The sequence below is a fragment of the Triticum urartu genome, chromosome 3, assembly GCF_003073215.2.
Source record: "Triticum urartu cultivar G1812 chromosome 3, Tu2.1, whole genome shotgun sequence".
In the NCBI taxonomy this organism is placed as follows: domain Eukaryota; kingdom Viridiplantae; phylum Streptophyta; class Magnoliopsida; order Poales; family Poaceae; genus Triticum; species Triticum urartu.
The window spans coordinates 114,120,458-114,264,636 of NC_053024.1; the positions used below are offsets into that span (position 1 = coordinate 114,120,458).

Below are 144,179 nucleotides of genomic sequence, written 5' to 3' on the forward strand. Positions count from 1 at the left end.
CGGTTGTTGTGACAACTGTACGTCTGGTTAGGAAGGCTGAGATTCAACTCAGAAGACCGCGTCTTCACCTTATTCCCCTTGAGCTAAGAACTCACAGTCCTCGCCCAATCTCTCTGGTAAGTCTTCAAGGGAGACTTCCAAACCTTCACAGACTTCGTTCACTGGCAATCCACAATGACTCTTGGATGCTCAGAACGCGACGCCTAACCGCTGGAGGATTCACAGTCCTCAAGTGTAACAAGTCTTCAGGTCACGCAGACAGAAAGACTTCAGTGATGCCTAACACTCTTTGACTCTGGATGTTTAAGGCTTTGTCCTCGTAAGGATTTCTCTCTCAAATGCTTCGGAGGTGGGTTGCTCTCAAACGACAAAAGCCGTGCACTAACTCTGAGCAGCCACGAATTTATGGTGTAGGGGGTGGGCTATTTATAGCCAGGAGGCAACCTGACCTGATTTATCTGAAATGACTCTGGGTCACCAAGGAACTGACACGTGTTCAACGATCAGATTTCAAACACACGCGGCAGCTTGACTTGGGTTACAAGTAAAGCTGACTCATCCAGCTCTGGATAAGATTTCCTCTCATTGTCTTCGCTCAAAAATATATGATTAGGTTGAGCATCACTTCAGTCACTCTGACTTTGTTCACTTGCACCCCACATAACAGTGCGGTGGTTCCTATGACTCAACAAAGAAGAAAAAGAAACTACGAAACAACTATGTCTTCACACTCCATAGTCTTTACGTGAATGTCTTCTCGAGTCATAATCTTCATTGTGAATATCTTCACAGACCACCATTGTCTTCAATGTCTTCACACATTTTTAGGGGTCATCTCTGGTAGGTAAACTGAATCAATGAGGGACTACTACCTGTGTTATCCTGCAATTCTCACAAACACATTAGTCCCTCAACCAAGTTTGTCGTCAATACTCCAAAACCAATTAGGGATGGCACTAGATGCACTTATAGGATGAAGTTTTTGTAGCTCTGATGAGACAAAAAATAAGACATGTATAGCATGTTCTTACATAATAATTGGCGCGTATAAAATGTTTACATGCAAACGGAGCTACAAAAATATAGTTAGTACATGTACCACAGTATAGCTTATGTACCATCCAAATCAAATGTTAAATGGATTCCATCAGCAATAGCAACAATCTGAAGGAGAAAGGAATTTATCAAATACTAACAAAATGGCCCGTGCATTGCAACAGTAGGAAAAAAATCATAATCTCCAATGGCCATGACCATATTTTTCTATATCATCGAGATACACTATCACTCTCATTTTCATTAAATCAAGAACTATTTTTGAAAAGCATGAACATTTTTTAAACTCGTGAACATATCTGAATTCATGAACATTTATACAGATTTTTGAACATTTTTATAAAATGATGAACATTTTTTCAATTCCTGAACAATATATACTATTTGCAAACATTTTTAGAAAATTGAGAACATTCTTAAAAACATTTTTTCTTGAATAGGCGAACATTTTTAGAATTGACAAACATTTTTTGGAAATTGGTGGAACCATTTTTGAAATTCATGAACATTTTTAAAATATAACAATTTTTTGAAATGCATAATCATTTTTTGAATCCGAAGGTATTTTATGAATTAATAAACTATTTTATAAGTCATGAATAGTTTTGAATTTGTAGGATATTTTTCAATTCATGAACATTTTACATGAACTTTTTAAAAATCATGAATTTTTATTTCCCAAGTATTTGTTTTCAAAATTGAAAATATTTTTTGAATATGCTAATATTTTATGAATACACAAACATTTATGAATTATTAAACATTTTAGTTCAAAATTCTTATTTTTTTATTTTCAATTTTTTTGATGTCCCAAATTATATAAGGAAGAAAAATGAAGGCAGAAAAGAAAACCGGAAAGTAAAAAACTGGCCGCCGAGACATGGGCTGGCCCAGTAGGCGTGCTGTCTCTTTTCCCAGCGTGCAGAGCGCAGTTCCTACTGTATGGGCCGGCCCAGGCGAGGATTCCCCTGTGGAAAATATTTTTTTTATAGATGTACCACAGTATATCATTTTTTTATAGATGTACCACAGTATATAATTTTTTTTATGGATGTACCACAGTATAGCTTACGTACCATCCAAATCAAATGTTAAATGGATTCCATCAGCAATAGCAACAACCTGAAGGAGGAAGGAATTTATCAAATATGTAATCATACAAAAGTGGGGACATATGTACTCGTTGACGACGCACTGCTTGTCCTAAATTCTGATTCAAGAGGCTGTTAAAACAGCATTTCATACAAAAATAAAATAAAATTTGCAAGTACACATATGTTCGGTAGAGTGCTATCTCTTTTCGAGTAAAAAAGTGCCATTCTGTCCTTTTTTGAGTGGATGTTGGCGTTATAGAAGGCTTTAACAACAGATTACTATAAACTTCTTCATAGTGGTTGGAATAAAGTTGTACTCCCTTCGTTTCTAAATATTTGTCTTTCCAGAGATTTTAACAAGTGATTACATATGAAGCAAAATGAATGAATCTACATTCTAAAATATGTCTATATACATCCGTATGTGGTAGTACGTTTGAAATCTCTAAAAAGACAAATATTTAGGAACGGAGGAAGTAGATACTTTAGCAAGATATAGCCATACTGAATGTAGCACAATAGTTTGGCTACACAGAGGGTCTCCATGTATTGTAAAAATCTTGCCTCTAGATTGTAATTCTGCACCTTTGAAATAAAACTCTCATTTACCTGGCAAAAAAACCCCGCAAAGCCGAGTTCCAAATTTAATGCTCATGTAATATAAGGCTATAATTGCATATTACTGTAAACAACAATTGTTGGTGTACTAGCTGGGAGGCCTCTCACCATGTCGACTCCCAGCTTGGTGGGCTGGACTGAGGACCCCTTGTAGGTTCCGACCTGGGTCATATTGGGCGGCCCATGGCATATAATTAGAAGATCGAGAATACTTGACGTATACTCCGAGACGCTGGATTCGTGGAGGATTTATTTCTCCATACGTAGCCGCCTAGGCTCTTGTAACCCTATGACACCCGATACCTGTATAAAGTGATGGGTTTGGCTCGTATAAAACATAAGAAATATCTTGGTAGATACATGTATTTTATACTCATTACAACACAATAAATACGAGCAGGACGTGGGGTATTATCTCGTCAGAGAGCCCGTACCTGAGTAAAATCATGTGTCCTTGTTACCATCATTCCTAAACGCCTACCTTAGGATGACTTACCTCGAGATCTACTGGTTTAGGTTCCGTCAGTGATGGCCCATACAGTTCCTGCTGGGTGATCGCCACAAACCGATGGGAGTCAAGACAATACTCATATCGGCGCCGACATAGTCTTAGTGCCAAGCCAGAGGTTCATCTTGAATGGCGTCGCCCTCATTGCCAACTTAGCTAGCCACCTTGGTCAGGTCGAGTCCTTCGCACCGGGTCGGACCGGCAACATGGAGTACACCACAGATTACTGCGGAGAGCCGATCTTCACGAACTTGGTGTCACGCCAAGTCAAGGAGGAGCACGAATCGTTTCCCGCAAACCCGATGTCAGATCAAGTTCAGGATGAGTGTGAGAATCCTCTTCCGGGATCGATCTTAGATTGTATCTGGAGGTCGCTTACCCTGGTCTTGGTTTCAGATCATGCTCAGGAGAAATGTGTGGAATCTTTTCTGAGATTGATGTCAGATCGGGCGTCAAAAGCCGCTCTCCCTGTCTCTGGCATCAAACTAGACTCAGGAGAAGTGTGAGAAACTTCTTATGAACATATGTTAGATTGGTCCCAGAAGCTTGCTACATCAGACGACCCGATTTCGATGTACGACCGGATCTAGGAGTCCCAAGAAAAAGTGGATTTTTCGACCCACCCACCACCCATCCTTATACACATTTATATTTATGTAAATGATACAAGACTTTTGTCATATCGCTAAATTTAATGAAAAACTTTAATCGCCTATTCACATTTTTTTATGTTTAAAATTACATAATTGTGTCCATTCCATTTTTTCGTTTTAATACCATATTTCTACTAAGCAAACGAAGTTATTCAATTTACCTATTATCATGTGCATATATGACTAATAGTTCCCGCAACAATGCGCGGGGTATCATCCAGTTAGTAAGATAAGTTGATTACGTATAAATATTATATAAAAAGGTTTTCATATATCACTAGAAAAAATGTTAGTGCACTTTACCTAAAAATCAAAGAAAAATATTAGAGAAATAAAGGTGAAAAAACCGCCTTACTTGGGCCAACCCATCAGATACGCGTGTCAGGCATCCGCCCGTACGCTTGTAGCGGGCTCTATATAGACCAGTGTGTTCAGTTGTTCGCACACATCCAACATATGGCTTGAAGGCTCGACAGTCTTGGTGCGTTCTCACAGTGACTGATTCACTTTGTGCCCGGTTGCTCAAGACCATCTACTATCCAAATGTTGATATTCTAAAGGCAGAATTAGGACCACATCCATCCCAAGTGTGGAGGTCGATTATAGAAGGCAGAGATGTACTCTTACATGGCATTGTTAGACGCATTGGAGATGGCTTGACTACTCGAATCTGTTGCATTTTGCGTCAAATAGGCTGGCAAAGCACATGCGCAACTTCGACTGGGCCAGCGCGTCAGTTCACAATGCGATGTAAAAATTCATAGGAAGCGTGACCCTAAAAGGAATCGAATTCCTGACCAATTGCTTGTGAACTCGTGCCGCTAACCAGTTGAGCAAAAGAGTGTAATTGCATTAAGATCAACGTTAAAATCTAAAAATTAAATACAACGGGTGGTCTGCACACTTTTTAAAGATTTTCTGAACATTGGAAACTGTAAACAATTTTCTAAAAGGCAAATAATGTTCAAAAAACCAGAAGATTTTCTAAACAATGGGAACAAAACTTTGAAAATTTGAACTTTTTTAAAAAGGATGATTTTTTTAAATTCCCATATATATTTCAAAATGCAAACATTTTTTCAATTTGTGAATAAAATTTGAAAAGGGGTCACTTTTTGAAATTATGAACAATTTTTTTTAAAAAGTGAATATTTTTTGAAACATTGACATTTAAAATTTACGATTTTTTTTACAAATTCGAACATTTTTGGGTAATCTCAAACATTTCTTGACAAGAAAGGAACAAAATTGAAAATGAGATTTTGTTTTCAAAATTACGAGTATTTTTTTTGGAAACACAGCCATTTTTTAAAAACCATGAACAATATCGAAAAGGTGAACTGTTTTCAAAATTATAAATATTTTTAAAAAACATGATTTTTTAATTGTGAACAAATCTTCAACACCTGAACATTTTATAAACTTGTTATTCTCTTTTGAAAACTGGAACTTTTTTTTCAAATCCCTGAACTTTTTTTAATTTGTGGACTACATTTTAAAATGCAAATATTTTTTGAAATTTGTAAACATATTTTGAAGACGGGTACATCTTCTAAAATTCCTGAATAACCTTTTGAATTTATTAACAAAATTATGGAGATGATTTTTTTTTGAAAATTCTATACCTTTTTAAATTTTCAAAGATCTTTCAAAAGTAGCAAACAATTTTTGAAATTCTATTTTCAAAAATTCGAAACAAAATTTAAATACAGGAATATTTTTTTGAAAAAATTACAAATTCCAAGTACAATCATTTTTAAATTTTCCGAACATTTGTTGAAAAATAAAAATAAACTTGAAAAAATTAAAAGGAAAAAAGAAAAAAGAAACAGAAGAAGGAAAGAAAACAAAAAAGGCAAGATAAAGTAATAAGAAAAAAATGAAAGAAAAGAAGATAAAAAACAGGAAAAAGAAAAAAGAAAAACGAAATAGAAATGAAGAAAAAACCGGTTCAGGAACAATATAGAAGGTTCCCAAAACCAAACAAAACCGGCTGAAACGTCCTAGAAGGTTCCGAGAACCGGAAACGCTGAAAAGTTTAATGGTGGGCCCACCCTGAAAGCTTAGCTCGATCCCCTGTGCACAGTAGCACCGACAAAGTTTCTAAAAGAAAAGTAGCACCGATAATTTGCAGCGACGAGTGGCAAATAGGGTTTTTCCCGTTCATCTCTCCGTTTGAGAATTTGCCTTGTGTTCGAACTCGCCCAACACTGTCACGTGCATCGTCGCAGCGGTAGCAGTGGCTGGACCATTGGGCACCGCGCGATCTGAGGACCCGTTGCAGTGGGTTCGATTAGGCTAACCACTTGTCTGAGCGCGGCTGCCATCTCTGCTCTGTCTCCTTGGAGACCTCACTAATATTTGTCCTTTGTCAGATTGCACGATCCCTTGCTTCCGCATGCTCATCATCTCCTTTGCAGTGACAGCGATGTGTTGATAGACGAGGATGGACCATGGCACGTCACTTTGCATGTGTATCCGTGGGCCTGCACTGTGATCTGCTTCGGCGAGTGCCGATCATGACCTTGTGCTTGAACCAATTCAAAGGTTCTGCTCTGCCCGGTATTACCGTGTGAACGAGTGTCTCGGCTTAGCAAACCCAGCTCTTCTCGTGTAGGAATAGTGATGATCAGTGCTACACTACTTCACGGACCATCCATTGGCAAGTCTGAGCAGCCGTACGCGCTTGGATTAGCTATCGTGCATCTGTCGTTCAACAAAAAATCGTCCATCAAGCAGTTCTGAATAGCGATTGTCTTTTTTTTCACGGGGAAATAGTGAGAGCAACTCCAACGGCATTGACCCAAACGGACGATGATTTCGTCCGCTTTTTGTTCGTTTGGGTCAGCCAGACGAATACGGATGTGCGCTTCCGCATTTGGGTCAGCGCCTGCGCCCAACGCTAGCCTAGACCCATTTTTGACGGTGAAAAAAAACGCATGCATATTAAAAAAGAGAAACAATATTAATTAAATATTAAAGCCGGCCACGAAGACTAGCGAGAGTCCACGCGTCCATATTTGCATTTAAAAAAAATAAAAACAGCCTAAACTACGAGGCGACGCGCTGCCCTAGGCGTCCTCGTCGTCGTCCTCAGGGTCCGTGAGGTTGATGAGCGTCGGCGCCAACCCGGCCCAGACGAACGCCGTGTTCCAGAGCGCCATCATGTCGGGCAGTGCCGGCGCAGGCAGTGCCGGCGCGGGGGGTTGTGCGGCCGCCTGTGCAGCCGTGGCCTGGCGTGCCTCCTCCTCAGCCTCGCGCTGCTCCTTCTCGAGGTCGCGCTCAAGCATCTCGAGGCACTCGCCGTCGCGGCGCTCCTCGGCCACCCTGATCTTGCGCCAGTGCTCGAGGTACGCCTGCTCCTGCGCTGGCGTTGCTCGCATCCAGACCGGCGGCGCGCGTACCCACTCGCGCACTACTCCCGTCCAGGAGTAGCGCTCGATGGGGGACGACTCGGGCTACGGCTCCGGCTTGATGGGCGGCGGCGGGGCCACCAGCGGCACCATGCTGTCGCCCGCCGCGGAGAGGATAAGGGCCTGCGCCATTGCCGCCTCGTACCGAGCCTCCTCCGCCGCCTCCGCCTTGCGCCGCTCGTTCTCCTCGCTCTCCCGGAAGACGACTGCAAGTGCCGCCTGGTAGGCGTCCTCCGCCGTCCGGTCCTCCTCGCGGACGACGAGCGCCGATGGCGGTGACCTCCGGTCGATCTCGCGCACGCCCCGTCGCCTCGCCTCCTCGTGCTCGAAGGCGAACCACCTCGCCCAGTTGGGCGAGTCGGTTGCGTAGGCGGCCTCGCAGCGCTGCTCCGGTGTCAGCAGCGCCCGCCAGCGCCGCACCTCCTCCGCGTGAGCACGAGCCGACCGCGGCGCCGCCGGCACTGGGATCCTATCTGGATCCAGATGCTAGTCGTGCGGCAGCGTCACGTCGGGATATGGCAGAGGCTGGCGGTGCTGCCAGTGCCACTCCGCCTGGTGCACTGGCACGTTGATGCGCTGCCTCTGCCGGCGAGGCACCGGCGGAGACGGAGGCGGGAGGAACTCTGAGGGGAAAGGGGTGGCGGGGGACTTGCCCTTGGCCTTGCTGCCGCTGGCGCCGGAGAAGAGGCTCATCTCGCTGTGGTTGTGGTGGCTAGGGTTTGCCGGCAAGGAGGGAGCAAAGGATGGTAGATGTGGAACGGTGAGTTTGGATGAGGGCGGCCCTGCCGCACGGTCGGCTTAAAAAAGGACGAGCGTCGTCGTTGACGCGTGGGCCTGTCGTCATAAATTAAGCTGACCGCGTGGGCAGTGGGTAGTTGGACGACTGCCATGTGGGGACGCGGCGGACAGCGGGAAGGCGCGCGAAGCGTCCGTTCGGCGTCCGCGCCGACGCATTTGGGGCGCAATTTTGGGCCGCAAATGCGTCGGCGCGGACGCGACGTGGACGTGATTTGGGTTTGGGTCAGCGCGTTGGGCTGCCACTTTTGTCCGCGCCGACCCAAACGGACGCAGGCGGACGAAATGGGTCGGCCCTTTAGAGTTGCTCTGATTGTCTTTAGCTTAGTCAACCCGGTTCTTCTCGGAATAAGTGATTGTAGTAAGGAGTATATGTCTTTATGCTAAAGAGATTTTTTTAAGAAAAGGAGGTTGAATTCCCCTTCTTTGCGCTAAAAGATGGAAAATGATTAAAATCATCACAGACAACGACACATGCATCTGTCACCTCCTTGGCCATCGGATCTGATTTAGGCCCAGTTCTTTTGGTCGATTCTCCCAGAATCTTGAGAATCGACCCTCCACCCAGACTCTCCCAGAATCACCTTCATGGCCAACGCATGCTTCGTCACCTCCTAGGCGGCCACCAAGCATCGCACGGAGGCAGAGGCCAGCCTGAAGACGGTGGAAGATGAACATGCCGAGGATGCACAACGACTCCAGCTGCGGGAGGACGATCTCAAAGCCCGCGAGGCGAAGCTTGTGACCCGCGAGTCGGACCTGGCGGTAGTGGCGACCGACCAGGGCACGGAGCAAGAGTGCCTGGAGGCGTTGAAGCGCCAAGTGACCGACGACCAGGAGGCCCATGCGAAGCACGTCTCTGAAACCAACGCTCAGCTGGACGCCAAGGAGAAGAAGCTCCAGGCGGATGCTGACGCGAAGGCGGCAGCGGATCGCGACGCCCTCTAATCTCTTGAGCTCGGGGCCTACAAGGCCCTAAGTTCCATATGTTGGGAGAGGCTTGAGGCTCCCCTTGTAGCTTGCGACGCCAGCTACGCCGAGTTCTCCACCAAACTCGTGCGGCAGCTTGAGGATGGGGCCTAGAAGGTGGACGTCATCCTGGAGGAGGAGTGTCATGATGACCCACAAGTATAGGGGATCAATCAGTCCTTTCTATAAGTAAGAGTGTCGAACCCAACGAGGAGCAGAAGAAAATGACAAGTGGTTTTCAGCAAGGTAATTTCTGCAAGCACTGAAATTGTTGGTAGCAAGTAGTTTGATAATACGATAATTTGTAACGGGCAAGTAACGGTGACGGTAAATAAAGTACAGCAAGGTAGCCCAATCCTTTTTGTAGCAAAGGACAGGTTGGAATGGTCTCTTATAATAAGCAAAACGTTCTTGAGGGCACACGGGAGTTTCATCTAGTCACTTTCATCATGTTGGTATGATCGGCGTTTGCTACTTTGATAATTTGATATGTGGGTGGACCAGTGCTTGCGTGCTGTTCTTACTTGAACAAGCTTCCCACTTATGATTAACCCCTCGCAAGCATCCGAAACTATGAAAGAAGTATTAAGATAAAATCTAGTCATAGCATTAAACATATGGATCCAAATCAACCCTTATGAAATAGCGCATAAACTAGGGTTTAAACTTCTGTCACTCTAGCAACACATCATCTAATAACTACTCCACAATGCATTCCCTTAGGCCCAAAGATGGTGAAGTGTCATGTAGTCGATGTTCACATAACACCACAAAGGGAATCACAACATACATATCATCAAAATATCGAACACATATCAAATTCACATGATTACTTGCAACATGACTTCTCCCGTGGCCTCAAGAACAAAGGTAACTACTCACAAATAATATTCATGCTCGAGATCAGAGGGATATTAAATAGCATAATGGATCTGAACATATGATCTTTCACCAAATAAACCATATAGCATCAACTACAAGATGTAATCAACACTACTAGTCAACCACAGGTACCAATCTGAGGTTCCGGTACAAAGATTGAACACAAGAGGTGAACTAGAGTTTGAGATGAGATGGTGTTGTTGAAGATGTTGATGAAGATTGGCCTCCAAAAGATGAGAGGTTGTTGGTGATGACGATAGCTTTGATTTCCCCCTCCGGGAGGGAAGTTCCCCCGGCGGAATCGTTCTGCTGGAGGGCAAAAGTGCTCCCGCCCAAGTCCCGCCTCAAGATGGGCACCTATAGGGTACACAAACATGGGTGTATGTTTCCCTTGACTTGTGCACCAACAACAGGCCTTCGGTCTGGCAAAGTGTAGGATCGAAAGTATGTCTAGAGGGGGGTGATTAGACTATTTGACCAAATAAAAACTTATCCTTTTCCCAATTTTAGTTCTTGGCAGATTTTAGCAACTTTGGACAAGTCAAGCAATCTTAACACAATTCAAGCAAGCATGCAAAGAGTATATGAGCAGCGGAAAGTAAAGCATGCAACTTGCAAGAATGTAAAGGGAAGGGTTTGGAGGATTAAAACGCAATAGGAGACACAGATGTTTTTGTCGTGGTTCCGATAGGTGGTGCTATATATCGTACATCCACGTTGATGGAGACTTCAACCCACGAAGGGTAATGGCTGCGCGAGTCCACGGAGGGCTCCACCCACGAAGGGTCCACGAAGAAGCAACCTTGTCTATCCCACCATGGTCATCGCCCACGAAGGACTTGCCTCACTAACGTAGATCTTCACGAAGTAGGCGATCTCCTTGCCCTTACAAACTCCTTGGTTCAACTCCACAACCTTGTCGGAGGCTCCCAAGTGACACCTAGCCAATCTAGGAGACACCACTCTCCAAGAAGTAACAAATGGTGTGTTGATGATGAACTCCTTACTCTTGTGCTTCAAATGATAGTCTCCCCAACACTCAACTCTCTCTCACAGGATATGGATTTGGTGGAAAGAAGATTTGAGTGGAAAGCAACTTGGGGAAGGCTAGATATCAAGATTCATATGGTAAGAATGGAATATCTTGGCCTCAACACAAGTGTAGGTGGTTCTCTCTCAGAAAAAGTAAGTTGGAAGTGTAGGTTTGTTCTGATGGCTCTCTTCACGAATGAAGAGGTGGTGGAGGGGTATATATAGCCTCCACACAAAATCTAAAGGTTACACACAACTTACCAATCTCGGTGGGACCGAATTGATAAACTTGGTTGGACCGATTCATCAAAGCTAGTGACAGTTAGGAATTTCGGTGGGACCGACATGTAACTCCGTAGGACTGATATGGTTAGGGTTAGGGCATAACGTAATCTCGGTGAGACCGATTACACAAACTCGGTGAGACCGATTTTGGTAATAAGCTAACCAGAGAGTTGGTCAGGTAAACTCGGTGGGACCGATCGCTCATTTCGGTGAGACCGAAACGTTACGAATGGGAAACAGAGAGTTTACATTGCAATCTCGGTGGGACTGATCGCTCATCTCGGTCAGACCAAAATGTTATGAAGGGAAACAGAGAGATTACAATCCCATCTCTGTGAGACCAAGATCCCTATCAATGAGACCGATTTTGCCTAGGGTTTGTGGCAGTGGCTATGACATTGAACTCGGTGGCGCCGGATAGAAAGAATCGGTGGGGCCGAGTTTGACTTTTGGTTTAGGTCATATGTGGATGTGAGAAAGTAGTTGAGGGCTTTGGAGCATATCACTAAGCATTTTGAGCAAGAGCCTCATTAAGCAACACCTCATCCCTCCTTGATAGTATTGGCTTTTCCTATAGACTCAATGTGATCTTGGATCACTAAAATAGAAAATGAAGAGTCTTGAGCTTTGAGCTTGAGCCAATCCTTTTGTCCTTACCATTTTGAGGGGTCCACTTTTCTCATCCATACCATGCCAATCATTGAGCTTTCCTGAGATATTAATCTTGAAATAGCATTAGCTCAATGAGCTATATGTTGTTAGGAATTACCAAAACCACCTAGGGATAGTTGCACTTTCAATCTCCCCCTTTTTGGTAATCGATGACAACATATATGTCAAAGCTTCGACAAATGATAATAAGAGTGAAAAACATTGTCGCTTTGAGAAGTATGTGAAAAGCAAGAGCTCCCCCTAAATTTGTGCATAGTTTAAGATTTGCTTTGGATTGCAAATGCACAATGAGTTAGGAACATGGGTTACTCTTCCACATCACATACATCTTGGTGGAGCGCTCAAAATGATAATAATGAAATACATGCACTCATCACCAAGCAAAGTGAATGATCATATATGGGGATATAAAAGGATAATGTCATCCAACAAGCATTAAGGTAGCATATGATCAAACACATGATCATACAAGTATCACACAAAAGCATAAAGTATCGCAAACAAGCAAATAAACAAAGTTTAACCACCAAACAATAAGAGATAATAAAAAGCAACACTCTCTCTCGAAGCCTATGATCTATACATTCCCCCCCCTTTGGCAACAAGTTACCAAAAAGTTTATAAAAATGCATAGTGCTAGATCAACTCTCAGGCTTGGTCTTCAGGTGGTGGTGTAGATAACACGCCAAGGACGAAGGCATCAGTTGATGCAGATGGAGCTGGTGGAGTGGGTGCTGGAGCTGGTGGCACTAAGGCTATAGCTGGTGCAGATGAAGTTGCTCTGGTGTCTGTGACATGCACTGCAACAGATCTCTATCCTCTGGGCACTCTAGCAAAAGCATTAGTGGTAGACTTGCCCTTCTTCTCCTGCACTTCATCCTGAAGTTGCTCAACAACTGACTGGGTCTCAGTGACCTTCACATCTAAGTCATAGAACTTCTGCTCCATGATCCTCTCCAAGCTCTCCTGGTTTTGAGTCAGGGTGGCCAATCCCTTCTCAATCCTCAGAGTGGAGGCAATCAAGTAGCCAAGCTGATCTTGCTTGCTCTTCAGAAGATACTGAGATGCCTTATCAATGGTTGGCATCTTTGCAGCCTTTTCAGCCCTTGCCTTCTCCCTCTTTGCTTGTGCTTGCACAGAAGATGGTTCATTTTTATCCATCACCACAGTGTTGTCCTCAAAGTCTGGGTAGATGTGCATGTGTTCTTTGTCCAAGAGATATGTGCCAGTGCCCATCTTGGAGTTGATTAGCTCCTGGATCTGTGAGGCACACCCACAACTTCTCTTCTGTTCTGCAGCTGTTCTCTTTATGGTTTCCACAATTAGGCTCATGACTTTAAGCTTTTGAGGCACATCAAATATGTGAAGCAGGTTAATTGCATGGCCTCTGATCATCTTGTGATCACTTGACTTTGGCAAGAGAGTGTGCCTGAGGATCCAGTTGATTGTTGGCAAACCTGACAGAAGGTAATGTACTGATCCAAACTTGTGTGTCTCAAGAGCAGCATCTGGGATCTCTTTGTACATATGTGCCATGGTGTTGTGATCCTTCTTCTTCTTGGCATAGACATCCAAGTCATCTTCACTCTCCTCAAGAGCATTGATCAATTTTGCCCATTCTTCAACCGTTGACTGGTACCTAGTACCTTCAGACATCCAGACAATCCTTCCATCTGGGTAGAAATGAGCTGTGGAGTAGAACTGCATAATGAGCTCATCATTCCACTTTGTGAGCTTCTAAGCCACAAACTCATCAACTCCACATGCCTTGAAGCTGTCATATACACCAGGGAAGTGATCTTCATTTTCCTCAATGAATTTCCAATCAACCCATCTCATGTCACACACTATGGGCTTCTTATCAAGTAAAATAGTCTCATAGAAGTCTCGTTGTTCCTTTGTATGGAACCTGTAGTCCACAACAGTCCTTCTCCTGGTGGCATATAGATCAGACTCTCTCCATAGCCTCAATCCTAAATCCTTCCTGATTTTCATGTTCTCTGCAACTGGGTGAGCATCATTGTGATCTGGAATTCTGGGCTTCAACTTCCTCAAAATGACAGAATCATCTTCTTCAGCAGCTCGAGGCACTAGGGCCTTGTTCTTCTCCTCAGCAGGGATGTTCCTGGTGCTCCTCTTGGGTTTTGGCTTTGGAGCTGGAGCAGCAGTTTTAGGCTTAGATGGAGCAGCCCCTGCCCTTATAGCATCTCCCATAAGCTTTTGAGATTTGGGTGCTGGTGCTGCATCCTCTTCCTCTTCCTCTTCTTCAGAATCTTTCATTATTAAAGATCTACCAAGCACTCTGGCAGTGGTCTTCTTGACCCTTTCCTTCCTTTTCTTTTCTGCCACAACCTGTTCTTTGGGTGCAGATCCCAAAGTCTCTTGAGTGGATGTTCTGGCTTTTGACATGGGAACTCTCTTGGCAGGAACCTTTTGCTTCATTCCTGGCTTAGTGGCAGCAGCTGTGCCATATTCCTTTTTCAGGACTTTCCTCTTTGAGGTGGCCTCATCCTCAATAGCCACATAGTCCTCATCCTCAGAATCTAAGGTTTTCTTCTTTCTGGTCCTGATGGCTGCCTTAGGCAAGTTGCTGGGTGCATTCCTGCTTCCTTCATCAAAGATGTTAGAGGGACTAGTGCCCTCACTCATGTTAACTTGCTCCTCAGACTTATTCTGACTGTCACTCTGATCTGACATGATGCAAACACTAACAGCAGACCCTGTGAATAGATTATAGATGAGGTAGATTTGATAAGCATCACAAAGACAGAGGTTTTTGCAAAAGAATGAGTTAAAAACTTAGTTTTAGTTTTCCATAGAAAGCATTTCGGATCTACCTATTTGTAAACTCGGTGATACCGAAGCAAATTTTGGAACCTAAACTAGTGAACTCGGTCAGACCGAGCCACAGTTCGGTGGCACCGAGACTGCTAGGGTTTCACAAAGTATTGAACTCGGTCACACCGATTTGCAATTCTCGATCAGACCGAGAATCACATGTGCAATGGCCTTAGCCAAATCGGTGGAACCGATTTCAACAACTCGGTTGGTCCAAGATGATTTTGGCGGAAACCTAACCCTAAATTTTCAATCCACGACTAAACTATGAAGTGATTTCGTTGGATAGAGTGATCTCAATCGTGGCAAGATACATGGCAAAACAATGTGCTAAGAATCGGAGGGGGAATAGCACAACGATCAAGTCCATACCCTAAGTGCGGCGATGGACTTGCTACGGCGGCAACAGCGGAGACGATTCCCGTTGACGGCGGCGGAGACCAGCAACGGGAGGCAGCTGGCGATGAGGAGGACGATCCGGAGACCCAGGGAGGCAGAGCAGGCTGAGCGCGGGAGAAGGGGTTCGGAAATTTTTCCAAATTTTGGGACGCGGATATATATAGCCTGACTCTGTCGGTATGACCGAGTGTAACAACTCGGTGGCACCGAGATTCATAACTACAAGCAGTTACTGAAACTCGGTGTGACCAAAAAGTTCAAATCGGTTGCACGGAGATTAAAAACCTAGATCGACTTGGTGATCTTGGTATGACCGAAATGGATGAATCGGTCAGACCGAAACGCACAAAGAAGTTTTGGAAGTTTAAGTCTATGACGAATCGGGGACTCCGAGTGCTCCTCACACAGAGTGGTTCGAATCTGACTTGATCAAACTTTGTGATGTAGCATGAATAGAGTTTGAGACGAGAAAAGCATAGATAGCTAGAGAAGGTTCTTAGGCATTCTTGTCCATCCACTTGGCAAAAGAAAAAGGAACCAAACAATCAAAACAACAAGTGGATGTCCTCGTATGAGTAAATTATGCAACCAACATGCTCACACAATAAAATGGCAAATGAAATATGTGGCAAAGCATGCACAACCAATTCTAGCATCTACCAAGCAATTGGCGATGACTAGGTCATCTATATACGAGTATATTGACTTAGGAGTCAAATGAGAACATTTGATCATAGGTCATACTCATCGTTTAAGCACAAGTGGGGTTACCACTTTTACATAAAGTGTTGTTGTGTTCACACCATTAGAGTTGCTTTAGCTCAATTTTAGAGTAAAGCTCCCCCTAGATGTGAGATCCCCCTAAGAGGGATGAACTAACCTTGGGTTTTGTCGATGATGACTTCATGTAGGTGTTGAAGATGTGTATGCTCAATATTGATGTAGATCATTTGGAGCAATCCTTTGGAGTGAGTTGCACTTTCAATACCTACACGGGTTAGTCCCACAAGGAACAAACAAGGATATCCATAGACATAGAGTGATGCACACACAAGATGATGTCTATGAAAGCATTAGGTTACCTTGTCCCTTGTCTTACTAACAAGAGGGTTTGTGACTCCTTGAACTAGTGCAAGATGTGGAAGTTGATTGCACTTGTTCTTGCCAAAATGATAAGAGTGAGGTATGTTGGCGGAGTCACCCTCAAGAACTCTCTAGTTCTTATTCTTCGGGATCCACATCATCTTGATGGGAATCCTTGTAGTTGTAGTCGTACTTGATGAACTAGAACTTGATGTAGTCTTGGGAACCCACTTGACCAAGGCCTTGGGTGCTTCTTCAAAAGCATCAATTTCCTCTTGAAGCTTATCCTTGCCTTTTTGCTTGTGTTCTTGTGGTGGAAGATCATCTTGAGCTTGTGTCCCTTTGAAGGAAGTAGGATCATACTTCTCTAGTTGAGGAACAAACTTCGTCTTGGGGTATTGATCTTCTTCCCAGTCAACTCCATTGGCATTGAACTTTCGTTCAAAACCAACACCTTGGTTCTTCCAGTGCCTTCCTTGCTTGCGTACAATTTCCTTGAATTGCTTACTCCCGGAAAGACTCTTGTAAACACCTTTCTCTATAATTCAATAAGCTATTTTCTTGCTCAAGTGTAACTTGGCTAAGAGAATCATTAGTGGAATCAAGAGAACTACTAGAAGCAACAACATTAGATTTAGCATGATTATTGTTACTACTAGAGGAAGAATCTTTCTTGTTCTTGTTACTAGACTTGACTTGAGGCATGTAAGTGGATAAGAGTAAACACTTGGCAATGTAAGAAGAATTTTCCTTGCGAAGATCATCATTGATTTCCTTTAAGAACTCATGCTCTTGCTCAAGGTTGAGCTTTTCAAAACGTAATTTCTCATGAGTCCTTAAAAGTTCTCGATGATCTCCTAAGATAGTTTCATGAGCTAACTTAAGAGTGTTTAGTTCTTTAGTTAGAAACTCAATCTTCTCCTTATCATTGTCATTCATTTTATCTTGATTAGCATGATTAATTGACGTTTCATCATAGTATTCATCACTAGAGTTATCAACAAGTAAATCATCATCACCTAACAAGTCATCTTCATCACTATTGAAATCAACATACTCGGGGTGTGATACCTTTGGGCCTTTAGCCATGAAGCATCTTCCAAGTCCTTCATTTGGTGAATCAAATATGTCGTAGGAGTTGGTTGACACAAGTGCTAGACTGGCAACACCTTCATCTTGAGTATATTCAGAGTCGGAGTGATAGCTTCTCTTGGAGTGATTGTCAGAGTCGGAGCCGGATACCCATTCACCAACATGAGCTTGATGTCTTCGTTTTGTGTAGCTCCTTGATGACTTGTCCTTCCTTTCCGAATCTTTGCTTCTCCGGGATGTCCTTCGTTCATAACGATCATCTCCACTCCTTCTCTCTCTTGATGGTGATTCTTCTCTTCTACTTATTTTTTTTGGAGAATATTCTCTTCTTTTGTAGGATGTCGTACACTCATTGGAATAGTGTCTGGGTCTTCCACAATTGTAGCAATTTCTCTCTCGACTAGAAGATCTTTTGTCATTGTAGGACCTTGACTTGGAACTTCTCTCTTTGCTTCTACTCTTGTAGAACTTGTTGAAGTTCTTCACCATTAGGCTCAATTCTTCATTGAAGGTTTGTTTCTCACTTGATGATGTGGGAGCTTAACATGAGGCTTTGCAAGCACCACTTGACTTGTTATGGAGCTCCTCCTTATCCTTGAGTGACATCTCATGAGAAACAATTCTTCCAATGACTTCTGTTGGCTTGAGATCTTTGTAATTGGGCATCATTTGGATCAATGTGCATACGGTATCATATTTTCCGTCCAAAGCTCTTAGGATCTTCTTGATGATGAATTTGTCAGTCATCTCTTCACTTCCTAAGCCGGCGATCTCATTTGTGATAAGAGAAGCCTAGAGTACATTTCAGCGACACCTTCACCATCCTTCATTTTGAACTTGTCAAGCTGACTTTGAAGCACATCCAACTTGGATTCCTTGACGGAGTCGGTACCTTCGTGCATATCAATCAAAGTATCCCAAATTTCCTTTGCATTCTCAAGACGGCTGATTTTGTTGAATTCTTCGGGGCACAATCCGTTGAAGAGGATATCACAAGCTTGATCATTGTATTGTAGCATCTTCAACTCTTCTGCGGTAGCTTCACGGTTCGGTTCTCTCCCATCAAAGAATTCACCTTGCAAGCCAATACACACAATAGCCCATACGGCGGGGTTATGTCCAAGAATATGCATTTTCATATTATGCTTCCAACTAGCAAAATTAGTACCATTAAAGTCAGGACCTCTACGGTGGTAATTTCCCTCGCTAGACGCCATACTCTCCTACGTTGTGAAACCAAGGCTATGACTTCCAAAAGCTATGAAAATCAAGGCAAATGGAAAACAAAGCTTTGATACCACTTGTAGGATCGAAAGTATGTCTAGAGGGCGGGGGGGTGATTAGACTACTTGACCAAATAAAAACTTATCCTTTTCCCAATTTTAGTTCTTGGCAGATTTTAGCAACTTTGGACAAGTCAATAAATCTTAACACAATTCAAGCAAGCATGCAAAGTGTATATGAGCAGCGGAAAGTAAAGCATGCAACTTGCAAGAATGTAAAGGGGAGGGTTTGGAGGATTCAAACGCAATAGGAGACACGGATGTTTTTGTCATGGTTCCGATAGGTGGTGCTATCGTACATCCACATTGATGGAGACTTCAACCCACGAAGGGTAATGGCTGCGCGAGTCCACGGAGGGCTCCACCCACGAAGGGTCCACGAAGAAGCAACCTTGTCTATCCCACCATGGCCGTCGCCCACGAAGGACTTGCCTCACTAACGGTAGATCTTCACGAAGTAGGCGATCTCCTTGCCCTTACAAACTCCTTGGTTCAACTACACAATCTTGTCGGAGGCTCCCAAGTGACACCTAGACAATCTAGGAGACACCACTCTCCAAGAAGTAACAAATGGTGTGTTGATGATGAACTCCTTGCTCTTGTGCTTCAAATGATAGTCTCCCCAACACTCAACTCTCTCTCATAGGATATGGATTTGGTGGAAAGAAGATTTGAGTGGAAAGCAACTTGGGGAAGACTAGAGATCAAGATTCATATGGTAAGAATGGAATATCTTGGCCTCAACACAAGTGTAGGTGGTTCACTCTCAGAAAAAGTAAGTTGGAAGTGTAGGTTTGTTCTGATGGCTATCTCCATGAATGAAGAGGTGGTGGAGGGGTATTGTCGGTGTCAAAACCGGAGGATCTCGGGTAGGGGGTCCCGAACTGTGCGTCTAAGGCGGATGGTAACAGGAGGCAGGGGACACAATGTTTTACCCAGGTTCGGGCCCTCTTGATGGAGGTAAAACCCTACATCCTGCTTGATTAATGTTGATGATATGGGTAGTACAAGAGTAGATCTACCACGAGACCAGAGAGGCTAAACCCTAGAAGCTAGCCTATGGTATGATTGTATGTTGTCCTACCGACTAAAACCCTCTGGTTTATATAGACACCGGAGAGGGTTAGGGTTACACAAGGTCGGTTACAAAGGAGGAGATATCCATATCCGTATTGCCTAGCTTGCCTTCCACGCCAAGTAGAGTCCCATCCGGACACGAGACGAAGTCTTCAATCTTGTATCTTCATAGTCCAACAGTCCGGCCAAAGGATATAATCCGGTGTCCAGAGACCCCCTAATCCAGGACTCCCTCAGTAGCCCCTGAACCAGGCTTCAATGACGATGAGTCCAGCGCGCAGTATTGTCTTCGGCATTGCAAGGCGGGTTCCTTCTCCGAATACATCATAGAAGAATTTGAATACAAGGATAGTGTCTGACCTTGCAAAATAAGTTCCACATACCACTGTAGAGAGAATAATATTTTCACAAATATAATTTGCTGACTTGTTTTGGCAACACGACATTATGCCATGGCCCAGTGATTATTCGAACCGTTTCCTTTAACTAGCCCCGCACATAACGCGAGGCAGTTTTTTGACACGTCTTGTCAAAGCAAAGGTCGTGTCCCCTTATCATGGGATTCTCATCAATACGGGCATGGGTAACCCAACCGCGCCATCGATTACGGCACTTGGGGGGTAAGCGAGTTTTACTAGGCTAGTGGGGACGCTTAGTTTCGTCCGCCCATATAAAGGGATAAGGATTCACATTTTCATCCACGTCTTCTTCCCCCTTTGCTCATCCGTTTTCGCACACTCGAGCTCTAGCGCCCAAGTCCGCACTTCCCACGTCAACCTTCTCCAACCATGTCCGGAGCGGGAGGCAGGTGGATGGTCTCCTCCGTCACGGAGGTAGACATCAAGAAGCTGCGCGGAGCCGGATACTTAGCCGCGAATATCGCGCATCGGCTGCCCGCCGTGGGGCAGATCGTCCCTACCCCAGAACCTCACGAGAGGGTAGTTTTCCTCCACCACTTCCTCCGCGGACTGGGGTTTCCCCTCCATCCATTCGTCCGTGGTCTCATGTTCTAATATGGGCTGGACTTTCATGATCTGGCCCCGAACTTTGTCCTCAACATTTCGGCATTCATCGTCGTGTGTGAGGCTTTCCTCCACATCCGACCCCACTTCGGCTTGTGGTTGAAGACCTTCAATATCAAGCCGAAGGTGGTACGAGGCCAACAAGCAGAATGCGGCAGAGCCATGGTGGGCAAGATGCCCAACGTTATATGGCTTGAAGGCTCCTTCGTGGAGACAATAAAGGGATGGCAATCGGCATGGTTCTACATCACCGAGCCGCGCGACACCAAATGGGCGGCAGCCCCTGAGTTTCGATCCGGATTCCCTACACGGCTCACTTCCTAGAAAGAGAAGGGCTTGTCGTGGGATTCATCGGTGGAGCTGGATGGACTCCAGAAATGTATCTGGAGTATGGCAAGCAAGAAGCTCAAGCTTGTCAACATAGTCCAGGTTATGCTCATCCGCCAGATCCTGCCGTGTCAACAACGGGATTTTAACTTGTGGGAGTTCGACCCGGCCCGGCACCAGACTCTGAGCGAGCTCTTTGATACGACACACAAGGACGTCTGGAAGGTGCTGTTTAAGGGCGCCGAGGTCCCTCCTTCTCTCGCTGAGGACCGCGGACTAAGCGCAAAGCGCCTAGCGCGTTCGGTGAGTTCAATACATCCCGTAGGACATTTATTTCCCCTAGCTTAGTTGTATGCGGGGTCTAATCTCCATGCCTTTGGCAGGACTAGGTGGAGACGTCGGGGCAGATTAACTGTCCGGCTCCTTTGCCCGAAGACACTGCGGGCGCTCTCCTGACGGAGATGCTCACTCCGGCTCCTTACAAGGTGCCGGAGAAGACCAAGAAGGCCAAGGGAACCCGAAAGTGTTCTCGGCGCCAGGTGTTATCGGACCCATCGTCCGATAACTCTGCGGCACACTCCTCTCCCGAAGACGACGAGGAAGAAGAAGATGCTCCCCCTCCAGGCGGGGGAGACAAGAAAAGGAAGGCCATCCCAACTGGGGGGGGGGGGGCGAAGGGTCCAAGAAGGGGAGAACTCTTCTTCCGGACTACTCTACCACCGCCGCCGACGGCGAAGACGAGTGGCTGCCCAGGGCCAAGCCCCTGGGGAAGTCGTAAGTATTCGGATACCAGAGTAAGTCATAGTATTCCTTTGCCGCACTACTTTGCCTAACGCCGAAATATGATTATGCAGGCCACGCCGAGCCCGTATCGATGTATCATCGGACGGCTCCATGGGCTCGTCAGACATGGATATCGATCCGGTTCCGACCGCCACCTCCCCCTATCCTGCGGACGACGCCGAGGTGCTGTCTCACGAGGCACCGGGTCGAGGGGAGACAGTCCCGGAGGTGCCTCAAGGCGGCCTCCCGGACTCCGAGAGTCGAGGGGACAAGGCCCCTGAGAGCTCTGAGTTCGGCCCTCAGCCGGACACCGCGCCGGAACCTCCAGTGGTTCCGGGCTCGGGGCAGGCGGCCTCCTTCTAAGAGGGGCAAGACGCCTGTGCCGGTGACCTCTGTCCATCCAGAGGTGCCAGACAATCTGCTGGAGCGCTCCGCAGCGCTTCCATCGACGAGGAGCATCGTACTATTATGAGTGCGGTGGTCCAGAAGGTTCAGTCCGCCAAGAGCGGATTGGCTGAAGCCTATGCTAGCCTTCTAACAGGCTTTGAGGTAAGTGTTTTAAAATGTAGGAAAAATATTACCGCATAGACAGTAGCCCCTGATGCTTTGTTCGGTGTTCACAAAGAAAAGCCGAACAGAGGATCAAATAATATCGCAGGAGTCTAATATAAGTATGTCAATATGCGTATGCAGGCCTCGCTGCTGGCGTCCGCCGCACTGACTACGGAGGTCGCCGTACTGAAGCAGGACCTCGAGGGGTCCAAGAAAGAGCTCGGCCTTGCCAAGAGGCAGCTCGAGGAGAACAAGGGTAAGTAATGCCCTGTCTATAGATATGTATATATATAAAAGAAGACGTGATTGCAAAATGACAGGATCATCGTATATTTGCCAGGGGCCACGACCGAGGTGGCCACCCTGAAGCAAGCGCTAACCAAGGCTGAAGATAAAGCGGCCAAGGAGCGTACCGAGCGGGAAAAGCAAGAGGCTCGGGTGGGCGAGGTGCAGCAAGAGCTCCAGGCTCTCGTGACGAAGCACGAGGCGTTGGAGCTTGACTCGAAGACGCGAGAGTCTGAGCTTGCCGCGGCCCTTGAGAGCGCAAAAAGTGCCAGGGCTGAAGCCCAAAAGGCCCTCCAGGAGATTGATGCGATGAAGAAAATAGCAGCGGGTAAGGCATTCTATATGCAAAGCAAGCATGTAAAAGTAAATTACCGATTGATTACCCAAATTCGGAGCTCCCCAGGAGCATTCGCAGATTTGCCCCGCAGCGTGTCGGACACCGCACAGTTTTACCAGGCCGAGGAAGGGAGCTCAACAAAGAAGCTGTTCTGGTCTCAGTATACTGGGACCGAACAACCGATGCCTCTGAGCGACCAGCTAAAGTAGCTGGTCGAGTTGCACAAGGCGGCCGAACAGGCCATGAAGGGCCTTATAGTCTGGCTATGGCCTGGCGATGCCCTTTCGAACAGCTACTTCGGCCTGGTGAGGCGGCTTGTGGATGCCTGCCCACGGCTGGAGGTCGTCAAGCGGTCCGTCTGCATCAAAGGTGCATGCCGGGCTTTTGCCCGTGTGAAGGTGCAGTGGGCCAAGCTAGACACTATGAAGCTGATCAAGGAAGGCCACCGCAGGGCAAGGAGCATCGCACCCCCGAAATTTATTATGAGGGTGTCCTGAAGGGTGCCCGTTTAGCGGACGAATGTTCCAAGGATGTAATATTTGAGTAAACTTGCTCGTGTGATCCTGTATGATGAAAACTTGTTTCATATGCGCTATGCAACGCTTGTGTGAATTTAAAATATTACCTTCTGTTTGGCTGTTTATCCAATCTGAGAGATGGCTAGTCCTCGGCTTCTGCCCCCATGCCACGAGTGCTAGGGTGTTCGGGATAAACCTGAGCACTCTTGTTCCCATGTTTGGGTCCTTCGAGGGAGGTGCTCAGCACAACGAACAAGGCAACCAGACTAATAATGCTTTATCACTCTCACTTAGCCATAGAACTCTATAATTTTAAATTTCGGCGAAGCCCCTGGTATTTGGAAGGCCGAATTCGGGGCACGATACACGCCTTTAAGTCGGACAGGGCCGGCCCCTCGCCCTAAGCGGCATAAGTCTTTAGGGACTCGAAAACCTCGCCGAACAGCGACCAGTCTCTCGCCTTATCATGATAGTCAGTTTTAGCTTTCACTACTGAGGTGCTAAGCCCGGCAGAACCGGGGCACAATCGCAGTAGTTCTCCTAGCACTACCTTAGCCGATAGAGCGGAACGTAAGGTACCAAAACATAGGAGCCGGGCGAACCCAACATTTGACCAAAGACATGATTCAGAGCTGATGCATATAATGCTATAAGTTCGGGGTGCCGCACTTGTGAAAGTGTTCGGACTTTTCACACCATATTGTGGGGTACGTAAGCCCCTGGTGTATTGGCCGTACCAAAGTGTACGGTTGCAAGGTGTCGTTAATGAACACACATATATATAACAAGAATGCAATAATAGACGTGATGTTTATGCATTGTTTATTCAAAAAGGTGCGTTAAAGCAGAGTGATACAGATAGTACGATAAGCAAAGAGTGGGACTATGTCCCTTCCAAGGGCAAGCTGAGGAATAGTATTAAATCAAATATTTCGCTCGTTATTGTAATCCACCTGGGAATTCCGTGGTGTGACGTAGCTTTTTGCCTCCTTGGTTGCTGCATCATGTGTTCGGCAATAGTGCTGCCGGACAGGGTTTCCAGAGATTAAGGTCCTGAAAAAAGAGAAAAATAACCAAACGGGAAGCCCCTAGTGTGATTTAAGCCGCGTCTTGGGGCGTGCCGCAGTGTGCCCCCCTCCCCACCTGTGCCCATGGTATTTTTAATGCGTAATTATGTACGCGTGGCACGAACTTCGCTGTTTGGCTGGGACCGGGGTGGGGGCCGCATTGCTACACGAGCTCAGATCGTGCCAGGCGGTCTATTTGCCGATTGCTCCGAGCGCGCTTGAAGGTGTCCGGGTCTTGAAACGCCGAACTGGTGGATTGCCTTGAGAGGCTGTTTTGCGCTTCTGCTGCGAGGGCCACAGTGTGCTCCTCTGTTCGGAGAGAGCGCTCTGTGTTTCCATTGACTGTAATAACCCTGCGAGGTCCTGGCATCTTGAGCTTGAGGTATGCATAATGCGGTACCGCATTGAATCTCGCAAATGCGGTTCGCCCGAGCAGTGCATGATAACCACTGCGGAACGGGACTATATCGAAGATTAACTCTTCGCTTCGGAAGTTATCCGGGGATCCGAAGACCACTTCCAGTGTAATTGAGCCTGTGCAATGGGCCTCTAGGCCTGGAATGACGCCCTTAAAGGTCGTTTTTGTGGGTTTGATCCTTGAGGGGTCTATACCCATTTTGCGCACTGTGTCCTGATAAAGCAGGTTCAGGCTGCTGCCGCCATCCATAAGGACTCGAGTGAGGTGAAATCCGTTAATGATTGGGTCTAGAACCAGTGCGGCGAATCCGCCATGACGGATACTAGTGGGATGGTCCCTGCGATCGAAAGTGATCAGATAGGAGGACCACGGGTTGAACTTTGGGGCGACTGGCTCCAACGCATATACGTCCCTGAGCGCACGCTTCCGCTCCCTCTTGGGGATGTGGGTTGCGTATATCTTGTTCACCGTCCGCACTTGTGGGGGAAACCTCTTCTGTCCTCCGATGTGTGGCTGCCGGGGCTCCTCCTCGTCATCGCTATGTGGCCCCTTGTCCTTGTTTTCGGTAATTAACTTGCCGGCCTGCTTGAACACCCAACAATCCCTGTTGGTGTGATTGGCTGGCTTTTCTGGGGTGTCGTGTATTTGACACGAGCGATCGAGTATATGGTCCAAGCTGGACGGTCCCGGCGTACTTTGTTTGAATGGATTTTTCCGCTGACCGGGTTTAGAGCCTTTGAATCCGGCATTGACTGCCGTATCCTTGTTATTATCTATGTTAATGCGCCGCTTATGTTTGTTGCGACGTGACCTGCTATTGCCGTCCTTGGTATCCGAAGTACCATGGTTCTTTGATATGTTATTACTACGAGCCAGCCAGCTGTCTTCTCCCACACAAAAGCGGGTCATGAGTGTCGTCAGGGCTGCCATAGATTTCGGCTTTTCCTGACCAAGGTTTCGGGCTAGCCATTCGTCTCGGATGTTGTGTTTGAAAGCCGCTAGGGCCTCTGCATCCGGACAATCAACAATTTGATTTTTCTTTGTTAGGAACCGAGTCCAGAATTGCCTGGCTGATTCTTTTGGCTACTGAATTATGTGGCTCAAGTCGTTGGCATCTGGTGACCGCACATAAGTGCCCTGAAAGTTGTCAAGGAATGCGGCTTCCAGATCTTCCCAACAGCTGATGGACTCGGCTGGCAAGCTGTTAAGCCAATGCCGCGCTGGTCCCTTGAGCTTTAGTGGGAGGTATTTGATGGCATGTAAGTCGTCACCGCGGGCCATGTGGATGTGGAGGAGGAAATCCTCGATCCATACTGCGGGATCTATTGTGCCGTCGTATGATTCAATATTTACAGGTTTGAAACCTTCTGGGATTTGATGATCCATTACTTCGTCTGTGAAGCATAAGGGGTGTGGGGCGCCTCTGTATTGGGCTATATCGCGACGCAGCTTAAATGGGTCTTGCCCGCTGTGTTCGGCCCGGCCGGATTTGCTTTTACTGTATCCGGCGTGACGTTTATCGTCTCGCAGAGTGGCGCGCCGTCGTGATCCGTAGATCAATCTTGCATGCTTTGCTTTGTCCTCCAATATGTCTCGCAGGCCTGGCGTATCTCCCCATGCCTTTTTATTTGAATGGCGTCAGGGTGGAGGCTGAGTTTTTGGCTGGAATGCCTCTCTATCGCGGCCACGAGGTGGCCGATCAACCGTATCATACGCTTCTTCCTCCAGTCGAGGTAGCAACCTGCACTTTGGGTAACTCTTGGAGGGGCGCTTGAGTTTATATTCCTCGGCCGCGAGGACTTCAGTCTATCTGTCAGCTAGCAGATCCTGATCAGCTTGAAGCTGCTGCTGCTTTTTCTTAAGGCTATTTGCCGTGGCTATAAGCCGGCGTTTGAAGCGCTCTTGTTCGACAGGATCCTCTGGCACAACGAATTCGTCGTCGCCGAGGCTTGCCTCGTCTTCGGAGGGGGGCATGTAATTATCATCCTCCTCTTCTCCATCCGCCGCTCTCTCAGGAGGGCTGGCTCCTCCATCCTCCTGCTCTAAATCTTGCTGGAGGGGATTGTTGTTGTCTTCGACACTATCCGGAGTATTATTATCTCATGTGCCGGTATCACCACTTTTTCTTTGGCGGGACTTAGAGCGGCGCCGCTGACGTCGGTGCTTGGGTTGCTTCTTGGAGGGGTCATCCTCCGCTATCTCGTCGCCATTGCCTTCTTTGGGTGTATCCACCATGTATATATCATATGATGAGGTGGCTGTCCAGTGCCCTGTGGGTGGTGGTTGCTCTTCGCCTCCCGCATCGTCGTCCATACCGTCGATGTCTTCGGAGTCGAAGTCGAGCATGTCAGTTAAGTCATCGACAGTGCCTACTAAGTGGGTGGTGGGTGGGCGTCGAATTTCTTCGTCGTCCGCATCCCAGTCCCGCCAGACATAGTTCGGCCAGGATCCTCCTGACAAGGAGAGAGACCTTAATGAGTTCAGTATGTCGCCAAAGGGCGAGTGCTGAAAAATATCCGTGGAGGTAAACTCCATGATCGGCGCCCAATCGGATTCGATAGGAATGGGCGCAGGCGGTTCGGAGTCCGTGGCCGGAGAAGGATCCGGTAGTTTAACAACACGGCTCTCGTGCAAGGTAAGGTCGATGTTTGGCTCGATCGCCGCTGAGGGTAAGGCCTCTGTGGCGGTGTCCATCCACCCGTCCGCGGAAGGAGCACCTGGCTCCGAATTGAGGGTCGGAGCGGCTGCCTGTGCGATCTCTTGAACACTATCCGATGGTAGCGCTAAACCGCACTCATCGTGACCGCGTGACGCACAAAGAAGAGGCTCGAATCCGTCGAAGATCAAGTCTCCATGGATATCGGCCATGTAGTTTAAGCTTCCAAACCTGACCTGGTGGCCAAGGGCGTAATTTTCAATCTGCTCCAGATGGCCAAGCGAATTGGCCCGCAGTGCAAAGCCGCAGAATACGAAGATCTGTCTGGGGAGAAAAGTCTCACCCTGGACTGCATCGCCATCGATGATAGTAGGAGCCATCAAGCCTAATGGCGACGACATAGAGGAACTCTCAATGAAAGCACCAATGTTGGTGTCAAAACCGGCGGATCTCGGGTAGGGGGTCCCGAACTGTGCGTCTAAGGCGTATGGTAACAGGAGGCAGGGGACACAATGTTTTACCCAGGTTTGGGCCCTCTTGATGGAGGTAAAACCCTACGTCCTGCTTGATTAATATTGATGATATGGGTAGTACAATAATAGATCTACCACGAGATCAGAGAGGCTAAACCCTAGAAGCTAGCCTATGGTATGATTGTATGTTGTCCTACGGACTAAAACCCTCCGGTTTATATAGACACCGGAGAGGGTTAGGATTACACAACGTCGGTTACAAAGGAGGAGATATCCATATCCGTATTGCCTAGCTTGCCTTCCATGCCAAGTAGAGTCCCATCCGGACACGAGACGAAGTCTTCAATCTTGTATCTTCATAGTCCAACAATCCGGCCAAAGGATATAATCCGGCTGTCCGGAGACCCCCTAATCCAAGACTCCCTCAGGTATATATAGCCTCCACACAAAATCTAACCGTTACACACAACTTGCCAATCTCGGCGGGACCGAATTGATAAACTCGGTCGGACCGATTCAGCAAAGCTAGTGACCGTTAGGAATTTCAGTGGGACCGACATGTAACTCGGTAGGACCGATATGGTTAGGGTTAGGGCATAACGTAATCTCGGTGAGACCGATTACACAAACTCGGTGAGACCGATTTTGGTAATAAGCTAACCAGAGAGTTGGTCAGGTAAACTCGGTGGGACCGATCGCTCATTTCGGTGAGACCGAAACGTTACGAAGGGGAAACAAAGAGTTTACATTGCAATCTCAGTGGGACCGATCGCTCATCTCGGTAAGACCGAAATGTTACGAAGGGAAATAGAGAGATTACAATCCCATCTTAGTGAGACCGATTTGCCTAGGGTTTGTGGCAGTGGCTATGACATTTGAACTCGGTGGCGCCGGATAGAAAGAATCGGTGGGGCCGAGTTTGACTTTTGGTTTAGGTCATATGTGGATGTGAGAAAGTAGTTGAGGGCTTTGGAGCATATCACTAAGCATTTTGAGCAAGAGCCTCATTAAGCAACACCTCATCCCTCCTTGATAGTATTGGCTTTTCCTATAGACTCAATGTGATCTTGGATCACTAAAATAGAAAATGTAGAGTCTTGAGCTTTGAGCTTGAGCCAATCCTTTTGTCCTTAGGATTTTGAGGGGTCCACTTTTCTCATCCAGCCATGCCAATCATTGAGCTTTCCGAGATATTAATCTTGAAATAGCATTAGCTCAATGAGCTATATGTTGTTAGGAATTACCAAAACCACCTAGGGATAGTTGCACTTTCACAAAGTCTCAACATCCAAGACAAGGCCAAGCCGAAGAAATAGCTCTTTGAGGAGTCAAAGGGCGGATCAAGAAGACCAAGACCAAGCTAAGTGAACAAGATACCACTAAGGATAAACCTCCTTTGTCGGGCAGGCGAGCCTGGAGAGGTCAAGGCTACCCCAAGGACAAAACGCAAGACTACCCCGACAAGCTTGTCGGGAACACCGAGGGCGAGTTACCCCGCCAAGGCTCCACCTCACAGCAATGCAAGTCACCTATCAATGCGGTGTCGAGCCCCCAAGTGGTTAAGTTGCTACTATTTGGCGCGTGGCAGCCATTTTCGAAGGAAATCACCTCCAAATGACACCCGTACGAAGACGTGTCACGCAAGCAGGTGAGAAGGTGGCGGAGCGGCACAGCAAGGCTTGCCGAGCTACTCCACGATGTGACACTAAGTGGTGCATTTAATGCACCTTGTCCTATCTGCAGAGTTAGGTATGATAGCATTGTTTGCTATCTAATCAGTATGTAATGACTGATTTGCCATTGTGATGACCCCTTGACCTATAAAAGGAGGGCTCTGGCTACCTTAGAATGGATCCGGACCTTTGTACACTCATACGTGCGTAGCTGCTCTAGTCCCGAGGAAACCTTGCCGGGCAAGAGCGCTGCATCTTCACCACGGTCCCCTCATCAATCCACCAAAGCAAGAGTAGGGTTTTACGCCTCGCGGGAGCTCGAACCTGGGTAAAAACTGCTTGTGTGATCGCTGTCGTGCTGCTCTACACTCTCCGCTCTTTGTGCAATGTGCTCTTCCCCCCTGCTGAACCACAAGGGGCCGATGGCCCCATAGGTGGCCGTGTTTTCCCATGACATCTTTGGCGCACCAAGTAGGGGGAAGCGCTTGCATGAACCCGAGAGTGTAAGCAGTGCATCATTTTCATCATCACTTTCTTCATCGATAGCTACACAACAGTTCGAGAGGGAAGCGACATCACTCCTTCAATCATCCCGCCGGGTCTCCGTCACCCAAATCCACCATGGCTGCAGTGGCGGTGGAAGCACTGGATCACGACAGCGCGTCGGCACTGAGCTGCTCAAGTGATGTGGCCGCCAGGCGACCCTTGGACAAGAAGAGGGGTGAGGAGATTAGGTACATGGTTTTTTTCACCACCTCCACCTGGCAACGATCGAGCCACGTCGGGTTAAAGCGTCACCAACATCGATGAGCCCGCGCTTCACTCAGTTCAGCATTTGCCCTGCTAAGGGCAAATCCTGAGTAGATCATTGGTGCAAATCTGTTGGTCGAGGCCCCGGCAAGCGTGCCCTGGCGAGGCCGTCTGCGCCATTGTGACTTTTTTGCCAGCCGCCTTGAGATCGTTCCAAGTGTGAGGAGAAGAAAAGAAGAAATCGGCTTTACCTGGCTCCGTCTTCTCCGCCACCCATGAGAAATCTGTGATCCCTTCCAGCCCTTGCCGGGGATCCCAAAAGCACTACACGAGGCGCAGTTCCCCGGAGGCGTGCGGACGCAATGAGCGGCTGCAGTCGGAGAGGAGAGGGAGCACTGCAAACAGCTAAGTCCATGTGTTCGTTGTTTCTTTATTTCTAGAATCTACATTTGCTTATCCATTGGATACCAAGGAGTTTGTCTGAATAAATATTTCGTGTGACGACACCTTGTTGATTTCGTCTGTGTCCTAGCTCTGTTCTGAGCCCGCTCGCAGAGTAGGTGGCTGCGTCGAAAACTGCTGAGGAAAAACCTGCCGGGACGTATCCTCGCCAAAATGAACGCTAAGGGCCCGACCCTTACGACAATTGCAGCAATATGATACCGGCAGGCAACCAAAATACGCAAAGAGACTAATCATACAAACGCCAACGGGTGAACGCAAGAGGGATAAACATGCACTTGAAATTAAGTAAAGACATCAGTTCTACACGAACATAAGCAGTACGGAACCTGAACGCAAAGCATGCATAATGTTTTTGTTACAGGGCATCCAAAACAACAAGAATTATTCAAGGCCGTGCTTGGCGAGCTCGAGAGGCCCTGGGGACGGCAAGGACCTTCTTGGCAAAGGGGGTAGTGATGGCAGCTGGAACTACGTCGGTATTTCCCCGGAGAGGGAGGGATGATGAGCATAGCGGCGGTAGGTATTTCCCTCAGTTATGAAACCAAGGTTATCGAACCAGTAGGAGAACCAAGCAACACAACATAAACAGCCCCTGCACACAAATAATAACAACTCGCAACCTGACGTGTTAAAGGGGTTGTCAATCCCTTTCGAGTAACAACGCCAGAAATTGGTGCGTGACGGTAAAAAGGTTGTAATAGATTGGATAAATAGATCGCAAATAAAATAAAGTGCAGCAAAGTATTTTTGTATTTTTGGTTTAATAGATCTGAAAATAAAAGCAAGGAAAAAGTAGATCGCAAAAGCAAATATATGAGAAATAAGACCTGGGGGCCGTAGGTTTCACTAGTGGCTTCTCTCAAGAAAAATTGCAAACGGTGGGTAAACAAATTACTGTTGGGCAATTGATAGAACTTCAAATAATTATGACGATATCCAGGCAATGATCATTACATAGGCATCACGTCCAAGATTAGTAGACCGACTCCTGCCTGCATCTACAACTATTACTCCACACATTGACCGCTATCCAGCGTGCATCTAGTGCATTAAGTTCATGGAAAAACGGAGTAATGCAATAAGAACGATGAAATGATGTAGACAAGATCTGTTTATCTATATGGAGGTAGATATAGATCTCGTCTTTTTATCCTTAGTAGCAACGATACATACGTGTCGATTCCCTTTCTGTCACTGGGATCAAGCACCATAAGATCGAACCCAATACCGGGCACCTCTTCCCATTGCAAGATAAATAGATCGAGTTGGCCAGACAAAACCCAAATATCGGAGAAGAAATACGAGGCTATAAGAGATCATGCATAAAAGAGATCAAAGAAACTTAAATACTTCCATGGATATAAAAACATAGATCTGATCATAAACTCGAAGTTCATCGATCCCAACAAACACACCGCAAAAGAGTTACATCATATGGATCTCCAAGAGGCCATTGTATTGAGAATCAAGAGAGAGAGATGAAGCCATCTAGCTACTAACTACGGACCCGAAAGTCTGCAAAGAACTACTCACACATCATTGGAGAGGCACCAATGGAAGTGGTGAACCCCTCCGTGATGGTGTCTAGATTGGATTTGGTGTTTCTGGACTCTGCGGCGGTTGGATGAATATTTCGTCGACTCCCCTAGGGTTCTGAGATTTTTGGGCTATTTATAGAGCAAAGAGGCGGTCCGGGGGGTACCCGAGGTGGGCACAACGTGCAACCAGGGCCCATCTGCTTCCTTTTGGCCCATAAAAAATCATCGTAAAGTTTCATGCCATTTGGACTCCGTTTGATATTGATTTCCTGCGATGTAAAAACAGGAACTGGCATTCGGCACTATGCCAATAGGTTAGTACCAAAAAGTGATATAAAATGACTACAAAATGATTATAAAACATCCAAGATTGATAATAAAACAGCATGGAACAATCAAAAATTATAGATACATTGGAGACGTACCAGCATCCCCAAGCTTAACTCCTACTCGTCCTCGAGTAGGTAAGTGATGAAAAACAGAATTTTTGATGTGGAGTGTTTTTTTTATGTGGAGTGTTGTTCATCAAGTCATATCATATTCTTTTCTTTATAGCATGGACATTTGGACTTTTATGTGATTCAAAGCAATAGTCTAGTTTTGACATAATAATTTAGATACTCAAGCATATCAACAAGCAACCATGTCTTTCAAAATATCAGTGCTAAAATAAGTTATCCCTAGCCCATCATGCTCAAACATTGATCCATTCACGAAACATACTCGAATATTAATACACCCAATACTTGAGCATGATCATATTGCCTCCTAGTTGGTGCTTTTATGAGAGAAGATGGAGACTCAAATTTCAAAATAAAAATTGCATAAAGTAAAAGATAGACCCCTTCACAGAGGGAAGTAGGAATTTGTAGAGGTGCCAGAGCTCAAAGCGAAAAAATTGAGATAAAAACATTTTGGGAGGTGTATCCATCCCACCAACGAAAACGACTTAGAGTTCCCAATACTTTCCATGCATAGATATATCATAGGAGTTTCCCAAACAGAAAATAAAGTTTATTCCTTTTTCCACCATAACTTTCACTTTCCATGGCTAACCGCATCCACGGGTGCCCTCCATACCAACACTTTCCAATGAATTTATTATTTGACAACATAAAGTAAATTCATTTCTTTTTGCATTTCGGAACTGGGTGGCGGTGTCCTGGACTAGGGGGTACTCACCACGTCATCTCCCGATCTGTTAGATTGGGCCGAGGACCCCCATGGCCGTATACTCATGGGCCAGTTCGGACAGCTGCCACATACAAGGAAGATTCCACAAGACTTGGCGATCAAGACAAGGACTCCTCCCCACCGGCGTATTCGGCTAGGACTCTTGTTATCCTAGGCCTCTGGTGCATTATATAAACCGAGGCCAGGCTAGTCGATAGATCATATACAACATACAATCATACCATAGGCTAGCTTCTAGGGTTTATCCTCTCCGATCTCGTGGTAGATCAACTCTTGTAATACCCATATCATCAAGAATAAATTGAGCAGGACGTAGGGTTTTACCTCCATCAAGAGGGCCCGAACCTGGGTAAAACATCGTGTCCCCTACCTCCTGTTACCATCCGCCTTAGACGCACAGTTCGGGGCCCCCTACCCGAGATCCGCCGATTTTGACACCGACACTGGGCATCCCTAATACCTTTGCCTTATTCTCGTGCAATGACAAGTGAATAAACACTCGTGTTGAGAATAACACATCTAGCATGGAAAATATTAGCCACCCATCACCGCTCTGCGAGCGAAACAAACACACAAAAGAGAAGTTTATTTTGAAAATTAGAGATGGCACATGCAATTTTGCTTAGAACGGCAAAAGAATACCGCATATAGGTAGATATAGTGGACTCATTTGGCAAAACTGGTTTAAAGGATTTTGGATGAACAAGTAGAGGTCATACTTAGTGCAAAATGAAGGCTAGCAAAGATTGGGAAGCGACCAACCAAGAAAAAAATAATCTCATAAGCAAGCATTAAGCATAATTAACACCGAATAATTCACCACAAGTAGGATATAATTTTCATTGCATGACTATTGACTTTCATACTTGCATAGGGAATCACAAACCTTAACACCCATATTCTTACTAGAGCACAATTACTCATCAACATAACTCACATATCACATCATCATATCTCAAAACTATTACTAAGAATCAAGTTTATTTTTTCCAATGATCTACATGACATTTTCTTTTACTTTATCCTTCTTGGATATCTATCACTTTGGAACTAATTTTCATGTGTTGCTTTTCATAAGCTCAAACAAATATAAGTGAAGATCATGAGCATAACAAATTTTCTTTCTCTCAAAATAATTTAAGTGAAGCAAGAGAGAATTTCTTCAAAATTTTACTAACTCTCAAATAAATCTAAGTGAAGCAAGAGAGCATTTCTTCAAAAATACTAAGCACACCATGCTAAAAAAGATATAAGTGAAGCACTAGAGCAAGTCCTAGCTCATAAAAGATTTAAGTGAAGCATAGAGAGCAATTCTAACAAGTCATGACTTAATTTTGGCTCTCTCAAATATGTGTGTCCAGCAAGGATTGATAACTTAAATCACAAAATAAAACAAGCAAAGAAACGTATCATACAAGACGCTCCAAGCAAAACACATATCATGTGACGAATAAAAATATATTCTCGAGTAAAATACCGATAGTTGTTGGAAGAAAGCGGGGATGCCACTCGGGGGCATCCCCAAGCTTAGTTGGTTGCTCATTCTTGGATAATAGCTTGGGATGCCGGGGCATCCCCAATATTCGGCTCTTACATCCTTCCTTCATCCATCGTAAGATAACCCAAAACTTGAAAACTTCAATCACACAAAACTCAACAAAGCCTTCATGAGATCCGTTAGTATAATAATAATAAATCACTACTATAAGTGCTGTATCAAACCAATTCATATTTTTTGTATTATATCTACTATATTCCAACTTTTATATGGCAAAAACTCATCAAAGAAAACCATAGAGCCATCAAAATAAGCATACAACACAAAGAAAACATAATCTGTCAAAACAGAACAGTCTGTAGCAATTTGACTATTTCGAATACTTCTATAACTCCAAAAACTCTGAAAAGTTAGGACGACCTGAGAAATTTGTATATTGATCTATTTCAATTGGAATGGCTATTTTATCATTCTCTGGTAAAAAAATGAAAATTAATTTCGTGAGCGTAAAAGTTTCTGTTTTTTCAGCAAGATCAAACAACTATTACCCAAGAAGATCCTAAAGGTTTACTTGGCGCAAACACTAAATAAAACAAAAAAAACACAATCATAATAGTAGCATAATTGTGTTAACACTCAAAAACAGGAAGCAAAAAAGCAAAAAATAAATTTATGCATTGGGTTGCCTCCCAACAAGCGCTATAGTTTTACGCCCTTAGCTAGGTATATGATTTCAACGATGCTCACACGGAAGATAATAATTGAAAAACAAATAGAGAATCATGAAATATATGAAAAACACATTTCTAACATACTTCCTATGCAATAGGAATTTTATACGCAAACAAATTATCAAGACAAGAAACATCTAACATATGCAAAGAGGAGGAATAAACCATTGACGATCTCAACATAACGAGAGGAAATTTAGTAACATGAAAATTTCCACAACCATATTTTCCTCTCTCATAATAATTACATGTATGATCATACTCAAATTCAACAATATAGCTATCATATAAAAAATTCTCTTCATGGTCCACATGCATGCAAAGTTGACACTCTTCCAAAATAGTGGGATTATCATCAAATAAAGTCACGACCTCTCGAAACCCACTTTTATCAAAAATTTCATAAGATTGAACACTCTCCAAATATGTGGGATTATTTTTACCTAGACTTGACACTCTTCTGAACCCACTTTCAATATTGTTGCAAACATATTCATCATGAGGCTTAAATAAACCATCAAGATCATACGAATCATCATCACCCCAATCATGATCATTGAAATAAGTAGCGGACATAACAAAACAAGCATCCCCAAGCTTGGGGTTTTGCATATCATTGACATTAACAGAGTTTATAATAATATTATTGCAATCATACTTTTGATTCAAGGAGCTATCGTGAACCACTTTATAAATTTCTTCTTTTAACACTTCGTCACAATTTTCAGATTCACGAATCTCAAGCAAAACTTCATAAAGGTAATCTAGTGAACTCAATTCACTAGAAATTGGTTCATGATAATTGGATCTTTTAAAAAGATTGTCAAGTGGATGAGGATTCATATCAATAGATTTTTAGCAAGCGAAGATGCAAGCAAATAGAAGGCACATGGCAACACAAGCAAATAAGAGATCTGACGAGAAAAAGGCGAACGAAAAAGAAGGCAAATAAAACGACATTTTTTGTGAAGTGGGGGAGAGGAAAACGAGAGGAAATGGCGAATAATGTAAATTGCGAGGAGAAGAGATTTGTGATTAGGAACCTGGTTATGTTGAAGATCCTCCCCGGCAACGGCGCCAGAAATTCTCCTTGATGGCAGCTGGAACTACGTCGGTATTTCCCCGGAGAGGGAGGGATGATGCAGCACAGCGGCGGTAGGTATTTCCCTCAGTTATGAAACCAAGGCTATCGAACCAGTAAGAGAACCAAGGAACACAACATAAACAGCCCCTGCACACAAATAACAACACCTCGCAACCCGACGTGTTAAAGGGGTTGTCAATCCCTTTCGGGTAACGGCGCCAGACATTGGTGCATGACCGTAAAAAGGTTGTAATAGATTGGATAAATAGATCACAAAAAAATAAAGTGTAGCAAAGTATTTTTTTGTATTTTTGGTTTAATAGATCTGAAAATAAAAGCAAGGAAAAAGTAGATATGAGAAATAAGACCCGGGGGCCGTAGGTTTCACTAGTGGCTTCTCTCAAGAAAAATAACAAACGGTGGGTAAACAAATTACTGTTGGGCAAATGATAGAACTTCAAATAATTATGACGATATCCAGGTAATGATCATTACATAGGCATCACGTCCAAGATTAGTAGACCGACTCCTGCCTGCATCTAGTACTATTACTCCACACATCGACCGCTATCCATCATCCATCTAGTGTATTAAGTTCATGAAAAAACGAAGTAATGCAATAAGAACGATGACATGATGTAGACAAGATCCGTTTATCTATATGGCGGTAGATATAGATCTCGTCTTTTTATCCTTAGTAGCAACAATGCATATGTGTCGGTTCCCTTTCTGTCACTAGGATCAAGCACCGTAAGATCGAACCCACTACCAGGCACCTCTTCCCATTGCAAGATAAATAGATCGAGTTGGCCAGACAAAACCCAAATATAGGAGAAGAAATACGAGGCTATAAGAGATCATGCATAAAAGAGATCAAAGAAACTCAAATACTTTCATGGATATAAAAACATAGATCTCATCATAAACTCGAAGTTCATCAATCCCAACAAACACACCGCAAAAGAGTTACATCATATGGATCTCCAAGAGACCATTGTATTGAGGATCAAGAGAGAGAGAGAGATGAAGCCATCTAGCTACTAACTACGGACCCGAAGGTCTATAAAGAACTACTCACGCATCATCGGAGAGGCACCAATGGAAGTGGTGAACCCCTCCGTGATGGTGTCTAGATTGGATCTGGTGTTTCTGGACTCTACAGTGGCTGGATGAATATTTCGCGGACTCCCCTAGTTTTCTGGGATTTTGGGGTATTTATAGAGGAAAGAGGCGGTCGGGGGGGGGGGGCGGGTACTCTAGATGGGCATAACCCACCAGGGCGCGCGGCGCGCCAGGGCCTCCTGGCGCGCCCTGGTGAGTTGTCCCCTCCTCGGGACTCCCCCAAGTGCAACCAGGGCCCATCTGCTTCCTTTTGGCCCATAAAAAATCATCGTAAAGTTTCATGCCATTTGGACTCCGTTTGCTATTGATTTCCTGTGATGGAAAAACATGGAAAAAACAGGAATTGGCACTAGGCACTATGTCAATAGGTTAGTACCAAAAAATGGTATAAAATGACTATAAAATGATTATAAAACATCCAAGATTGATAATAAAATAGCATGGAACAATAAAAAATTATAGATATGCTAGAGACGTATCAGGTAGCCTTCTCGGCGACAGAAACATCGGCGTCCCTAGGTAGCTTCCTGAAGCCGTTGTCAAGGTCGAGGTCTGGATGGCGGTAGGCGAAGTTGCTTAGGACCATGAAGAGGGCGTTGCGGGCAAGCTGTCGGGATTCACTTGTGAAGCGATCACCCCTTCCTCCTTCATGGATCTTCAGCTTTTCGATCAAGTCGTTGAAGAAGAGCCCCAGCTTGACGCTTGGGACTTCATGCTCGCCGACCGAGAAGATTGGCCCCTCCATGCCCATCGCCGCAACCAAGGCAATGGGGCGCTCGACAATGTCGACCAAGCTCTTGATCCAAAGGTTGACCTACTCGGATTGGTTCGCCAGTTTGTCCTCCGCGTCCTTCCGATGGGTCCTCGCTTTCTCCAAGTCCTTCATCAGCTGCTTCTCATGGACCCACTGGATTCGATCGAGCTCTCCAGGGTGCCAATCCTGGCCTTAAAATCATCTATGGAGCAGTTGGCAGTCTCAAGGTCTTGGCTCTTGGAGGAGAGCTTGGATTGCACCTCTTTCAGAAGGGTCTCTGCTTTCTGTGCCTCCTCCTTGAGAGCCGTGGTTTCCTTGGTGCTCCCGGCAAGCTCCTCCATCAACTTGGCCACCTGATGATCAAGATCATTTTTGGCACTGGATGTAGTGGCAAGGTCGTCGGCCACTTTCTTCATCTGAGCAGGAGAATCACTAGAGAGCGCGTCGAGGGCCACCTTGTGCTTGTCCTCCAGCTCCTTGGTGCGTTGCCGGACTAGGCCCTCCAATTCTTTGTCCTTGCTACAGAGGGAGGCCACGAGGTTCTCCTCCCGTGAGGAGACATCTTTCTCTCTGGCATTCAGAAGCGTTGTGCACTCCGCCAGGCGGGCCTGCCGGGCAATGACATCCTCCTTTGCCATGGAGATCGTCTCCTGCTGCCGCAATAGAACTTGGAATTGCTTGCCGTGCCATTCGCGCAGCTCGCTACCCTTGCCCCTTAGCTTCTGGTCCACTTGGTTGGCAGAATTGCGCTGCTCCTTAAGCGCCTGCCATTTCTGGCTGTGCCGGCTCCGCATCTCTTTATACCTGCCGCCACGGACTCCAGGAAGGACAAGTCCATGGAGACAGCGATGGTTTCGTCTACCTCTTCAACCCCTAGTACAGCAAGGCGAAGATGCGCTGGATTTCTTCATCGAGATCTACGCTCGTCGCCGCTGATGAACCGGGGGCTCCAAGTCCAGGCTGCGCAAGGATCAACACCAGTTGGCTCGAAGCTAGCCGCAGGATCCCCGCCAAGATGCCAAAAGAGGGAAGGTGGTTTATGGTTTGGAGGGGGGGTTTCTCTTCAATCAGCACCCTTGATCCTGGCGTGCTGCCGAGGGTTTTCTCTGTTTCCTTCCAGAGCTCCTGAATGCCACCGGCATCATGTTCCTGCTCCTTTGCGGCATCAATCTTGGCAGCCTCTTCTGCAACATCTTTCCCTATGTTGGCCACCTCTTCCGGTAGCTTAGGCTCTTCAATCAGAGGGGCTGCAATCGAAGACAACAAGCAATGATAAAGATACAGAAGCATTGGTAGGCCAAAGACATGGAGCAAAATGATAAGAGCAACAAAACACAAGAGAGCAAATGAGTTACCCGGAGATGACTGTCATAGGGGAGCCTCGATTTCCTTGGCAACGTCGTTGCCGGGCCATGGCCACCGTCCCCTTCCCCGGCAACCATGGTATTGTCTTGGGCGGAACCTTCCGTGGAAGACTTTGCCGGGAATTCCTCAGCTCGATCGGCAAGCGGAGTGGGTCCCTCCTGGAAGGACTCGCCTTGAGAGACCTCCCCTCCTCCCCTGCCCGAGGAGGTGGGGAACTCTCCTGCATCACCTTTGGCAGGAGGAACTAGTCATGTGCTTTCGAGCTGGGGGCTGTGCTGGGGGCTTGGCGTCAGATCGATTGTGCTGCTTCTCGCCAAACCCGCACCCTCCATGGACTTCGGCAGTTTCGCCTGCTTGGGCCGTTTGACCCGATGGATGAGGGTCTCCTCCTCCTCTTCCCTACCGAAGGTGGCAAACAAGATCGATCAGCAAATCGGGGAACATTCAGGAACCACAACAAGGAAAGAAGAAACCTTTTCCTTACTCTTCGTCAATAAGCATGGAGCTCAACTCGAACTCCATGGGTGGTGAAGGTCCTCTACTCCTCTTCAGGGTCGGGGGAACCGGACTTCCCGGCAACTTCAAGCCCTGCTGAGATGCAGGGGGCTCCGATGAGGACGAACTATGCGAGGAGCTCGAGTCAGAGGAGATGGAGTCGACTCCCGTGGCTGCTAGACGCTTGGCGGGAGAGGTCTTAGCCCCGGAAAGGCGAGAAGACTGCCGATGCACCATGTCCGGCTTGCTACCCTTGGAGGTAGTCTTCTTTACCTTCTTGGCGGCAGGCGCAGAAGCAGGAACCAATGCTCCCCGGCTAGCTGCCTGCCTACGAGGGCATTGATCCATGATTGGCTCAGGGGCTTGAGGGCCTGCCGTGAGCCACTCCTCCTGGGCTACTCCGCCTCCTCAGCTTTATCCTCTTACTCGGCCTCTGCTGTCGCAGCATATAAGGCTTCAATCCCGGCGGGCTCGTCCCCGATAGGATCGCCCCCGGAAGAATCATCCCGGCAACCTCCTCTGAGGCGTGCGCCTTTCTCCTACCGTGAGAGGAGCCTTCATCCTCAGCCTTCTCCTCGTCCTTCACTTTCCCGGCCTTTGCCTTTTTGGCGGCCTAGAATGCCTTGTCCTCCTCGACCCGCCTCTTGATGAACGCCTCATCCACCTTGGAGGTGCGCTTGAACATATTGGTTTCCACCCTGGTAGCCCTTTCCACTAGGCTAGAGGCCCACGCAAGCTCTTCGTTAAGCTCTAGTAACTGCCAGTAACCCAAAAATCCATGAGCGTTGCAATTTGGCATCCATTTCAAAATTTGATCCTGGGCGGAGTTGATGTTCAGTGGGATGACGCTTGCCGGCAACTTGAACGACCCAAGGCTGCCAAACAGTTGTTCGCACAACCAAGCATGGCCGTAGACTGATAGATTGTTGGTCAGACCAGGGTACAACCTCATCTTATACGCATCATCTCCGTACTACCAGGCAAACCTTTCCCTCTTCTACAGTGGCGCAATTCGTCATCGGAGGAAGTCAGCCCTCACATGCCCAATGGTCAGCCCGACAGCCTTTAGACGGGCAATCTTGTTTATTGTCGGGCGGAGCCTATCATCGGTAAGGCCAAACTCCCTCCATTCTTTGTCGTGCACAGTGCACTCCGTCTGTGCCTGGCAGAAATCTGGGGCCTCATCGTCATGGATCTAGCACCAATCCGCCCTCCACTCCTCTCATCTGCCGCACTGCTGACCAAAGAGATAATCCCAATTTTCCCTTGCCACCCGAGGCATCCAACTTATATTTCCGGAGCAGTGAGCTTTGTTCGCCACCCGTGGAATGAAGTAGTGCCTGAACAGGTCTACATTGGGGGAAACTCCAACAAAATTCTCGCACAAGTGGGCGAAAATCGCCATGCACGCCATTGCATTCAGCGTGAAGTCCAGGAGGTGGAATCCATAGATCACCATCATCGCTTCGAACAAATCCGAAAAGGAGGGACAGAGGTCGCAGATGAACTATGCACAAAAGAATTGGTACGAATCCGGCGGATCCTTTTTTCCCTCCACCAGGACCTTGTTGCGCCATGCGCCATGCCCCTTTGGAACCTCCCTCCCCCACAAATATCCATACCTTGCAACCAATGCGTCGCCGTCCAGATTCGATGGGAAGAAGACTACGTCTCCCCTTTGCTTCTTGTCTAGCTCTGCAGCTCTCTTCTTGCTCCCCTCCGCGACCACCTCCTTCGCGGTGGTCGCCCAAGTTCCCTTGGGGGCAGCAGTTTTCTTTCCCCATCTCCTCAAGCGGTAGTGGGAATGGGGGAAGGGAACAAGATGGGGGATGGAGATGAACGTGGGCGAAGGGGAGAGCGGTCGTTTGGCTTGCGGAAGAAGATGGTGGAGGGGCGAGACAGATGATGGATGAGTAGTGCCTCTGTGCGTTTTTCTCTTTTAAGGGAGAAAGACATGGGGTAAGGCGCGACTCTTCGGAAAGTTACCATTTTACATTTAGTGCTACAGTCCCACGACCCCACGCCCCACGGTAATTGCGCGAAGTGGATGTTGGATTGACTGGTCATCATGATGAATTGCTGTGCGTGCAACGTTCCTTCGCCACATGTCCGTGCACTATTTGGGGGCCTAACCCAACGTTCCCAGCAACACATATGGCTCAGGCCCGGGGGCTTCTGTCAGGGTACACAAACAGGGGTGTATGTTTCCCCTGACTTGTGCACGGACAACATGCCTTCGGTCCGACAAAGTCTCAACATCCAAGACAAGGCCAAGCAGAAGAAATAGCTCTTTGAGGAGTCAAAGGGCAGATCAAGAAGACCAAGACCAAGCTAAGTGAAATAGATACCACTAAGGAAAAACCTCCTTTGCTGGGCAGGCGAGCCTGGCGAGGTTGAGGCTAGCCTAAGGACAAGACACAAGACTGCCCCGACAAGCTTGCCAGGAACATCGAGGGCAGGTTACCCCACCAAGGCTCCACCGCTCCACCTCACAGCAACGCAAGTCACCTATAGATGCGGTGTCGAGCCCCCAAGTGGTTAAGTGGCTACTATTTGGTGCATGGCAGCCATTTCCGAAGGAAATCACCTCCAAATGACACCCGTCCGGAGACGTGTCATGCAGGCAGGTGAGAAGGTGGAGGAACAGCATGGCAAGGCTTGTCGGGCTACTCCACGACGTGACACTAAGCGGTGCATTTAATGCACCTTGTCCTGTCTGCAGAGTTAGGTATGATAGCACTGTTCGCTATCTAATCAGTACGTCATCACCGATTTGCCATTGTGGTGACCCCTTGACCTATAAAAGGAGAGCTGTGGCTACCTTAGAATGGATTCAGACCTTTGTACACTCATACGCGTGTAGCTGCTCCCGTCCCGAGGCAACCTTGCCGGGCAAGAGCGCTGCATCTCCACGACAGTCCCCTCATCAATCCACCAAAGCAGGAGTAGGGTTTTACACCTTGCGGCGGCCCAAACCTGGGTAAAAACTGCTCATGTGATCGTTGCCGTACTGTTCTATGCTCTCCGCTATTTGTGAAATGTGCTCTTCCCCCTGCCGAACCACAAGGGGTCGATGGCCCCATAGGTGGCCGTGTTTTCCACGACAGCACCGGAGGTGGGCTAGGCTGCCCACCACCCACCCGGGTGTACCTGGGGGGCCTAGCGCGCCCTGGTGTCTTGTGCGCACCTGGCAACCCCCCTCTGGTATTTGTTTTCTCCAATATTTATTATATACTAGCAAAAATTCCCGTGCGTTGCAACGGGTGAAAACAATCTAATATGTGCTCACTAATGTGAAAATAGTTTGCAAAATAATCTAATTTTATACAGCAAAAACAATTTTCTTAATTGGTTGAGCACAGATGCCAAGTGTAAAAAATCATTTCACAGAATAACCAATTGATCAGTTGGTATCCTTATTGTTACAGATCATTACAGCAATACCTTTCGTCACCATTTAGAAACAAAGACCAAAACAGATTCTCCAATGACAGAAAAACTTCTTAAATGTTGCTATTTATAAAGAATGGAAGTTGGTTATGTACTGATGAAGTGGTAGCATGTTATACCTCCACCGCAATTTTTTTTGCCTTCAATATGTCCGCAGAATGTAATCCGACATTGTATCCCCTAAATCTGAAGGATTGTCACTGTATTAGTAATCTGCAAGAGCACAGCTCGCCAGATTCATCAATTGAAGGGTTATCCAACAATAAAATCCTGTTATCACAAAAGAACACAAGGTACATAATAGAGTGGAGCACCCATTTATTAAAATAAAACCATGCCAAACTTTAATAAAGTGTACAAATGTGGCCATGTCTTTGAGAGCAACTTTGATGAAAATCAGGGGCTCGACTGGTCTTAACGAAGACAATAACATCACTCAGACCAAGATACTAACAGACCTAAAACTATCATCTAGAAAACTGTTTTTTGAGAACCTTCGACAGTGGGGGAACCCCACCACTGACCTTTGTATTAGATCAGAGCGTCAAAGATACAGTACAATATTTACATAGAGAAGTTAGTAGGGGAGGGGGAGGAGAGGTCAAAGTACAAACCAAAAGAGGGTCTAGCAGCTCTCTCTTTCCATATACTCCATGCTGCCACCACAAACACTTCCATGAACATATGTCCAGTCCAGTTTCTTTTTGCTGCGTGCAACAATTCCAATCTGTTATTCAGATCAAGCCATCTAACACAAAGTTTCTCCCAACATGACTTACTGAACGGGCGTTTGAAAAATAGATGTCCGAGGCAAGACCAAGCAGCATCATAAGACTGGTATCCTGCAATATTAAGGCAACATTTGTCCATTTGAAGGAAAAAATGGATGCTGATTGCAAATGGATATATGGGTAAAATACAACAACAACAACAATAGCAGTAGTGAAGCTTTACCTTTTGATCAACTATGGACAAGCACAAATAGACCTTACTGATAATTTGAAATATAGTAATGAACAAACGTGGGCAGTTTCAGCACAGGATGTGATCTAGCCCAGGATGATTCGCCAACATGAAACCACTAACGAATTTCAAATTTCATTCTATCATGCTAACGCTTTGACCGGAGATGACATTATAATAGAGGAAATCATGAACGGTGCTTAGGGGTGGTGGTGGCTATGGAAGGTTGGAATAGCTCAGAGCTGGGTGATTGGTCAATGAAGAGTTGACTACCTGAACCTGTATACACCTAAAATACATCTGCACAAGAGCTCGTATGCTCATGCTAATTAATCGCCTAAATTCACTTGTTGGACCAGATGGATACTCTGTTGATTCATCCGCTCTGAGATGGATGGATCAGATCCCTGGCTTTACTTAAGCGCATCTGGCATGGATGAGTGGGTCGCTCAACTCCACTGTCTAAAGAATCTACTCCAGCACCCGGCGGGCCTCAGTTCTCCGCCGCTCCATCTCACGATAATGCATGGCCTCGGCCTCGACATCTACAACAGCAACACGCGGTTGAGATCGACCGGCTATGGGATTTGACGACTGGGGCGACGCCGGCCACCTCCTGCAACCGGCCGACAACAGAGAAACAACCCACGCGTGCGTACGCTGGTACATCAAAGGGCGGCGGCGCGGCCGCTCGCCTGGATCCGTATGCCCCATCGTTCCGCACGTCCAGCCCGTCCGCCGCCGCCCTGTGTAGACTTCACTTGATCTGACCGAGCGGGAGAACCACCTAGCACCCGCACACTCGGTTACCCGCGTCGATCCGGAGATAGGGGTAGGCGCGGCGACGGGGTAGGCGGTGGCGGCGCGTGGCGGCGGGATGTGGCAGGAGGTGCGACGACTGTGGAAGGCCATGGGTGAAGGTCGAGAAACTGGAGATCAGATCGGGAGACACTGCCATTTACTTTTTTTCTTTCTCTCGCACGTACCGGTTCGTGTTGACTTTTTATGAGGAGTGCGGGTTGAATAGCTAAAAACCATAGGAACCTTTGTGTAAAAATGCCGCGACGGTGAACCCGGAGACTCAATCCATGCTTTATTATTAGGGAGAGATTCCAAAATAATTCTTCATAAAATTTCAGCTCATTTGGAGATGTGCATAATAGGTATCTCTGACATAGCTTTTTCAGGCTCAGAATTCCAGCTACCGGTATTCTCCCTCTTTGTGTAAACCTTGCAAATTATGAGAGAAAATGCATTAGAATTACTCCATAGAGTGTTATTATGCATAAAAAAATTATAAACAACAATAGAAAAACATGATGCAAAGTGGACGTACCAACTCCCCCAAGCTTAGACCTCGCTTGTCCTCAAGCGAAAGACGATATGAAAATCATGTCCACATACAGACATAGTTGCATCATGCAAATTATTATAAGAGCTACAAATTTTATCATAAAGCTTTATCATATAACTTCTCATGGACAAGTAATAATTCATCACAACATCGATTTAAAAAAGCATAAACTTTATTGAAAACCAACAAACTATGTTCTCAGTCAACTTTGCAACTACAATTCATCATATTTTCAGGAAGGGTCTCGTATTGGAGCCTTTTGGCAAGTCCACATACTCAATCATCATTTAATCTTATATGATTGCTAACACTCACAATATATATATATATATATATATATATATATATATATATGAGCAAAAAGTTTCAACCAGACACATAGAAAGATAGGGGCTTATAGATTTGCCTCCCAACTTATTCACCTCGAGGGTGATGTCAACAATAATGACTCATGCTCACTCATATCCAACTGGGTATATGTGCCTAGATATTTCCCCACCACATGATGCTTGCCAAAGAGAAAAATAAAAAAAGAACAGAGAAGAATACTTCGACTCTTGCATAAAAGGTAAGTACATAAAAGTAAAAGATAGGCCCTTCGTAGAGGGAAGTAGAGGTTGTCATGCGCCTTTTGGTTTTGTATGCACAATCTCTTAATGCAAAAGAACGTCACGTTATATCGCCCCTTATGGTAGCAACCTTTATTATGCAGTTCATCGCTTATATTACTTTACCATCACATTAAAAGTTCGTACAACACTTATTTTCCCTTATACTAAAGGATCAAACACATTTAGGAGCAATTTTTATTGCCCTTTTTGCACCGATGACAACTTAATTGAAGGATCTTACTCAATCCATAGGTAGGTATGGTGGAATCTCTAAACATGAGTTTGGATTTCAGGTTTGTTTGATGCACAAGTAGTATCTCTACATAGTGCGGATTTTTGGCTAGCAAAGATATTGATCAGGCACCACATGTTGAAGGATCTATGACACGAACAAACATAAATCATCACGTTGTCTTCCTTGTCCAACGTCAACAGTTTGGCATAAGATATTTAGTGGGGGCTCACAATCATAAAAGATGTCCAAGATAGTGTATTTGCATGTGAATCTTCTCTTCCCTTATTAATTCTTTCATGAATTGCATTATTGACCAATGCTATGTGTGTCAACTTTCAACAAATTTTATCACTTATACTTTTCCTTGTGTGATGTCATTACTTACCATAAGATTAGAATATGATCTTCTTCATTAGTTTCTTCTATTTTGATTGAAACATAAAAATAAAGAAGCAAAAACTCAAACTAAACTTTATTATATAGCTCTCACTCGAATACATAGATAGATAGATAGATCATGAAACTAGCACTCAAAAATAGATCATACTGAAATTTTATTCAACTAAACACAAAATAGCTAAGGATCGAACTAAGGTAGGTAAAGGTAATAAAGGTTATGGTGATACGATACATGGGGATCTATTTTATTGGATTCTGTTTACTTACCGTATCACATACCTCTTCCTTTTCAGGGTTCTAGAGTGTTCTGGAAGGTTTTTTTTATGTGTTCCTCTGATGTCATGGTTTGGATAATATTGATTTCAACATTAATAGGCGTACCTGAGATATAATGCTTAATTCTTTGTCCATTGACCACCTTCAGGTTGGTACCTTTAGCATTATTAATCTTGATGGCTCCAGAGCGATAAATTTCTTTGATAATATATGGTCCTTCCCATTTGGCAAGCAGTTTTCCTGCAAAAAATCTAAAATGAGAATTGTACAATAGAACATGTTCACCAACTTTAGACTTGATGGCTCCAGAGCGATAAACTTCTTTTATAATGTATGGTCCTTCCCATTTGGCAAGAAGTTTTCCTGCAAAAAATCTAAAACGAGAATTGTACAATAGAACATGTTCACCAACTTTAAATTCTCGCTTTTGGATTCTTTTTTCATGCCATCTTTTAAACTTTTCTTTAAATAGTTTGGCATTTTCATAAGCTTGGTTTCTCCATTCATCTAGTGAGCTGATATCAAATAACCTCTTTTCACCGGCAAGTTTGAAATCATAATTGAGTTCTTTAATTGCCCAATATGCTTTATGTTTTAACTCAAGAAGTAAATGACAAGCTTTTCCATAAGCCATTTTATAAGGAGACATACCCATAGGATTTTTATAAGCTGTTCTATAGGCCCAGAGTGCAACATCAAGTTTCTTAGACCAATTCTTTTGGGACCTATTGCCAAATTTTTGTAATATTAATTTTATTTCTCTATTGCTAAGTTCAACTTGATCACTAGATTGAGTATGATAGGGTGATGCAATTCCATGGTTAGCATCATATTTAGCAAGCATTTTACGGAAAGCACCATGGATAAAGTGAAGGAAATATGCCCTAGAGGCAATAATAAAGTTGTTATTTATATATCCTTATATCATGATAAATGTTTATTATTCATGTTTGAATTTTATTAACCGGAAACTTAGTACATGTGTGAATACATAGACAAACATAGTGTCCCTAGTATGCCTCTACTTGACTAGCTCGTTAATCAAAGATGGTTAAGTTTCCTAGCCATAGACATGTGTTGTCATTTGATGAACATGATCACATCATTAGAGAATGATGTGATGGACAAGACCCATCCGTTAGCTTAGCATAATGATCATTTAGTTTTTCTGCTATTGCTTTCTTCATGACTTATACATGTTCCTCAGACTATGAGATTATGCAACTCCCGAATACCGGAGGAACACCTTGTGTGCTATCAAACGTCACAACGTAACTGGGTGATTGTAAAGATGCTCTACATGTGTCTTCAATGGTGTTTGTTGAGTTGGCATATATAAAGATTAGCATTTGTCACTCCATGTATCAAAGAGGTATCTCTGGGCCCTCTCGGTAATGCACATCACTATGAGACTTGCAAGCAATGTGTCTAATGAGTTAGCCACGGGATGATGCATTACGGAACGAGTAAAGAGACTTGCCATGACGAGAATGAACTAGGTATGATGATATCGATGATCAAATCTCGGGCAAGTAACATACCGATGACAAAGGGAACAACGTATGTTGTTATGCGGTTTGACCGATAAAGATCTTCCTAGAATATGTAGGAGCTAATATGAGCATCCAGGTTCCGCTATTGGTTATTGATCGGAGATAAGTCATGGTCATGTTTACATAGTTCTCGAACCCATAGGGTCCGCACGCTTAACGTTCGATGACGATTTGTATTATGAGTTTTATGTTTTGATGAACCGAAGTTTGTTCGGAGTCCCGGATGAGATCACGAACATGACAAGGAGTATCGAAATGTTCGAGACATAAAGCTTGATATATTGTAAGGTTATGTTTGGACACCGAAATGGTTTCGATAGGTTTGGGCATTTTCTGGAGTACCGAGGGGTTACTGGAACCCCCCGAGGGACTAATGGGCCACAATGGGCCTTAGTGGAGAAGAGAGAGGGCCGGCCAGAGGTGGCGCGTGCACCCCCTTTGCCCAATCCGAATTGGACAAGGGGAGGGGGTGGCACCCCCTCCTTCCTTCTCTTCTCTCCTCTTTCCCTTCTTCTCCTACTTGGACTAGGAAAGGGGGGGACCGAATCCTACTTGGACTAGGAGTCCAAGTAGGACTCCCCCGTGGCGCGCCCCCTCCTAGGGCCGGCCTCCTCTCCTCCCCCGTTATATACGTGGGGAGAGGGCAACCCAAAGACACACAAGTTGATCTTTTAGCAGTGTGTGGTGCCCCCCTCCATAGTTACACACCTCGGTCATATCTTTGTAGTGCTTAGGCGAAGCCCTACGTCGGTAACTTCATCATCACCGTCACCACGCCGTCGTGCTGACGGAACTCTACCTTGGCCTCAACTGGGTCAAGAGTTCGAGGAACGTCATTGAGCTGAACATATGCTGATCGCGGAGGTCTCATGCGTTCGGTACTTGGATCGGTTGGATCGTGAATACGTTCGACTACATCAACCGTGTTACTAAACGCTTCCGCTTTCGGTCTACGAGGGTACATAGACACACTCTCCCCTCTTATTGCTATGCATCTCCTAGATTGATCTTGCGTGATCATAGGTAATTTTTTTGAATACCGCGTTCCTCAACAGTGGCATCCGAGCCAGGTCTATGCGTAGATGTTATATGCACGAGTAGAACACAAAGAGTTGTGGGCGATACTAGTCATACTGCTTACCAGCAATGTCTTACTTTGATTCGGCGGTATTGTTGGATGAAGTGGCCCAGACCGACATTCCATGACCTCGTTCATGAGACTGGTTCTACCTACGTGCTTCGCACACAGGTGGCTAGGTGGTGTCTGTTTCTCCAGCTTTAGTTGAATCAAGTTTGACTGCGCCCGGTCCTTGTTGAAGGTTAAAACATCACACTTGACGAAAAATCGTTGTGGTTTTTATGCGTAGGTAAGAACGGTTCTTGCTAGAAGCCCGTAGCAGCCACGTAAAACTTGCAACAACAAATAGAGGACGTCTAACTTGTTTTTGCAAGGCATGTTGTGATGTGATATGGTCAAGACGTGATGATATAAATTGTTGTATGAGATGATCTTGTTTTGTAACAGTTATCGGCAACTGGCAAGAGCCATATGGTTGTCGCTTTGTTACATGAAATGCAATCGCCATGTAATTGCTTTACTTTATCACTAAGCGGCAACGATAGTCGTAGAAGCAATAGTTGGCGAGACGACAACGATTCTATGATGGAGATCAAGGTGTCAAGCTAGTGACGATGGTGATCATGACGGTGCTTTGGAGATGGAGATCAAAGGCATAAGATGATGATGGCCATATCATATCACTTATTTTGATTGCATGTGATGTTTATCATTTATGCATCTTATTTTTCTTAGTACGACGGTAGCATTATAAGATGATCTCTCACTAAATTTCAAGGTATATGAACCATTGCTACAGTTCGTCGTGATAAGCTCTACGTTCACATACAACAGGTGCAAGCCAGTTTTGCACACATAGAATACTCGGGTTAAAGTTGACGAGCCTAGCATATGCAGATATGGCCTCGGAACCCTGAGACCGAAAGGTCGAGCGTGAATCATATAGTAGATACGATCAACATAGTGATGTTCACCATTGAAAACTACTCCATCTCACATGATGATCGGACATGGTTTAGTTGATATGGATCACGTGATCATTTAGATGGCTAGAGAGATGTCTATCTAAGTGGGAGTTCTTAAGTAATATGATTAATTGAACTTTAATTTATCATGAACTTAGTACCTGATAGTATTTTGCATGTCTATGTTGTTTTAGATAAATGGCCCGTGCTACTGTTCCTTTGAATTTTAATGTGTTCCTAGAGAAAGCTAAGTTGAAAGATGATGATAGCAACTACACGGACTGGGTCCGTAACTTGAGGATTATCCTCATTGTTGCACAGAAGAATTACGTCCTGGAAGCACCGCTAGGTGCAAAGCCCGCTCCAGGAGCAACACCAGATGTTGTGAACGTCTGGCAGAGCAAAGCTGATGACTACTCGATAGTTAAGTGTGCCATGCTTTACGGCTTAGAATCGGGACTTCAAAGACGTTTTGAATGTCATGGAGTATATGAGATGTTCCAAGAGTTGAAGTTAATATTTCAAGCAAATGCCCGAATTGAGAGGGATGAAGTCTCCAATAAGTTCTATAGCTGCAAGATGGAGGAGAATAGTTCTGTCAGTGAACATATACTCAGGATGTCTGGGTACCACAACCACTTGACTCAACTGGGAGTTAATCTTCCTGATGATAGTGTCATTGATAGAGTTCTTCAATCACTGCCACCAAGCTACAAAAGCTTCGTGATGAACTATAATATGTAAGGAATGGATAAGACAATTCCCGAGCTCTTCGCAATGCTAACGGCAACGGAGGTAGAAATCAAGAAGGAGCACCAAGTGTTGATGGTCAACAAGACCACTAGTTTCAAGAAGAAGGGCAAAGGGAAGAAGGGAAACTTCAATAAGAACGACAAGCAAGTTGCTGCTCAAGTGAAGAAGCCCAAGTCTGGACCTAAGCCTGAGACCGAGTGCTTCTACTGCAAAGGGACTGGTCACTGGAAGCATAACTGCCCCCAGTATTTGGTGGATAAGAAGGATGGCAAAGTGAAAGGTATATTTGATATACATGTTATTGATGTGTACCTTACTAATGCTCGTAGTAGTGCCTGGGTATTTGATATTGTTCTGTTGCTCATATTTGCAACTCGAAACAGGGGCTACAGATTAAGCGAAGATTGGCTAAGGACGAGGTGACGATGCACATGGGAAATGGTTCCAAAGTGGATGTGATCACGGTCGGCACGCTACCTCTACATCTACCTTCGGGATTAGTTTTAGAACTGAATAATTGTTATTTGGTGCCAGCATTAAGCATGAACATTATATCGTATCACATACCCTCTTCCTTTTCAGGGTTCTAGAGTGTTCTGGAAGGTTTTTTATGTGTTCCTCCGATGTCATGGTTTGGATAATATTGATTTCAACATTAATAGGCATACCTGAGATATAATGCTTAATTTATTTGTCCATTGACCACCTTCAGGTTGGTACCTTCATCATTATTAATCTTGATGGCTCCAGAGCGATAAATTTCTTTGATAATATATGGTCCTTCCCATTTGGCAGGAAGTTTTCCTGCAAAAAATCTAAAACGAGAATTGTACAATAGAACATGTTCACCAACTTTAAACTTGATGCCTCCAGAGCGATAAACTTCTTTTATAATATATGGTCCTTCCCATTTGGCAGGAAGTTTTCCTGCAAAAAATCTAAAACGAGAATTGTACAATAGAACATGTTCACCAACTTTAAATTCTCGCTTTTGGATTCTTTTTTCATGCCATCTTTTAAACTTTTCTTTAAATAGTTTGGCATTTTCATAAGCTTGGTTTCTCCATTCATCTAGTGAGCTGATATCAAATAACCTCTTTTCACCGGCAAGTTTGAAATCATAATTGAGTTTCTTTAATTGCCCAATATGCTTTATCTTCTAACTCAAGAAGCAAATGACAAGCTTTTCCATAAGCCATTTTATAAGGAGACATACCCATAGGATTTTTATAAGCTGTTCTATAGGCCCAGAGTGCAACATCAAGTTTCTTAGACCAATTATTTTGGGACCTATTGCCAAATTTTTGTAATATTAATTTTATTTATCTATTGCTAAGTTCAACTTGACCACTAGATTGAGGATGATAGGGTGATGCAATTCCATGGTTAACATCATATTTAGCAAGCATTTTACGGAAAGCACCATGGATAAAGTGAAGGAAATATGCCCTAGAGGCAATAATAAAGTTGTTATTTATATATCCTTATATCATGATAAATGTTTATTATTCATGCTTGAAATTTATTAACCGGAAACTTAGTACATGTGTGAATACATAGACAAACATAGTGTCCCTAGTATGCCTCCACTTGACTAGCTCGTTAATCAAAGATGGTTAAGTTTCCTAGACATAGACATGTGTTGTCATTTGATGAACAGGATCACATAGTTAGAGAATGATGTGATGGACAAGATCCATCCGTTAGCTTAGCATAATGATCATTTAGTTTTTCTGCTATTGCTTTCTTCATGACTTATACATGTTCCTCAGACTATGAGAGTATGCAACTCCCGAATACCGGAGGAACACCTTGTGTGCTATCAAACGTCACAACGTAACTGGGTGATTGTAAAGATGCTCTACATGTGTCTTCGATGGTGTTTGTTGAGTTGGCATATATAAAGATTAGCATTTGTCACTCCGTGTATCAAAGAGGTATCTCTGGGCCCTCTCGGTAATGCACATCACTATGAGCCTTGCAAGCAATGTGTCTAATGAGTTAGCCACAGGATGATGCATTACGGAACGAGTAAAGAGACTTGCCAGTGACGAGAATGAACTAGGTATGATGATATCGATGATTGAATCTCGGGCAAGTAACATACCGATGACAAAGGGAACAACGTATGTTGTTATGCGGTTTGACCGATAAAGATCTTCCTAGAATATGTAGGAGCTAATATGAGCATCCAGGTTCCGCTATTGGTTATTGATCGGAGATAAGTCATGGTCATGTCTACATAGTTCTCGAACCCATAGGGTCCGCACGCTTAACGTTCGATGACGATTTGTATTATGAGTTTCATGTTTTGATGAACCGAAGTTTGTTCGGAGTCCCGGATGAGATCACGAACATGACAAGGAGTCTCAAAATGGTCGAGACATAAAGCTTGATATATTGGAAGGTTATGTTTGGACACCAGAATGGTTTCGATAGGTTCGGGCATTTTCTGGAGTACCGAGGGGTTACCGGAACCCCCCGGGGGATTAATGGGCCACAATGGGCCTTAGTGGAGAAGAGAGAGGGCCGGCCAGAGGTGGCGCATGCACCCCCTTTGCCCAGTCCGAATTGGACAAGGGGAGGCGGTGGCGCCCCCATCCTTCCTTCTCTTTCTCTCCTCTTTCCCTTCTTCTCCTACTTGGACTAGGAAAGGGGGGACCGAATCCTACTTGGACTAGGAGTCCAAGTAGGACTCCCCCATGGCGCGCCCCCTCCTAGGGCCGGCCTCCTCTCCCCCTTTATATATGTGGGGAGAGGGCAACCCAAAGACACACAAGTCGATCTTTTAGCAGTGTGCGGTGCCCCCCTCCACAGTTACACACCTCGGTCATATCGTTGTAGTGCTTAGGCGAAGCCCTGCGTCGGTAACTTCATCATCACCGTCACCACGCCGTCGTGCTGACGGAACTCTCCCTCGGCCTCAACTGGGTCAAGAGTTCGAGGGACGTCATCAAGCTAAACATGTGCTGATCGCGGAGGTCTCATGCGTTCGGTACTTGGATCAGTTGGATCGTGAATACGTTCGACTACATCAACCGCGTTACTAAACGCTTCCGCTTTCGGTCTACGAGGATACATAGACACACTCTCCCCTCTTATTGCTATGCATCTCCTAGATAGATCTTGCGTGATCGTAGGTAATTTTTTTGAAATACTGCGTTCCTCAACAGTGGCATCTGAGCCAGGTCTGTGCGTAGATGTTATATGCACGACTAGAACACAAAGAGTTGTGGGCGATAATAGTCATACTGCTTACCAGCAATGTCTTACTTTGATTCAGCGGTATTGTTGGATGAAGCGGCCTAGACCGACATTACATGACCTCGTTCATGAGACTGGTTCTACCTACATGCTTCGCACACAGGTGGCTAGTGGGTGTCTGTTTCTCCAGCTTTAGTTGAATCAAGTTTGACTACGCCCGATCCTTGTTGAAGGTTAAAACATCACACTTGACGAAAAATCATTGTGGTTTTTATGCGTAGGTAAGAACAGTTCTTGCTAGAAGCCCGTAGCAGCCACGTAAAATTTGCAACAACAAATAGAGGACGTCTAACTTGTTTTTGCAAGGCATGTTGTGATGTGATATGGTCAAGACGTGATGATATAAATTGTTGTATGAGATGATCTTGTTTTGTAACAGTTATCGGCAACTGGCAGGAGCCATATGGTTGTCACTTTATTGTATGAAATGCAATCACCATGTAATTGCTTTACTTATCACTAAGCGGTAGCGATAGTCGTAGAAGCAATAGTTGGTGAGACGACAACGATGCTTCGATGGAGATCAAGGTGTCAAGCCGGTGACGATGGTGATCATGACGGTGCTTTGGAGATGGAGATCAAAGGCACAAGATGATGATGGCCATATCATATCACTTATTGATTGCATGTGATGTTTATCCTTTATGCATCTTATTTTGCTTAGTACGGCGGTAGCATTATAAGATGATCTCTCACTAAATTTCAAGGTATATGATGCACCGTTGCTACAGTTCGTCGTGCCGAGACACCACGTGATGATCGGGTGTGATAAGCTCTACGTTCACATACAACGGGTGCAAGCCAGTTTTGCACACGCAGAATACTCGGGTTAAACTTGACGAGCCTAGCATATGCAGATATGGCCTCGGAACACTGAGACCGAAAGGTCGAGCGTGAATCATATAGTAGATATGATCAACATAGTGATGTTCACCATTGAAAACTACTCCATCTCACGTGATGATCGGACATGGTTTAGTTGATATGGATCACGTGATCATTTAGATGACTAGAGAGATGTTTATCTAAGTGGGAGTTCTTAAGTAATATGCTTAATTGAACTTTAGTTTATCATGAACTTAGTACCTGATAGTATTTTGCATGTCTACGTTGTTGTAGATAAATGGCCCGTGCTACTGTTCCTTTGAATTTTAATGCGTTCCTAGAGAAAGCTAAGTTGAAAGATGATGGTAGCAACTACATGGACTGGGTCCGTAACTTGAGGATTATCCTCATTGTTGCACAGAAGAATTATGTCCTGGAAGCACCTCTAGGTGCAAAGCCCGCTGCAGGAGCAACACCAGATGTTATGAACGTCTGGCAGAGCAAAGCTAATGACTACTCGATAGTTCAGTGTGCCATGCTTTATGTCTTAGAATCGGGACTTCAACGACGTTTTGAACATCATGGAGCATATGAGATGTTCCAGGAGTTGAAGTTAATATTTCAAGCAAATGCCCGAATTGAGAGATATGAAGTCTCCAATAAGTTCTATAGCTGCAAGATGGGGGAGAATAGTTCTGTAAGTGAACATATACTCAGAATGTCTGGGTACCACAACCACTTGACTCAACTGGGAGTTAATCTTCCTGATGATAGTGTCATTGACAGAGTTCTTCAATCACTGCCACCAAGCTACAAGCTTCGTGATGAACTATAATATGCAAGGGATGGATAAGACAATTCCCGAGCTCTTCGCAATGCTAAAGGCTGCGGAGGTAGAAATCAAGAAGGAGCATCAAGTGTTGATGGTCAACAAGACCACTAGTTTCAAGAAGAAGGGCAAAGGGAAGAAGGGGAACTTCAAGAAGAACGACAAGCAAGTTGCTGCTCAAGTGAAGAAGCCCAAGTCTGGACCTAAGCCTGAGATCGAGTGCTTCTACTGCAAAGGGACTGGTCACTGGAAGCATAACTGCCCCAAGTATTTGGTGGACAAGAAGGATGGCAAAGTGAAAGGTATATTTGATATACATGTTATTGATGTGTACCTTACTAATGCTCATAGTAGCGCCTGGGTATTTGATACTATTCTGTTGCTCATATTTGCAACTCGAAACAGGGGCTACGGATTAAGCGAAGATTGGTTAAGGACGAGGTGACGATGCACGTGGGAAATGGTTCCAAAGTCGATGTGATCACGGTCGGCACGCTACCTCTACATCTACCTTCGGGATTAGTTTTAGAACTGAATAATTGTTATTTGGTGCCAGCGTTAAGCATGAACATTATATCTGGAGCTTGTTTGATGCGAGACGGTTATTTATTTAAATCAGAGAATAATGGTTGTTCTATTTATATGAGTAATATCTTTTATGGTCATGCACCCTTAATGAGTGGTCTATTTTTATTGAATCTTGATAGTAGTGATACACATATTCATAGTATTGAAGCCAAAAGATATAAGTTTAATAATGATAGTGCAACTTATTTGTGGCACTGCCGTTTACGCCATATTGGTGTGAAGCGCATGAAGAAACTCCATGCTGATGGGCTTTTGGAATCACTTGACTATGAATCACTTAATGCTTGCGAACCATGCCTCATGGGCAAGATGACTAAGACTCCATTCTCCGGAACAATGGAGTGAACAACGGACTTATTGGAAATAGTACATACTGATGTATGCGGTCCGATGAGTGTTGATGCTCGCGGCGGGTATCGTTATTTTCTGACCTTCACAGATGATTTGAGCAGATATGGGTATATCTATTTAATGAAACATAAGTCTGAAACATTTGAAAAGTTCAAAGAATTTCAGAGTGAAGTGGAAAATCATCGTAACAAGAAAATTAAGTTTCTACGATCTGATCGTGGAGGTGAATATTTGAGTTACGAGTTTGGTCTTCATTTGAAACAATGCGGAATAGTTTCGCAACTCACGCCACCTCGACCACCACAGCGTAATGGTGTGTCCGAACGTCGTAACTGCACTTCATTAGATATGGTGCGACCTATGATGTCTCTTACTGATTTACCCGTATCGTTTTTGGGTTATGCTTTAGAGACGGCTGCATTCATGTTAAATAGGGCACCATCGAAATGCGTTGAGACGACACCATATGAACTGTGGTTTTGCAAGAAACCCAAGGTGTCGTTTCTTAAAGTTTGGGGCTGCGATGCTTATGTGAAAAAGCTTCAACCTAATAAGCTCGAACCCAAATCGGAGAAATGTGTCTTCAGAGGATACCCAAAGGAGACTGTTGGGTACACCTTCTATCACAGATCCAAAGGCAAGATATTCGTTGCTAAGAATGGATCCTTTCTAGAGAAGGAGTTTCTCTTGAATGAAGTGAGTGGAAGGAAAGTGAAACTTGATGAGGTAACTGTACCTTCTCCCTTATTTGAAAGTAGTTCATCATAGAAATCAGTTCCAGTGATTCCTACACCAATTAGTGATGAAGCTAATGATGATGATCATGAAACTTTTGATCAAGTTACTACCGAACCTCGTAGGTCAACTAGAGCAAGATCCGCACTAGAGTGGTATGATAATCCTGTTCTGGAGGTCATGTTATTTGACCATGACAAACCTATGAACTATGAGTAAGCGATGATGAGCCCAGATTCTGCAAAATGGCTAGAAGCCATGAAATCTGAGATGGCATCCATGTATGAGAACTGAAAGTGCAACTATCCCTAGGTGGTTTTGGTAATTCATAACAACATATAGCTCATTGAGCTAATACTATTCCAAGATAATTATTTCAGGAAAGCTCAATGATTGGCATGGCATGGATGTGAAAGTGGAACCCTCAAAATGCTAAGGACAAAGGATTGGCTCAAGCTCAAAAGCTCAAGACTCTTCATTTTATATTTTAGTGATCCAAGATCACATTGAGTCTTTAGGAAAAGCCAATACTATTAAGGAGGGATGAGGTATTGCTTAATGAGCCTCTTGCTTCATGTGCTTAATGATATGCTCCAAAATCCTCAACTACTTTCCCATATCCACATATGACCTAAACCCTAAGCCAAACTCGGTCCTACCGATTCTTCCTATCCGGCGCCATCGAGTTTCACTTGTCATTAGCCACTGCCAAACCCTAGCAATTCGGTTCTACCGATAAGGATCTCGGTCTCACCGAGATGGGGTTGCAAACTCTTTGTTTCCCTTTCGTAACTTTTCGGTCCCACCGAAAGAGTGAATCGGTCCCACCGAGATTGCAATGTAAACTCAGTGTTTCCCCTTTGTAACTTTTCGGTCTCACCGAGTTCCACTCGGTCTCACCGAAAGAGCAAGTCGGTCCCACCGAGTTTGCCTGACCAATTCTCTGGTTAGCTAATTACCTAATTCGGTCTCACCGAGTTTGTGTAATCGGTCTCACCGAGATTACATTATGCCCAAACCCTAACCATATCGGTCCTACCGAGTTGCATATCAGTCCCACCGAAAATTCCTAACGGTCACTAGGTTTACTACTTCGGTCAGACCGAGTTTTCTGATTCGGTCCCACCGAGATTGGTAAATTGTGTAACGGTTGGATTTTGTGTGGAGGCTATATATACCCCTCCACCTCCTTCTCATTTAGAGAGAGAGCCATCAGAACACACACACCATTCCAACTCATATGTTCTGAGAGAGAACCACCTACTCATGTGTTGAGACCAAGACATTCCATTCCTACCATATGAATCTTGATCTCTAGCCTTCCCAAGTTGCTTTCCACTCAAATCTTCTTTCCACCAAATTCAAATCCTATGAGAGAGAGTTGAGTGTTGGGGAGACTATCATTTGAAGCACAAGAGCAAGGAGTTCATTACCTACACACCATTTGTTACTTCTTGGAGAGTGGTGTCTCCTAGATTGGCTAGGTGTCACTTGGGAGCCTCCGACAAGATTGTGGAGTTGAACCAAGGAGTTTGTAATGGCAAGGAGATCGCCTACTTCGTGAAGATCTACCGCTAGTGAGGCAAGTCCTTCGTGGGCGATGGCCATGGTGGGATAGACAAGGTTGCTTCTTCGTGGACCCTTTGTGGGTGGTTGCTTCTTCGTGGACCCTTCGTGGGTGGAGCCCTGTGTGGACTCGCGCAACCGTTGCCCTTGGGTGGAGCCCTGTGTGGACTCGCGCAACCGTTACCCTTCGTGGGTTGAAGTCTCCATCAACATGGATGTAGGATAGCACCACCTATCCGAACCACGGGAAAAACATCCGTGTCTCCAATTGCGTTTGAATTCTCCAAACCCTTCCCTTTACATTCTTGCAAGTTGCATGCTTTACTTTCTACTGCCAATATACTCTTTGCATGCTTGCTTGAATTGTGTGATGATTGCTTGACTTGTCCTACAATAGCTAAAATCTGCCAAGAACTAAAATTGGGAAAAGGTTAAGTTTTTATTTGGTCAAGTAGTCTAATCACCCCCCCTCTATACATACTTCGATCCTACAAGTGGTATCAGAGCCTTGGTCTCCACTTGCTTGATCTCCATAGCTTTTGGTGGTCATAGCCTTGGTTTCACAACCTAGGAGAGTATGGCGTCTAGCAAGGGAAATTATCACCGTAGAGGTCCTTACTTTGATGGTACTAATTTTGCTAGTTGGAAGCATAAAATGAAAATGCATATTCTTGGACATAACCCTGCTGTTTGGGCTATTGTGTGTGTTGGTTTGCAAGGTGACTTCTTTGACGGGAGAGAACCAAACCGTGAAGCTACCGCGGATGAGTTGAAGATGTTGCAATACAATGCTCAAGCTTGTGATATTCTCTTCAACGGATTGTGCCCCGAAGAATTCAACAAAATCAGCCGCCTTGAGAATGCAAAGGAAATTTGGGACACTTTGATTGATATGCACGAAGGTACCGACTCCGTCAAGGAATCCAAGTTGGATGTGCTTCAAAGCCAACTTGACAAGTTCAAGATGAAGGATGGTGAAGGTGTCGCTGAAATGTACTCTAGGCTTGCTCTCATCACAAATGAGATTGCCGGCTTAGAAAGTGAAGAGATGACCGATAGATTCATCATCAAGAAGATCCTAAGAGCCTTGGATGGAAAACATGATACCGTGTGCACATTGATCCAAATGATGCCCAATTACAAAGATCTCAAGCCAACGGAGGTGATTGGAAGAATTGTTGCTCATGAGATATCACTTAAGGATAAGAGGAACTTCACAACAAATCAAGTGGTGCCTATAAAGCCTCATGTGAAGCCCCTACATCATCAAGTGAGAAACAAGACTTCAATGAAGAATTGAGCTTAATGGTGAAGAACTTCAACAAGTTCTACAAGAGTAGAAGAAAAGATAGAAGCTCCAAGTCAAGGTCCTACAATGACAAAAGATCTTCTCGTCGAGAGCGAAACTGTTACAATTGTGGAAGACCCGGACACTATTCCAATGAGTGTACGACTCCCTACAAGAGAAGAGAAGATTCTCAAAAAAGAAGAAGCAAAGGATCACCACCAAGAGAGAGAAGGAGTAGAGATGATCGTTATGAACGAAGATACTCACGGAGAAGCAAGGATTTGGAAAGGAAGGAAAAATCATCAAGGAGCTACACAAGACGAAGACATCAAGCTCATGTTGGTGAATGGGTATCCGGCTCCGACTCCGACAGCCACTCTGAGAGAAGTTATCACTCCGACTCCGAAGATACTCAAGATGAAGGTGTTGCCGGTCTAGCACTTGTGTCAACCAACCCCTACGACATATTTGACTCAACAAATGAAGGAATTGGAAGATGCTTCATGGCCAAAGGTCCTAAGGTAACACACCTCGAGTATGTTGATTTCAATAGTGATGAAGATGACTTGTTAGGTGATGATTTGCTTGGTGACAACTCTAGTGATGAATACTATGATGAAAGACCAATTAATCATGCTAATCAAGATAAAACGAATGACAATGATAAGGAGAAGATTGAGGCTCTAACTAAAGAACTAAAAACTCTTAAGTTAGCTCATGACACTATCTTCGAAGATCATCGAGAACTTTCAAGAGCTCATGAGAAACTACACTTTGAAAAGCTCAATATTGAGCAAGAGCATGAGTTCTTAAAGGCAATCAATGATGATCTCCGCAAGAAAAGTTCTTCTTACATTGCCAAGCGTTTACTCTTATCCACTTACATGCCTCAAGTCAAGTCTAACAAGAAAGATTCTTCCTCTAGTAGTAACAATGATCATGCTAAATCCAATATTGTTGCTTCTAGTAGTTCTCTTGATTCCACTAATGATTCTCTTAGCCAAGTTACACTTGAGCAAGAAAATAGCTTATTGAAGGGAATTATAGAGAAAGGAGTGTACAAAAGCCTTGCCGGGAGTAAGCAATTTGAGGAAATTGTGCGCAAGCAAGGAATGCACCGGAAGAATCAAGGTGTTGGTTTTGAACGAAAGTTCAATGCCAATGGAGTTGAATGGGAAGAAGATCAATACCCCAAGACAAAGTTTGTCCCTCAACAAGAGAAGTATACTTCTTTCAAGGGGACACAAGCTCAAGATGATCTTCCACCACAAGACTACGAGCAAAAAGGCAAGGACAAGCTTCAAGAGGAAATTGATGCATTTGAAGAAGCTCCTAAGACTACTTCAAGGATTCCCAAGACTACTTCAAGTTCCACTTCATCAAGTACGGCTACAACTCCAAGGATTCCCATGAAGATGATGTGGATCCAAAAGAAGAAGAACTAGAGAGTTCTTGAGGGTGACTCTGCCAACATACTTCACTCTTATCATTTTGGCAAGAACAAGTGCAATCAACTTCCACATCTTGCACTAGTTCAAGGAGTCACAAACCCTCTTGTTGGTAAGACAAGGGACAAGGTAACCTAAAAGTTTTCATGGACATCATCTTTTGTGTGCATCACTCTATGTCTATGGATATCCTTGTTTGTTCCTTGTGGGACTAACCCATGTAGGTATTTAAAGTGCAATTCACTCATATGGATAGCTCCAAGAGATCTACATCAACATTGAGCATCCACATCTTCAATATCTACATGAAGTCATCATCGACAAAACCCAAGGTTAGTTCATCCCTCTTAGGGGGGATATCACATCTAGGGGGAGCTTTACTCTGAGACTTGAGCTAAAGCAACTCTAAAGATGTGAACACAATGATGCTTTATGTAAAAGTGGTAACCCCACTTGAGCTTAAACGATGAGTATGACCTATGATCAAGTGTTCTCACTTGACTCCTAAGTCAATGTACTCATATATAGATGACCTAGTAATCGCAAATTGCTTGATAAATGCTAGAATTGGTTGTGCATGCCTTGCCACATATTTCATTTGCCATCTTATTGTGTGAGCATGCTGGTCGCATATTTTACTCATTCGAGGACATCCACTTGTTGTTTTTTATTGTTCAGCTTTATTTCTTTTTGCCAAGTGGATGGACAAGAATGCCTAAGAACCTCCTCTAGCTATCTATGCTTTTCTCGTCTCAAACTCTATTCATGCTGCATCACAAAATTTGATCAAGTCAGATTCAAACCACTCTGTGTGAGGAGCGCTCGGAGTCCCCGATTCGTCATAGACTTAAACTTCCAAAACCTCTTTATGATTCTCGGTCTGACCGATACTCCACTTTCGGTCCTACTGAGATCATTAAGTTGATCTAGGTTTTCAATCTCGGTGCAACCGATTTGAACCTTTCGGTCACACCGAGTTTCAATAACTGCACGCAGTTATGAATCTCGGTGCCACCGAGTTGTTCCACTCGGTCACACCGACAGGGTCGGGCTATATATAGTCACGGGCAAAATTTGGAAATTTCTCCGAACCCCTTCGCCCGCGCGATAGCCTGCTCTGCCCTTGAGGTCTCCGGATCGTCTTCTCGCCGCCAGCAGCCTCCAGTCGCTGGTCTCCATCGCCGTCAACGGGAATTCTGCCCCACCATTGCCGCCGTAGCAAGTCCCCGCCGAACTAGGGTATGGACTTGATCTTTGTGCTATTCCTCAATCTGATTCCTAGCACATTGTGATCATATTGTTTCTAGCCACGTTTGATAAAATTCTATCCAGTCAAAACGCTCATAGATTAGGTTTGATTCGAAAATTCTAGGTTTAGGTTTCCGCCGAAACTATCTCGAATCCACCGAGTTGAAAAACTCGGTCCCACCGATTTGGCTTATGCCATTGCACAAGTGAGACTCGGTCTGACCGAGAATTACTTATCGGTGTGACCGATTTTTGAACTCAGTGAAACCCTAGCAGTCTCGGTGCCACTGAACTGTGACTCGGTCCTACCGAGTTCACTAGTTTAGGTTCCAAAACTGCTTCGGTATCACCGAATTTGAAAATTGGTAGATCCGAGATGATTTCAGTGGGAAACTAAAACTAAGTTTTTGGATCATTCTTTTTGCAAAAATCTCTGCATTTTGTGATGCTCATCCACTCTATCTCCTCTATAATCTATTCACAGGGTCAGCAGTCAGTTTGCAGCATGTGAGACCAGAGTGATAGCCAGAATCTGTCAGAGCAGCAAGTGGTGATGAGTGAGGGCACTAGTCCCTCCAGTTCATCTGATGAAGGCATCAGGAGCACTCCTAGCAATTTACCAAAGGCTGCCACGAGACAAAGGAAGAAGAAAACTTCAGACTCTGAAGATGAGGACTATGTGGCAGAGGAAGAGGCCACTTCCAAGAGAATTGAACCAGCTCAAGGCACTAAGCCAGGTCTGAAAATCAAAAGGCCAGCAGGCAGGCAGCCCATGTCAAAGGCTAGAGCCTCAACTGAGAATCCCACTTCCCAAGAGCCAGCTGCAGCTGAGGGCAAGAAAAGGAAGGAGAGGGTGAAGAAGACTGTGGCTAGGGTGCTTGGCAAAGCCTCCATCATGGAAGAGGAAGAGGAAGAAGAGGCAGCTGCACCAGCGCCCAAGCTAATGGGTGATGCCATAAGGTCAGGGGCTACTGCATCTAAGCCCAAAGCTGCCTCCAAGCCAAAACCTAAGAGAAATACAAGGAGCATTCCTGCAGCTGAGAAGAACAAGGCCCCAGTGCCTGAGACTGTTGCTGAGGATGAGGAAGAAAATGTCCTTCGGAAGCTCAAGCCCAAGATCCCAGACCACAACGATGCTCATCCTGTGGCTGAGGATATGAAGCTCAGGAGAGACTCAGGGCTCAGGAAGTGGAGAGAAGCAGATCCATATGCTTCTAGGAGAAGGACTGCAGTGGACTACAGGTTTCATACCAAGGAGCAGCAGGATTTCTATGAGACAGTGCTACTTGACAAGAAGCCAATTGTATGTCACATGAGATGGGTCGACTGGACCTATATCAAGGACAATGAAGAGTACTACCCTGGAGTATTTGACAGCTTTAGTGCATGTGGAGTTGCAGACTTTGTTGGGCAGAAGCTCACAAAGTGGAACGAGGAGCTAATCATGCAATTCTACTCCACAACACACTTTTATCCGGATGGCAGGATCACATGGATGTCAGAGGGTACAAGGTACCACTCTACTGTTGAGGAATGGGCGAAGCTGATCAATGCCCCAGAGGAGCAAGCAGATGACTTGGACATTTATGCCAAGAAAAAGATGGACCACAACTCCATGTCCAACATGTACAAGGAGATTCTGAATGAAGCACTTGACACGTTCAAGTTTGGCTCAGTGCATTATCTGCTATCAGGATTGCCTATGATCAACTGGATCCTTAGGCACACCCTTCTACCCAAGTCTGGAGATCACAAGATGATCAGAGGTCACGCGATCAATTTGCTTCATGTCTTTGACGTGCCTCAAAAATTCAAAGTCATGAGCCTCATAGTGGAAACAATCAAAAGGACTGCGGCAGATCAGAAGAGGAGCTGTGGATATGCCCCTCAGATTCAGGAGCTCATCAACTCCAAGATGGGCACGGGCGTATATTTGTTGGATAAGGAACACCTGCCCATCCGTCCAGATTTCGAAGATAATCAAGTTGTTATGACTGAGAATGAACCATCATCTGCCCATGCACAAGCTCAGAAGGAGAAGGCGAAGAAGGAGAAAGCTGCCAGGATGCCTACTCAAGTAGAGGCATCTGATTACTTCCTGAAAACCAAACAAGAGCAGCTTGGTTACCTGATTGCGTCCACCCTGCGGATTGAGCAGAGTATAGCCACCCTGACTCAGAACCAGGCGAGTTTAGAGAGGATCATGGAACAGAGGTTCTATGACTTGGACATCTAGGTGACAGAGATACAGACTGCCGTGGAGCAGCTCCAGGAGGACATGAATGAGAGGAGAGGCTGGACCACGACTGATGCTTTTGCGAGGGTGCCACGAGGTCCGAGGTCGTCTGCACTGCCAGTTGCTGACACCAGAGCTACAATGTCTGCACTAGCCACAGCCTCAGTTCCACCAGCTCCAGCATCCACTTCAACCTCGACTCCGACCACGTCTACCGAAGGCTTCGTCCTTGGAGTGCTCCGGACTCCACCACCACCTGAAGATCAAGCCTGAGCGTCGATCTAGTGCTATGCATTTTCTAGGAACTTTTTGGTAACTTGTTGCCAAAGGGGGAGAAGATGTATAGATCATAGGCTTCGAGAGAGAGAGAGTGTTGCTTTTCTCTCTTGCTTTATTTGGTGGTTTTTCGAACTTGTCTGCTTTTGAGTGCTTGAGATACTACATCATTATTTGTGAGACATTGATGATCATGTGTTTGATCATAAGCTACACTTAATGCTTGCTTAATGCCATTATCCTATCTATCTTGTGTGATCATTCATTATTCTTGGTGATGAGTGCATGTATTTCATTCTTGTCATTTTGAGCGCTCCATCAAGATGTATGTGACATGGAAGAGTAACCCATGACTCTAACTCTTTGTGCATTTGCAGTCCAAAGCAAATTTTAAATATGCACAAATTTAGGGGGAGCTCTTACTTATCACATACTTCTCAAAGCGACGATATATTTCATGCTTATTATCATTTGTCGAAGCTTTGATCTATATGTTGTCATCAATTACCAAAAAGGGGGAGATTGAAAGTGCAACTATCCCTAGGTGGTTTTGGTAATTCATAACAACATATAGCTCATTGAGCTAATACTATTCCAAGATAATTATTTCAGGAAAGCTCAATGATTGGCATGGCATGGATGTGAAAGTGAAACCCTCAAAATGCTAAGGACAAAGGATTGGCTCAAGCTCAAAAGCTCAAGACTCTTCATTTTATATTTTAGTGATCCAAGATCACATTGAGTCTTTAGGAAAAGCCAATACTATTAAGGAGGGATGAGGTGTTGCTTAATGAGCCTCTTGCTGCATGTGCTTAATGATATGCTCCAAAATCCTCAACTACTTTCCCATATCCACATATGACCTAAACCCTAAGCCAAACTCGGTCCTACCGATTCTTCCTATCCGGCGCCATCGAGTTTCACTTGTCATTAGCCACTGCCAAACCCTAGCAATTCGGTTCTACCGATAAGGATCTCGTCTCACCGAGATGGGGTTGCAAACTCTCTGTTTCCCTTTCGTAACTTTTCGGTCCCACCGAAAGAGCGAATCGGTCCCACCGAGATTGCAATGTAAACTCAGTGTTTCCCCTTTGTAACTTTTTGGTCTCACCGAGTTCCACTTAGTCTCACCGAAAGAGCAAATTGGTCCCACCGAGTTTGCCTGACCAACTCTCTGGTTAGCTAATTACCTAATTCGGTCTCACCGAGTTTGTGTAATCGGTCTCACCGAGATTACGTTATGCCCAAACCCTAACCATATCGGTCCTACCGAGTTGCATATCAGTCCCACCGAAAATTCCTAACGGTCACTAGGTTTACTACTTCGGTCAGACCGAGTTTTTTGATTCGGTCCCACCAAGATTGGTAAATTGTGTAACGGTTGGATTTTGTGTGGAGGCTATATATACCCCTCCACCTCCTTCTCATTTAGAGAGAGAGCCATCAGAACACACACACCATTCCAACTCATATGTTCTGAGAGAGAACCACCTACTCATGTGTTGAGACCAAGACATTCCATTCCTACCATATGAATCTTGATCTCTAGCCTTCCCAAGTTGCTTTCCACTCAAATCTTCTTTCCACCAAATTCAAATCCTATGAGAGAGAGTTGAGTGTTGGGGAGACTATCATTTGAAGCACAAGAGCAAGGAGTTCATTACCTACACACCATTTGTTACTTCTTGGAGAGTGGTGTCTCCTAGATTGGCTAGGTGTCACTTGGGAGCCTCCGACAAGATTGTGGAGTTGAGCCAAGGAGTTTGTAAGGGCAAGGAGATCGCCTACTTCATGAAGATCTACCGCTAGTGAGGCAAATCCTTCGTGGGCGATGGCCATGGTGGGATAGACAAGGTTGCTTCTTCGTGGACCCTTTGTGGGTGGTTGCTTCTTCGTGGACCCTTCGTGGGTGGAGCCCTGTGTGGACTCGCGCAACCGTTGCCCTTGGGTGGAGCCCTGTGTGGACTCGCGCAACCGTTACCCTTCGTGGGTTGAAGTCTCCATCAACGTGGATGTAGGATAGCACCACCTATCCGAACCATGGGAAAAACATCCGTGTCTCCAATTGCGTTTGAATTCTCCAAACCCTTCCCTTTACATTCTTGCAAGTTGCATGCTTTACTTTCTGCTGCCAATATACTATTTGCATGCTTGCTTGAATTGTGTGATGATTGCTTGACTTGTCCTACAATAGCTAAAATCTGCCAAGAACTAAAATTGGGAAAAGGTTAAGTTTTTATTTGGTCAAGTAGTCTAATCACCCCCCCTATAGACATACTTCGATCCTACAAGAACAAAGTGAGGACTTTATTGACTTGCCCGATGATCGGCAAGCCATAGAGAATAAATGGATCTTCAAGAAGAAGACTGACGCTGACGGTAATATTAGTGTCTACAAAGCTCGACTTGTTACGAAAGGTTTTCGACAAGTTCAAGGAGTTGACTACGATGAGACCTTCTCACCCGTAGCGATGCTGAAGTCTATCCGAATCATGTTAGCAATTGCCACATTTTATGATTATGAAATTTGGCAAATGGATGTCAAAACTGCATTCCTTAATGGATATCTCAAAGAAGAGTTGTATATGATGCAACCAGAAGGTTTTGTCGATCCTAAAGGTGCTAACAAAGTGTGCAAGCTCTAGCAATCCATTTATGGACTGGTGCAAGCCTCTCGGAGTTGGAATATACACTTTGATAGTGTGATCAAAGCATATGGTTTTAAACAGACTTTTGGAGAAGCCTGTATTTACAAGAAAGTGAGTGGGAGCTCAGTAGCATTTCTGATATTATGTGTGGATGACATATTGTTTATCGGAAATGATATTGAATTTCTGAATAGCATAAAAGGATAATTGAATAAGAATTTTTCAATGAAAGACCTCGGTGAAGCTGCTTATATATTGGGCATCAAGATCTATAGAGATAGATCAAGACGGTTAATTGGACTTTCACAAAGCACATACCTTGATAAAGTTTTGAAGAAGTTCAAAATGGATTAGTCAAAGAAAGGGTTCTTGCCTGTGTTACAGGGTGTGAAGTTGAGTCAGACTCAATGCCCGACCACTGCATAAGATAGAGAAAAAAAATGAAAGTCATTCCCTATGCCTCAGCCATAGGTTCTATCATGTATGCAATGTGTTTACCAGACCTGATGTGTGCCTTGCTATTAGTTTAGCAGGGAGGTACCAAAGTAATCCAGGAGTGGATCACTGGACAGTGGTCAAGAACAACCTGAAATACCTGAAAAGGACTAAGGATATGTTTCTCGTTTATGGAGGTGACAAAGAGCTCGTCGTAAACGGTTATGTCGATGCAAGCTTTGACACCGATCCGGATGACTCTAAGTCACAAACCGGATACATATTTTTATTGAATGGTGGAGTTGTCCGTTGCTGTAGTTCTAAGCAGAGCATCGTGGCGGGATCTAAGTGTGAAGCAGAGTACATAGCTGCTTCAGAAGCAGTAAATGAAGGAGTCTGGATGAAGGAGTTCATATCCGATCTAGGTGTAATACCTAGTGCATCGGGTCCAATGAAAATCTTTTGTGACAATACTGGTGCAATTGCCTTGGCAAAGGAATCCAGATTTCACAAGAGAACCAAGCATATCAAGAGACACTTCAATTCTATCCGCGATCAAGTCAAGGAGGGAGACATGGAGATTTGCAAGATACATACGGATCTGAATGTTGCAGACCCGTTGACTAAGCCTCTCTCACGAGCAAAACATGATCAACACCAAAACTCCATCGGTGTTAGAATCATTACTATGTAATCTAGATTATTGACTCTAGTGCAAGTGGGAGACTGAAGGAAATATGCCCTAGAGGCAATAATAAAGTTGTTATTTATATTTCCTTGTAGCATGATAAATGTTTATTATTCATGATAGAATTGTATTAACCAGAAACTTAGTACATGTGTGAATACATAGACAAACATAGTGTCCCTAGTATGCCTCTACTTGACTAGCTCGTTAATCAAAGATGGATAAGTTTCCTAGCCATAGACATGTGTTGTCATTTGATGAATGGGATCACATCATTAGAGAATGATGTGATGGACAAGACCCATCCGTTAGCTTAGCAAAATGATCGTTTAGTTTTTCTGCTATTGCTTTCTTCATGACTTATCCATGTTCCTCAAACTATGAGATTATCCAACTCCCGAATACCAGAGGAACACCTTGTTTGCATTCAAACGTCACAACGTAACTAGGTGATTATAAAGATGCTCTACAGGTGTCTTCGATGGTGTTTGTTGAGTTGGCATAGATCAAGATTAGGATTTGTCACTCTGTGTATCGGAGAGGTATCTCTGGGCCCTCTCAGTAATGCACATCACTATGAGCCTTGCAAGCAATGTGTCTAATGAGTTAGCCACGGGATGATGCATTACGAAATGGTTAAAGAGACTTGCCGGTGACGAGATTGAACTAGGTATGATGATACCGACGATCGAATCTCGGGCAAGTAACATACCAATGACAAAGGGAAGAACGTATGTTGTTATGCAGTTTGAACGATAAAGATCTTCATAGAATATGTAGGAGCCAATATGAGCATCCATGTTCCTATATTGGTTATTGATCGGAGATAAGTCTCGGTCATGTCTACATAGTTCTCGAACCCGTAGGGTCCGCACGCTTAACGTTCAATGACGATTTGTACTATGAGTTTTGTCTTTTGATGAACCGAAGTTTGTTCGGAGTCATGGATGAGATCACGGACATGACAAGGAGTCTTGAAATGGTCAAGACATAAAGATTGATATATTGGAAGGTTATGTTTGGACACCGAATGGTTTCGGGCATTTCCCGGAGTACCGAGGGGTTACCGGAACCCCCGGGGGATTAATAGGCCTTAGTGGAGAAGATAGAGGGCCGGCTAGTGGTGGCGCCATCCTTCCTTCTCTTCTCTCCTCTTTCACTTCTTCTCCTACTTGTACTTGGAAAGGGGGGACCGAATCCTACTTGGACTAGGAGTCCAAGTAGGACTCCCCCCATGGCGCGCCCCTTGCTAGGGCCGGCCTCCTCTCCTCCCCCCTTTATATACATGGGGAGGGGGCACCCCAAAGACACACTAGTTGATATTTTAGCCGTGTGCGGTGCCCCCTCCACAATTGCACACCTCGGTCATATCGTTGTAGTGCTTAGGCAAAGCCCTGCATCAGTAACTTAATCATCACCGTCACCATGCTGTCGTGCTGACGAAACTCTCCCTCGGCCTCAACTGGATCAAGAGTTCAAGGGACGTCATCGAGCTAAACATGTGTTGATCGCGGAGGTGCCATGTGTTCGGTACTTGGATCGGTTGGATCGCGAAGACGTTCGACTACATCAACTGCGTTACTAAACGCTTCCGCTTTCGGTCGACGAGGGTACATAGACACACTCTCCCCTCTCGTTACTATGCATCTCCTAGATAGATCTTGCATGATCGTAGGTAATTTTTTTGAAATACCGCGTTCCCCAACATAAAGTGTGAACCACCATCAGTCATTAAATATCTAGGGACTCCAAACCTTGGGAAAACAACTTCTTTAAGCATTTTAATGGAGGTGTTATGATCAGCATTGCTAGTAGGAATGGTTTCTTCCCACTTAGTGACATAATCAACAGCAACCAAAATATGCGTATACCCATTAGAGGAAGGAAAAGGTCCCATATAATCAAAACCCCAAACATCAAAAGGTTCAACAACAAGTGAATAATTCATATGCATTTCCTGACGCTTACCGATATTATCTATTCTTTGACATTCATCATAAGACAAGACAGACTTACGGGCATCTTTAAAAGAGTAGGCCAATAAAAACCAAATTGTAATACCTTCACTGCCGCACGATGCTGCTAACGCGGCACTACAGTCAGAGACCAATCGACGAAACTGTGTGTGATGCATTAATCGCAAACGGTGATGTAAAAAAACCCGTCAAAAAGATGCAAAACATTTGCGATGCATGGTTTAGATTTTAACTGCGTGTGCGATGCTTGGCATATGGTTTAGTTCAATCAACTGTTTGCAATGAGGCAGGACAACAGAAACGGGCAGCTGGATCAAGGTGTGTGTGATATACGACATACATTTCACCCTGATGAACTATTTGTGATGAGGCGGAACAATAGAAATGGGCAGCGAGATGAAGGTGTGTGTGCGATATACGGAATACAGTTCACTCGGATGAACTATTTGTGATTCAGCAACGCAAAAGAAACGGTCAGCCAGATCAACGTGTGTGTGATATACGACATATGGTTCACTCGTATGAACTGTTTTCGATTAGGCAACACAACAGAAATGGTTCAGCCAGATCAAGGTGTGTGCAATGGAGGGCATATAGTTCATTCCGATAAACTATTTGTGTTGAGCCAAGAGAATAAAAATGTTTCGTGTAAACAAGATGTGTGTGATACACAACAAACATCCAATTACATAGGTGCTACGTCTTGAGCTTGCGTTGGTTTTCCCCGAAGAGGAAGGGATGATGCAGCAGAGTAGCGTAAGTATTTCCCTCAATTTTTGAGAACCAAGGTATCAATCCAGTAGGAGGCTACGCTCAAGTCCCTCGTACCTGCACAAAACGATAGCTACTCGCAACCAACGCGATTAGGGGTTGTCAATCCCTTCAGGTCACTTACGAGAGTGATATATGATAGATATAATATTTTTGGTATTTTTGATATAAAGATGCAAAGTAAAAAGTAAAAGCAAAGTAAAAAGCAAAGCAAGATTAAAGTAATGGAGTATTGATATGATGAGAATAGACCCGGGGGCCATAGGTTTAACTAGTGGCTTCTCTCAAGAGCATAAGTATTCTACGGTGGGTGAACAAATTACTATTGAGCAATTGATAGAATTGAGAATAGTTATGAGAATATCTAGGCATGATCATGTATATAGGCATCACGTCCGTGACAAGTAGATCGAAACGATTCTGCATCTACTACTATTACTCCACTCATCGACCGCTATCCAGCATGCAGCTAGAGTATTAAGTTAAAAACAAAGTAACGCCTTAAGAAAGATGACATGATGTAGAGAGATAAATTCATGCAATATGAAATAAACCCCATCTTGTTATCCTCGATGGCAACAATGCAATACGTGCCTTGCTGCCCCTTCTGTCACTAGCTAAGGACACCGCAAGATCGAACCCAAAGCTAAGCACTTCTCCCATGGCAAGAACTACCAATCTAGTTGGCCAAACCAAACGGATAATTCGAAGAGACTTGCAAAGATAACCAATCATACATAAAAGAATTCAGAGAAGATTCAAATATTATTCATAGATAGACTTGATCATAAACCCACAATTCATCGGTCTCAACAAACACACCGCAAAAAGAAGATTACATCGAATAGATCTCCGCAAGAGAGGGGGAGAACTTTGTATTGAGATTCAAAGAGAGAGAAGAAGCCATCTAGCTACTAACTATGGACCCAAAGGTCCGAGGTAAACTACTCACACTTCATTGGAGGGCTATGATGATGTAGAAGCCCTCCGTGATGATGGCCCTCTTCCGGCGGAGCTCCGGAACAGGCCCCAAGATGGGATCTCGTGGATACAGAAAGTTGCGGCGGTGGAATTAGGTTTTTGGCTCCTGTTCTGATCGTTTGGGGGTATGTGTGTCTATATAGGAGGAAGGAGTACATCGGTGGAGCACCGAGGGGCCCACGAGGCAGGGGGCGCGCCCTACGGGGGTGCCCCCCACCCTCGTGACCTCCTCTTTAACTCCCTGGAGTAGGGTCCAAGTCTCCTGGATCACGTTCGGTTAGAAAATCACGTTCCCGTAGATTTTATTCCGTTTGGACTCCGTTTGATATTCTGTTTCTCCGAAACACTGAAATAGGCAAAAACAGCAATTCTGGGCCGGGCCTTCGGTTAATAGGTTAGTCCCAAAAATAATATAAAAGTGGAAAATAAAGCCCAATATAGTCCAAAACTATAGATAATATAGCATGGAGCAATCAAAAATTATAGATACGTTGGAGACGTATCAGGCATCCCCAAGCTTAATTCTTGCTCGTCCTCGAGTAGGTAAATGATAAAAAGAGAATTTTTGATGTGGAGTGCTACTTGGCATAATTTCAATGTAAATCTTCTTAATTGTGGTATGAATATTCAAATTAGAAAGATTCAAGACAAAAGTTTATATTGACATAAAAATAATAGTACTTCAAGCATACTAACAAAGCAATTATGTCTTCTCAAAATAACATGGCCAAAGAAAGTTATCCCTACAAAATCATATAGTCTGGCTATGCTCCATCTTCACCACACAAAGTATTTAAATCATGCACAACCCTGATGAGAAGCCAAGCAATTGTTTCATACTCTAACTTTTTCAAAACTTTTTCAATCTTCACGCAATACATGAGCGTGAGCCATGGATATAGCACTATAGGTGGAATAGAAGGGTGGTTGTGGAGAAGACAAAAAGGAGGGGAAGATAGTCTCACATCAACTAGGCGTATCAACGGGCTATGGAGATGCCCATCAATAGATATCAATGTGAGTGAGTAGGGATTGCCATGCAACGGATGCACTGGAGCTATAAAATGTATGAAAGCTCAACAAAAGAAACTAAGTGGGTGTGCATCCAACTTGCTTGCTCACGAAGACCTAGGGCAATTTTGAGGAAGCCCATCATTGGAATATACAAGCCAAGTTCTATAATGAAAAATTCCCACTAGTATATGAAAGTGACAACATATGAGACTCTCTATATGAAGAACATGGTGGTACTTTGAAGCACAATATATGAGACTCGCTATATCATGGTGCTACTTTGAAGCACAAGTGTGTAAAAAAGGATAGTAGCATTGCCCTTTGTTTGGGCCATCTTTTTTTTCTTTGGCCTTTCTCTTCTTTTTTTATTTGGGACAATGCTCTATTGAATGATGATCATCACACTTTTATTTATTTACAACCCAATGATTACAACTCGATTCTAAAACAAAGTATGACTCTATATGGATGCCTCCGGTGGTGTACCGGAATATGCAATGAATCAACAGTGACAAGTATGAAGAAATTGTGAACGATGGCTTTGCCACAAATACTATGTCAACTACATGATCATGCTAAGCAATATGACAATGATGAATGTGTCATGATGAACTAGATGGTGGAAAGTTGCATGGCAATATATCTCGGAATGGCTATGGAAATGCCGTAATAGGTAGGTATGGTGGCTGTTTTGAGGAAGGTATATGGTAGGTGTATGATACCGGCGAAAAGTGCGCGGTATTAGAGAGGCTAGCAAAGGTGGAAGGGTGAGAGTGCGTATAATCCATGGACTCAACATTAGTCATAAAGAACTCATATACATATTGCAAAAATCTACAAGTTATCAAAGCAAAGTATTACGCGCATGCTCCTAGGGGGATAGATTGGTAGGAAAAGACCATCACTCATCCCCGACCGCCACTCATAAGGAAGAAAATCAATAAATAAATCATGCTCCGACTTCATCACATAACGGTTCACCATACGTGCATGCTACGGGAATCACAAACTTTAACACAAGTATTCTTTAAATTCACAACTACTCAACTAGCATGACTTTAATATTATCACCTCCATATCTCAAAACAATTATCATGCTTCAATCCTTTCTTAGTATTCAACACACTCAAAAGAAAGTTTCACAAATCTTGAATACCAAGCATATTATTAAGCAAATTACCATGCTATTAAGAGACTCTCAAAATAATTTAAGTGAAGCATGAGATATCAATAGTTTCTTTAAAACAAATCCACCACCGTGCTCTAAAAGATCTAAGTGAATCACATAGAGCAAAATTATAACGCTCAAAATATATAAGTGAAGCACATAGAGCAAAATTAACTAGCTCAAAAGATATAAGTGAAGCACATGGAGCAAAACTACTTAGCTCAAAAGATATAAGTGAAGCACATAGAGTATTCTATCAAATTTTAATTCATGTATGGCTCTCTCAAAAGGTGTGTACAGCAAGGATGATTGTGGAATACTAAGACACAAAGACACAAATAATACAAGATGCTGCAAGCAAAACACATATCATGTTGGTGAATAAAAATATAGCTCCAAGTAAATTACCGATGGAAGTGGACGAAAGAGGGGATGCCTTCCGGGGCATCCCCAAGCTTTGACTTCTTGGTGTCCTTGGATTATCTTGTGGGTGACATGGGCATCCCCAAGCTCAGGCTCTTTCCACTCCTTGTTCCATAATCCATCAAAAGAATTCACCCAAAACTTGAAAACTTCACAACACAAAACTCAAAATAGAAAACTCGTGAGCTCCGTTAGCGAAAGAAAACAAAAGACCACTTCAAGGTACTGTAATGAACTCATTCTTTATTTATTTTGTGTTAAACCTACTGTATTCCAACTTCTCTATGGATTATAAACTATTTTACTAGCCATAGATTCATCAAAATAAGCAAACAACACACGAAAAACAGAATCTGTCAAAAACAGAACAGTCTGTAGTAATATGTAGCTAGATAAAGATATGGAACCCCAAAAATTATAAAATAAATTTCTGGACGTGAGGAATTTATCTATTAATCATCTTCAAAAATAATTAACTAAATAGAACTCTTCAAATAAAAATGATAGCAGTTCTCGTGAGCGCTAAAGTTTCTGTTTTTTACAGCAAGTTCAACAAGACTTTCCCCAAGTCTTCCCAACGGTTCTACTTGGCACAAACACTAATTAAACACAAAAAACACAATCAAAACAGAGGCTAAATAATTTATTACGAAACAGGAGCAAAAAGCAAGGAATAAAAATAAAATTGGGTTGCCTCCCAACAAGCGCTATCGTTTAACGCCCCTAGCTAGGCATAAAAGCGAGGATAGATCTAGGTATTGCCATCTTTGGTAGGCAATCCATAAGTGGCTCTCATGATAGTTTCGTATGGAAATTTTATTTTCTTTCTATGAAAGTGTTCCATGACCTTTTTTAATGGAAATTGAAATCTAATATTCCCTTCCTTCATATCAATAATTGCACCAACCGTTCTAAGGAAAGGTCTACCAAGAATAATAGGGCAAGAAGGATTGCAATCTATATCAAGAGCAATGAAATCGATGGGCACATAATTCCTATTTGCAACAATAAGAACAACATTGATCCTTCCCATAGGTTTCTTAATAGTGGAATCCGCAAGATGCAAGTTTAGAGAGCAATCATCAAAATTACGGAAATCTAGCAAATCACACAAAGTCTTGGGAATAGTAGAGACACTAGCACCCAAATCACACAAAGCATAAAACTCATGATCTTTAATTTTAATTTTAATAGTTGGTTCCCACTCATCATAGAGTTTTCTAGGGATAGAAACTTTCAACTCAAGTTTTTCTTCATAAGATTGCATCAAGGCATCAACAATATGTTCGGTGAAGGCTTTATTTTGACTATAAGCATGTGGAGAATTTAGCACGGATTGAAACAAGGAAATACAATCAATTAAAGAGCAACTTTCATAATTAAATTCCTTGAAATCCAATATAGTGGGTTTAGCAACATCTAGATTTTTATTTCTTTCAATCACACTTTCATCAATTTCATCATTAAGATCTAAATACTCCGAATTTTTAGACACCTTCTAGGTAAAGGAAGATCATATTCAGTTTCATCAAGATTCATATTGCAAAACAAAGATTTAATAGGGGACACATCAATAACTTTTAGATCTTCATCTTGATTTTCATAGGAATTGGAGGAACACGCTTTAATAAAGGCATCTTTGGAAGCACGCATCCTAGCGGTTCTTTCCTTGCACTCATCAATGGAAATTCTCATGGATTTGAGAGACTCATTGATATCATGCTTAGGAGGAATAGATCTAAGCTTTAAAGAATCAACCTCAAGAGAAATTCTATCAACGTTTCTAGCCAAATCATCAACTTTAAGCAATTTCTCCTCAAGCAAAGCATTAAAATTCTTTTGTGAATTCATAAATTCTTTAACACTATTCTCAAATTCAGAGGGCATCTTATTATAATTTCCATAAGAGTTGTTGTAGGAATTCCCATAATTATTAGAAGGATTACTAGGATATGGCCTATGATTAAAATTCCCTCTATAAGCGTTGTTACCAAAATTATTCCTACCAACAAAATTCACATCCATAGATTCATTGTTATTCTCAATCAAAGTAGACAAAGGCATATCATTAGGATAAGAAGAAACACTCTTAGTAGCAAATAATTTCATAAGTTCATCCATCTTTTCACTCAACACATTAATTTCTTCTATCACATGCACCTTTTTATTAGAAGATCTTTCAGTATGCCATTGAGAATAATTAACCATAATATTATCTAGGAGTTTAGTACCATCTCCTGAAGTGATTTCCATAAAAGTGCCTCCCGCGGCCGAATCTAAAAGATTTCTAGAAGCAAAATTCAATCCGGCATAAAAAATTTGTATAATCATCCATAAATTTAAACCATGAGTAGGGCAATTACGTATCATTAGTTTCATTCTCTCCCAACCTTGTGCAACATGTTCATGATCAAGTTGTTTAAAGTTCATAATATCGTTTCTAAGAGAGATGATCTTAGCGGGAGGAAAATACTTAGAGATAAAAGCATCTTTGCACTTGTTCCATGAATCAATACTATTTTTAGGCAAAGACGAAAACCAAGCTTTAGCACGATCTCTAAGAGAAAAAGAAAATAGCTTCAATTTAATGACATCATTATTGACATCTTTTTTCTTTTGCATATCACATTAATCAACAAAGCTATTCAGATGAGTAGCGGCATCTTCACTAGGAAGGCCGTCGAATTGATCTTTCATAACAAGATTCAATAAAGCAGTATTAATTTCATAAGATTCAGCATCAGTAAGAGGAGCGATCGGAGTGCTAAGGAAATCATTATTATTGGTATTGGTGAAGTCACACAATTTGGTAGTATCTTGAGCCATCACGACAAATAGGCAAACTAACACACGAGCAAACAAGAGCAAACGGGCAAAAGAGGCAAATAGAGAGGGAGGATAGAGAGAGAGGGCGAATAAAACGGCAAGGGTGAATTGGGGGGAGAGGAAAATGAGAGGCAAATGGCAAATAATGTAATGCAAGAGATAGGGATTGCGATGGGTACTTGGTATGTTGACTTTTTGCGTAGACTCCCCGGCAACGGCGCCAGAAATCCTTCTTGCTACGTCTTGAGCCTGCGTTGGTTTTCCCTGAAGAGGAAGGGATGATGTAGCAGAGTAGCGTATGTATTTCCCTCAGTTTTTGAGAACCAAGGTATGAATCCAGTAGGAGGCCATGCTCAAGTCCCTCGTACCTGCACAAAACGATAGCTACTCACAACCAACACAATTAGGGGTTGTCAATCCCTTCACGGTCACTTACAGAGTGAGATCTGATAGATATAATAGTTTTGGTATTTTTGATATAAAGATGCAAAGTAAAAAGTAAAAGCAAAGTAAAAGGCAAAGCAAGATTAAAGTAATGGAGTATTGATATGATGAGAATAGACCCAGGGGCCATAGGTTTCACTAGTGGCTTCTCTCAAGAGCATAAGTATTCTACGGTGGGTGAACAAATTACTGTTGAGCAATTGACAGAATTGAGCATAGTTATGAGAATATCTAGGCATGATCATGTATATAGGCATCACGTCCGTGAAAAGTAGATCGAAACGATTCTGCATCTACTACTATTACTCCACTCATCGACCGCTATCGAGCATGCATCTAGAGTATTAAGTTAAAAACAGAGTAACGCCTTAAGCAAGATGACATGATGTAGAGAGATAAATTCATGCAATATGAAATAAACCCCATCTTGTTATCCTCGATGGCAACGGTGCAATACATGCCTTGCTGCCCCTTCTGTCACTGGGAAAGGACACCGCAAGATCGAACCCAAAGCTAAGCACTTCTCCCATGGCAAGAACTACCAATCTAGTTGGCCAAACCAAATGGATAATTTGAAGAGACTTGCAAAGATAACCAATCATACATAAAAGAGTTCAGAGAAGATTCAAATATCATTCATAGATAGACTTGATCATAAACCCACAATTCATCGGTCTCAACAAACACACCGCAAAAAGAAGATTACATCGAATAGATCTCCACAAGAGAGGGGGAGAACTTTGTATAGAGATTCAAAGAGAGAGAAGAAGCCATCTAGCTACTAACTATGGACCCGAAGGTCTGAGGTAAACTACTCACACTTCATCGGAGGGCTATGATGATGTAGAAGCCCTCCGTGATGACGGCCCTCTTCCGGTGGAGCTCCGGAACAGGCCCCAAGATGGGATCTCGTGGATACAGAAAGTTGTGGCGGTGGAATTTGGTTTTTGGCTCCTGTTCTGACCGTTTGGGGGTACGTGTGTATATATAGGAGGAAGGAGTACGTCGGTGGAGCACCGAGGGGCCCATGAGGCAGGGGGGCATGCCCTGGGGGGGGTGCCCCCACCCTCATGACCTCCTCTTTGACTCCCTGGAGTAGGGTCCAAGTCTCCTGGATCACGTTCGGTGAAAAAATCACGTACCCGAAGATTTTATTCCGTTTGGACTCCATTTGATATTCTGTTTCTCCGAAACACTGAAATAGGCAAAAAACAGCAAATTCTGGGCTGGTCCTCCGGTTAATAGGTTAGTCCCAAAAATAATATAAAAGTGGAAAATAAAGCCCAATATAGTCCAAAACAGTAGATAATATAGCATGGAGCAATCAAAAATTATAGATACGTTGGAGACATATCAATAGGTGGCTAGTACACACATGACATTTCCACACACCAAAGTAAACTATTACATGCATAATTAACTAGGATAAACGATCGTCTACTTCTTGTGACACTTGCCGCCACTGCTGTACTAGGATAAACAAAACAATATTCTTTACTGTGAATAGTGTGCTCTGTTGGCCACACAAGTATATGGACCATAGCCTTGGGCGAGCAATGTTCCCGCACGCATCATGCTAGCTCGATGTTCCTTCTATGCTAAGTTTCCATTAATTGATGGCATTTTATATGCCACCATTTCCCGCCATTTCCTCACTAGTTCCCGCCGCCACCCAACAATATTGTGCATAAACCTAGGCGGCGCGCAACGCGCCCAGGCAACAAGCGCAACCTGTAGCACTACAAAAAAAGACTCATCCGTGACATTTTGGGTGGAACAATTTTTTCTGTCATGCTTAATACACTTCTGTGACGATAATTGTGACAAAACCCGATATCATCATAGATGTGGTGGGATCCTACTTCTATGACAAAAAAATCATGACAGAAAATGGGCTTTTCGTCCTGGGCGGGCCGGAGACGCAGCTGCATGACATTCTTCGGGCCATCCATGACAGAAAAAATCGTGGTAGAAGCGAGGGCGAGGAAAATATCGGGGAGTTCCCGGTTACGGTGGGTGGTCGGGGCCGAGTGATGTACAGAGGTTTGCGTGTTTCTCTCATACACATACGTGCGTATGTGCGAGGCGTTGCGCTCTAACTGAACCCGAGCGAGGCATTGGGCTCTAACTGAACCCGAGCGATTGCACTAGCTACGTTACTGAACCCCGATCGATCCCTTGCTGTTAACTGAACCCGAGTGATTCCTTCGCTACTGCTGCTAGCTAAAGCCAATCAATCCTGCCTCTTGATGAACAATGAACGTTGTTAGGGGGGTTGGATGAGCAGTTCCCAGTGGGGGTGGATGAACAGGACCCCGTGGAAGTAGAGGCCGTTGCCACTGGATGAATAGGACCCCGATCGAGCCAGTTGGGGTTGGATGAACAGGACCCCGTGGAGGGCTGGTTGAACAGTAGGCGGTGGAGGGCTGGATGAACAGTAGCCCGTGGAGGGGTGGTTTAACAGGACCCCATGGTGAGGGTTAGTTGAATAGTAGCTGGTGTAGGAGCAGTGGAGGCTGGATGAACAGGAGCCCATGGATGAACAGTCATAGGTGGAGGCTAGAGGATGTCGACCGTGGATGAACAGTAGCCCGTGGAGGCTGGAGGAGGTCGACGGTGGAGATGAACAGTAGCCCGTGGAGTCCCATTTTGTGGTACGCCACACCCCTCCCGATGAACAGGACCCCGTTTTCGACCGTAGCGCTCCAACACAAGTCTGTTTCCTCTGTTTTTCGGTATGCCAAACCCCTCCCAATCAACAGGACCCCGTTTCGACCGTAGGAGGTCCAGGAGAAGTCCGTTTCCTCTGTTTTGCGGTACGCCAGACCCCTCCTGATGAACAGGATCCCGTATCGATCGTGGCCGGTAGAACACAAGGCTGTTTCCTCCGTTCTGCGGTACGCCAGGCCTTGTTTTGATCGGCTATTCCGTCGAAGCCGGTTGGCTCCTGATGAACATGATGATGCAGTTTCTCCGTTCTGACCCAGCCATTTACACGAACCCTGGCCGTACATATGCGCAAGTAGGCGTTCGAGACCCCTCCCGTATGTACGTACGTGGCCGTATTTACTTTCTTGCACCCTGGCTGTACGTACATGTACATGCTACGTCCGCGCCTCTACTACGACAAGTGCCCTTCCTTACTCGGCCACGGTTCATCGCTGCAGCCTACAGACAGACCAATGAACCAGTATGTATGTACACGTTCGCAACCAGAATGACAACGCTATGTACGCTTCGACTAGGTGGGTCCCGACTGTCAGGGAGGATAAAGAGGCACTTCCTTGCGTGCGAAGATGTAGCTGGTGAGTCCCAGCAGTCAGGGGGCGAATCATTTTTTTGCCCGTAATATGGACGCACTTCCTTGTTTGCGAAGATGTAGCTGGTCGGTCCCAGCAGTCAGGGGGAAAAGTTTTTTCACAAAATACGGTGGCCCGTCCGGTGGGTCCCTGCTGTCAGGTGGAGGAATCACTATTTTCTGTGTAATAAGGAGGCACTTCCTTGCTGCGGCCGTGGACCCAGCTGTCAGCCTCTCCACGTATAGTACTCTTCCGATGGAAGTCGTTCGTTGACCACATTGACCACGCCTCGCCAAGAGGACCAAGGGGGTGGACGACGACCAGGCCTAGGAAGGGGACGACGAGGAGCCGGGGAAGACACGGCAGTGGATGCGCACACGGACAGGAGTACGAGGGTTCACTGGTTCGGCTTCGGTGTGAGGCTTCCGTCGCTGTAGAATAACAAGGGGTGTGGGTGAGTAGAGGGATGGCCTGGCCAGCGGTGGGAGTAGTAGGGGGCGGTGAGGCTTCCGCGGCAGCATAGCTGGCCACGGGAGGCAGGAGCAGGCGGCACGACCAGTGCTGGTTTGGGCGGCTGGAGCAAGAAGACCAGAGGTTGAAGAAGCACTACGGTCGTTGGATGGACATCGTATGGTCACTGGAGCTAGAATCATTCATATTGACTAAGTTGGCAAAGCCCTCTATTTGCATCAACTTAGTAGGCCCACAAGTCAGCCTACCACTATGGTGGGTCCCAGCTAGCAGGGGGAGTATTCATTTTTTTGTGCGTAATAAGGAGGCACTTCCTTGCATGCGAAGATATAGCTGGTGGGTCCGAGCTGTCAGCGGGGGGAACGTTTTTTTCACGAAATACAGAGGCCCTTCCGATGGGTCCTAGCTATCAGGTGGAGGAATCATTATTTTGCGTGTAATAAGGAGGTGGACCCAGCTGTCAGCCTCTCCACGTACAGTTCACTTCCGATGGATGTCGTTTGTTGACCATGTTGACCACGCCGCGCCGAGAGCAACAGGGCGGTGGACGATGGCGAGGCCTAGGAAGGGAACGACACGGAGCTGGGGAAGACTCGGCAGTAGTTGCCCACGCGGTGGAGAGTACGAGGGTTTATTGGTTCGGCTGCCGTCGCCGGAAAATAACAGGAGCTGTGGGTGAGTAGAGGAATGGCCTGGCCAACAATGGAGTAGGGTGGGGCGGTGCGGCCTGTGCGGCAGCATAGCCGGCCACGGGAGCCAGGAGCAGGTAGTCCCAACGGCGCTGGTTTGGGCAGCTGGAGCGAGAAGATCAGATATTGAAGAAGCAACATGGCCGTTGGATTAACATCCAATAGTCACTGCTGCTAGAATCGTTTGTGGACTGAGTTGACAAAGCCTTTCGTACACGTCAACCTAGTAGACCCACAAGTCAGCCTCCAAATCTGTCCCATACTGCATACAACCTGAAATTTCTAGCCATATTCAAATTAATTTAAAAACTAAACATACCTTAATTTAAATACAATGAAATTTTACCCGCACAAAAACAATGAAATTTAAAATATCAAAATCCGAAAGAAAAAAGTATTTTGGAACTAATTGCTTGTTTGCTGTATTTTTTTCATTTTACAGCCCATTTATTATTACTTATAGCCCATTTCTTATTACTTATAGCCCATTTTTTGGGCAAGCCCGAATGCATCCCTCCTCGTCTTGAAAGATTTCCGGCCCAGTAGGGTGTAAAAAAGCAAGTAGGCCTACGTTGATTATTCTGCAAAAAACAAAATAGCTGGGCTAGCCATTTTTAGAAAGGAAAAAACAAACTGGGCTGGTCATGTGGTAAACATATGAGATAAAAGCCTGGGCTAGACGGGCCATAGCTCCCGCACAACCCAGTTGATACCCTTCTCCGTCCTGAAAAAACAAAATTACGGTGTGCGCTGCTGGGTCCCTACTGTCATCCTCACCATGTATAGTCATCTCCTTATTCCTCTCGGTTGTTTACCATGTTGACAACACCGGAGGGTGGCGCCGCGGTGGGCAAACCAAGGCGGAGGACAATGGTGAGGCCTCGGACGGGAACAAAAAGGAGCCGGGGAAGATGCGCAGACTTTTAGGGTGCGATGTGGCCACGATGCGTGCGCGGTAGCACACCGGCCGTGGGAGGCAGGAGCAGGCGGTTCCGTCGGCGCTGGTTTGGCTTTGGTGGCTAGAGGAAGAAGAGACTGAAGAAACATGACAAACGTTGAATGTCAATCCAACGGTCAAGGTTGGCACAATCATTTGTTGACTAAGATGACACCAAGTAGCATACTTTTTTATATATAGGAAGAAAAGAAAAACTGGGCTCGTTCACCTAATAACATTCCCGAAACTACGGGCGATCGATCTTCCGTCGCAACTAAAACTGTGAGGAAAATGCGTTTGTCTGCCGTCCTCCTCCTAGGGAACGTTCACCAGATAAGTGACTAGCACCCTTGGTTTCAACCGAGAGGTCTTGGGTTTGAGTCCCAGAAACTCTCAATTTTGTCCTCCTTCCTTCCTCGCAAAAAAAGAAATAAAATCAAAGACTTGAGAAGGTGTATAGAACAAGCTAGTGTACAAGTAAAGAGACGTTGCTGAGTTTTAGAAAAAGAGAGACATGCTCCTGTAGATGGTTCGAATACAAACCTAGACTATGACTATATATGGTGCTATGCTACTCTGCAAGTAATGAAACTGACATATCATACATTCACTTCTCCTCTTTTCTACTTACCCTGCCTAGCATCAAAAGCTTTGGCTGCAGCAACCATGTCCGCTGGCTGCTCGTCCACCAGCTCTTCAGCATGCAACAACCAGATATGTGACAAGTCACCACCCGTACCATCGCCTGTGGGTCTCATCACACCCCCGCCGACACATGCACCACAGCCGGTTGCTCATTGCAACCCGCTGCCGTTGGTGTGGTGCCACTGCTACAAATCACGCAGAGTCATCCGTCGCGTCTCAACCACAATCCTCAACCCTGGCCGAGTCTTCTACAAATGCCCGAATCATGGGGTAATAATATGTTTAAGTGTTGTTCTGCTGCTTTCAGGTGCTGATTTTTTAATAGTTTGGTTGATGATCTTCCAATTTTATTCATGCAGAAAAGGGAAGATTTGTGTGATTTGTATTTCTGGGAAGTTGCTGATGTGGGGGAATGCATCTACGCTGATTATTTGGTTAGCCGAGGAATCCCAATACCAGCAGGTTTGGGTGTTGGACAAGTAACTGAAGGAACGACAGAAGAGGAAGATGCAGAGCAGAAGGTTAAAGATGCAGTTCCTATGATAATGGCCAAGCAATAGTTGTTGAATGACCTTGACAACAATGAGGAGATGAAAGAGCTTGTGAAGATATTGGGCAAAATTTATGTGCTCTGTAGGATGATTGTCTCTTTATTTGCAGTGTATGCAGCACTCTTGATGTATTCAGTGGCTATGAAATGAGCAATTTGCTAAAACTAGTAATGAATGAAACCTGTGTAGCAGGCTGGGCGCAGTGTTGTGAATATCTAATGATTTCTATTAACGGAAATCGGGGGGTATCCCCTTTTGCTCATAAATAAATAGCAGAGGCCCTTTTGGTAATAAATAAATAAATTAGCATCAGCTTTGTTCCCATTCGAAGACGTCGAGCAAATTGCAGTCCAACAGCAAACTATGTCACCAAATTCAAGTTTCACAGCCAAATATGAGTACAACTAATCAAAAATGTCATCATGTTAAGTCATCATACAATCACCAAACACAAATCAACAAACATAACAAGTGATGTTCTCACAACAAAATATTAAACAACACGTTCATCAGGTTTCAGTTGTCATAGCAAACACAATTTCACATAGTAGATAAAAAACATCTTTTGACAGGAAAATACGAAAAAAGCAATCTAATCATCATCCGCAGCAAGAGCGTGAACATCTTCGCCATGTGTATTAGTCTGAATCGTAATTCCCCACAGTGTGATCTTCTTCTTCATCCTCAATGTCCTTAAACGTTAGCTTCTTGTTGATCAACTCTTGTATGTCCACAGCATGATAGGCAATCTTTTCGCCAGTGTCATTGACGTGATGGTTCTCAAAGATATTAGGAACATCTGTGGAATCTTGTACATCAGGAGCAGTGTAAGCATCATCTTGTTGTGCAAGTTCATTAAACAAATTCCTCTGCTCAAACCTTTGCAATACTATCTAGTCATCGCTACGTGCAAATGTGTCTTCCAAGAAAAATATTTGTGTTGCTTGATTTTCCAAAATAAAAGGCTCGTTAGTCTGGTACACCGCCTTCACATTGATGGATTTGAAATAATCATCAGCTCTGGGTTTTGTGATCTTGGAAAACAGGTTATACCAACGACAGCACAACAGAACCACACGCTGATGATCCTCGAAACTGGAGATATACTGCAACTGAACAATGTATGTTATGTTAGCATACATTTCAGTTGTCTCTCTGCCGTACGTATCCGTGCTCATGATGGCACTGTTTTGTTTCTTCCTGCCTTCGTCGCGTACAAGGGTGTTGTAGCGCACATATCCAACAACGCAAGATTCATAATGTCTTACCCGAGTATCAGGACCCATTGCTAGTGTGTAAAGGGCATCATCAACTGCTTGCCATCCTCCCGCATCTTCTTAACCTATGGTTAGAAAATAGATAAGCCGATCATCTTATGTACTCAATATATTAAAAGAACTGACAGTGCAATTCAAAAGCTTACATGGATCTTGAACCATTTCACAAATCCTACCATAACTAGTTTGTCAATGTTTCTTGGATTTTGCGGCAGTAACTCCTTTTTGTAGATGCTGCACAACATAGTGATCACGTCAAACATCTAAACATATAAGAATGTGCTGCAAGTTGAGTAGATTAGTATAAGTTGCAGTACTTAGCACTTACTTGATATAAGGTAGTATCTCAGGACAGTTATTCAACACATACCAAACCATTTTGTCCAAATCTTTAGGTTTGTCCTCTTGTCGACTCTTCCCCATAACTTGAACAGAATATTCGAAAACATTGAGCCCGGGATTGTCTTGACCCACCTCTTTGCTAAGCTGATCAGCTGTTTCAATGTATTTTGAGCAGAATGTCAACACTTTTGTTGCAATGTAGGCCTCTACAATGGAACCCTCGGGTCTAGATTTGTTCCTAACATAGCCCTTGAAAGTGGCTAGCCGCCTTTCAATAGGGTACATCCAGCCATACTGTACCGGACCTCTAAGTAGTGCCTCATTAGGTAGATGAACATCCAAATGCATCATCACATCAATGAAGGCTGGAGGATATATCTTCTCAAGGTCGCATAGGATAGTTGGTATCTTGTCTCTAAGACGCTCCAAAGCATCTATCCTGATATTTCTACTGCAGAGTTCCCTGACGAATTGTCCCAACTTTGCAACTGCTCTGTATAAGTTAGGGTGGCCCAATCCTCTAAGGATAACAAGTAAAACCCTTTGAATAGGATGTGTCAGTCATGAGTTTTCAACCCTTTACCTTTTTTCCATCTGCACTGACTCTGCTTTCATGGTTAGAAGCAAATCCATGTGGGAATCTCACATGTGACAGGACCTCGCAGAATTCTTTTATTTTTACCTTGTCCAAGACGTACACAGCTGGTGCCATATCCCGTGGTTTACCTTCATATTCCACCTGCAAATCCTTTCTGATACCCAGGTGTGTCAAATCAGTCCTAGATTTTAAGGTATCTTTCATCTTGCCTTCAATATTAAGATGTGTGCCGATAATCCTGTCACATATATTTTTCTCGATGTGCATCACATCAAGATTATGCCGCAGATCCAAATCTTTCTAGTACTCCAAGTCCCACAAAGTGGACCTGCGGGTAAACAATAATCTCTCTTCTACCCTACCATGCTTCCTTTTCTTGCTACCATTACCAGGATGGTTTCCTGGTGCAATATGCCCGACCTTCTCTAATTCCACTTGCAACTCATCAGTGGTGAGACTCTTTGGCGCATCACGGTTTTCATGCTTTGCATTGAACACATGTCTTCTATATTTTGTAGGATGCGGCTAGTCCTTGGCAAGGAAACGACAGTGTCCAATGTGACAGATCTTGCTAAGTATTGCGTATGATAGCGGATTCCTGTCACAGTGAACACATGCATTGTAACCATGTGTCGTTCGCCCTGTCATAGTGTCCAAAGCCGGATAATCATGGATGCACCAAATTATAATAGCACACAGAAAGAAATCAGCTGGTGGGCTGCTATATAGGTCTCGAGTGAGAACACCCCTCCATAGCTATTGAAGTTCCTCCACAAGAGGCTCCATGAATAAATCAAAATCCTTTCTAGGACTTTTTGGACCTTGGATGAGCAAGGCCATCATGTAGTTTGATTCTTTGGTGCATACATTTGGAGGCATGTTGTAAGGGATAACAAGCACTGGCCACATGCTATATGTGGCGCTCTAGTGGCCAAATGGGTTAAATCCATCTGAATCTAAGCCAAGTCTAATGTTTCTCGGGTCAGCAGCAAACTTTTTGTGTTTCTGATTGAAGATTTTCCAGTCACTACCATGAGATGGATGGCTCATTACATTCTGATCTCTGTACTCCTGGTTCCCAGAATGCCACAATACATCCTCTCTTGTTTCAGCATCATGAAACAACCTCTGCAATCTTGGTATAATTGGAAAATGTCTCAGAACATTATGAGGAATCCTCTTCACAGCATCACCATCTTTCCATCTTGATGATTTGCATTTCGGGAATTCACTTAAGTTGGCATAATCCTTCCGGAACAGAACACAATTATTATTACAAACATGGATCATATCATATCCAATTCCAACTACACGAAGGAAATTCTTCATTTTACTGTAGGTGTGTGGCAGCTCAGACGCATCTGGGAAAGATTTGCGGAAAGCAGCCTACATCGCAACGAATGATTTGTTGGTCATCCGCTCAGATGTCTTCACCTGAAGAAAGGTGACCATAGCTGAGAATACTGACAACTTATTTCCTGGGGTGACAGCCATGTTGCATTGTTCCAACATGCGGGCCCACCGTTTTTCTTCTGCAGGTGAAAGTTCACGAAATGCACGAGCATTTCATAGCATTGTTTCAATGTTGGTCAAACTCGCTGGCTCCACCACCACCACCTCCTCCTCCTCTTCCACTTGAGCATCAGGCAGATCAAGATGGTGATCTGCTGCTTCCACATAGTCAATAACATTGGCATTCACAGCTTCACCATGATGAACCCACCTAGTATATGTGACCGACATCCCAAACAAGTGTAGATGATTTTGCACAGCTGACTGGGTCTTGTAAATGAATTCACACAACTGCTACACGGGCAGAGCACATCTGATTTTGGACCACCGTACTCAGCTCTGATAAAGTTCATGAAGTTTTCAACCCACTCAACATATGAAGTGAAGAATCTTCGAGCAAAATTTATCGAAGTCATGTCCATCTGTTAGACATACAAATTAGTTCTTCTACTAGATATTACAGGAAAAACATATATGCTTTTTTATCAAGTCCAGAAAAAATACCTAGGTCGATGTCTAAAGTTATGGAAAGATATTTGGATGAGCAGATCTAGGTAACGAAATATATGTAAAGCTAATTCAGCAAACAGATTTGAGTGCTAAATTATGGTAGGCTGTTTCAGTAGTCAATGAGGCCGAGCACACAGTCGTCGAACTATCGAAGGCCATCTCAGCAAGAAAGATCAAGTATAAAACGGTGTAAGAGCTATTTCACCTAACAAATTGGCTACTAGACCATGACAATCTACATCACAATAAATATATGGCAGGATATTTTAGCAACTAATTGGGCTTGGCATGCCATCTTAGCTAAGCAGATTGAGTGCAGAACAGGGCAAGGAAGCTTCTTAAGCAGAGCATATTGACTGTAAACTACTTCGGCAAACAATGAGATTAACAGCGCCTATCAGCTAACATTCAGCGCTACATCGACATGCACGGGGCCTCAGTCTAGAATTGCGCGTACTGTGGGAGAAGCTAACCACCATGCGTCTCCACACGAACGTCGCCAGCTGTGGCGGCGCGGACCGCCATGCGTCTCCACAAGAACGTCGCCAGTGGTGGCGGCGCGGCTAGAGGACGACAGTCTACGAGAGCATATTGTGGGAGCGAGAGGATCGCCGTGCGTCCCCTCGACGAACTACGGCGCCGACATATCGGCGCAGTGGGGAGGGCAGCTTTGGTGAAGCGAATGGAGTGGAGGGGTATGGGGGGAGGGGGTCCCACGTGTCAGTGAAGAGGCAAGCCGAAGCGCGTTCCATTTGCGTGAACCGTGTGCAAAACCGAACGTGTGTGGGGTGCAATGCGACCGCGACAGGGGTGCTGTGAGTGTACCGCCTTTTTTCCTTTTAAACTTGGTGCTTCGCCCCCTCAAAAAAAAACTTGGTGCTTCGCGCGATCCATCGATACTACTACTAGTAATCCGGTAATCCCGACTAAAACAGCGCGACCGGGTCTTTACTCGCGCGATATGCTGGGAGGTTGGCTTAGTTGGGTTTTTAGGACGAGTAATGCTACACCTATGTAATCCTAGTTACATAATTAACGTAATGTGAAATGTGTGAGCTGTTGATTGTAGATTGAGGGGATGGAGGGGCCCACCACCAAGAAAATTAGGGAGGAGAGAGAGAGGCAATTTATGTTAACCCTTTCGTAGGTTCCGTAGATGTAGAAAGATGTGCAGTGCGTGAATGTGTAGTGGACGTATTATTGGAGCGCCTAAGATAAATTGTGTATGTAGACCCCATGTGTTTATTTACTTCGCATGTTAGCTTTGTCTCGGTTCAAACCTTCTAAGTTTATACACACAAAAATGAATCATCATTCCATATCTATATTTATACTCTTATAAAAAGTAGAGTTGGTGACGATGGTGTGCCTGCCATCCTGCAATATAGACCGCCCGATCTATATCTAACGGATAGGAAGGAAACTATGAAAATTTACCCGCACTCCTATCCACATTTGCAGATAAGGCCTTCCCTCATTCATCCTTTTCTCCCACAAGATCTTGAAGTTCTGTGCAACACACGGGCATCTTGCTAGTACTCCTACAATATACTATATCTTACTATTATTGTGAAAGTTCATATACATCGGCCGAGATTAATGCAAACACGAGAGACTTTCATTACATTTCGAACTTTTATAGGATAGAAAAATAAAAGAAACCCGACCCTAAACCTATTCTACGGCGGCGGCCGACATCCTCCATCTGCGATCTCCATGTACGGGGGCGGGGTTCAAGACCCGTGAAGTGAAGGTGCGGTCTTCGTTGAGGAAGAGTAGAACACGGGAGATGGACCGGCCAGTTGGCACACCATGCCCTGCCGCCTCCGATGCCCTACTCATCCTCGGAGGAGTCCCCGACCTCGGCGGTGCCAGACGTTGGACATCGGCAAGTACGACGCATGGCTGATGGTGCTCCCGTCGTCGGCCGCCAGCGTGGCCACCGCTTGTGCGGTCATGTCTGTGTCCGGCTACGCCGCTATTGCTTCACGAGCAGCGACTTGAGAGAGGGCGGCGACCTTGAGCTTCATCCCCGATGACAAGCTCTCCCGCAGAGCGTTCGCACTCGCGGTCATGGCGGATGTGGTGCTAGGTAGCAGGATGATGCGCTATGGTGTGGAGGTTAGTTGTGCGTTGCCGCTTTAAGTAGCGCATTACGGTGAGGCCAAGCGTCCGGGTGTGTCAGTAAGTCGCCGGAGTTGGTTCCTCGGGCACCGAGCCTCTTAACGACGGCATATGGATAGATGGCATGAATGCAGGCAGCTGGCGCCTGCTGGGAACACACCGTGCGATGACGCGAGGGACGAGGGTTTTTGGTGTGCGAGGGTAGTTAGCTGCGGCCGTGGCAACGTTGGAGATGCCCTTTGCTCACATGTGATCCCCACATGTCATTGAAAAGGCAAGACGACCCGGCATGGTCTCAGGTCCTGGGGATGCAGTTGGCCCCGCTACACCACTCCGCGGACGCATCGCGGCGCGCGCGCACTTCAGAGCCCCATGCATCCTCGATGAGCCGGGTGTTGATCTGCTGGTTGTGCCACATCGCTAATGCCACCCTCGGCACACTGAAGCCGACCGTGTCCAGCGACGATGAGTGTGTCGCTCACCATGATCGACGTGTCCAGAGGCGGTGCGGAAGCTGCGCCACGTTGCTGGCCCCCATGCCCCACATGAATGGTTGCCAGTGGCGAGGAGGTCGTGGGCCAGCTCCTCCATTGTACTAGTCTGCGCCACGTCGTCCCGACAGGTGTGCCCCACATGTCGGTTTCCCTGTTTTCCTGGCCAAATTCGAGCGTCAGTGCTCCGCGTTGCGCATTAGGCGCAGAACAGGTGGTTTTTGTGCCCTGGTTCAAATGTGGTACAGTACCAAGTTGTTACCCTAGCCCCAAGTGTGGTGGTTTTGGGTACAGTACCACCCTTTTCCTTTTCAAGTAGTGAAGTGTAACACTTGATTAAGTAGCCGGATGGTGTGGTAAATGTAGGTGTCCGACTGTTTGAAGGAATAATTGAGGTGTGCCCGGTCCGTGCCCACATTTAGGGGTCCAACTTAGCATGTTCCGGCAATAGTAACTATACTAGTCTCTGCGTACTCCCTCTGTTTTTATTTACTCCGCATTTTAGCTTTGCTCAAAGTCAAACTTTGTAAACTTTGACAAAGTTTATAGACAGAAGTAATAACATATACAATAACAAATCAATACCATTAGATTCATTATTGAATATACTTTCACATCACATAGATTTTCTATTGTAAATGTTCATATTTTTTCTATAAATTTGGTCAAATTTTATGAAGTTTGACTTCAGTCAAACCTAATATGTAGAGTAAATAAAAATAGAGGGAGTATCTTACTCCGTGAACAAGACGGAAGGGAAAACAAGACAACTTATTGTTTATTTGAGCCATTCAAGTATAATCATGTGGCGTTGTGTATTTCTCATTCCTCTCCAACCCTCTTCTCCATCGATCATGCCGCTCTATGGCCGAGTCCATCCTCCCGCATGCCTCATTTGAACATTCCGCCGAGTATCATTTGCATATGGGCCTAGACCATGCTTGTATTTCCAATGTTGTAATTTGTCCGACATGCATACAAACAAATGGTTTGTTTAAAGTTTCACTTTGCCTCCACTACATGTCGCTTCCCGTCTTAGTTTTGACATCCCATTCGGTTCATGCCCCGACACATCTTGACGAGATCGATTGATGTTGATAGATCAATTGCGTGTCGTGCAAGGAGATAAAGGTTTGGTCTGTTTCTATGATAGAAATGACCCATGGGGGGGTCTGTGGGGATTAGAGGGAGTATATTGTATGCTCATAAGTGAAACGAATGTATTGTACCCATCCTAGTCCTCTTTCAATCGATCTCTGGACCCCGAGATGAAATCGAGAGAGAACGAGTGGGTGCATGTGTGATACCTAAGGCGGATTCAAAATTTTGAACCGGTGAGCATAGCATCCGCAAATCATATATAAAGGGTATTCAATGTTTATTTCGCTTTTGAACGTACAATATACTCCCTCCGATCCTTTCTAGTTTACATATAAGTTTTATGTGTAGTCAAAGTATCTCTACTTTGATCAAACTTACAGAAAAAGTATCAACATTCAACAACGCCCAATCAATATTGTTAGATTCGTACGCACTCCTAGATTTGTATTCAAATAGAGATGGTTTCCAATTTGTTTTCAACCACATGAATGTGCTTGTTCTCACGCATGCTCTTCCTACTAGGGTTTCACCACGTATAGCCAGTCCAGTAGTAACTTTTTTAAGCTCCCTGTCCAATAGTACTAGTGGAGTACTGACAACATCTGTAGTAGAGTATGCAGTGCTCATAGTACTCCCTCCTTCCATTTATATTGGGCCTAAGAGCAAGTCTAATAAGGCCTAATCAGTAGGCTATAAGACTTTCCATGTTATTAAAATCCTACTTGGAGGAGTGAGAAGAGAGGAGAGAGAGTGAAGCGGGCTCTTATTCTACAGCCCGGCTATAACACATAGATCAAGAAAAAAAATAGTATGCATGCAACTCTCTTCCAATCATATACCCTGCTCATGCAAATATTAAATGCTTAGAGCCAACCTAATAGCCATTCTAAGAGCCAACCTATTACTTAACCATGCAGAGATTAAATGCTTATATGAGTATTTTTTATGATGGCTCTAAGTGAGGTGGCATCTCTTTATAGCCAACAGCCGGCTACATTATTAACCATGCTCAAATGCGATTTTCAAAACCGCCTTTAACTATTGACAAGATTAATAGTACATGAGATGTATAATGTGAAAATTATATCATTGGAAGCTCCTTTCAGATATGAATTTGACTGTATGCTTTGTGTAAGTTGCATGGCATATATTATTACTCTAACATTTGGTCAAAGTTAGCCTCGAAAAACGCATTAGGCCCTGTATAGATGGAAGGAGGGAGTAGTGGTGGAAGTGGATCCTCTGGCGTAGGTATCCCTGGCTTACCCTCCCTTTTGGTCACTTACTGGCGGGCCCCATGCTTGCTAGGCCCCGCATGTCAGTTACTCAATGGGTTCGGCCACGTCAGGGGATCCTCATCCGTAGTATACTTCCTCTGTTTTTATTTACTCCGCATAAAATGGAGGGAGTAGTAGTATAAATGACACGGGCGGGGGAGGGGAGGGACGTAGGTTTTCTCTCAACTGCGGTCCCACAAGTGAGTGAAAACGCAAGATGAAGCGTGTTCCATTCGGTGAGCGACGTGGAGGGTCCAGCATGCCGGGGTGCAACGCGAACGCGACAAGAGTGATGTACAGTCAAGACCGATTGACCGGTCGTCACCGGAACCACTATTCACACCAGAACCTTCGCTGCTCGGCCTACGCCGGCCACTACCCAAAAACCACACCTCCTCTCCATCCCATTCCCCACCTTTCGATCCCCTAGCCTGCATCAAGCGTCCCCTAGTTCGCTAGAAAGCCATGGTGCGGCGCATGATCAGGTACTACAAGATGCTGACACCGGAGCGCCGCATAGAAATCGCGGCGGCGGTCGGCGCCACAGACCTTCGTTCCCAAGCTCACTTTGCGGCGGGCCAATCCTCAAGTTCTCTGGAGCCAAGCTACAAGGAGGAGGAAGCTGATCCAATGTTCATGGTGGAGGTCGCGGCGCAGAAGGCCCCCGATGTGTATGAGATGATGGATGTCGACTTCATGCCGGCGTCCGGGTCCCCCATGGTGCAGGCGGACCAGCGGTTCAACCTGGTGATACTAAAGGAGGACCGGGAGGCAGAGGCTCAACTCTACGCGGAGCGCGCACACGGTGCTTCCATCGAGGCTCTCCTACAGGCGGAACCGGATGTCGTGGATGTGAACCGGGCGGCGGAGGCTCAACTTGATGTGGAGCGCGTAGATGCCGCTGCCATTGAGGCCCTCTTACAGGCGAAACCGGACGTCCTGGACTTGAACCGGGCGGCGGAGGCTCAACTCGACACGGAGCGCGCGGATGCCACTGCCATCGAGGCCCTCCTGAAGGCGGAACCGGACATCCTGAACTTGAACAGGGGGGCGGAGGCTCAACTCGACGCGGAGCGCGCTGATGCCGCTGCCATCGAGGCCCTCGTGTGGGCGGAACCGGACATCCTGGACTTGAACCGGGCGGTGCTCTCGTCCGTGCAGAGCGCCCGCACGCTCCACGTGAACGAGTAGCTGGAGGCCGAGGAAAATCATGGTGCAGAGACACACGTCGGCAGCTACGGCTGGTTCGTGCCGGGAGCCAAAGATGATGATGCCGTCTTGTTCCACGAGCAGTGATAGTTTTGTTTATGTTGTTGTTTTTAGGGATCTTTTGTTGGGTAAAAACATATATTTATGCAAGTCGCCTGACTTTCATCATTTGGGTCAGTCGACCATTTCAGACGGTTGGATGAATATCCTATGTCTCCTAAGCCTTCTTCCTCACCTCTTCTTCCCCAACAGACCACCACATGGGTCATACGGATCTTCCCCAACATGCGGTTGGATAAACATATTGTATGAACGAAAATTATGTGTCAGCGGGAGGTTGGCTGAGTTTGGTTTGATCACATGCGGTAGCACGTGTCAGTGAGGGTGTGTTCCCTTGGCTGGGTTTGCGGCGTGCAGTAGCGACTGCGTGAGGGTGCAGTGCGACCGCGACAGCCGTGCGCAAGTGTACCTCCTTTTCATTTTGCAAACTTTAGGCAAGCTTGGCAAAAATGTGTGGCGAAGTATGGCAATGCAAGGCCTAGACCCAAACAGGATACAAGTACGTACGTAGGAGTACTAGTGTTAAAAAAAAAGGCGGGGTTTTCCTTCATGGGGTTAATCGATACAAATCCTCGTTTGACGTGTCAATTAATGTGTATTTTTTTCTCGAAAGCCCAAAGAGCTAACCATCTCACTCCTCAGCGCTTGATTAATGTAGCGCCATGCAAACCAACCTTCTCACTTCTGCATGCATGCAAGGGTATATTAATGTCCTTGGTTGCTAGTACGAGGCAAACCCCATCAATCTTGCCTCGTTTAGTGTTAGTGACCTTCTGCAAATTGTAATTTTCATATACTAGCCTTGTGTACAAAAATACGGAGGTAGTAACTATTTGACTTCCTTCCCCATTACGGTGACGTCGATGATATCTCGAACGTTGTGGTTTGGCGAAGTGCGTTCGATGGAGAACACCATTGAGGGAGACCACGGTAAGTCGTTCGCAAGTGCCGCCTGCAAGCCAAGACAACTTCCTTATTTGCATCCAGGAAGTCTGTTGAACCAAAGGATGCGTAAATGTACTACTCCCTCCGTCTAGGTGAATAAGTCATCTTAGATTGTGCACCGTGACCAATAAGGAGGGGAAAACGAGAGAGCTTAATGTTTATTTGCTAATTAATAGCATTGCATGCAATGAACTAACCACTGCATGTCGTGCTTGGTAGTCTCGGGTCATTGAAAACATGTACGCCCCACATCTCTTATTGGTTGATATGTCAAGAAACAAGAAACGAGGTGGGAGTTAATGCACCGTGCCTAAGGCTGGTTGTAATGGAGAGTATCATATAGTAGTATCATGCATATGTTACTAGTGTATGATACTACATCCGTAATGCATAGTATCATATGTTGGTATCACAGAAGACTGCATTTATTGTCATGCATCACACAAAGTAGCACATCATTTAATATGATACGGTATCATGATATGATACTCAAGCATCTCTTCCTTAATTTAATTTCATGCCACCTCATCAAAATTACTTAGTTGTCATGAATGATACTACCTATGATACTCCCTTTACGGGCAGCCTAAGTGTTTTGGGATTATTTGGTTTCGTAAGGTGACTTATACACCTAGAAGGTGGGAGTAGTACTAGAACACAATAGCGTCGTCCGTCCAGCTTAGTGCGGTGAGGTGGTTTCTGGAAAAAGATGATGGAGAAGCGGAGTCAGCGAAGAGTGAAATGATGGTTGCTTCATCCATGCTTTTTGTGATTTGACGCCTCACTGCTTTGTGATTTGTGATAGAAGGGACAAGGGAGTAGACTCTGTGCTCTATAATGTACTCTACATGCGTCCAAGCATGGGAGAAAGAGGAGAGACGTTGCATTTTTCTATTCCTTCAATCAATCATTCAGGGAGCTTCAATTCCATCTTTTTGGCTTTGGCAACACCATCCACAATGGTTCCCATCGATGCCAAAAGCTACTTTCACATTTGGCTACACATTGTGGATGCCCTTAACCGTACCACTTGGTTTTGCTCCTGTGTGCTATCTATACAAATCTCAATTATATTGATCTAAAAAATTATAGAATCAAGATTGGTGAAAAGGAGGTGATTTTGCCACACGGATGGCAGGGGACGTTTCTTATTTTTAGAGGACGTTGGCCTGGCGGTTTGCTAACATGCGGTCCCATGTGTAAGTGCTTTACCGAGCCGATCCGCGTCCCACATGAGGCAGAAAAATGGCAGAAGCAATACATGGTTAACTTGAAGAAGATGAGGGAGAAGCAGATTCAGCAACGAGTGAAATGATGGTTGCTTCGTCCCTCCAACTTATTTTTTAGCATTATTACTTCGTCCGTCCAACTTAACTACGGGGAAGGTGCAGCATTGTGATTTGACGCCTCATTGCTCATTACTATGCCGGCGCCATGACTGGGGTGCTTCACCCCTGCTGCTCTGCACTGTATTTCGGTATGGCACGTGGACCTGGTAGTTGATGTCCCACATGTCGGTGAAAGGGACTAGAACATTTATGAAAGTGAACTGTTACTTGTATTGTAGTGAAGGAAATATGCCCTAGAGGAAATAATAAAGTTGTTATTAATATTTCATTATATCATGATAAATGTTTATTATTCATGCTAGAATTGTATTAACCGGAAACTTAGTACATGTGTGAATACATAGACAAACAGGGTGTCACTAGTATGCCTCTACTTGACTAGCTTGTTAATCAAAGATGCTTAAGTTTCCTAACCATAGACATGAGTTGTCATTTGATGAACGGAATAACATCATTAGAGAACGATGTGATTGACTTGACCCATCCGTTAGCTTAGCACTATGATCGTTTGGTTTATTGCTATTGCTTTCTCCATAACTTATACATGTTCCTATGACTATGAGATTATACAACTCCCGAATACTGGAGGAACACTTAGTGTGCTATAAAATGTAACAACATAACTGGGTGACTATAAAGATGCTCTACAGGTGTCTCCGATGGTGTTTGTTGAGTTGGCATAGATTGAGATTAGTATTTGTCAGTTCGATTGTCGGAGAGGTATCTTTGGGCCCTCTCGGTAATGCACATCACTATAAGCCTTGAAAGCAATGTGACTAATGAGTTAGTTGCGAGATGTTGCATTACAGAATGAGTAAAGAGACTTGCCGGTAACGAGATTGAACTAGGTATTGAGATACCGATGATCGAATCTCGGACAAGTAACATACCGATGACATAGGGAACAACGTATGTTGTTATGCGGTTTGACCGATAAAGATCTTCATAGGATATGTAGGAACCAATATGAGCATCTAGGTTCTGCTATTGGTTATTGACCAGAAGTGAGTCTCGGTCATGTCTACATAGTTCTCGAACCCGTAGGGTCCGCATGCTTAACGTTCAATGACGATCAGTATTATGATTTTATGTGTTTTGATGTACCGAAGGTAGTTCGGAGTCCCGGATGTGATCACGGACATGACGAGGAGTCTCGAAATGGTCGAGACATAAAGATCGATACATTGGAAGGCTATGTTTGGACATTGGAATGGTTCCGGATGAGTTCGGGCATTTACTGGAGTGCCGGGGGTTACCGGAACCCCGTGGGGAGTCAATGGGCCTTATTGGGCCTTAGTGGGAGAGAGGAGGAGGCGGCCAGGTGGAGGGCCCCCCCAAGCCCAATCCGAATTGGGTGGGGGGCCGGCCCCCCCTTTCGTTCCCTCTCTCTCCCTCTTCCTTCTTCTCCTACTCATACTAGGAAGGGGGGAAACCTACTCCTACTAGGAGTAGGACCCCCCCTTGGTCGCGCCCTATGAGGGCCGGCCCTACCCTCCTCCACTCCTTTATATACGGGGGAGGGGCACCCCATAGACACACAAGTTGATTGTTTAGTCGTGTGTGGTGCCCCCATCCACAGAATTCCACCTCGGTCATATCGTTGTAGTGCTCAGGCGAAGCCCTGCGTCGGTAACTTCATCATCACTGTCATCACGCCGTCATGCTGACGAAACTCTCCCTCGGCCTCAGCTGGATGAAGAGTATGAGGGACGTCACCGAGCTGAACGTGTGCAGATCGCGTAGGTGCCATGCATTCGGTACTTGATCGGTTGGATCGCGAAGACGTTCGACTACATCAACCACGTTTCATAACGCTTCCGCTTTCGGTCTACGAGGGTACGTAGGCATACTCTCCCCTTCTCATTGCTATGCATCTCCTAGAGAGATCTTGCGTGATCATAGGAAAATTTTGAAATACTGTGTTCCCCAACAGTGGCATCCGAGCCAGGTCTATGCGTAGATGTTATATGCACGAGTAGAACACAAAGGAGTTGTTGGCGTGGGTATATACATATTGCTTGCCGTCACTAGTTGATTCTTGAATCAGCGGTATTGTTGCATGAAGCGGCTCAGACCGACATTACGCGTACGCTTATACGAGACTGGTTCTACTGACGTGCTTCACACATAGGTGGCTAGTGGGTGTCTGTTTCTCCAACTTTAGTTGAATCGGATTCAATGAATAGGGTTCTTTATAAAGATCAAAAAGCAATCACTATACCGCATTGTGGTTTTTGATGCGTAGGTATGAACGGTTCTCGCTAAGCCCGTAGCAGCCACGTAAAACTTGCAACAACAAAGTAGAGGACGTCTAACTTGTTTTTGCAGGGCATGTTGTGATGTGATATGGTCAACACGTGATTATATAAATTGTTGTATGAGATGATCATGTTTTGTAACACAGTTATCGGCAACTGGCAGGAGCCATATGGTTGTCGCTTTATTGTATGAAATTCAATCCCCATGTAATTGCTTTACTTTATCACTAAGCGGTAGCAATAGTCATAGAAGCAATAGTTGGCGAGATGACAACGATGCTACGAAGGAGATCAAGGTGTCAAGCCGGTGACGATGGTGATCATGACAGTGCTTTGGAGATGGAGATCAAAGGAACAAGATGATGATGGCCATATCATATCACTTATATTGATTGCATGTGATGTTTATCCTCTATGCATCTTATTTTGCTTAGTACGGCGGTAGCATTATAAGATGATCTTTCACTAAATTTCAAGGTATAAGTGTTCTCCGTGAGTATGCACCGTTGCTACAATTCGTCGTGCCGAGACACCACGTGATGATCGGGTGTGATAAGCTCTATGTTCACATACAACGGGTGCAAGTCAATTTTGCACAAACAAAATACTCGGGTTAAACTTGACGAGCCTAGCATATGCAGATATGGCCTCGGAACACTGAGACCGAAAGGTCGAGCATGAATCATATAGTAGATATGATCAACATAGTGATGTTCACCATTGAAAACTACTCCATCTCACGTGATGATCAGACATGGTTTACTTGATATGGATCACGTCATCACTAAGATGATTAGAAGGATGTCTATCTAAGTGGGAGTTCTTAAGTAATATGGTTAATTGAACTTTAATTTACCATGAACTTAGTACCTGATAGTATTTTGCATGTCTATGTTGTTGTAGATATATGGCCTGTGTTGTTGTTCTGTTGAATTTTAAGGCGTTCCTAGAGAAAGCTAAGTTGAAAGATGATGGTAGGAATTACACGGACTGAGTCCATAACTGGAAGATTATCCTCATTGCTGCACAGAAAAATTACATCCTGGAAGCACCACCAGGTGACAAGCCTGCTGCGGATGCTACTGGCAACGTTAAGAACGTCTGGCAGAGCAAAGCTGACGACTACTCGATAGTTCAATGCGCCATGCTTTACAGCTTAGAACCGGGACTTCAACGACGTTTTGAACGTCATGGAGCATATGAGATGTTCCGGGAGTTGAAGTTAATATTTCAAGCAAGTGCCCAGATTGAGAGATATGAAGTCTCTAATAAGTCTATGATACATCCATTTTGCATCATGCTTTTATATCGATATTTATTGCATTATGGGCTGTTATTACACATTATGTCACAATACTTATGCCTATTCTCTCTTATTTTACAAGGTTCACATAAAGAGGGAGAATGCCGGCAGCTGGGATTCTGGGCTGGAAAAGGAGCAAATATTAGAGACCTATTCTGCACAGCTCCAAAAGTCCTGAAACTTCACGGATGATGTTTTCCAAATATATAAAAAATACTCAGCGGAAGAAACTCACCATGGGGGCCACACCCTGCCCACGAGGGTGGGGGGCACGCCCTACCCCCCAGGGCGCGCCCCCTACCTCGTGGGCCCCCTGGTGGCCCTCCGGTGACCATCTTCTGCTATATGGAGTCTTTCGATGGGAAAAAATCATAAGCCATCTTCTCGGAAGAAACTCCGCTGCCACGAGGCGGAACCTTGGCGGAACCAATCTAGGGCTCTGGCGGAGTTGTTCTGCCAGGGAAACTTCCCTCCCGGAGGGGGAAATCATCGCCATCGTCATCACCAACGCTCCTCTCATCGGGAGAGGGCAATCTCCATCAACATCTTCATCAACACCATCTCATCTCAAAACCCTAGTTCATCTCCTGTATCCAATTCTTGTCTCCAAGTCCGGGATTGGTGCTAGTAGTGTTAATTACTCCTTGTAGTTGATGCTAGTTGGTTTAATTGGTGGAAGATCATATGTTCAGATCCTATATGCATATTAATACCCCTCTGATTATGAACATGTTTATGCTTTGTGAGTAGTTACTTTTGTTCCTGAGGACATGGGAGAAGTCTTGCTATTAGTAGTCATGTGAATTTGGTATTCGTTCGATATTTTGATGAGATGTATGTTGTCTCTCCTCTAGTGGTGTTATGTGAATGTCGACTACATGACACTTCACTATTATTTGGGCCTAGAGGAAAGCATTGGGAAGTAATAAGTAGATGATGGGTTGCTAGAGTGACAGAAGCTTAAACCCTAGTTTATGCGTTGCTTCGTAAGGGGCTGATTTGGATCCATGTGTTTCATGCTACGGTTAGGTTTACCTTAATACTTTTGTTGTATTTGCGGATGCTTGCAATAGAGGTTAATCATAACTGGGATGCCTGTCCAATTAAGGGCAGCACCCAAGTACCGGTCCACCCACATACCAAATTATCAAAGTACTGAATGCGAATCATATGAACGTGATGAAAACTAGCTTGACGATATTCCCATGTGTCCTCGGGAGCCCTTTACATCATATAAGAGTTTGTCCAGGCTTGTCCTTTGCTACAAAAAGGATTGGGCCACCTTGCTGCACCTTATTTACTTTTGTTACTTGTTGCTCGTTACAAATTATCCTATCACAAAACTATCTGTTACCACTTATTTCAGTTCTTGTAAAGAATACCTTGCTAGAAACCGCTTATCATTTCCTTCTGCTCCTCGTTGGGTTCGACACTCTTACTTATCGAAAGGACTATGATAGATCCCCTATACTTGTGGGTCATCAAGACTCTTTTCTGGTGCCGTTTCCGGGGAGTGAAGCGCCTTTGGTAGGTGGAATTTGGTAAGGAAAAATTTATATAGTGTGCTGAAATTTACTGTTACTTGTTACCATGGAAGGTAATCCTCTGAGGGGCTTGTTCAGGGTATCTTCACCCCGACCAGTAGAGCAAAGAGTTGCTCCTCAACCTACTGAACCTACTGAAAATGAATATGAAAATGAAAATGCTTGCTTTGAAGTTCCTTCGGGTATGATAGAAAAACTGCTAGCTAATCCTTTTTTAGGAGATCGAACAAAACATCCTCATGAACATCTGATATATGTGGATCAAGTTTGTGGATTATTTAAGCTTGCAGGTGTACCCGGAGATGTTTTTAAGAAGAAGGTCTTCCCCTTATCTTTGAGGGGAGATGCATCGACATGGTATATGCTATGTGATGATATGAGGTCTTGGAATTACAAATGATTGAAATTGGAATTTCATCAGAAGTTTTATCCTATGCATCTTGTTCATCGTGATCGCAATTATATATATAATTTTTGGCCTCGCGAAGGAGAAAGCATTGCTCAAGATTGGGGGAGGCTTAAATCAATGTTATATTCATGCCCCAATCATGAGCTCTCAAGAGAAATGATTATTCAAATTTTTTATGCTCGGCTTTCTGGTAACAATCGCACCATGCTTGATACTTCTTGTGCTGGCTCTTTTACGATGAAGACTATTGAATTCAAATGGGATTTATTGGAAATAATTAAACGCAACTATGAAGATTGGGACCTCGAAAATTGTAAGGAGTTAGGTATAACACCCAGTTTTGATTGTGTTAAATATTTTATGGATACCGATATTTTTCGTAAATTTAGCACTAAATATGGACTTGACTCTGAGATAGTAGCTTCTTTCTGTGAATCTTTTGCTACTTATGTTGATCTCCCCAAGGAGAAGTGGTTTAAATATCATCCTCCCATAGAAGTAAAAGTAGCTGCACCTATTAAAGTTGAAGAAAAGACTATCACTTATAATGATCCTATTGTTCCTACTTCTTATGTTGAGAAACCACCTTTCCCTGTTAGGATAAAGGATCATGCTAAAGCTTCAACTGTGTTTTGTAAAAGCAATATTAAAACATATACACCTCCTGAGCAAGTTAAAGTTGAACCTAATATTGCAATTGTTAAAGATCTCTTGTCTGATAATATTGATGGGCATGTTATTTATTTCTGTAATGAAACTGCTAGAATTGCTAAACCCCGTGATAAAGATAAACCTAGACCTGTAGTAGGAATGCCTGTTATTTCTATTAAAATAGGAGATCATTCTTATCATGGCTTATGTGATATGGGTGCTAGTGCTAGTGCAATACCTTATTCCTTATACAAAGAAGTTATGCATGATATTGCACCTGCTAAGATGGAAGATATTGATGTCACAATTAAACTTGCCAATAGAGATACTATTTCACCAATGGGAATTGTTAGATATGTTGAAGTCTTGTGAGGGAAAACTAAATATCCTGCTAATTTTCTTGTTCTTGGTTCACCACAAGATAGCTTTTGTCCCATTATATTTGGTAGACCCTTCTTAAACACTGTTAATGCTACCATAGATTGCAAAAGAGATGTTGTTACGATCGGTTTAGATGATATGACTCATGAAATTAAATTTTCTAAATTTAGTAGACGACACTGTGAAAAAGAATTACCTAGTACGGATGAAATTATTTGTGTTGCTTCTATTGCCGTACCTCCTAGTGATCCTTTAGAACAATATTTGCTAGACCATGAAAATGATATGTTTATGAATGAAAGAAGGGAATTAGATGAAGTATTCTTTAAACAGGAACCTATTCTAAAAAATAATTTACCTGTTGAAATCCTAGGGGATCCTCCTCCACCCAAGGGTGATCTCGTGTTTGAGCTTAAACCGTTACCTGATACTCTTAAATATGCTTATCTTGATGAGAAAAAGATATATCATGTTATTATTAGTGCTAACCTTTCAGAACATGAAGAAGAGAGATTATTGAAAACTCTGAAGAAGCACCATGCTGCTATTGGGTATACTCTTGATGATCTTAAGGGCATTAGTCCCACTCTATGTCAACATAAAATTAATTTGGAAGAAGATGCTAAACTAGTTTGTGATCATCAACGCCAGCTGAATCCTAAAATGAAAGAAGTGGTAAGAAAGGAGATACTAAAGCTCCTTGAGGCAGGTATAATTTATCCCGTTGCTGATAGTCAGTGGGTAAGCCCTGTCCATTGTGTCCCTAAGAAGGGAGTTATTACTGTTGTTCCTAATGATAAAGATGAATTGATTCCTCAAAGAATTATTACAGGTTATAGGATGGTAATTGATTTCCGCAAATTAAATAAGGCTACTAAAAAGGATCATTACCCCTTACCTTTTATCGATCAAATGCTAGAAAGATTATCCTAAACATACACATTTTTGCTTTCTAGATGGTTATTCTAGTTTCTCTCAAATACCTGTGTCTGCCAAAGATCAATCAAAGACTACTTTTACATGCCCTTTTGGTACTTTTTCTTATAGACGTATGCCTTTTGGTTTATGTAATGCACCTGCTACCTTTCAAAGATGCATGATGGCTATATTCTCTGACTTTTGTGAAAAGATTTGTGAGGTTTTCATGGACGAATTTTCCGTCTATGGATCTTCTTTTGATGATTGCTTGAGCAACCTTGATCGAGTTTTGCAGAGATGTGAAGAAACTAATCTTGTCTTGAATTGGGAAAAGTGCCACTTTATGGTTAATGAAGGTATTGTCTTGGGGCATAAAGTTTCTGAAAGAGGTATTGAAGTTGATAAAGCCAAGGTTGATGCTATTGAAAAGATGCCATGTCCCAAGGACATCAAAGGTATAAGAAGTTTCCTTGGTCATGCCGGTTTTATAGGAGGTTCATTAAGGACTTCTCAAAAATTTCTTGGCCTCTGACTAATTTATTACAAAAAGATATACCATTTGTCTTTGATGATGATTGTGTAGAAGCATTTGAAATACTTAAGAAAGCATTGATCTCTGCACCTATTGTTCAGCCACCTGATTGGAATTTACCCTTTGAAATTATGTGTGATGCTAGTGATTATGCTGTAGGTGCTGTTCTAGGACAAAGAGTTGATAAGAAACTAAATGTTATTCAATATGCTAGTAAAACTCTAGACAATGCTCAAAGAAATTATGCTACTACTGAAAAAGAATTCTTAGCAGTTGTATTTGCTTATGATAAGTTCAGACCTTATATTGTTGATTCTAAAGAAACTATTCACACTGATCATGCTGCTATTAAATGTCTTATGGAAAAGAAAGATGCTAAACCTAGACTTATTAGATGGGTTCTCTTGCTACAAGAATTTGATTTACATATTGTTGATAGAAAGGGAGCTGAGAACCCCGTTGTAGACAACTTGTCTAGGTTAGAAAATGTGCTTGATGGACCCACTACCTATTGATGATAGCTTTCCTGATGAGCAATTAAATGTCATAAATGCTTCTCATATTGCTCCATGGTATGCTGATTATGCTAATTACATTGTTGCTAAGTTTATACCACCTAGTTTCACACATACCATCAAAAAGAAAAAGTTCTTCTATGATTTGAGGCATTACTTTTGGGATGACCCACATCTTTAATAAAGAAGGAGTAGATGGTGTTTATTAGACGTTGGTGTACTGAGCATGACAGAACAGATCCTACGCAAGGTGTCACTCCGAAGCTTATGGAGGACACATGATGGAGATAGAACTGCACATAAGGTATTGCACTCTGGTTTTTTATTGGCTACTCTCTTTAAGGATGCCCGTAAGTTTGTACTATCTTGTGATGAATGTCAAAGAATTGTTAATATTAGTAGACGTCAAGAAATGCCTTTGAACTATTCACTCATTGTTGAACCATTTGATGTTTGGGGCTTTGACTATATGGGACCTTTTCCTTCCTCTAATGGATATACACATATTTTAGTTGCTGTTGATTACGTTACTAAGTGGGTAGAAGCTATTCCAACTAGTAGTGCTGATCATAACACTTCTATTAAGATGCTTAAAGAAGTTATTTTTCCAAGGTTTGGAGTCCCTAGATATTTAATGACTGATGGTGGTTCACATTTTATTCATGGTGCTTTCCGTAAAATGCTTGCTAAATATGATGTTAATCATAGAATTGCATCTTCTTATCACCCACAGTCTTGTAGTCAATAGAATTGAGCAATAGAGACCAAATTAAAGCTGCTAACTTAAATAGATCTTGAAAGAATGCCAAGAAACTTGATGATGCATTATGGGCCTATAGAACTGCATATAAAAACCCTATGGGTATGTCTCCGTATAAAATGGTCTATGGAAAAGCATGTCACTTACCTCTCGAACTAGAACACAAGGCTTATTGGGCTATTAAAGAACTTAATTATGATTTTAAACTTGCCGGTGAGAAGAGGTTATTTGATATTAGCTCACTTGATGAATGGAGAACCCAAGCCTACGAAAATGCCAAGTTGTTTAAAGAAAAAGTTAAAAGATGGCATGACAAAAGGATACAAAAGCGTGAGTTTAATGTAGGTGATTATGTATTGCTATACAACTCTCGTTTAAGATTTTTTGCAGGAAAACTTCTCTCTAAATGGGAAGGTCCTTACGTTATCGAGGAGGTCTATCGTTCCGGTGCCATAAAAATCAACAACTTCGAAGGCACAAATCCGAAGGTGGTACAGTCAAAGAATCAAACATTATATCTCAGGTAATCCCATAAATGTTGAAACCAATATTATTGAAACCGTAACCCCGGAGGAATACATAAGGGACACTTTCCGGAACGTTTCAGACTCCGAAAAGGAATAGGTATGTGGTACGGTAAGTAAACCGACTCCAAAACAGTTTTAAGGCAATATTTCTCCGTTTTGGAATATTTAGAAAAATAGAAAAATAAGTAGCAGTCCGGGAAGGACACGAGGCCTCACGAGGGTGGAGGGCGCGCCCTACCTACTGGGCGCCCCTACCTCGTGGGCACCTCGTGTGCTCTCCGGACTCCGTTTTCGTACACGACACGTATTTTGGTCGGTAAAAATTCATTATATAATCTCCCGGGGGTTTTGACTCCCGTATCACGCAAAATCCCTGTTTGTGTTTCGAGCTGTTGCTGCTGCAGATTAGAGCAAGATGTCTTCAAAGAGTCAGTCGGGGAGAGCCGGGTGTCTCATCCGGCACCGAGATCAACAACAACAACAATGTGACCTCTTTGGGCCAGCAACGGAGGAAGAGATGGAGGCTGATTTGAAGAGGATAGATGCCATGGAAGAGGATCAAGAAGTCACTTCCCGCCTCCAAGCTGGATTCACAATGGGAGAACTGCAGAGCTCGGCTATTCCAAACTCGGTTATCCCTTCCAATGTTAGATTTCTTTCTTATGAGAATATGAAAAAGAGTGTCACTGGTTCTCCCGCAGCTATGCAGCACCCTTGGGTGCAGGGAGCTTTGGCTGTTACAGGAAAACTCCGAAAGGAAATAATGGACCTCAAGCAGCAAGTCAATAAGCTCGAGGAGGAGAATCGTATCCTGAGGGGCATCATCGCCAAGAATATCACATCACCATCCCCGAAAAGAGAGACATAATCACATGGGTATGGGCACTCCCCTTGGCAACTGCCAAGCTTGGGGGAGTGCCCCGGTATCGTATCACCATCACTTTTATCTTTACCTGTTTTTCTTAGTTTCGGATCCTTTTGGTAATATCTTGATCTAGTAGAATAAAAGTTCTTAGTATGATCTAGTTGTGAGTTTTGCTTTATTATCCTTCTATGTAATCGAGTCTGTGAGCTATATAATAAAGATTAGTGTTGAGTCAAGGGCTTGATTATTTTGCCATGATCCTAAGTGAATAAAAGAAAAGAGAAAGAAATAAAAAGAAACAAAGAGATCATGTGAGTCTTATGGAGAGTAATGAGCTCACATAGAAAAAGTATGATGAATAAAAGTTGTTGAGGGTTGACAAACATAGTTTTGGTCATCGTTGCAATTAATAGGAAGTAATAAAGAAAGAGAGGTCTTCACATATAAATATACTATCTTGGACATCTTTTATGATTGTGAGCACTCATTAAAATATGACATGCTAAAGAGTTGACATTGGACAAGGAAGACAACATAATGGGTTATGTTTTCTTACATCTGAGATGAATTATATTGTCTTGGATCTTCCAACATGATGAGCTTGCCTTTCCCCCTCATGCTAGCCAAATTCATTGCACCAAGTAGAGATACTACTTGTGCTTCTAAATACCCTTAAACCAGTTTTGCCATGAGAGTCCACTATACCTACCTATGGATTGAGTAAGATCCTTCAAGTAAGTTGTCATCGGTGCAGCAATAAAAAATTGCTCTCTAAATATGTATGATTTTGGTGTGGGGGAAATAAGCTTTATATTTTATTTTTTTTTTTTTTTTTTTTTTTTTTTTTTTTTTTTATTAGGTGTGGGAGAAAATAAGCTTTATACAATCGTGTGATATGGAAGTAATAAAAGCGACAGACTGCATAATAAAGGTCCATATCACAAGTGGCAATATAAAGTGATGTTCTTTCACATTAAGATTTTGTGCATCCAACCATAAAAGCGCATGACAACCTCTGCTTCCCTCTGCGAAGGGCCTATCTTTTACTTTTATCTCCTACATTGCATAAGAGTCATGGTGATCTTCACCCTTCCTTTTTATATTTTATCCTTTGGCAAGCACAATATGTTGGAAAGATCCTGGTATATATGGCTAATTGGATGTGAGTTTTCATGAACTATTACTGTTGACATTACCCTTGAGGTAAAACATTGGGAGGCAAAGCTATAAGCCCCTATCTTTCTCTGTGTCCGATTAAAACTCCATACCCATAAGTATTGCGTGAGTGTCTGCAATTGTGAAAGACTATATGATAGTTGAGTATGTGGACTTGCTGAAAGGCTCTTATACATTGACTCTTTCCTATGTTATGATAAATTGCAATTGCTCCAATGACTGAGATTATAGTTTGTTAGCTTTCAATGAAGTTTATGATTCATAGTTGAAATTGTGATTGAATTGTTACTCTAGCATAAGAGATCATATGACAAGAATTATATAAGTTGCTGTTCTAAGAATGATCATGATGCCCTCATGTTCGTATTTTATTTTTATCGACACCTCTATCTCTAAACATGTGGACATATTTTTTGATTTCGGCTTTTCTCTTGAGGACAAGCGAGGTCTAAGCTTGGGGGAGTTGATACGTCCATTTTGCATCATGCTTTTATATCGATATTTATTATATTATGGGTTGTTATTACACAATATGTCACAATACTTATGCCTATTCTCTCTTATTTTACAAGGTTCACATAAAGAGGGAGAATGCCGGCAGCTGGGATTCTGGGCTGGAAAAGGAGCAAATATTAGAGACCTATTATGCATAGCTCCAAAAGTTCTGAAACTTCACGGATGATGTTTTCCAAATATATAAAGAATACTGAGCGGAAGAAACTCACCAGGGGGGCCACACCCTGCCAGCGAGGGTGGGGGCGCGCCCCCTACCTCGTGGGCCCCCTGGTGGCCCTCCAGTGACCATCTTCTGCTGTATGGAGTCTTTCAATGGGAAAAAATCATAAGCCATCTTCTCGGAAGAAACTCTGCCGCCACGAGGCGGAACCTTGGCGGAACCAGTCTAGGGCTCTGGCGGAGCTGTTTTGCCGGGGAAACTTCCCTCCCGGAGGGGAAATCATCGCCATCGTCATCACCAACGCTCCTCTCATGGGGAGAGGGCAATCTCCATCAACACCATCTCATCTCAAAACCCTAGTTCATCTCTTGTATCCAATTCTTGTCTCCAAGTCCAGGATTGGTGCTAGTAGGTTGCTAGTAGTGTTAATTACTCCTTGTAGTTGATGCTAGTTGGTTTAATTGGTGGAAGATTATATGTTCAGATCCTATATGCATATTAATACCCCTCTGATTATGAACATGTTTATGCTTTGTGAGTAGTTACTTTTGTTCCCGAGCACATGGGAGAAGTCTTGCTATTAGTAGTCATGTGAATTTGGTATTCGTTCGATATTTTGATGAGATGTATGTTGTCTCCCCTCTAGTGGTGTAATGTGAACGTCGACTACATGACACTTCACCATTATTTGGGCCTAGAGGAAGGCATTGGGAAGTAATAAGTAGATGATGGGTTGCTAGAGTGACAGAAGCTTAAACCCTAGTTTATCCGTTGCTTCGTAAGGGGCTGATTTGGATCCATATGTTTCATGCTATGGTTAGGTTTACCTTAATACTTTTGTTGTATTTGCGGATGGTTGCAATAGAGGTTAATCATAAGTGGGATGCTTGTCCAACTAAGGGAAGCACCCAAGCACCGGTCCACCCACATACCAAATTATCAAAGTACCGAACGCGAATCATATGAACATGATGAAAACTAGCTTGACGATATTCCCATGTGTCCTCGGGAGCACTTTACATCATATAAGAGTTTGTCCAGGCTTGTACTTTGCTAGAAAAAGGATTAGGCCACCTTGCTGCACCTTATTTACTTTTGTTACTTGTTGCTCGTTACAAATTATCCTATCACAAAACTATCTATTACCACTTATTTCAGTACTTGCAGAGAATACCTTGCTGGAAACCACTTATCATTTCCTTCTGCTCCTCGTTGGGCTCGACACTCTTACTTATCGAAAGGACTACGATAGATCCCCTATACTTGTGGGTCATCAGTCTACAGCTGCAAAATGGAGGAGAATAGTTCTGTCAGTGAACATATACTCAGAATGTCTGGGTACCACAACCATTTGACTCAGCTGGGACTGGGAGTTAATATTCCTGATGATAGTGTCATTGACATAGTTCTTCAATCACTGCCACCAAGCTACAAGAGCTTTGCGATGAACTATAATATGCAAGGGATTGATAAGACAATTCCTGAGCTCTTCGCAATGCTAAAGGCTGCGGAGGTAGAAATCAAGAAGGAGCATCAAGTGTTGATGGTCAACAAGACCATCAGTTTCAAGAAGAAGGGCAAAGGGAAGAAGGGGAAATTCAAGAAGAACAGCAAGCAAGTTGCTGCTCAAGTGAACAAGCCCAAGTCTGAACCTAAGCCCGAGACTGAGTGCTTCTACTACAAAGGGACTGGTCACTGGAAGCGGAACTGCCCCAAGTATTTGGCTGATAAGAAGGATGGCAAAGTGAAAGGTATATTTGATATACATGTTATTTATGTGTACCTTACTAATGCTCGCAGTAGCGCCTGGGTATTTGATACTGGTTCTGTTGCTAATATTTGCAACTCGGAACAGGGGCTACGGATTAAGCGAAGATTGGCTAAGGACGAGGTGACGATGCGTGTGGGAAATGGTTCCAAAGTCGATGTGATCGCAGTCGGGAGGCTACCTCTACATCTACCTTCGGGGTTAGTTTTAGACCTGAATAATTGTTATTTAGTGCCAGCGTTCAGCATGAACATTATATCTGGATCTTGTTTGATGCGAGACGGTTATTCATTTAAATCAGCGAATAATGGTTGTTCTATTTATATGAGTAATATCCTTTATGGTCATGCACCCTTGATGAGTGGTCCATTTTTACTAAATCTTTATAGTAGTGATACACATATTCAGAGTATTGAAGCCAAAAGATATAAGTTTAATAATGATAGTGCAACTTATTCGTGGCACTGCCGTTTAGGTCATATTGGTGTAAAGCGCATGAAGAAACTCCATGTTGATGGGCTTTTGGAATCACTTGGTTATGAATCACTTGATGCTTGCGAACCATGCCTCATGGGCAAGATGACTAAGACTCCGTTCTCTAGAACAATGGAACTAGGAACAGACTTATTGGAAATTATACATACTGATGTATGCAGTCCGATGAGTGTTGATGCTCGTGGCGGGTATCGTTATTTTTCTGACCTTCATAGATGATGTGAGCAGATATGGTTATATCTACTTGATGAAACATAAGTCTAAAACATTTGAAAAGTTCAAAGAATTTCAGAGTGAAGTGGAAAATCATCGTAACAAGAAAATTAAGTTTCTACGATCTGATCGTGGAGGTGAATATTTGAGTTACGAGTTTGTCTTCATTTGAAACAATGCGGAATAGTTTCACAACTCACGCCACCTGGAACACCACAGCATAATGGTGTGTCCGAACGTCGTAACCGCACTTTTTTAGATATGGTGCGATCTATGATGTCTCTTACTGACTTACCGCTATTGTTTTGGGGTTATGCTTTAGAGACGGCTGCATTCACATTAAATAGGGCACCATCGAAATCCGTTGAGACGACACCTTATGAACTGTGGTTTGGCAAGAAACCCAAGTTGTCGTTTCTTAAAGTTTGGGGCTGCGATGCTTATGTGAAAAGCTTCAACCTGATAAGCTCGAACCCAAATTGGAGAAATGTGTCTTCATAGGATACCCAACAGAGACTGTTGGGTACACCTTCTATCTCAGATCCAAAGGCAAGATATTCGTTGCTAAGAATAGATCCTTTCTAGAGAAGGAGTTTATCTCGAAAGAAGTGAGTGGGAGGAAGTAGAACTTGATGAGGTAACTATACTTGCTCCCTTATTGGAAAGTAGTTTATCACAGAAATCAGTTCCAGTGATTCCTACACCAGTAAGTGAGGAAGCTAATGATGATGATCATGAAACTTCTGATCAAGTTACTACTGAACCTCGTAGGTCAACTAGAGTAAGATCCACACCAGAGTGGTACGGTAATCTTGTTCTAGAAGTCATGTTACTTGACCATGATGAACCTACGAAATATGAGGAAGTGATGATGAGCCCAGATTCCGCAAAATGGCTTAAGGCCATGAAATCTGAGATGGGATCCATGTATGAGAACAAAGTGTGGACTTTGGTTCACTTTCCCGATGATCGGCAAGCCATAGAGAATAAATGGATCTTCAAGAAGAAGACTAACGCTGACGGTAATATTACTGTCTACAAAGCTCGACTTGTTGCAAAAGGTTTTCAACAAGTTCAAGGAGTTGACTATGATGAGACCTTCTCACCCGTAGCGATGCTTAAGTCCGTCCGAATCATGTTCGTAATTGCCGCATTTTACGATTATGAAATTTTGCGAATGGCTGTCAAAACTACATTCCTTAATGGACATCTTAAAGAAGAGTTGTATATGATGCAACCAGAAGGTTTTGTCGATCCAAACGGTGCTAACAAAGTGTGCAAGCTCCAGTGATCCATTTATGGACTGGTGCAATCCTCTCGGAGTTGGAATATACGCTTTGATAGTGTGATCAAAGCATATGGTTTTATACAGACTTTTGGAGAAGCCTGTATTTACAAGAAAGTAAGTAGGAGCTCTGTAGCATTTCTGATATTATATGTGGATGACATATTGCTGATCGGAAATGATACTGAATTTCTGAATAGCATAAAAGGATACTTGAATAAGAATTTTTCAATGAAAGACCTCGGTGAAGCTACCTATATATTGGGCATCAAGATCTATAGAGATAGATCAAGACGCTTAATTGCACTTTCACAAAGTACATACCTTGATAAAGTTTTGAAGAAGTTCAAAATGGATCAAGCAAAGAAAGGTTTCTTGCCTGTGTTACAAGGTGTGAAGTTGAGTCAGACTCAATGCCCGACCACTGTAGAAAATAGAGAGAAAATGGAAGTCATTCCCTATGCTTCAGCCATAGGTTCTATCATGTATGCAATGCTGTGTACCAGGCCTGATGTGTGCCTTGCTATTAGTTTAGCAGGGAGGTACCAAAGTAATCCAGGAGTGGATCACTGGACAGCGGTCAAGAACATCCTGAAATACCTGAAAAGGACTAAGGATATGTTTCTCGTTTATGGAGGTGACAAAGAGCTCTTCGTAAACGGTTATGTCGATGCAAGCTTTGACACTGATCCGGATGACTCTAACTCACAAACTGGATACGTATTTTTATTGAATGGTGGAGCTGTCAGTTGGTGCAGTTCCAAGCAGAGCGTCGTAGCGGGATCTACGTGTGAAGCGGAGTACATAACTGCTTCGGAAGCAGGAAATGAAGGAGTCTGTATGAAGGAGTTCATATCCGATCTAGGTGTCATACCTAGTGCATCGGGTCCAATGAAAATCTTTTGTGACAATACTGGTGCAATTGCCTTGGCAAAGGAATCCAGATTTCACAAGAGAACCAAGCACATCAAGAGACGCTTCAATTCCATCCACGATCAATTGAAGGAGGGAGACATAGAGATTTGCAAGATACATACGGATCTGAATGCTGCAGACCTGTTGACTAAGCCTCTCTCACGATCAAAACATGATCAGCACCAAGACTCCACGGGTGTTAGAATCATTACAAGGTAATCTATATTATTAACTCTAGTGCAAGTGGGAGACTAAAGGAAATATGCCCAAGAGGCAATAATAAAGTTGTTATTAATATTTACTTATATCATGATAAATGTTTATTATTCATGCTAGAATTGTATTCACTAGAAACTTAGTACATGTGTGAATACATAGACAAACAGAGTGTCACTAGTATGCCTCTACTTGACTAGCTCGTTAATCAAAGATGGTTAAGTTTCCTAACCATAGACATGAGTTGTCATCTGATGAACATGATCACATCATTAGAGAATGATGGGATTGACTTGACCCATCCGTTAGCTTAGCACTATGATCATTTATTTTATTGCTATTGCTTTCTCCATAACTTATACATGTTCCTATGACTATGAGATTATGCAACTCCCGAATACCGGAGGAACACTTAGTGTGCTATCAAACGTCACAACGTAATTGGGTGACTATAAAGATGCTCTACAGGTGTCTCCGATGGTGTTTGTTGAGTTGGCATAGATCGAGATTAGGATTGTCACTCCGATTGTCGGAGAGGTATCTCTGGGCTCTCTCGGTAATGCACATCACTATAAGCCTTGCAAGCAATGTGACTAATGATTTAGTTGCGAGATGTTGCGTTACAGAACGAGTAAAGAGACTTGCCGGTAACGAGATTGAAATAGGTATTGAGATACCGACGATCGAATCTTGGGCACGTAACATATCGATGACAAAGGGAACAATGTATGTTGTTATGCGGTTTGAGCGATAAAGATCTCCATAGGATATGTAGGAACCAATATGAGCATCCAGGTTCCGCTATTGATTATTGACCGGAAGTGAGTCTCGGTCATGTCTACATAGTTCTCGAACCCGTAGGGTCCGCACGCTTAACGTTCGATGAGGATCGGTATTATGAGTTTATGTGTTTTGATGTACCGAAGGTAGTTCGGAGTCCCAAATGTGATCACGGACATGACGAGGAGTCTCGAAATGGTCAAGACATAAAGATCCATATATTGGAAGGCTATGTTTGGACATCGGAATGATTCCGGATGAGTTCGGGCATTTACCGGAGTACCGGGGGGTTACCGGAACCCCCCAGGGAGTCAATGGGCCTTATGGGGTCTTAGTGGGAGAGAGGAGGAGGTGGCCACGTGGAGGGCCCCCCCAAGCCCAATTTGAATTGGGTGGGGGCTGGGCCCCCCTTTCCTTCCCTCTCTCTCCCTCTTCCTTCTTCTCCTACTCCTACTAGGAAGGGGGGAAACCTACTCCTACTAGGAGTAGGACTCCCTCCTTGGGCGCACCCTATGAGGGACGGACCTCCCATCCTCCACCCCTTTATATATGGCGGAAGGGCACCCCATAGACACACAAGTTGATTGTTTAGCCGTGTGCGGTGCCCCTCCACAGAATTCCACCTCGGTCATATCGTTGTAGTGTTTAGGCGAAGCCCTGCGTCGGTAACTTCATCACCACCATCATCACGCCATCGTGTTGACGAAATTCTCCCTCAGCCTCAGCTGGATCAAGAGTACGAGGGACGTCACTGAGCTGAATGTGTGCAGATCACGGAGGTGTCGTGCATTCGGTACTTGATCGGTTGGATCGCGAAGACGTTCGACTACATCAACCGCGTTTCATAACGCTTCCGCTTTCGGTCTATGAGGGTACGTAGACATACTCTCCCCTTCTCGTTGTTATGCATCTCCTAGATAGATCTTGCGTGATCGTAGGAAAATTTTGAAATACTGCGTTCCCCATCATGTAGTACTATAGTTTTGATGTTTTGCACGATCCAGCGATAGAAACTCGATTAAACAGGAAAGGGCGGAATTTTTCCCGCACGGTAGATGATACTGGCCATACATTTCAAAGACAATTTTAATGTATGCAAACTGAATAATTAAGTAACAATATGATATCTAGTAAAACTAAAAATACATATAATTTATTGTGTTAGAGTGCAGCAGTAGTGTTGTATTGCATAGTTTTTAGATGTAACATGCAAGAACGTGTAGAGATGTAGTTTTGGAGGGCCTACAGAGAGAAAAGCGTAATACGGTCACCGGACTTCAGAATACGCTCATTACGGTCACTATATACGTTTTGCGATGATTATACAGTCACTTGCTCACCGTTCAGCATCGGATTGCACTCTGTTGACCGGCCAAATAGTCTGCGTGGCACCATGTTGACTAGTTAAATTGGCCACGTTCCCTGTGGGTCCCACCTGTCAGTTCACATGGGAAAAAGGTCAGATAAACACAAATTTTTTACGTTGGCGCGACAAGACTCCAACCCGTGCGCGGGAACCACCTGGTTGTGTATGTGTCTGTCAGGGCCTGATGTGTGCGCATGCACGTGTAGGTTGAGCACTTGAGCATGAGAGTGTGTTGGTTGTGTGGTGTGTGCATGCATGCGTGCGTGTATGTGTGTGAGTGTTGCGTGCATGCGTGGCTGAGTGTGTACGTGTGAGTGTTGCATGCGTGTGAGGCTGCATTTGTTCATGTGAGTGTTGTGTGCATGCAGTTCGTGTGCATGTGTGCGTGTGTGTATAATCACCACACCAATACAAGGCCACCTTGTCCGCTATGCCCACGGTCATGACTTTGAACCACTGTCTGATATTTTTTTGTCGTTTGTTTACATTCTTACTAGCAAGATGCCTGTGCGTTGCACGTAACATCAAGATGCATCCGTATGAGTAGTTTATCTTGTGAGATAAAAGGATGAACGAGGGAAGGCCTTATTTACAAATGTGGAGAGATGTGTGGGTACCTTTTTGCAAAATTGCCATAGTTTTCTTCCTATCTGTCAGATATAAATCGGACAGCCTATATTGCAGGATGGCAGGCACACCATCATCACCAACTCTTTTTTTGTAAGAGTGTAGAGTAGATACACGCCGATAGGTGGACCCAATGATAGTATGATAATGTGATGCAACACTGGAGGTGCCACGTGGAGCGTTTAACTGGTCAACTAGTCATGGCTTGAGCAAATACAGAGTTGTACGGTGAGCCTCTGACTGTACAACAACCACAAAACGTAAATGGTGACCGTAATGAGTGGATTCTGAAGTCCAATGTACGTATCGTACTTTCGCTTCAAATACAGTGATCCTTACTATATATATCACAAGAGAAACATGAAACATGCATGAATGTGCTAGGGGCGTACTTTTAGAGGACCTAGAGATAGTTTGTGTGCGTACATGAAAGGGCGTAGAGGGGGTGTATGCGATGGAGAGAGAGAGATGCTCTCTGTTTCTCTATTATGACTAACTTTATATATATTATAAAAATATAAAAATTCACAGTGCGGAATAAATATCATTGTGGGCACCATGCAATGCAAATTAGCGTTCATACTCCTCCATATAACTTTGTAATGTTGTATATATGTAGAAATTCTAAAATAATTTTTTGGCCACACTTTATTCAAAAGGAATGTTGTATGCGAAATAAACGTGAAGAGAGGGCTTTTTAGATCAATGGGGTATGTGATGTAACATGTGTGAATGTGCAGTTGATGTATTTGGCAGGGCCTAGAGAGGTATGTGTGTGTATTACGTATTTGAGATAGGCATGGATAGAGGGGCCGACGGTGGGAGGGGGGCGTGGGAGCGATAACACGAGAAATGAGAGAGGTCTAGAGAGAGAGGCGAATATGATGTCACGGCAAGAGATGCCCTTGATTGTGTATATGCAAGGGGGGAGGGGATAGAGGCATGAGGAGATTTTTTTGTGTGGTGTCTGTGTTGATTGTGTGGGTGTGAGAAGATAACAAGACCTGGGGGCAGAGGGTGTGTCACCGCATGAGGTTCGGTGGGCCGAGGTGAGGCCCTTGGTTCGTTTCCGTCCTGCGCCACATTGGTCGGCCCGTGACGCATTTAGGGAGACCCATGGACGACTAGTCGTACAAGACAAAGATAGCAGAATCGTGAAGAACTCTGTGTCCACTGACAAAACCGGTTAGGATTTGTAACCCTAGGTCCTCGGACTAAGGTAACCCCTTATCTTTGATATTACTATTCATCCAACCTAACTTTAAGGGGCATCCTGTAGAATGCTCTGCTAGAATAATACTTGTCGATAATGAAAAGAGGTGTGAGACAATGCGTGAGAGACATGCCTAAATATAATGTGCATACGGGAGACACGTAGGCAGGTCTATGTATATAGAAAGGGTCGATGGGGATTGTGCATGTGTATGCTTGTGAGAGGAAGAGTGCTTGTGATAAAGGTTAGTGAAAACAGTCGTAAGTGTTATTACGAGAAGGAGGGAGGGTTATATCGAGAGCATGTCTACGAGAAAGACACCTCGGGAGAGTGTGTGTGAGCATGTGTGATAGACCACCGATGGAGAGTGAAACTACACGTAAAAGACTCATGTACACATTGAATAAAAATATAAATTGTATCCAAATATTAGGATGGGATCATGATATTTGCAATTCGCGTAAGGAACGGTCATTGATCCATCAAACATCTAGATTCTATCGAATTTAAGCATGTCTATGTTTTTATTCGATATAATTGATCCAAATAGTTAGTATTTTGAACTCCAGATAATGCATCGCTTTAGCAGTCGAATATAAACGTGAGTGTAGTTCATGTTGTGTGTGTAAAGCACCTTATACATATGAAAGTTACACAATGAACATTATAAATAACTAGCTATGAACTAGCATACATTTGAATTCAACTTAAGGTGGTTTAAAAAATTCAAATTCAACATGAAGTCCATTCAATTATTTGAATTTGATATCATGGCATTTGTAAATCATACCTAAATTATGGGGGCACCGATCTTTGCTCTACTTTTGTACATAATAGCATATATAGTCATGTACAAGATAGATTCAAATTTACCTCCTCCATTCCAAAATAATCGTAGTTATAGGATTTTCAAGTGTCAAAATTTCAAAAATAAGCGCATAATTTAATGAGGTTTTCAAACATACAAGGTCAAATTTAACGTTGTCTATTTAGGTCAATCCTCAAAGTTCAAGAGTAATCTAAACATGAATGCTTCTGTTTCAAAATTTCGAACGAAGTGCCAAAAGAGCCTCTACTCGCCCGAAACCGCGTGAGACCAATGTTTGCAGTAGAAGGAAATTACTTTTCCAACTCCGACCCGTGAAACCTACCGGCCCGATGTCCAAAGGTCTAAACCGGGGTACGTTTGTAGCTTCATCTAGACGCCATGCAACCGCATCCGAAAAACATTCATACACAATGGCCGCCTAAGCACACATGCGCGCGACCAAAATCACTCCTGCCCACTATTTGGGACACCTGGGATTACCATCCTACCCCCGACCCGTAGTAGGTCCAAAATTTAAGAGGGAGGCAAAGTTTGTACTTTTCCAAATTTCAAACAATCGCGTCCCATCTATTCAAAAAAGCCAAAAACAAGCGCGTCCTAGACCGAAACATGGTTCTCCCTTAGCCCCCTCTCGTCCAATTCCCCATTCGTACTCCGTGGGCGCCAAAAAACTACCTCTCCACCAGCTGCGAAACCCCGGCGTCCTTCATCCGCCACCCCATCCCACCCATCAACCGCCGCCCTCCTCCATCACACCGGAGCCGATACCCCGACGTCGTCGTCCACCGCAACCTCAACCGCAACGCGCTCCACGGCTAGTAGTTGAAGCCGAGGCCGAGCTATCCGCACCCGAGCCAGTTCAACCACACCGCCCCGCGCCTCACCGCTACCGCTCCAACTTCCCCACCGTCCACCGCACCGGAGTTGTTCCTGCTACGCCGTCCTTCCCCGCCTCGGATCTGCTTCCCCTCCGCCGAGATACGGCCGCGACAACATACTCAACAATTTGGCCATGGGTTCATCCAAGGCTGTAGCCTCCTCCAAAAGATTGGTTCCCCCGGTAAAAAGAAGAAAATTGCCGCGACATATGGAGGACACAACACTGGCAACCGGAAATGGTACTCCTCTTCCTTATTCGTGCAAATCTTACGTGTTTGCTTGCACGGTATTCATCCCACAGAAGACACTAGTTGGCCGCTTCTTCTTGATACTCAATGTTCCTTGTAACTCGCGATGCACAAGGTTTCTCCTCATATACTATTTCACCTTAGCTAGAGGTCCGTCGACCCCTGGATTTCATTTCCTGGTCAGTTGATTCCCAATTAAAGGAAGCATTCCCTGGCATAACAGGCGCTAGTCCGCCTATTACGCCGGGGAAGCAACGCCTCAGTGTTTATCTTAGGGGCGTGTGGGGCCTAGAGCTGTTGGCGCCTGATCTGGAGGTCGGCCGGGATTAAAGGGATGTCTGAGGGTGCTACCAAGGACGGCGGTGGTGTGAGGTCGAGGGGAGGGCGGGGCGGCGGAGGCAGGGGTCTGGGCCAGCCAGTGATCACTGGCGGTTCAAGAAAGATCATCAACAATGACTAGTGGGAGGTAGACGAAGGCCATCTGCTCGTTCCTTATAGATCGGACGGTTCATAAAAAAATTGACTGACCTATTTATTTTCAGTCGACTATTATTTTGATAGGACCACATGTGGTGGTGTCCTGGAGGAGTACCTGCATTTCCCAACCATCCCTGTGCTAATATATTACAAAATCATATGGAGTAGAATCTAATTTTGCTTGCCATGCAATGTTGTAGAGCTATCATATGTCTCCTGTCATTTATTTTTCAGCCACCTGCTATCTGCTACTTTTACAGTGCACTAGTTCTTCACACACTTCACCCATACTCTCACTATTGTGTTTTTATGCAAGGGTTTTTCAGACTCTGCCTTGACAGAAGCAAAAAAGAAAAGAGAAAAGTCGTTCCAACTTCGTACACGGCTAGGCCAGACACGTTTCAGCACTTTAAAGGGTGTAGTGTCAGCAGATGAAGGCGGTAAACGTAGCTCTGGAGTTGATGATCTCGCTCGCAATGAACCACCATCCCAGGTGCCTGCTTTAACTTCACGGTGTCATATGTGGTTGCATGTTGCATATGGTGTCTAGCTTGTATTCGAAAGGCCGAAGTTGGTCTTTATTAAGATAAGGAAATATATTTTTTACACGAACCACCATCCTGGGAGCACCATAAGACAAATAGCTAGTCAAGGCACTGGCTGAGCCAGTGACAAGCCCAGCATAGACAGGAATCACCTGGAAGCCAATTAAAATGCCACGCTGGTGGTTGTAACATCCCAAATTTTCAATTTGGAATGTTATACATTAGATCATCATGCATATCATATTTTATTTGCTTTTGGTTTTGATCCTAGAAAATCCTAAGCAACTCAAGGACCCACGGAGAGAGTTGGGGATTTCGCTATTTACATATTTGAGTTTTCTCAAATTGTGTAAACAGGATCATTTGATTTTATTTATTTTATCATCAATTATTTATATTACAAAAATATGAGAGAGGGAATAAAATCACTTTCCCAAAATATAGAAATATTGAGGATTTAATAAAAAAATCAAATAAGATTTATTTAGGAGTTTTTCGGTATTTTTATTTGAATTTAGGAAAAATGCGTGTTTTTCAAAGTTGTAGTTTGGGCCCAAATAAATGTTCACTTTTTCGGGCTTGATTTTAGAAACCCGGGAAAATTTATTTCGTGATTTTTGGAGTCCGTTTAGTATTTCTTTTTATTTTTCTTCCGAGCGTAATTATATAAAAAAACCGACTATGGGCCGTACCCGAGCGGGACTCCGCCCGGGCGCCTTTATATAGCGCCGCACCCGAGCCCCCAGCCCACACCAGCCCCGCACCCGAAACCCTAGCTAGCCGCCAGCCGCCGCCGCCGCCAGCCGTCGCCGCCGCCGCCAGCCGCCGCCGATCCGCCTGAGCCGCGCGTCGCCCGAGGTTCGCCGCCCCTCGAAATCCGTGCCGGTTTTTTTTTAAAAAAAATTCTGTTCGTCGTTTTCTTTTTCGTCGGATTTTTCTGCGGTTATTTTCTGATCGCGATTTCTGATCTAATTTTCGTTTTAGTATAACTTTTCGCTCGTTTATCGGAATCAGGCGATTCAAGTGCCTGGATTTCGTCTCGAAACCCTCTTTCCGAATAATCAACTTAAACAAGTTTTTGCTACTGTAAAATTTGACTTAGATCCAGATTACTAGAATGAAGTTGTTTTCTTTCGCCGTTTGATTTTCTTTTGCTTCGTTCGATTTAATTCTTTTTGCAAACCAGGGTTCTTAAGTTGAACTTTCTGGTTAGATCTTCTATTTGAGTTTTACCTGTGCATTAGATGAGTACTTATTGTATGCTTGTTTGTTTGTCTGCGATAGAATACCCGGAGTGCGCCGCCTGTTACTTTGAATCTCTAGGTTTCGCAGATCATCAGCAAGGCAAGTAACACTTTGATCATACCTTTTCTACAACCCAGTTTTATTGCATTAGATCAATCCTCACACATTGCATGATTAGGATCTAATTAAATTGTGGGATGGGAAGTAGATGAGGTAGTACCTATTACCTGTTTATTATCAAACCTTTGGGTTACTTCTACGTTTGCTTATTATGCCATGCTATGCTAGTAGACGTGGATTGGGTGAGTGAAATCCATGACAGATGTGAGATTGATAATTAAGGGTTTATCTAAGGTGGCAACCTAAACACACATCTGGGTGGATTGAGGCACCTGGGTATTCCAGGACTTGCCTGTTTTTCTTTTGGACCGCCACCCAGGCTCAAAGGGATCATGAGATTATTCATACTAGAAACTTCCGTGTGCAGCCACAAGCCATTATGGGCTCTGGGCATAGTTGATTAAGTCGTGCGAACTCTTACAGGGTAGACTAGCAGATGTAGGGGAAAGTAGGTGTACCGGTCTATCCATCGTAAGGTGCTAGATTTCTGAAAGACTGTGTCTCGGTCATCCGTTTCTCAAACACCATGTAGTGCGAGAAATCCAACGGAGGCGATCGAGTCTTGTGGGGAAAAGTGCGCAAACCTCTGCAGAGTGTAACAAACTAATCATGGTTAGCCGTGTCCCCGGTTATGGACATCTTGAGTATCTAGTACCTGGATTATCATGTGAATCTCAACATGTTACTCTAAAATTAATTTTGTTGGGTTTAATGATGATACTTAATTGGGATTGAGAATGCTGTCAACCATTCTCAATGTTTAACAACCACCATGATAGTAATTAAATTTATTCCTTTGAAGTAGGGAAAAATTGGCTTTACACAAAAACTGTAACCATAGAGCTTTCCACCAGCCAAATTTGCATATAGTATAGCTGTTGCATTCCATTACTCTCTATGTGTTACCTTGCCAGCATATTCCATGTGCTGACCCGTTCTCGGGCTGCAACGTTAATGTTGCAGACTTTTCAGACGACGAATAAGGAGTTTTTAGGTCATGGTTCTATACTCAGTGATGCCGTTGGAGTTGATGGAGTCATTTATCTTCCAAGCCTTCCGCTGCTATCGTTATTAGATGGCTTTAAGCCATATTTATTGTAATAAGTTCTCTTTTGAGACACTCGATGTAATAAGTGTGTGATTGCTACTCTGCTATAAATCCTTCGAGTACTGTGTGGTGTCAGCATTACTGATCCAGGGATGACACTGGAGCACAGAGATCAGACTGTTTGGGGTCTGGTCGCTACAGAGATGGTATCAGAGCACACGCTGACTGTAGGACACGACCACTAAGCTAAAGACCTAGATCACTACTCACTCTCTTCTCTTCTGACCTCTCATCTTTTCTACTCTTTAGGATGGCGGATGCAAGGAACAGGTTCACACAACCAGATGAAGATACACCATTTGGACGTGACTTGAAGGAAGTCACTAGATACCTGAACATAGGAGTACCAAGCTTCATGGGAACCTACAACGCCACTTTACCTGAAGAAGAGCGCTGGATGATTCAAGTTCAAGTTCCAGGAAGGACGTTCATGCCAGTCACTGAGCCCATAGAGTTTTCTTTTGATGCACCAACTTGGAGTCTAGGAAAGAGTATGGCAGCTCACATCGCCCTGGGACGCATTGGAGAAGTCTACCGCAAGGATCTCAAGGATACTATCTACCAGATTTGTGGGCGCCGAGATGAACACTGGGAGATGATCAGCACCAGGAAAGATAGATCAATTGCAGCTTTTATCCAGGAGTTAAATAGCACATTCGACGACAGGAGAATCAGATGTGCGCCGACATGATAGATCTGAAGAAGGCTAAGACTAGAATCAAGGAACTGGAGGAAGAACTCAAGGCTACACGTGAAGATTATGAAGAAGAAATTGAAGTATTGGTGGATAAGAATGCCGACCTAACTATGAAGCTAGTAGTATTTATGGGAGGCCCGACACCAGTAGATGAAGACGAAGAACCCAAGGAGAATAGCCCGGAAGACTACATCATCATTGACGGCACCGACTCGGAACAAGATAGTAGCAATGATGACTATGTTGATGAAGCAGGAGCAGATATCATGGAGTCTACAACCTTAGAATATTTCCAGTAGACCACCTCATCAGTAGTAGTAGTCCACCATGTAAATATAGTAGTCCGAGCACTCTTGCGATACCTAGATCGATTGAATGCCTTTGTTTGATTGAATGAAGTGAATTGTTTGCTTTTGCCTCATGTGCATATGGGTAGTGTTTTCTCTTTAGACCCCCTCTATTCTTATATCTCGTCTTTTCTAAACCCTCAGATGCCTCCGAGACGTGACCCCGGATTTGCCTTTCCGCCGGAGCTCACCCAGTTGATCCAGCAGCAGAACACTTTGATGCAGCTGCTAGTTCAGAATCAGAATCAGGGGAACAACAACAACAACCCACCACCACCACCACCTGTTGACCACTTAGCCCGTTTTCTTAGGCTGAATCCGCCGATGTTTTCCAGTAGCACCGAGCCGATAGTAGCAGATGATTGGCTCCGCAAGATAGCTAGGGAGTTGACCACAGCAGGATGCACAGATGCGGAAAAGGTGAAGTTTGCTGCACATCAGTTAGAAGGACCCGCAGCATCCTGGTGGGAGAATTTCACAACCACCTTCCCAGTCGACACTGTCACATGGGACTAGTTTCAGCAGGCTTTTCGTACTGCCCATGTTTCAGCAGGAGCAATGGCCATGAAGAAGCGTGAGTTTCGTAACTTGCGCCAAGGAGGACGGACAGTTGGCCAGTATGTGGAGGAGTTTAGTAAGCTAGCACGTTATGCCCCAGATGACGTTGCTACGGATGCAGCTAAGCAGGAGAAATTCCTGGAAGGACTGAATGATGAGTTGAGTATGCAGCTGATGGTAGCCACCTTCAACAACTACCAGGAGTTGGTAGATCGTGCTCTTATGATTGAAGGGAAGCAGCAGCAAATTGAGAACCGCAATAGGAAGTATGGACAAGGAAAGTATAATTCAGGAGCTCAACAGAAGCCACGTTTTACCCCTAGACCGGGAGGACATTTTCAGCATACCCATGGAGTAGGTAGCTCGCACAATCACAATGGCACCAAGAATGGTAATGGGAATGGAGGAAGCAATGGACAGAACCGCAACACTCCATCAACCCCAGCCAAGAGAGATCTGAGTCATGTCACCTGTTTCAAGTGTTCCAAGACCGGACATTATGCCAATGAATGTCCTGAAGGCCAAAACGGCAATGGAAGCTCTGGAAACAAGCCGAACCCTTTCAACAGGGGACAGGTGAACCACGTTAATGTGGAGGAGGTTGAAGCTCAGCCCGATGCAGTAATAGGTAAGTTTTGGTTAAGTCATTTACTACACTCGTTCTTTTTGATACTGGTGCATCGCATTCATACATCTCAAGGGGATTTGTGGATAAGTATAACCTACCAACCCAAGCCCTTAGGTCACCCATGTTAGTAACCTCGCCAGGAGCAGAGTATGTGGCTAGTCTATGGTGTGATCGGTTACCATTAAGGATTGGTAACTATGTTTTTCCCTCAGACCTAGTAGTATTGGAATCTCAAGGATTGGATGTGATATTAGGCATGGATTGGTTATCAAAGTATGAAGGGAATATTGAGTGTGCTAGTAAGTCAATTTTGCTTACCACACCAGAAGGGAGAAGGATCAAGTATGTATCCCGGCATGCGCCAAACAGGACACAAGTAAATTCCTTATCAGGAGTTGTGCAGGAGGAAGTACCAGTGATAAAGGATTTTCCTGATGTATTTCCCGAAGAATTGCCAGGCATGCCACCGGATAGAGACATTGAGTTTTTGATTGAGCTTTTGCTAGGCACTGGGCCAATATCGAAGAGACCATATAGGATGCCAGCAAAAGATTTGGTGGAAATTAAGAAGCAGATTAAGGAGTTACTCGATAAAGGTTACATTCGCCCAAGTTCTTCGCCTTGGGGATCGTCAGTACTTCTAGTGGAGAAGAAGGATGGATCGTTAAGAATGGTTGTTGATTATCGAGGATTGAACGAAGTAACAATCAAAAACAAGTACCCGCTACCAATGATTAATGATCTGTTTGATCGATTGCAAGGGGCTAAAGTGTTTTCCAAGATCGATTTGCGATCAGGGTACCATCAGTTGAGGATTCGAGAGCAGGACATACCTAAGACAGCATTCACCACAAGGTATGGGCTGTATGAGTATACCGTTATGTCATTCGGACTGACTAACGCGCCTGCCTATTTTATGAACATGATGAACAAAGTGTTTATGGAGTTGTTGGATAAGTTCGTCGTAGTGTTCATTGATGATATCCTGGTTTATTCAAAGAATGAAGAGGAACATAAGGATCATTTGCGTTTGGTACTTGGAAAGCTCAGAGAACATCAATTATATGCCAAGTTCAGCAAATGTGAGTTTTGGTTGAAGGAAGTAGGATTCCTCGGACACGTTATATCCGGAGAAGGTATAGCAGTAGATCCCGCTAAACTTGAAACCGTGACCAAGTGGGAAGCCCCAACAACAGTTGGAGAGATCTGGAGTTTTCTTGGACTCGCAGGATACTACCGGAGATTTATTGAGAATTTCTCAAACATTGCGAAGCCTATGACGGAGTTGCTGAAGAAGGAAACTAAGTTCAAATGGACTGAGGAGTGTGAGGCTAGTTTCCAGGAATTGAAAAACTGTTTGGTTACCTCACCAGTGTTGATTTTGCCAGATCAAACCAAGGATTATGAGGAATATTGCGACGCTTCATGTCGAGGACTTGGAGCAGTGCTTATGCAGGAAGAGAGAGTTGTTTCGTATGCTTCACGACAACTGAAGCCTCACGAATTGAATTATGCCACGCATGATTTGGAGTTAGCAGCCGTAGTGCATGCATTGAAGACATGGAGACATTTCCTCATTGGAAACCATTGTGAGGTGTACACGGATCATAAGAGTTTGAAGTACATTTTCACACAAAAGGAGTTGAACCTCAGACAAAGGAGATGGTTGGAGCTCATCAAGGATTATGATATGAGATTGCGTTATCATCCCGGGAAGGCTAATGTAGTAGCTGATGCATTAAGCCGCAAGAGCCATGTCAATACACTAATGACGGAAGAAATACCAAAGGAGTTAGCAGAAAATCTTCGTGAACTATGTTTGGAAATAGTTCCGAGAGGCTATGTAGCAATGTTGGAAATTCAGTCAACTTTGATGGACAAAATCAGGGAAGCTCAGAAGACTGACAAGGAGATTGCTTCCATAAAGGAGAAAATGAAAGAAGGAAAAGCTAAAGGATTTCATGAGGATGAGCACGACACCCTATGGTTTGGAGACCGTGTTTATGTACCCAATGACCCGGAGATCAGAAAGTTGATTCTGCAAGAGGCACATGATTCACCGTATTCGATTCACCCAGGAAATACCAAGATGTATTTGGATTTGAAGGATATTTTCTGGTGGACCGGAATGAAGAAGGATATTGCAGAGTATGTAGCAGTTTGTGACGTAGGTCAGAGAGTAAAGGCAGAGCATCAGAAGCCAGCAGGATTGTTGCAACCATTGCCGATACCCGAATGGAAGTGGGATAAGCTAGGCATGGATTTTATCACGGGATTACCAAGGACTCGTTCAGGCTATGACTCGATTTGGGTTGTATTTGATAGATTGACGAAGGTAGCTCATTTCATCCCAGTAAAGACCACTTACACCAGTGCTAAGTTGGCAAAGATATACATGACCAGGATCGTATGTTTGCATGGAGTTCCGAGGAGCATCGTATCAGATAGAGGAACCCAGTTTACCTCGAAGTTCTGGAAGCAGTTGCATGAGACTTTGGGTACTAGGCTAGAATTCAGTACAGCTTTTCATCCACAGACAGATGGACAGACCGAGAGAGTCAATCAGATTTTGGAGGATATGCTGAGAGCTTGTGCGCTAGATTATGGATCTAGTTGGGACGATAATTTGCCATATGCAGAGTTCTCTTACAATAATAGCTATCAGACCAGTTTGAAGATGGCCCCTTTCGAAGCTCTGTACGGAAGGAGGTGCAGGACACCGTTGTCGTGGGACGAACTTGGAGACCGCCAGTTGTTTGGACCAGATCTGATTAAAGAGTCTGAACAGAAGGTGAAGTTGATTCGCGATAGGATCAAGGTAGCCCAGTCCAGGCAGAAGAGCTACGCAGATTCTAAACGCAAGGAGACAGTTTACGAAGTCGGAGATAGAGCTTATCTTCGAGTATCCCCACTTTGAGGGATTAAGCGCTTTGGAGTTAAGGGGAAGTTAGCGCCACGATTTGTAGGGCCATATCGAGCGTATGGGAGAAGTGGCCTACAAGTTGGAATTTCCAGGAGGATTGACAGGAGTTCATGATGTGTTCCACGTTTCTCAGTTGAAGAAGTGTCACGCGGAGATGGCTGACATACCTTTGAGAGACACAGTGCCATTAGAAGCAATTCAGCTGGATAACAATTTGACTTATGAGGAGAAACCAGTCAAGATTCTCGAGTTTGCCAGCCGAGTCACTCGCAGCAAGGTTATCAAGTTTTGCAAAGTTCAGTGGAGCCACCACACGGAGGATGAAGCCACCTGGGAGCGAGAGGAAGATTTGCTCAAGGACCACCCTCACCTATTTTCTAGCCAACCCGAATCTCGAGGGCGAGATTCATCTTAAGGGGGGGTAGGTTTGTAACATCCCAAATTTTCAATTTGGAATGTTATACATTAGATCATCATGCATATCATATTTTATTTGCTTTTGGTTTTGATCCTAGAAAATCCTAAGCAACTCAAGGACCCACGGAGAGAGTTGGGGATTTCGCTATTCACATATTTGAGTTTTCTCAAATTGTGTAAATAGGATCATTTGATTTTATTTATTTTATCATCAATTATTTCTATTACAAAAATATGAGAGAGGGAATAAAATGACTTTCCCAAAATATAGAAATATTGAGGATTTAATAAAAAAATCAAATAAGACTTATTTCGGAGTTTTTCGGTATTTTTATTTGAATTTAGGAAAAATGCACATTTTTCAAAGTTGTAGTTTGGGCCCAAATAAATGTTCACTTTTTCGGTCTTGATTTTAGAAACCCGGGAAAATATATTTCGTGATTTTTGGAGTCCGTTTAGTATTTCTTTTTATTTTTCTTCCGAGCATAATTATATAAAAAAAACGAAACCGACTATGGGCCGTACCCGAGCGGGACTCCGCCCGGGCGCCTTTATATAGCGCCGCACCCGAGCCCCCAGCCCACACCAGCCCCGCGCCCGAAACCCTAGCTAGCCGCCAGCCGCCAGCCGCCGCCCCGCCGCCGATCCACCGGAGCCACGCGTCGCCCGAGGTTCGCCGCCCCTCGAAATCCGTGCCGGTTTTTTTTAAAAAATTCCGTTCATTGTTTTCTTTTTCGTCAGATTTTTCCGCGATTATTTTCTGATCGCGATTTCTGATCCGATTTTCATTTTAGTATAACTTTTCGCTCGTTTATCGGAATCAGGCGATTCAAGCGCCTGGAGTTTCGTCTCGAAACCCTCTTTCCGAATAATCAACTTAAACAAGTTTTTTCTACTGTAAAATTTGACTTAGATCCAGATTACTAGAACGAAGTTGTTGTCTTTCGCCGTTTGATTTTCTTTTGCTTTGTTCGATTTGATTCTTTTTGCAAACCAGGGTTCTTAAGTTGAACTTTCTGGTTAGATCTTCTAGTTGAGTTTTACCTGTGCATTAGATGAGTACTTATTGTATGCTTGTTTGTTTGTCTGCGATAGAATACCCGGAGTGTGCCGCCTGTTACTTTGAATCTCTAGGTTTCGCGGATCATCAGCAAGGCAAGTAACACTTTGATCATACCTTTTCTACAACCTAGTTTTATTGCATTAGATCAATCCTCACACATTGCATGATTAGGATCTAATTAAATTGTGGGATGGGAAGTAGATGAGGTAGTACCTATTACCTGTTTATTATCAAACCTTTGGGAGTTACTTCTACGTTTGCTTATTATGCCATGCTATGCTAGTAGACGTGGATTGGGTGAGTGAAATCCATGACAGATGTGAGATTGATAATTAAGGGTTTATCTAAGGTGGCAACCTAAACACACATCTGGGTGGATTGAGGCACCTAGGTATTCCAGGACTTGCCTGTTTTTCTTTTGGACCGCCACCCAGACTCAAAGGGATCATGAGATTATTCATACTAGAAACTTCCGTGTGCAGCCACAAGCCATTATGGGCTCTGGCATAGTTGAGTATGTTGTTGCGAACTCTTACAGGGTAGACTAGCAGATGTAGGGGAAAGTAGGTGTACCGGTCTATCCATCGTAAGGTGCTAGCATTTCTGAAAGATTGTGTCTCGGTCATCCGTTTCTCAAACACCATGTAGTGCGAGAAATCCAACGGAGGCGATCGAGTCTTGTGGGGAAAAGTGCGCAAACCTCTGCAGAGTGTAACAAACTAATCATGGTTAGCTGTGTCCCCGGTTATGGACATCTTGAGTATCTAGTACCTGGATTATCATGTGAATCTCAACATGTTACTCTAAAATTAATTTTGTTGGGTTTAATGATGATACTTAATTGGGATTGAGAATGCTGTCAACCATTCTCAATGTTTAACAACCACCATGATAGTAATTAAATTTATTCCTTTGAAGTAGGGAAAAATTGGCTTTACGCAAAAACTGTAACCATAGAGCTTTCCACCAGCCAAATTTGCATATAGTATAGCTGTTGCATTCCATTACTCTCTATGTGTTACCTTGCCATCATATTCCATGTGCTGACCCGTTCTCGGGCTGCAACGTTAATGTTGCAGACTTTTCAAACGACGATTAAGGAGTTTTTAGGTCGTGGTTCTATACTCAGTGATGCCGTTGGAGTTGATGGACTCACTTATCTTCCAAGCCTTCCGCTGTTATCGTTATTAGATGGCTTTAAGCCATATTTATTGTAATAAGTTCTCTTTTGAGACACTCGATGTAATAAGTGTGTGATTGCTACTCTGCTATAAATCGTTCGAGTACTGTGTGGTGTCAGCATTACTGATCCAGGGATGACACCGGAGCACAGAGATCAGACTGTTTGAGGTCTGGTCGCTACAGTGGTGAAGCAGCCCGCCTCCCACCAGGCTCTCAGGTCCTAGATGATCATGCTCGCCACTCCAGCCGGATGTCTAGCTTGTATTGCTTCCAATTTGGTTAAATTGCATCTACTTAGCTTACACATTATACCTTTGAATATGACATGCCTTCCTGTTTTTGGTACATACCGGTACATCTATCTATTAACCATGTTCTTGCATCAAACTAATGTTCTTGTGCATCCCTCATCAATTACTTATGATGAGGCAGTCAGGCCAGTGGACTACTGTGAACAAAGATTCTGATTAAAAGAATGCAGCGTCAGCCTCCCCACATGATTCTCAAGAAACAACAAGGCTAGATGAAGATAGTGAATGTAGCTCTGTAGTTGATTACCGCATTTCCCCTACACGAGCATCGCAGGTGCTTGCTCTAACTTGGCAACGTGATATATGGTTGCATGTTGCATATGGTGTCTAGATTGTAATTCTTCCAATCTAGTTAAATTACATGTGCATTTCTACTTTTATACCTGTTAATGTGACATGCCTTCCTATTTTTAGTACATAGTACATCTATCTATTAAGCATGTCCTTACATAAAACTATTGTTTTTTTGTATCCCGCATCAATCAATATGACGAGACACCTTTAGTATATGTAGTGCGATATTAGTTGCATCTTTCATATGATTTATAGCATGCGCTGCTTCTAATTTGTTGAAATGCCATTTATGATGGGACGCTTTTAACTTCGCAGAGTCATATTGGTTGCATCTTTCATGTGGTTTCTAGCTTGCATTGCTTCTTATTTGTTGAAATGGCTTCTGCTTAGTTTACACAAACAATTGTGAATATGCCATGCCGTCCTGTTTTTCGTACATATTCCATCCTGGTATCATGTGTTTGCCTTACATCAAAGTAGTGATTGTCAGTATCATGCACGAATGAGTTCTGAAGAGTGAATTTTATTGCTTTTTTTGTTGGTTTTACTTGACAATTCAAAATCAATAAAGCGGAAGGAAGTTAGCAAGGCAGTGGATCATACGTCTCCAACGTATCTACTTTTTCTCATGCTTTTCCTCTTGTTTTGGACTCTAATTTGCATGATTTGAATGAAAATAACCCCGGACTGACGTTGTTTTCAGCAGAACTACCATGGTGTTGTTTTTGCGCAGAAATAAAAGTTCTCGGAATCGAACGAAACTTTGCGAGGAATTTTTATATCAATAATAAGAATTTCTGGAGCCAAGACCTACCGGAGAGGGGGCCCTGGGTGGGCACAACCCACTAGGGCACGCCCCCTCTCCTGGCGCGCCCAGGTGGGTTCTACCCACCTGGTCGCCCCGCGGACCTCAACCCTGACACACTATAAATTTCTATTTTCAGAGAAAAAATCAGGGAGAAAGAATTATCACGATCCACGAGACGGAGCCACCGCCAATCCCTGTTCTTCCTCGGAAGGGCAAATCTAGAGTCTGTTTGGAACTTCGAAGAGGGGGATCTTCATTATTCGTCATCACCAACCCTTCTCCATCGCCAATTCCATGATGCTCCCCACCGAGAGTGAGTAATTTCTTCGTAGGCTCGCTCGTCGGTGAGGAGTTGGATGAGATTCATCATGTAATCGAGTTAGTTTTGTTAGGGCCTGATCCCTAGTATCGACTATGTTCTTGGATTGATGTTGCTATGACTTTGCTATGCTTAATGCTTGTCACTTTGGGCCCGAGTGCCATGATTTCAGATCTGAACCGTTTATGTTATCATCATTATATCCATGTTCTAGATCCGATCTTGCAAGTTATAGTCACCTACTACGTGTTATGATCCGACAACCCCGGAGTGACAACATCCGAGCCCACTCTCGGTGATGACCGTAGTTTGAGGAGTTCAAGTATTCACTATGTGTTAATGCTTTGTTCTGGTTCTCTATTAAAAGGAGGCCTTAATATCCCTTAGTTTCCAATATGGACCCCGCTGCCACGGGAGGGTAGGACAAAAGATGTCATGCAAGTTCTTCACGTATGACTATTTACAGAATACATGCCTACATTATATCGATGAACTAGAGGTAGTGCCATATCGCCCTAGGTTATAACTGTCACATGATGAATATCATCCAACATGTCACCGATCCAATGCCTACGGACTTTTCCATATTGTTTCTGCTAAGTTACTACTGCTATCATCACTATTACACTTGCTACAAAATCACTACTATCACTGTTACTGTTACTATTGTTGTTGCTACTACTATCAAAACTATCAAACTACTTTGCTACTAATCACTTTGCTGTAGATAATTAATCTCCGGGTGTGGTTGAATTGACAACTCAGCTGCTAATACCTTTAAATATTCTTTGGCTCCCCTTGTGTCGAATCTACAAATTTGGGTTGAATACTTCACCCTCGAAAACTGTTGCGATCCCCTATACTCGTGGGTTATCAAGACCTTTTTCTGGCACCGTTGTCGGGGAGCATAGCTATATTTGTTGAGTCACTTGGGATTATTATCATATTATCACTATGAAGAATCTGAAGGATCCTAAGACTAAGATATTTCCCTCAAGGGCGAGGGGAGGTAAGGAACTTCCATCCAGTTCTGCTTTAGATTCAACTTCTGTTAATAAACTTGCAACACCACCACACACTATTAATTCTGATATGTCACAAGTTATTGATGATGCTACTTGTACTATGAATGATGCTTATGATGATGCGAGTACCTTTCTTGATAATGATGATGTGCCACTTGGTGAATTTATTGATAAACAAATTGCGAGAGTAATACAACATGATGTTGTTGAATCTGATGATGAGCTTGAAACTCAAACTCCTGAAACTCCTACTAGAACTAGCCCTCCAAGATATGAATTGCCTAATGTACTGGAAGGTTATGTTATGAGTGAAGAAACAACTAGAGATATTCTTGCTTGCAATGATAGAGATGATCTAGAGAAATTATTACATAAGTACAAAGAAAAATCTTTGAATGCTAGAATGAAATGTGATCCTAAGTTTGCAACTTCACCTATCTTTATTGACGGTAAGGATTATGAATTCTCTATCGACCCAGAGTTAACTACTTTGGTTGAATCTGATCCTTTCCATGGTTATGAAACTGAAACTGTTGTGGCACATCTTACTAAATTGAATGACATAGCCACCCTTTTTACTCATGATGAGAAAACTCGCTACTACTTTATTCTCAAATTCCTTTCTCATTAAAGGGTGATGCTAAATCTTGGTACAACACTCTTGCTCCTGGTTGTGTGCGTAGTCCCTAGGATATGATTTATTACTTCTCTGAAAAATATTTTCCTGCTCATATGAAACAAGCTGCCTTACAGGAAATATTTAACTTTGTGCAAACTAAAGAAGAGAGTCTCCCACAAGCTTGGGGGAGGCTTTGCCAATTACTTAATGCTTTGCCTGATCATCCTCTTGAGAAAAATGAAATACTTGATATCTTCTATAATGGACTAACCGATGCTTCTAGGGACTTCCTAGATAGTTGTGCTGGTTGTGTTTTCAGGGAATGAACTATTGGACAAGCTGAAGAATTATTGAATAACATATTGAAAAATTATGATGATTGGACTATTCCTGAAGCACCGCTTAAACCCACTCCGAAGAAGAGGGGTATATTATATCTCAGTCCCGAACATATGCAAGAGGCAAACAAATCTATGAAAGAAAAAGGTATTAAGGCTGAGGATGTTAAAAATTTACCTCCTATTGAAGAAATACATGGGCTTAATACACCACCAATGCCTAAGGTGGTAGAGGTAAATTCTCTTATGAAGTTTAATGATAATGATAATCCTCACAATATGCATCCTAGTCAGTGCCTTTATAAGTTTAAAAATTATATTAGAAAACAAGATCACTTCAATGCAAATGTTATGAAACAATTGAAATATAATTCTAATATGATTGCTCACTTGAGTGACTTGTTGTTTAGAATCTCAAATGATGTTAGATGTGTTGGAAAACATGCTTCTATGGTTCAAACTTAATTAGAACAAGTTGCTAAATCTCAAAGAGAATAGCTTGATGAAATGAATCACAATATGCATGACTTTGCTGTTAGAGTTGCAACAAGAGGAGGTAAAATGACTCAGGAACCACTTTATCCTGAGGGACAACCAAAAAGAATTGAACAAGATTCACAAAGAGCCAACACTAGTGCACCTAGTTCTTCTAAAAAGAAAAAGAAAAAGAAAAATGATAGGACTTTGCACACTTCTAGTGAACCTGAAATAGAAAAACCTCCTAACAATGATAATGAAATTTCTATCTCTGATGCTGAAACTCAATCTGGAAATGCACACTAACCTACTGATAATGAAAAAGTTAATGATGAGGTCCATGAAGACTCTCAACCAACCAATGATAAAGAACTAGATAATGATGTTGAGATAGAACCACCTATTGATCTTGATAACCCACAAGCTAGGAACAAAAGATATGACAAAAGAGACTTTGTGGCTAGAAAACACGGTAAAGAAAGAGAACCTTGGGTTCAAAAACCTATGCCTTTTCCACCCAAGTCAACTAGAAAGAATGATGATGAAGAATTTGAACGCTTTGCTGAAATGCTGAGGCCAGTCTTTTTGCGTACCCGCTTGACTGATATATTGAAAATGCCTCCTTATGCAAAATATATGAAAGACATCATCACAAATAAGAGAAAAATACTGGAAGCTGAAATCTCCACTACGCTTCCTAATTATACTTTGAAGGATGGAGTACCTAAAAAACTTGGAGATCCGGGAATACCAACTATACCTTGCTCTATCAAAAAGAATTATGTGAAAACTGCTTTGTGTGATTTAGGAGCTGGTGTTAGTGCTATGACTTTCTCTTTATATAAAAGACTTGAGTTGAATAAACTCACACCTACTAAAATATCTTTGCAAATGGCTGACAAATCAACTGCCATACCTATCGGTATCTGTGAGGATGTGCCCGTTGTTGTTGCTAATGTTACTATTTTGACTGACTTTGTTATACTTGAGATGCCCGAGGACGACAACATGTCGATTATCCTTGGTAGACCCTTCTTGAATACGTAGGTGCTGTTATCGATTGTGATAAAAGCAAGGTCACTTTTCATATTAATGGTAATGAGCATACGGTGCACTTTCTGAAGAAACAATTCCAAGTGAATGGTATTAATGTTATTGAAAAATCTTCGACAATCACTATTGGAAGTTTTCAAATACCTCTACCTACTGTCAAAAATAAATATGAAATGCTTGTCGTTGGGGAAATGCATATCCCCATTGAGGTAACCTAGTGATTTACGAAAGTTCTACGGTTTCATGCTAATCGAAAGTGGTTGTTAATAAGACTTGATCAACCTTATTAATGGACCATTTTTTAACGGTATGAAGTTGATGAATTTAGTAAGCACTACTTTATGTCCCTACTTTTTATTCTCTGTTTTTATTAGTTAAATAAAATAAAATGCCTTGTTTTGTCTGTTTTCTGAATTTCCCGTGCAATAAAAAAATGACCCAAAAATAAAAGTTCTCAGAATGCAGACATGAATATCTTCAGGAAGTTTGGCTCTAAGAAGAACTCCAAGGGTGTTATTGGGGAGTCTTCTGACAATGATCTCCACCCTCAGAGATTGGCAGAAGTATGGCCGTGCGAATGGCCGTTCCTGCAAGAGGTTGGAATTCTTCAGGAGTTCATGCAATATATTGCTAATGCCGGCCTCGTCGACTTCATCGCAAATGAGTGTGACCAGCACCACATCCTCACAAACATCTTTGTTCAGAGCTTTACTTTATTGCCTAGAAATAATCCCCCTGAAGTGAGCTTTGATTTATATGCTGGAAACCATCAGATACCACTTACTGAGTTTTGTGACATATGCATGATCCCGTCTAACGGGAGCTTGGCTGAGCCTAGGCCGGCCAAGTTTGAGGACTTTTATCGCACTCTGGCAGTGGGTGATTAGAGAGGAGTGTCAGCCATCACTGCCGCTGGCTTGCATTTTCCCAATGTTCATTACTTTGCACTTTTTATTACCAAATGCTTGCTTGCTAGGGAGAAGGTGGGTGCACTTAGTTCACCAGACCTTGTTGTTTTACGTCATGCATTAGAGGGAGACAACACTTATAGCTTGGGAGCTATTGTGGCTCGTCGCCTCCATCTTAATAAATCTAAGGGCAAAATACATGGTGGGATTTTTGCCACCCGTTTGGCATCTCATTTTGAGGTTGCGATACGCCCTCATGATTACCCTCTGACTAAGGTTTACCTAGATCGTGCAGCCATGGATCACCATCACTTTCCTGCACATGATCGTCCTGACATTGCCATTCCCTACAACTTGGACTATAGTGCTGAAAATCATGATGTTATTCCATTGTCTGCTCCTGCTTTGTTTGATTCCGTTGCCATGGGCGGATACCAGGTTATGCCTGTAGACATCATCACCTACTGGAACGCTCACGCTGCTGCAGAAGCGGCGGAGGCACCTCCATAGTGGGATGAGTGGATGCCCGCTCCTCGGGATCCCTACTATCCGGACTACTGATTCACTACCAAGTTAGGCCAAAAGCCAAAGCTTGGGGGAGTACGTGTGTCCCACCGACATTACATTCAAGTCCACTTATTCCATTTGTCGGTGTTCACACTTTTTTATTGTATCATCCATGCTTAGATTTATTTTCTTGCTTTCTTCTTGTGTGTTTGAAAAACTTTAGAAAAACCATGCTTAGATTTATTTTCTTGCTTTCTTCTTGTGTGTTTGAAAAAAACTTTAGAAAAAACAAAAAAAATAGTTGTAGTTAATTTACTTTCTATGCATGCTTAGTAGTAGTACTAAAAATAAAATCCAAAAATATTTCCTTGTTCTTCTTTTGCTTGTTGGGAGCTTTCTCGTGTAAATAGTTTTTTCTCGCTTTTGCTTTCTCTTTTATTCGCTTGTTCAAGAAAACCAAAAAGTCCAAAAATATTTCAGTGTGTTTCTCTGAATTTCTTTTCTTTTTATTCGAGTTGTACCAAGGAGAAGACCACGATGAAAATGTTGAGTGGCTCTCATATGAATAATTGTTGAACTAATAAAGAGCCCATTTTACCTTGTATTCTCCTGTTGAATAAAATGTTTGCAGGTTCCAGCTTAGTCCATGGCACTCTTGCACTATTATTATTTTCATATTATTCGGTCGTGCAAGTGAAAGGCAATAATGACGATATTCGATGAACTGGTCATGGCAAAGAGAAACTGGTATGAACTTGACTTGTTCTGTTTGTGTAAATATGTTTAACCTAGTATCTAGGCTTCAGCCCATTATGATTAAACATGTTTGCAATGATAATTAGAGATTATAGTTTCTCATGCCATGCATAAGTAGCTGAGAGTTAATAATGATTTATATCGGACATAAACATAGCGTTAAGATGATTGTGATGTAGTATGATGATATGGTATCCTCCTCTAAATGTTCAAGTGGCTTGACTTGGTACATGTTCATGCATGTAGTTGAATCAAAACCAACATAGCCTCTATAATGTTTATGTTCATGGTGTTCATATCCTACTCATGCTAGTGTCCAATGTTACTTACGCATAATGCATGGTTATGATCGTTGTTGCTCTCTAGCTGGCCGCTTCTCAATCTAAATTGCTAGCCTTCGCCTGTACTAAGTGGGGACTCTGCTTGTACATCGAAACCTTGAACCCAAAGTTATTCCAGATGAGTCCACCATACCTACCTATATGCGGTATTACCCTGCCGTCCTAAGTAAATTTTCATGTGCCACCTCTAAAAACTTCTAAAAATTATCTGTTTTGTGTTCCTGGATTGTTCATGGAACGACATGAGGTGGTCGATATCTTCCATGCTAAGTGGGTTATTCTTAGGTCGAGTGTTTATTCACTCGCCATCGCACGAGAAAATGGGCGGTAATAGGGATTCCTAGTCCCGAACTTAAAAATGCAAATAATTAAACCAAACTCCCCCGGGACTGTTGTTGGTTTGGACGGCACCCGTTGTTTCAGACAAGCCGTGGAGTGTGATTGTTGGTGGAGGGGGAGTAAACCTTTACTTTTATCGCTTGGGAACCGCCACTAGCGTGCTTAGCATGGAAGATGTTGATAACTGATGGTCGTGAAGTAAATGAGAGAGGTGCATGCTTCAAAATATCATTTATCTCTGTTTTAAAAATTGAGCTCTGGCACCTCTACAAATCACTGCTTCCCTCTGCAAAGGGACTATCTATTTACTTTTATGCTATGTCATCACCTTCTAAAACAAGCGCCAGAAACTGAGTAGAGCACAGCGGTCATGATTTATGCATTGTGTGTAGCTAATGTTGGGTGCATCATGACCGGATCTTTTCTACCATGAATTACAATGTGTAGTCGCTGCTTGAACTTTGGAGGAGCTCTACATTTATGTTTTGCGGACTCGGAAAGGGCTAGCGAGATACCACTATTGTCATATTATATCATGCTTGTTTTGACAATGTGTTGCCGTTTGAGATATCTTTTTATTGCTCGCTAGCTGATTATGTCATTGATACGAGTCATTATAATCTTTAAGAGTTATCGTCGACATGGTTAGTTATAATGTTGGTTGAAAACCTGGGTGTTGTTTAAGCTTATTTATGCAATCAAGAGAAAAAGAGTTCATAAAAGTTTTTCTTTCTCACTTTCAGTTTATCAACTGAATTGCCTGAGGACAAGCAAAGGTTTAAGCTTGGGGGAGTTGATACATCTCCAACGTATCTACTTTTTCTCACGCTTTTCCTCTTGTTTTGGCCTCTAATTTGCATGATTTGAATGAAACTAACCCTGGACCGATGCTGTTTCCAGCAGGTGGCCCCGCAAACCTCAACCCTGACACTAGAAATTCCTATTTTCGGAGAAAAAAATAGGGAGAAAGAATTATTGCGATCCACGAGATGGAGCCGCCGCCAAGCCCTGTTCTTCCTTGGGAGGGCAGATCTGGAGTCCGTTTGGGACTCTGGAGAGGGGGATCTTCATTCTTCGTCATCACCAACCGTTCTCCATCACCAATTCCATGATGCTCCCTACCGGGAGTGAGTAATTTCTTCGTAGGCTCGCTGGTCGGTGAGGAGCTGGATGAGATTCATCATGTAATCGAGTTAGTTTTGTTAGGGCCTGATCCCTAGTATCAACTATGTTCTTAGATTGATGTTGCTATGACTTTGCTATGCTTAATGCTTGTCACTTTGGGCCTGAGTGCCATGATTTCAGATCTGAACTGTTTATGTTATCATCATTATATCCATGTTCTAGATCCGATCTTGCAAGTTATAGTCACCTACTACGTGTTATGATCCGGCAACCCCGGAGTGACAGCATCCGGGCCCACTCCCGGTGATGACCGTAGTTTGAGGAGTTCGTATATTCACCATGTGCTAATGCTTTGTTCCAGTTCTCTATTAAAAGGAGGCCTTAATATCCCT

At 43.8% G+C, this 144,179-nt stretch overlaps 1 non-coding gene across 1 annotated transcript; it reads right to left on the reverse strand.

Annotated features, from left to right (window-relative positions):
- Positions 1–44,209: 44,209 nt before the first annotated feature.
- LOC125549646 lies at positions 44,210–44,298 on the reverse strand. Its single transcript, XR_007301421.1, has one exon. It is a non-coding gene; the product is annotated as a small nucleolar RNA R24 (small nucleolar RNA).
- Positions 44,299–144,179: the final 99,881 nt, after the last annotated feature.